The sequence below is a fragment of the Neofelis nebulosa genome, chromosome 12 (genome assembly GCF_028018385.1).
Source record: "Neofelis nebulosa isolate mNeoNeb1 chromosome 12, mNeoNeb1.pri, whole genome shotgun sequence".
Classification (NCBI taxonomy): domain Eukaryota; kingdom Metazoa; phylum Chordata; class Mammalia; order Carnivora; family Felidae; genus Neofelis; species Neofelis nebulosa.
The window spans coordinates 72,231,127-72,375,305 of record NC_080793.1 but is presented as its reverse complement, the minus strand read 5'-3'; the positions used below and the strand labels follow the sequence as shown (position 1 = coordinate 72,375,305).

The following is a 144,179-nucleotide window of genomic DNA, read 5'->3' as shown; positions in this document are numbered from 1 at the left end:
AGAGTTAGATCAAAGCTGCTTTTGTTTATAGTAAAATTATTTTTCCTTTACTCGCACTGAAACAGCGGAAGAGAGGGTGGAGTTAACATGGAGAATTGCTGACTATGTCTATGGGAGCGTGACATTCCTGGGAGGACATGTTAAGAACCAGATCAAGGCTCAAAGGCCCTATAAAATAGAAGCGATAGATGGCAAAATTAGATAGTCTTACACTCCTTCATACTCTGTCATCATTCCCTGTGTGGAAAGTAATTTGGTGTCTGATGTTTCCTTCTTAAAGTAGTTACAAATAATCAATAGAAGTTGCAAATAATCAATAGTAAAATCATCTGGCCTTCAAGTGATTTTATGTTACCTTTTCTTTTTTTTCTCTCTCTCTGCAGAGTTCAGGAAGTCCCCAAGGCACCTTCACTTCTGACACCAGCTGCAAGTTTGGGTGTCTCCAAGACTGCCTTTTAAAAGTTCATTAGAAGTATTCATAGAATGCCGCAAAGCTGTTATACTCACGGTTACAGTTTATTACGGTGAAAAGAAACATTAAAATCAACCCAGGCAAGAAATGCATAAGGCAGGATACAGGAGACCCCATCTACAGAGCTTTTACTGGGCTTGGTCATGTAGATATGGTTGAGCACCTATGTGACTGACCTTAGTCTGTAGCCCTTCCAGAGGTTAAGGTGCTGCCGTGTGGCTCAAAGCCTCCCCGCCCAAAGCCCCATCACCTCCAACCATAAATCATATTATTAGCATAGACTATTTGTCATGGCCCATGGTCCTGCTTCCCTCTCTCTCTCTCTCTCTCTTTTTGTATGGATAATACCCTTGGTGTCAAGTCTGTGAATTCTTTGCCTAGCTTTAGATTTTTTAGAAAAAAAAAGCTTTTTCTTTTTTTTTCTACAAATTTACAGTTTTACGTTTAAGTCTGTGATCTATTTTGGGAAAATTTTATATAGTGTGAAACTTAGGTTGAGCAGCTGCTGCTGCTGCTGCTTCTTCCTTTCCCTCTTCCTCCTCCTCCTCCTCCTTCTTCTTTCTTAAATTTATGGATGTCCATTTGCTATAGCACCATTTATGGAAAGTCTTCTTTACTCTATCAAATTCTTTTTATACTTTGTCAAAATCAGTTGGATATATTAATGTGGGTCTGTTTCTGGGTTCTTTATTCTGTTCCATTGAGCCATGTGTTTGTTTCTCTACTAATGCCACATAATCTTGACTATTATGTATATTACTATAGTAATTATATTTATATACATGTACATACACACATATACACATGCATATATAAAAATACACATAAATGAAAATATACATATAAATATATACTATATAATAAATTTTAAAACCATGTCGACTTATTCCTACCACTTTATTCTTCTTTTTCAAATTCAATTTAGCCATTCTAATTATTTTATCTTTCTTTTTTTTTTTTTTTTTTTTTTTTTTTTATTTATTTTTGGGACAGAGAGAGACAGAGCATGAACGGGGGAGGGGCAGAGAGAGAGGGAGACACAGAATCTGAAACAGGCTCCAGGCTCCGAGCTGTCAGCACAGAGCCCGACGCGGGGCTCGAACTCACGGACCGCGAGATCGTGACCTGGCTGAAGTCGGCCGCTTAACCGACTGCGCCACCCAGGCGCCCCTAATTATTTTATCTTTCTATATACATTTTAGAATACTATTGTCTACAAGAAATCTTGCTGGGATTTTGATAGGAACTATGTGATGCCAGTGTATGAAGTTGGGGAGAAATGATATCTTTACTGTGATGAGTTTCCAATCCATGAACACATTACACATTTTCTTCAGATATTCGTTGAATTTATTCATCAGTGTTGTGCAGTTTTCAGTGTATATGTCCTACATATTTTTTAAGCCATTGTAAATGGAATTGTTTTTTTTTTTTAATTTTGGGATTCACATGCTTATTGCTAATATGTAAAAATACAAAAATGTTTACTGTATATAATGTGACCTTGTTGAACTCACTTAGTTCTTAGAGTTTTCTTTAGGTTCCCTAAAATTTTCTATGTACACAATTGTGTCATCTGCAAACATAGACTATTTTTTTTCTGATCTGCATTCGTTAGTTTTGCTTACTCAACTGATTAGAATTTATTTTTAGTATTTGAGTAAGAGTGATGGGTGTGGGCCCCCTTAGTTCCCAACCTTAATTTTTTAACCTTAAAAATTGTGTTTGTAGTGGGTTTCTTTGTAGATGCTGTCTATCAAGTTGAGGAAGTTCCCTTCTTTGTCTATTTTTCTGAGAGTTATTAGAACATGAATGTATGTTGAATTCTGTCAAATGTTTTCTCTGCACTGGTATTCTGTGAGTTTCTTTAGCCTGTTAGATTGCATTGACAGGTTGTCTATTGATACTTTATATGTTAAACCACAGATAGTTTTTCTTTTTCAATATTGAGCCAGCCTTTCATCCCCAGAATAATTTCCAGTTAGTCAGGATGTATAATTATTTTTTTATATTGGTGAATTCTATTTGTTAATATATTTTTAAGGATTTTTACACCTATACTCATGAGGATATTGGTCTGTAGTTTTGTATGTGTGTGTGACTTGTCTGTCTGGTTTTGGTATCACGGTAACGCTAGCTTCATAAAATGAACTGGGAAGTGCTCTTTTCTATTCTGTATTTTGGAAGAGATTGTGTAGAACTGGTTCCCTCCCTTTCTTCCTCCCTCCCTCTCTTTCTTTCTTTCTTTCTTTCTTTCTTTCTTTCTTTCTTTCTTTCTTTTTTTCTTTTTCTTTTCTTTCTTTCTTTCTCTCTTTCTTTCTTTCTTTTCTCCTTTTGTTTATTTTGTTTTTGAGAGAAGGAAAGAGAGAGGCAGATGGGGAGGGAGAGAGAGAATCCCAAGAATGCTGCATGCCCAGTCTGGAACCTGACACAGGGCTTGATCTCACTATGAGAGACACTATGAGATCATGACCTGAGCCAAAATCAAGAGTCAGATGCTTAATCAAGTGAGCCACCCAGGTACCCCATAACTGGTATTCTTCTTTAAACATTTTGTTGATTTCTATAGTACAACCATCTCAGCTTGGAATTTCTCTTATTGGACTTTAAAAATTATAATTCAAGATTCTTAATAGTTATGGGGCTGTTAATCTGATATTTCATATTATGTGAGTTGCAATAATTTGTAAGTGTGTAGAGTTGTTTATTTTTTTCTTATTATCTTTTAAATATCTATGGGATCTGTACTTCCATCCTTTGCTTCATTACGAATTTTGAAATTTGTGTCATCTTTTTTTTTCCTTATCATTCCTGCTAGAGCATTGTCAAAGTTATTGTTTTTTTTTTTTCAAAAAACCAGCCCTTTGTTTCACTGATTTTTTCCCATTTTCCCCCCATTTTTTATTTCATTAATTTCTGCTCTTAATTTTATTGTTTTCTTTCTTATGGCTGCTTGGATCTTTTTGTTCTTCTTCTAGGTTCTTGAGTTGGTATTGTAGATTATTCATAGAGACTTCTCCTTTCTGATATATGCATTGTATATTATAAATTGCCCCTTTAGCACTGCTTTTACTGTGTCTCACAAATTTTGATATGTTACATTTTAATTTCCATCCACTTGACTAATATTTTTTTATTCTCTTTGAGAGTTTTTTAACCCAGTTTATTCAGAACTGTTTTATATGGATTCCAAGCATTTGGAGATTTTCCTGTTACCTTTGTTTTATTGATTTCAAGTTTGATTTCATCGTGGTCAAAGAACACACCCTATACATTCAATTATTTTACATTTGTTGCAGTTCATTTTATTGTCCTGGACATAGTTTATCTTTTATATTTTCTATGGGCATTTGAAAAGAATGTATATTCTGCTCTGATTGAGTGGAATGTTCTATGAATATTGATCAAGTCCCTTGGCTTATGGTGTGGTTGAGTCCTTCTGTATCCTGGCTGCTTTTCATTCTAGTTTTTCTATAAATTGTTGAGAGAGGAGTGTTGATGTCTTCAACTATAATTGTACATTTTTTTATTTCTTTGCATTTCTAACAGCTTTTGTTTTGCATATTTGCAGCTGTGTTGTTTGGTACATACATGTTTAATATCATTAATCTTCTTGGTGGATTGATGCTTATATCATTATATAATGTCCCTCGTTGTTTCTTATAATTTTATTTGCTCTGTAGTTTATTTGATCTGCTTTAATGTAGCTACGTGTTTTATTTTTACTTTATATATTTTTTAATGCTTTTATGTTTAACCTATCTACATTCTTATATTTGAAATGAACTTCTTACAGGTAGAATAGATTTAGGTCATCCTTCTTAGTCCATCCTTCTTAGTCCTTAAATCTCTGTCTTTTAATTAGTGTATTTAGATTATGTAAATTAATGCAATTTTGAATGTTAGGGCTTAAGTGTGCTATCTAACTTTTTTTCTCTTACTCCCTCTGTTTTTTAACCTTTCTTGTCTTTTTCTTGCCTTCTTGTGAATTACTTAAAATTTTTTGAATATCTCACTTTGATTTATTTACAGTGGTTTTGAGTATATCTCTTTATACAACTTCTTAATGGTTGCTGTAAGTATTACATTATCTGTACATATAGCTATCAGTTTGCATTGAAGTGTAGAAACCTTACCTCCTTTTACTTTCCTTTTTCCTCCTACCATTTATAATAAAATTGTCCTAAATATTTCCTATATATACATTTAGAACCACATTAGATAGTGTTATACTTGTGTTTGAACCGTCAAACAAACTTTAGGAGTCTCAAGAGGAGAAGGAAACTCAATCCTGATTATCAGTATTTTTGCTTACTGACTTTCCTTCATTCCTTATGTTGCATTATTCCTAATTTAATTATTTGATTTCATTTAGACAATGTCCTTTAAACCACTGAAAAAAATTTTTTTCACATTTTATTTTATTTTTGAGAGAGAGAAACAAGGAGCACAAGGAGGGGAGAGGCAAAAAGACATGGAGACACAGAATCCAAAGCAGGCTCCGGGGGGTGCCCCTGAAACCATTTTTTAAAGGGTATGTCTGCTGGTGATATCGTCTCTTAGTGTTCCTTCATTTGAGAATATAGTGATTTTGCTTTCATTTCTCAAGGATAATTTCCTTGAATATAGGATTCTGATTTCAGAACTATTTCATTTTGATACTTGAAAATAATGATTATACCACTTCCTCCTGGTGTCCGTGGCTTCTGGTGAGAAACCCACTGTCATTTGACTTGTTTTCCCCCTGTAGTTAAGGTGTCATTTCTCTAGCTACTCTGAAGTTTTTGTTTTGTCTTTAGTTCTCAGAAGTATAATTGTTTTTTTGTCTTGATATGGATTTTTGTTGTTGTTTATACTGTTTGGTTTTGCTTATTATCTTGATTTTTAGGTTTATGTCTTTAGCCAAATTTGGGAACTTTCTTCTATTATTTCCTTAAGTACTTTCTCAGCCTCACCTTCTTCCTCTTCTAACATGTGACTTTTATTGCACAAATGTTAGGTCTTTTGTTATAGAATCAAAAATTCTTGAGGCTCTGTTCATTTTTTTTTTTAAATCTATTTTATCTGTTGTTCAGATTGGATAATTTCTATTGTACTGTTTTAAGTCCAGTGATTCCCTGTCACTTCCATTCTTCTGTTGTGCTCATAAGTTGGGTTTTTTATTTTGGTTATTGTATTTTTTAGATCCAATATTTCCATTTGGTCCTTCTTTAAATCTTCTATTTCTTTGTCGAGATTTTGTAATTTTTGATGACATTTGCAGTATTTTCTATTTTGTCAAATGTGTTTATAATTATTTCTTGATGCATTTTTGTGATGGCTTTTCTTTTTTATATTTAAAGACCTTATTTTTTTCAAAGATAGGTTTAGGTTTACAGCAAAATTGAGAAAAAGGTACAGAGTTTCCATAAATCTCTTGTTCTCATACATGCATAGTCTCTCCCATTATCTATATACCCCACGAGAGAGGTGCATTTGTTATAATTGATGTATTTACACTGACACATCATAATCACCGGAAGTTCATGGCTTATATTAGGGTTTACTCTTGGTGTTGTACATTTTGTGGGTTTATACAAATGGCAAGTAAGCATATGAAAAAAATGTACCACATGATATGTCATCAGAGAAATGCAAATTAAATGACTGTGAGATACTACTATAAGCCTATTAGAATGGCGAAAATCCAAAAACCAAATGCCAGTGGGGATGTAGAATAATAGGAGCTCTCATTCGTTGCTAGTGGGAATGCAAAATGATACAGCCACTTTGGAATACAGTTTAGCAATTTCTTGCAAAACCAAGCATATTCTTTTTTTATATTAAATATAATTTATTGTCAAATTGGTTTCCATACAACACCCAGTGCTCATCCCAACAGGTGCCCTCATCCACGCCCATCACCCACTTTCCCTCTCCCCCACCCCCCATGAACCCTCAGTTTATTCTCAGTATTTAAGAGTCTCCTATGGTTTGCCTCCCTCCCTCTCTGTAATTCCCCCCTCCTCTCCTCCGAGGTCTTCTGTTAAGTTTCTCAGCATCCACATAAAAGTGAAAGCATAGTATCTGTCTTTCTCTGCCTGACTTATTTCACTTAGCATAATACCCTCCAGTTCCATCCATGTTGCTGCAAATGGCCAGATTTCATTCTTTCTCATTGCCAATTAGTATTCCATTGTATACATAAACCACATCTTTTTTATCCATTCGTCAGTTGATGGACATTTAGGCTCTTTCCATAATTTGGCTATTGTTGAAAGTGCTGCCCTAAACATTGGGGTACAAGTGCCCCTATGCATCAGTACTCCTGTATCCCTTGGGTAAATTCTTAGCAGTGCTATTGCTGGGTCATAGGGTAGATCTATTTTTAATTTTTTGAGGAAACTTCACACTGTTTTCCACAGCGACTGCACCAGTTTGCATTCTCATGAACAGTGCCAGAGGATTCCCATTTCTCCACATCCTCGTCAGCATCTATAGTCACCTGATTTGTTCACTGTAGCCACTCTGACCAGCGTGAGGTGAAAACCAAACATATTCTTGCAATATGATTCAGCAATTGCACTTCTTGGTATTTACCCATGGGAGTTGAAAATGTGTGTCCACAAAATAACTGCCACATTGATGATTTTGATGATTTTAATAGCTTAGTCTAAGTGCCAAAACTTGGGGGCAACCAAGATGTCTTTCAGTAGGCGAATGGATAAATCAACCATGGTACATCCATACAATGGAATACTTTTCAACACTAAAAAATATGAACTATCAAATCATGAAGAGACATGGAGAAAACTTAAATGCATATTACTAAGTAAAAAAAGCCAATCTGGAAAGGCTACATACATACTGTATGATTCAACCTATATGACATTATGGAAAAGGCAAAACTGTAAAAACACTGCAAACCTTCGTGGTTGCCAGAGAATGTTGAGGATGGTAAGATATGTATAGGTTGAACACAGATAATTTTTACAGCAGTTAAAATATTCCTTATGATGCAGTAATAATAGGTACATGTCATTATACATTTGTCCAAATCTGTAGTATGATAGCTTTAAAATTTTTTTTTCAATAGTTCTTACATATGTGTTATCACAGCGTTGACATGTATCGATTGTTGTTATTATTTTTATTTAATTTACATGCCTCTTAGCTTATGGCATATGGTGTTTGTCTGCAGTAAAGTTGTTATTGTCTAAAAGTTTTGTGTCATATAAGGATATCCCTTCCTGGTCCTTTTGCTAGAGAAAGAGTAGGTTTCTTTTGGGGCTTTTTTCTTTTTTTTCTTTTTTTTTTCTTTCTTCCAGTCTGTACCCTTTGGCATTTTCTGGCTTTCAGATTTTTCAGTGCCAAATTTAGGATATATGGGGTGATGAAAAAACCAGGGGAACTCACATTCACATCCTTCCTTCACATCCATCCTTCCTTCATCACATCTTTTCCCTACTTTTCAGAGTGCTTCTATATTTGTTTTATATAAAAGACATTCAAGTTTCTTTAGTTCTACACAGCAGCTCCATATTCTCAGAAATGGAACCCCACCGTGTCTATTCCAATAGTTCTTTTCTTTTTTTTTTTTTAACTCCTTCTTAAAAGATAATATCAATCCTTAATCTAGTATCGACCAACCAAGTATATATGAAGATAGATTTCTTTTATTGTGTACTTGGGAGTTGACTGAACCTATATCTAGCTGCAAGATAGGTAGATATACTGAATTTCTAGTATAAATTCTAGTGTCTAGATTGTAGGAATTTACCAAGTTGGGTTTTTAAAAATGTTTTTAATGTTTATTTATTTTTGAGAGAGAGACAGAGACAAAGACACAGAGACAGAGAGACAGAGTGTGAGGGGGGAGGGGTAGAGAGAGAGGTAGACAGAATCTGAAGCAAGCTCCAGGCTTGGAGCTGTCAGCACAGAGCCCAATGTGAGGCTTCAACTCATGAACTGCAAGATCATGACTTGAGCCGAAGTTGGACACTCAACTGACTGAGCCACCCAGGCGCCTCCTAAGTTGGTTGCTTTAGCTAAACTATGATAATATTGCCTCTTAGCCCCACATTTGATTCTCTGGCAATCTGACTTAATAGAGTATTTATTAGTTTCCTAAAAGAAACTTTTAAAGTCTCCTCCAGTCTCTTCTCCCTACCATATAAAATTATGAATCATGCCACCAGGATGTAATATGTGACTTCTGATCCTCATGTATGCTTTGACTTCTCTGTCCTCTTATTTTTTAGGTGCTGCAGGATGTAAAAAGATGTTGAGAAGTTTAAGAAGGGGAAGTGGAAAGGGTATTATGGCTATATTGTATCTCCTTCCAGTCAGTTCAGAAATATCTGTATCTATATCTATCTATCTATCTATCTATCTATCTATCTATCTATTTTTTTTCCTGGTTGGATGTAGGCATGTTTCTCTAAGCAAGAGGGTCAGACTGAATGAGAAATAAACTTTTTTATTCTCTCTGTGGGCCATACTTGTTTTCAGAGTGATGCATGGATCAGTCATTACTTGCTCTGCTCATTTCAGTTTCATTGGTTTAATTGTTAAAGGAAATTCCCCCCAAATTTAGATGGTAGTCAGTTTTAAATGTTACTGTATTTAATCTCTTTCTTTGGTTCCTTATAGGCATTTTAGGAGAAGGGAGTGGCAGCCGGCTGAATGCCACTTGGAACTAAAATCTCCCAGACTAAGCTAGTCTTAAAGGAAATTTAAAAGTAAGTCTAAGTGCAAACAAGTTTTTAAAAATTGAAGTGAATGATTTAAGTCGCTAAAATAATCTCTTCATTTAAAAATCAGGGACATACAAAAATAATTTTATTGTCTGAGTTTTTAAACCTTTTCAAATCTGTGAATCAAGCTCCTCTTGGTATTTGAACAGGTGCCATCTGCTGATCTGTAACAGAGCCAGTTTTTGCATTTGGGCCTAAATTTAATACTTAATTCCAATAGATGAAACATGCAGGTCATTATAAGCAATGAAGCATTTGCAGGTTTTTAATTTAATACTTTCGTAACACTTAATTTATTAGTAGTAATTTACATAGAATCTTTAAAGGTACTTGTTATTAATTACCTATACTATTACGTCAGTTAAATAAGAAAATTACTTAAATAAGCTAAAGGTAGGTATCGGTTAGTTATAGAGGCATTAAAAATTTTTTTAAATTCCCATATTTAGAAGTTTCAAATAGCAACCAGAAGCTTAGAACGCTAAGTATGTAATTCAGCTGAGGGTTTTTACTGATTTGGATTGAGCTTGGTGAAGCTCGTTCATGTGTCTTTGGTCAGCTGTGAACTGGTATGTGACTTTGCTAACCTTGACCTGTTCTCTCATGTCTGGGTCATTACGCTTACCTCCGTTCCATGTGTGCCATTCTCCAGTAGGCTAGCCCAGGCATGTTCTTGTGGTGAAAGGGGTGTGGAGAGCAAGCGCAGAAAATGTACTATATCTTTGGAGGCTTAGGTTTGGAAGTGTCAAAATATCACTTCCTTTCACAAGTCACAAAGGTTGACAGAATAGACTCTAGCTATTGATGAACTGCAAAGTAACAACTGAAAGGTTATAGATACAGGGAGGGGTGAATAATCATGGCCACGGATTCAATCCGATATTTTCGAAACGGATGGAATTGGGATTAGGACCCTTTTTCGTGCCTCCTGACTGGGTTTCTTTTTATGTTACAAACTGTTCTTCCTATTTACCTATATGATAAATTTGAATGTTCATTGGGAAAAAAACATTTGTGACTTAGTGTATGTCTTGGTCCTCAAGTACTGATCTAGAAAACTGTGATACAATCGTATTCTCTTTATCTATTGAGTACTAAGTACTTCTTCACAAAATCAGTGTTAGAGGATCTGAAGAAAATCGATTTTATATACTTGGAAATGTCTGGTGTTTTCCAAATGTTATCAGTACAGTGAAACTTTGGAAGGTTAAGAAGAATTATTTCACATTGCTTTACCCATTTATTTCATTTGACTATAAATCTCAGGTAACTAGAGTGATGATATTGGAATTGGATTACTCTGGTTATCATGGTCTTAATTTCACTTTACATCGTCTATCCTAAAAAAAAGTTATTACTATCTAGAAGTGATTCCTTTTGGAAAGCAAGTTACAGGGTCAGATATACAACTTCAAGGTGTGTTTTACCTCATGTTGAAATTTTTATTACAGACCACTTACCCCTCGTTGTTGCCTTTGCCTTTGTGGACCGGGAGATAGATGAAAAAGAGAAAATGTTATGAAGTTGTGGCAGCTTCAAGCTGTCCTATTTGTTTGTCCCCAGAACTTTCTATGCCAGTTCCGAAATGCCCTCCTGCCAAAATTAGGCTCGGAAAAATAACTTATTTCATCTTGGGGTTTTTGGAGCAATGGTGGGGTTTGGAGATGATGGCCAAGAAAGAATTCTTGAAGATGTCTTTGGTGCAAAAAGTGATTTTAATAAAGCATGGGAACAGGACCCGTGGGCAGAAAGAGCTGCGCTAGGGTTGTGAAGATTGATGAATTATACACTGTGGAGTTGGGAGAAGTAAAGTCAAGAGGAAGTTTCTTAAAGCCATTCCCATATGCTAAAGAGGATTTACAGATTACTGGAGGCCTAGCTATTGTCAAACCTAGGTTGTTTTTCCCTCAAGCAAAGCATTATAATTAAGATAGTAGGGAGTTCCTAGAGATTAGACTATTGATAAGATTGCCTTTTTTCTTGTAATATTGCTAAGATAGTTGTAAACTTATACAGACTCAAGCAGTTAAACCATTTGTTTTTTGTCTCCCTTCCTTTGTTCTTGGGCAGTCAGGAGTGCCTGAGGAATACCACACATACTCCACCTGTAGGGCGGAGGGGGGGGGGGGCGGTGGGATAGGTTGTGGCATGTCAGCTTGCCTTATGCTCCCTCATCATTTCATATATAACACATGTTTGAAATGTCCAGGAAATGCAGCCAAGATTTGTAAATTAACAAGGAAAAAGTTATTTCTGAAAACATTTGGGAGCCAAGGAAGAATGTTTGCCTTAAAACATTAGGGCATTCCATTTTTTAGTAAATTAAATAATTTTTTCAAAATCTCAGAAGGAACAACATTAACACTTGTTTTTCTGTATATATGAACAATTCTTATTAAAAAAAATTCATTGTTGGGGCACCTGGGTAGCTCATTTGGTTAAGTGCCTAACTGTTGGTTTTAGCTCAGGTCATGATCTCGCGGCTTGGTGGGTTCAAGCCCTGCATCAGGCTCTGTGCTGGCAATGCAGAGCCTGCTTGGGATTCTTTCTCTCTCCTTCTCTGTCTGCCCCTCCCCTATTTGGGCTGTTTCTGTCTGTCTCAAAATAAATAAATAAATAAACTTAAAAACATAAAAACTCACTGTCACAAATTGAATGAGTTGTCTAAATATATAGGATAACTGATATTCTGATACCTGTTAAATCTTAATTTTGTATGAAATTTAATTGTGTGTTTCAGTTTTTCCATATGTGAGAAAGATTTCTCTTGATCCGCCACCTGCAAAATAGACAGGGATAGCTAAAGGGATCCAGAACGAGAATCAAATCTCCCCTCTTTAATATAGACCACTGTTTAGCCCTGACTTCTTGATAATTACATTGTTAGGTCTCTGCTAGATAGGGAATTATCTTGTCAACTTATCTCTGTGGATTAATATAATTCAAGGCAAGGAATATTTGCTAGGCATTGTCTGTATAAGACAATGAGATGCTGAGGAGGATAGAGAAGATTGGCAAACTGTGGTTCCCTGACCACAGGAAACTTAAAATCTAATTGAGAATAGGATTTTTTAAATGGGAGGTATAGGCATACTTCAAAGATATTGTGGGCCCAGTTCTGGACTACCGCAAAAAAGTGAGTATTGGAGTAAAATGAGACAAATAATTTTTTTTCATTTCCCAGTGCATATAAAAGTTATCTTTGCACTATACTATAGTCTGTTAAAAGAGCAATGTATGTACCTTAATTAAACGTACTTGAATTGGTAAAAAAAAGCTAACTGTCATCTGAGTTTTCAACAAGTCACAATCTTTTTGCTGGTGGAGGGTCTCACCCGATGTTGATGGCTGCTGACTGAACAGGGTACTGGTTGCTAAGGGTTGGGGTGTCTGTGGCAATTTCTTAAAATAAGGCAACAATGAACTTTGCTGCATCAATTGTCTTTCTTTCATGAATGCTGTTTGATACCTTTTTATCTACACTAGAACTTCTTTAATAATTGGAGTCAATCTTATCAAACTCTGCCACTTCTTTATCAACTAAACTCATATATTATTCTAAATGTTTTGTTGTCATTTCAACAATCTTCATAGCATCTTCACCAGGAGTAGATTCCATCTCAAGAAACAACTTAGCTGTTACAGTTTTATCATGAGATTTCAGCAGTTCAGTCACATCTTCAGGCTCTACTTATAAATCTGGTTCCCTTGTTCTTTGTAACACACCCACGGGTACTTCTTCCAATGAAGTCATGAACCCCTCAAAGTCATGAGGATTGGAACAACTTCTAATTTCCTGTTCCTGTTGATATTTTGACTTCTTCCTATCAACCATGAATGATCTTAGGGACATCCAGAGTGGTGAGTCCTTTCCAGAAATTTTCAATTTACTTTCCCAGATCCATCAGAGGAATCCCAGTCAGTGGCAGCCATAGCATTATGAACTGTATTTCTTAAATAGTAAGAGTTGAAAGTTGAAATTGCTCCTTGATTCACGGGCTATAGAATGATGTCTTGGCAGGCATGGAAACATTAATCTTCTCATAGATATCCATTGGAGTGATGGAATACCAGATACATTGGTCCTGTGTGACCAGGTACATTGTCAATGAACGCTAATATTTTGTAAAAAATCTTTTTTTTCTGAGCAGGTCTCAATAGTGGGCTTAAAATAATGAGTAATATAGAGAATAGGCAGAGTACACTTAACATAATTCTTAAGGGCCCTGGGATCATCAGAATGGTGAGTCAACATTGTCTTCAAATTAATATCTCCAAAGCTAGGCATTGACTTCTCCTCTCTAGCTATGAAAGTCCTCGATGGCATCTTCTTCCAATAGAGGCTGTTTTGTCTATATTACAAATCTGTTGTTTAGTGTAGCCACCATCATTAATTATGTTGGCTAGATCTTGTGGATAACTTTTTGCAGCTTCTACATCAGTACTTGCTGCTCTACCTTGCACTTTTATTTTATGCAGATGGTTTCTCTCTTTAAATCTCATAAATCAACCTCTGCTAGCTTCAGACTTTTCTTTGGCAGCTTCCTCACCCCTATCAGCCTTCATGGCATTGAAGAGAGGGCCTTTTCCTGGATTAGGCTTTGGCTTAAAGGAATGTTGTAGCTGGTTTGATTTTCTATCCAGGCCACTTAAACTTTCTTCATATCAGCAACAAGGCTGGTGGGGTTTTGTGTGTGTGTGTGTGTGTGTGTGTGTGTGTGTGTGTGTTTACCATTTCTGTACTCACTGGAGTAGCACTTCTCATTTCTTCAGGAACTTTTCTTTTGCCTTCACAACTTGGCTAACTGGCACAAGAAGCTGAGTCTTTTTAGGCTTTCAACATCTCTGTCTCACAAGGCTTAATCATTTCTAACCTTTGATGTAAGGTAAGTGACATGGCTCTTCCCTTCACTTGAACACTGAGAGGGTTATTGTTCACTTGAACAGTATTGAACATTGTAGGGTTATGGACTGGCCCAATGTCAATATTGTTGTGTCTCAAGAAATAGAGAGTCCTGAAGAAAGGGAGAGACACATGGCATGGCTGGTTGGTGAAGTCAAAACACATACAATTTTGCCATCTCCTATGGGTAGAGCTGGTGGTGCCCTAAATGCGATTCTAATAGTAATATCAAAGGTAACTGATCACACAGGTCACCATAATAAATACAATAATAATGGAAAAGTTTGCCGTATTATGAAAATTAACCAAGTGCCACAGAGCCATGAAATGAGCAAACGCTGTTGGCAAACTGGCATTGAAAGACTTGCTCAATGCAGGGTTGCCACAAACTTTCAATTTGTAAAAAATGCGGTATCGGAGAAGTATAATAAAACAAGGTTTGCCTACGTTGTTCTTGCCAGGGCCCCATTTATAGGAACTTGGATTCCTTTGGGATCTTTATAAGCAATTTACAAGGAGACAAAGGCTTATGTAGGTTAAGAATCTCACGGTTGGTTTGTTGATTTCATGATTCCCGACTGAACCCTTGGACATGAAGCCTTATGTTTTCAACCTAACTCAAAATGACACATTTTGACTTGGCCCTCATAAATTAGAGGGAAAATCTGTTCTGTCATTATGGTGTTTTGCAGCATCTTCCTGGTTGTCTCTTCCCGTCACTGTAAGGTGTAGTTATCAAGGAACTGTCAGTCTGGTAGTATGGCCTTTCCCTTGAAATAGAGATGTTTGTTTTTGGAGGTTGCCTATCTCCCTCTTTGTGAGTTTTCAGCCTCCTGTGACTTTCAGGTGGGATTCAACATCAATAGACTAGATAAATCACTAGAATTATGTAGATATTAAATGTTAAGAGAGGAAAGGTGAGCTAGGGTCAACCATTAAGAGTGCAGGATATTACTGGAAGAGTGGTTTCTTAAAAGGTAAGGGTATCCGAGATACTGAAGAATATAACCAGTCTCATTTAGGACGAAATGCATTCTTTAACCTTCAGGAAAAATGTGTTTCCATTTCTTATATTTTTCTTACACATCTCCTACTTTTTTTGCAAATTGAGTTGCTTTCCATATTTCCATCAGTCTTAACTGCATTTAGAAGAATTCTAATGCTTAAGAAACCTTAGTCTCCAGTGAAAACTAATTGAGTAACCAATTGTGAACTGTCAGTGACATCAGAATTCCTTTTATGGCAAATTTATGAATCAATTAAGCACAGAGCATGTTATCCAAATATCCATATCCAAATATCCTAGTTTTCTGCATTAGTCAAAAGCTCAAACCTGTGTTTTGTAAGGAATGCTTCAGCGTTCTATCTGATTAGAAAAGGCCTAAATATCCAATTCATTTAATCTAGTTTATCGTCCAAGCCAAACATTAACGTTTCAGGTTCTCAAAGACCCTGAAAGCTCACTTAACAATTACCCATCGCAACTTTGAGACGGACCTAATTATTATTTTAAGTCATCTTTCTTGCTGACAAATTGAAATAGAGGCAACAGAAGCTTATTTGACCTTCAGTAGACCTAAGTAGACAAAGTTTTATTTTTTAATACTGATAACTCTATAGACATGTATATCTTTTATAACTAAAACTTGTATTAGTTGAAATACCGGATATATTCCATCTGTGTTCATTTAAACGTTAATCAATTTGTTCCCCATTTTCCATTATTTTCCTGGGACACTGGTGGGGAATCTGAAGTGGGAGGTCCAGGTGGGGAGCTCTTTGCTCTTTGACCTGAGGGTGGGAGTAGTTGGGAGCCAGTGGTACCTGAGGGTCGGAGGATGGTATAGGAACCAGTTTGTAGGCTGCACCCAAGGTGGTGCAGAAACAGGAGGAAGGGGAAGGCTGAAGAGGTGAGGTTCTGCCAAGAAGCCCAGAGGCAGACAAAAGCCCAGAGGGTAGAGAAAGCAGTCTCCCAGTCCTAAAGTCTGTCAGCTTGAACACATGAGCAGGTGCAATTTTTTTTTTCCACCACCAAGTGGGAATGGGGAGTCCATGTCAGGCCAGAGAAGATAGGGAAGTTCCTAAAGCAAAGGGAGTTCGGCAGCTGCTTGGGAATATTTCTTAAAGTCCCGGTCCTGAGGTAGCCTAAAAAGAGACAATTGGTTCTAATTATCATCTGCATTTTGTGGGAGCCTGCCAAATGTCTTCTCTCCCACCCAACCGTGGGCATCAGGAGCAGGAGGAAGGTGAGCCCAAGTCCTTCTCTGTACTCTACAAGAAATGCTTGAAAATGAAAGGTTTACAAAAATGGGGACCTGGGAGGTGAGCCATGTCAAACTGTCAGAAATGGAAGCAAGTAGAGGGCCACCTTCCACTGTAGTTGGGAAACTTGTGAGTAGGACCCCGTGGAAGTCACCCAGGTCACTCCTAGGAGGATACCCCAGGGATAAGTCCTGGGCTTTTCCACCCATTTCCCAAGGGAGGGTCTGGCCAAGACAGAGGAGAATTCCACCGATACCCAAACTGGAGGTCAGGGATCAGGTTCTGCCGACAGCCCTCAGGCATCCACTAAAGAGTAGCCTTGGCCAGGATTCATCAGTTCCTGTTCGGCCTCCGATTGAGGTTTTCCTCAAAAGGAAATTGGGATTGCACGATGCCAATGTTCCCAACTACATTGGGGGATCAGATGGGAGGAGACCAAGGATCCTGTCACCAGAGACTTGACAATGGCAGCCTTGCTGTTCGCTGTTAACTGGCTGAAGGGTGCCCGTTATGTGGTTTAAGAGTTTTGTTGAGGAGATAAAGAAAAGAGGGGGTGCTGCCTGCTCTTTCCTTACAGATAGAAGATGTTGATATCCCAGACGAGCCCCCATGGTAAGGTTGCAGGGTTTTTTTTACCACAGTACCTGGGATTCGTTGTCTTGCCGCTTCAAAGAATGAAGAGGTGGACACAAAATGTGTAGCAGGCACAAGTTTATTAGAGTATAAGTTTAGAAAATAAGAATAGTAGGAAAACTCTCTTTATAACGAGGGGACATTCAAAAGTGAATGCCTGCAGACTATAGGCAAAGATCTTTGTTTTATAAGGGTCTGGTTAGCACCCCCTTCCCTTCTCCCTCATTCCTTCTCAGGTTCTACCATTATTGACTGGACAGCTGTAGGTGCTGGGTTGTCCATTCCTGACTGGCTCAACTCCATTGTGTGAGGAGTCAGGCTGGTTATACTGTCCCCTGTATGACGTAAGTTTTATGGTTTAGCTAGGTATTTTGATTGTCAAATTCCTGACGGGAACCTGAGGGGGAGTAGGTGCGTCTCTTCCATTCTTAACAGGGACCTTAGGCCCGAGGGGGTTTGCTGTAGTCAAACACTTGCAGCATTGTTCCCAAATATGTGTGTTTCCCCATCTAGTGACCTCAGGTCCTAACCCTTCCCTCTCTGCCATTTTATCCTGTTTCCCTATTATAGTGGTGCCCTTCCATTTTGGAATTAAATCCCCTTTTTTTTTCTTTCTTTCTTTCTCTTTCTTTCTTTCTTTCTTTCTTTCTTTCTTTCTTTTTTCTTTCTTCCTTTCTTTCCTTTTCTCTTTCTTCCTTCCTTCCTCCCTCCCTACTTCCTTTTCCTCCTTCCTTCCTTCCTTCCTTCCTTCCTTCCTGTCTGTCAGCCTTTCTGTCTGCCTGTCTGCCTTTTAAATAAACCGGGTCTTCTCAGTTCTAGTAACTGTTAGATCAGGTTTAGGGAGGACATGGTTGGCATATTAGTTTAGAGATTTATGAATTACCCAGGCCTCAAATGAATAATTTAATAAAGCACTATAGTTTTATCTATTGATAGGTCTACAGTGAGAAAAGTCTTTTATGTACAATTGGTGCAGGAATCCATCCCATTTTCCAGTCACTTAAGTGATCATATGCCCATGGTGTCTTGTTATTATCTGCACAGAATAACAGGCACAAAGATTGGCATATCTGTGCTATTGTCACCATTTCTCTGAGGTTTACCTCAAGTTGCCTAGTTTAGGCTACCATTTAAAGCAATCAGAAGTAGAATTCACATCAATAAAGGTATGTCATTGAAACTTTTTTTTTCTCTCTCAACCCTCATTTCCAGAGATAGCCAAATGAAGACTATTTTGCTTGTAAAACAAGTCTAATTTTGATTTGGTCTTGGGGCTCCTGGGTGGTTCAGTCAGTTCAGCGTCCAACTTGGGCTGGGGTCATGATCTCGTGGTCGTGGGTTAGAGCCCCGCAGCACAGAACCTGGAGCCTGCTTCAGGTTCTGTGTCTCCCTTTCTCTGCACCTCCCTCACTTGCACTCTGTCTCTCTACTCTCAAAAATAAATTAAAAAAAAGAAAAGAGATTCCAATGCGGAAGCTAGGTGAATGTTCATGTAATGGTTAGCCTATTAATATGTCTGTATCCAGAGGTTATGCAGTGTAAATTCTTACCAGAGACTCTGTATAAGGGCAGGTCAACAAGGAAGAAGGCATGAGAAAATGAGTGAGAGCTGAGGTAAGTATCCATCCCTTTCCAAATTAAGTCCCATGATTAGAGTGGAAATTTTTATTTTTGCCCCCTCTCATGGCATGAGGGAAAGATCTCCCCAAAGTCTCCCTGTGTGCTTCCAGATGCTGACTCACTACCAGGCTTCACAGTGGAGTATGTTCATTAGACCACAGTTTCTCAAACTTTCTGTGGTGGAGGACCAGTTTGCTTCCTCCCCTGCTCCTCCATCTACTGTGGGCTGATACTTTCATAAAATACAATGTAAATGAATCACTGAAAAAATGACACACAAAACAAAGACAAAATACAAACCTGAGATTTAAATTACTAGGTTCAAATATTCTGTCAAATTGCAACAGACAAAATACATCAGTGGTAACCTAGTGTGGGGGCAGGAGGAATGAGAAGACTGAAGGATGCATGAAACCTACGGGGAAAAGCTTCTTTTTTGAATAATGAAAAAGTTCTAAGGTTGACTGTGGTGACTGAATGCACAACACTGTGAATACACTAAAAGCCACTGAATTGTACACTTTTAGTGGGTGAATTGTAGGGTATGTGAATTAAGTCTCAATAAAGTGGTCTAAAACAAAAGATTATAGGAGCTTTATTCATACTTGCCAAACCTGGGAAGCAGCCAAGGTGTCCTTCCATAGGTGAGTGGATAAATCAACTCTGGTTTCTCCAGACAGTGGATATTATCCAACGCTAAAAGGGCATAAGCCACTAAGTCTTGAAAAGACATGGAAGATCCTTAAATGCATATTACTAAGTGGAAGAAGCCAATCTGAAAAGGCCACACACCTTATGTATAATCATACGATATGAAAGTCTGGAAAAGAAACAACTCTGAAGACAGTAAAAAATCAGTGGGTGCCAGGGATAAGGGGGCAAGATGGGATGAATAGGCAGAGCACAGAGGATTTTAGGGCAGTGCAACTACTCTGTGTGACACTACAGTGGAGGACACATGTCATCACACATGTTCAAGCCCATAGAACGTCCAACACCAAGAGCGAACGCTAATGTAAAGTATGACTTTGAGTGATAATGATGTGTCAGTGTAGGTCCACTGATTGTAATAACTGCCCCATGCTGGTTCTGGGTGTTGATAGTGGGGGGAGGCTGTGTGTGTGTGGTAGGGAGGAAGAGGGGCATGTGGGAACTCTGTACTTTCTGCCCAATTGTGCTGTGAACTTACAAAACTGCTCTAAAACTGCTCTACAGAAAGAAAAAGAGAAGGAGGAAACAGAAGAAAGAAGAGGAAGAAGAAGTCCCGAATACCTCACAAGGCTCAGCTCAGTTGGCACCTGTTGTAAAAACTTCTCTGGTCTTCTCTCTTCTCCTTCCTGGGAGAAGAACTGATTACTCTGATTTCTGCGTTTTCATTATGTTCTTATTCCTACTTCCTTTACTGTTTATGTCACTTTTCATAGCCATTTACAGGACTCACTAAACTATGACCTGCCCAAGCGTTGAGGCGATACCATATTTTGTTGATATTTCTACTAGAAATACTACACTGTAGAGTTCAATAAAAGTTTGGTGTGTGATGGAACGAGAGACATTTTATAGCCAGTCAGTATCTTAAATGCAGTTTAAACAGATTTTGCCCGAGACTCTGTTCTACAGGCTTTTTGGAATCCTGAAAATAGCCATTCCCCATGTGGCTCATCCCGGGGACAGTGATGAGAATGGGAAAGAGAGAGCACTGGGGACTGGTCCTAGGAAATGGAAAACATATGAGAATCATTTTTTAAATCTTTTTTAATGTGGGGCACCTGGGTGGCTCAGTCGGTTGAGCATCCGACTTCGGCTCAGGTCGTGATCTCAAGGTTCATGGGTTTGACCCCCACATCGGGCTTTGTGGTGGTAGCTCGGAGCCTGGAGCCTGAATCGGATTCTGTGTCCCTCTCTCTCTGCCCCTCCCCTGCTCACCATCTGTCTCTCTGTCTCACTCTCAAAAATAAATAAAAACATTTGAAAAGGTTTTTAATGTTTGTTTTTTGAGAGAGGGAGCGAGTGAGCGAGCATGAGCAGGGGACAGACAGAGAGAGAGGGAGACACGGAATCCTGGAGACACAGTCCCCAGGCTCTCAGCTGTCAGCACAGAGCCTGATTTGGGGCTTGAACCCACGAACCACGAGATCATGACCTGAGCTGAAGTCATGCTTAACAGACTGAGCCACCTGGTGCCCCAAACATATGAGAATCATAAACCAATGACTTCTCCTTACTTATCTATATGGAATGTCTTCAAATACAAGCATTTCATTGTCCTAGAGCTTTTGGAAAATACTGCTTCTTGGACAAAATCTAACCTAGCACAGTATGAACCAGACTTCTATGTGGTGACACAGGTCAGCTGGGAAGATGTCACAGCTGACATGTGAGAACACCTCACTCTACCAAAAGCCATCTCTGCTACGTCGGGATGGCTGCCTGAACTGCTCCTGTGAGAGCTTTATATTAAGGCTTAAGGGTTAGATGTATGTAAACTGTGTGAGATGTATGGCATGTTAAGATTTGTTATTCATTTATGACTTCCTGAGAGTCGTACATAATCTAGTTCTTGAAAGCAGGTTCTCAGAGGGCAATAGAAGAAACCTATAAAGACTTTGGTGCCAAGAATGAAAAGGAAAAAGTACCTAAGGGGATGATAGAATAACAACAACAACAAAAATTTTCTTCTAGCATTTAATACACAAAGTAAATATTCGTAGCCACACAACTGCTTTAATTGTAGGACTAGGGCGACTCTTTATTTTAAGAAGTCACTTAATGTTTATTTATTTTTTTTTTTAAATTTTTTTTTTCAACGTTTTTAATTTATTTTTGGGACAGAGAGAGACAGAGCATGAACGGGGGAGGGGCAGAGAGAGAGGGAGACACAGAATCGGAAACAGGCTCCAGGCTCCGAGCCATCAGCCCAGAGCCTGACGCGGGGCTCGAACTCACGGAGCGCGAGATCGTGACCTGGCTGAAGTCGGACGCTTAACCGACTGCGCCACCCAGGCGCCCCAAGAAGTCACTTAATGTTTAAAAGAGGTGTTGAGAACATTGGGGATTTCATTGTCAGGGCTCTGCTATTTTCTAGCTAGGTGATCTTGAGAAGTCATTTACCCTCTCTTAGCTTCAGTTTTGTTCTTTGACAAAAGGGGCAGTAGATACCTGTCTTGCTTACATCAACGGGTGATTGTGAAAACTGCTTGCCTCATAGGGTGATTTTGAGGTTGCTGCAAGTAAAATGCCTAAGTGTTGGCAAATGATTTATAATTGATGTTAGCATAGACATTGGCAAATTATTTGTATTTGATGTTAGCTGTGAACCTCCCCTACTAAATATCAGTGGAGGTAATTTCAGTGCTGTCAACAACAACAACAAAAAACCCCCCAAAAACAGGTGTACCATCAATCCCTCATTCCTTTAAAATTTGAAGGCTCTTTGGGGTGCCTGGGTGGCTCAGTTGGTTAAACGTCCCACTTCAGCTCAGGTCATGATATCACAGTTTCTAGAGGGCCAAAAGGCATCTGAAGGGAGATTTTTGGGGATGGAAGAAGAAGCTCCTATGCTTCTCTTTAGGAGAAAAGTAGAAAAGAGAGAGAGGGTCCATTATCCCTGAGAATGACCCCCATCTCCCAGGTGGCATCCCTTGTGCAGGATATGTCAAAGGTTCCTGGTGTCAAAGTGACCGGAGGTGTTTCTTGAAGTTGCTATGACCACCAATCAGCCAACCAAGGACTCCTGAAGGGGGAATGCTACCATCCCCCTGCTTCCCCATTGCATTCTAGATTAGACAGGTGCCTGTTGTAGAGACGAAAATAATGTACCCTGAAAGCAGTGCCCTAAAAGGCCATGCCTTGAAGAATATGCCCTGATGGCCATGCCTTGATTACTTAGTCTTTGATGAGCATGCTGTGGAGGCCATGCTTTAGTTTCTCAAAAAACCTAAGATTTTTAGCCCATGAAAAACACGAGAAAATTTACGGGGTGGGGGAGAGCTACCGCATTTTGTATTTTAAGTACTTAGTAGAGGATAATGGCTGAAAACAGTAAAGATAGGAATCCATCATGATCTAAGTGACATTCCAACACACATAGCCTTTACAGCCAACTCCCTAGAAAACGGTCCCTGACTGGGTTTTAATTCAATCAGGTACTGATTTGGCTGGCTCCCAGTGGAGGTCTCCCAGCCTGAAGCAGCTAGACAAGAGATGTGGAGGGGATCACATTAGACCAATGAGGAGGAAACCTCACATGAGAGTCTTAAGATTGGCAGCTGTCCTGGTTATTTAGGTGGCTGTCCCATGCCCAAGACAGACAACTTTGTATAAAGGACAAGAATAAAGAGAGGGGATCAAGTTTCTGAGTCTTATTACCATTCTAGCCAGGGTACTAACTTCCAGCCAAAAGGCAGGCTTTCTTCTCCCCGTAGAGTAGCCATGGGTTAGAGAATTGCAGCCTGAGAAATCGATATGAAAGTGTTCCAATAAGACCATAGTTCTCGAAAAGCCCCTGAAATAAGAGTAAAGGAAGAAAAGAGAGAGTATACTCACTGAATTTGCACCGGCTCAGAGTCCCAATAAAAAGACTGAACGTGCCATGCTGGGGACCAAATGAAGTTTTGAGGTGACGGTGGGGGGACGATCTGGAGCCGATGGCCAAGAAAGAATTCTTGAAGATGTCTTTGGTACAAAAAGCTGGTTTTATTAAAGCACAGGGACAGGACCCATGGGCAGAAAGAGCTGGACTATAAGTGTTGGGGGATACTTTTATGGCGTAGGGGGAGACAAAGTCAAGAGAGAGTTCCTAAAGGGATTTTCATAGTCTAAAGACTCAGAAAATTGGAGGCCTGGCTATAGTCAGGATAAGGTTGTTTTTCCCTCAGGCAAAGCATTAACATTAAGACAGTAGGGGGTTCCTGGACATTATTAGGCTGTTGACAGGATTGCCTTTTTCTGGTGAACTGGAGACTATCAGTTCAGCCGTTTGTTTTTTGTCCTTTCTTGGTTTTGAGTAGCCTGGAGTTATCTAAGGAATATTACACATTGCCCACAGTTGGCAGGTAGGGGATTGTGTGCTAGCTTGTGCTTGGCCCCTCAGCCAGCCTCATGCTCCCTCGTCAATATGATGAAAAGATGAGGTAGAAAAACAGGATGGCAGGGTAGGGCAGAGGGACCTGCAGGAGGAGAGGTGGAGGGACCTTCTGGGCTGGTAGGTGGGGAGGGGCTTGGGGCACACCCTCTCCAATTGTCCCCTCCACCAACCCTCAGAAACCTTTTGTGACTTTTCAGTGCTCTGTGATGTAAGCCTGGAGAGTTCTATAGTCAGGCATCGGCACACTCGGAGCTCAGTTACCTATAGGCAGCCTTGCGATTCAGTTACCTATAGGCAGCTTTGTGATTCTCTCATTTCAGAATAGTGCTACTGAACCATGTTGTGCTTTGGCTCAACAGGCTTTGAGACTGACCCCAACTTCACCTTCTTGTATGGGTTGGGGTTGCTTCTTCTGTTCCTGTGCTACCTGATGGGGATTCCATTTCCAACTGGGAACACCAAACCCATCCAAAAGGTAAGGAATCCTGGGGGAGTCCTGAACAGACATTCGTATTGTTTCTACTTCTAGTCCCAAATTTTAAAATGAGTTTTGTAGGATTAGACACAACTAAAATGGGAAGTCTAAAAGAAGAGACATTCACTCCTCTAGGAAGAGAGATCTGGCAGGGCTAAGGGTTAAGAAAGTACTAAGGTTTAGTACTTATCTGGCTGTGGCGGCGGGTCTTGGACAAAATCCCAAACATAAGGATTCTGTAGTCTTAGTTTGGGTTTAGAGAGTATGGGATGTGTGTAAGAGAACAAGGTTCCCCAGCACTTGATCATGGGTCACCTTCTCATGTAAGATTTCACTTGACCGAGCCTTCATGTTGGGCTGATCAGGAGAAGAGTGCTAAGCCTCTGAGACACACTGAGCAGAGACTAGGGTCCAAGCTCTGTCCCAGGATACAGGGTCCTACCTGATGGAGCACTGATGTGACTGTTGGTCCTCCGTTTCTGTTTTTTTTCCTTATGTTAGAAAGTATACACATGCGCACGTGCGCATACACACACACACACACACACACACACACACACACACAGAGGGTGGCCCCAGGAGGAGCAGAGAGAGGGAGAGAGAGAATCCCAAGCGGTCTCTGCTCTGACAGCACAGATGGGGACCTTGAATTCACTGGAGACCAGTGAACAGAGATCATGACCTGAGCCGAAAACAAGTGTCAAATGCTTAACTGTCTGAGCCACCCAGGCACCCCAAGAATGTCTCCATTTCTGAGAGCAGAGGGAGAGATGAGTCCCAGGGTCCTCATTCTTTCATTTTCATTCCAGTGTCAGGGCAGAGCCAAGAGGAGGAGGAAAGGCGGTACACTGAAAGGTAAGGTTCTGCTTGTTCCACATGACCTCTCCAAGGGTGACCCTTCCTGTCCTTTCCATGAGGTTCCAGTTCCATGATTTCTGAGGATGTCAGCTACTAGACACAGTGCCCCTCTGAAAATGGAGGCCTCAGAACACTCAGAACTGGAGGCCCTTAGATTCCTTGCTCTGCCCAGCCCTGAGTGTGGAGCCATGGTGGACCTGGGCAATCAATGGTTGTTGCCCAGTAGTGGCCGTGTGAGATGTCAGGAGTCAGAACTTCTGTCTCCTGATTTTGTGCAAGACCTGTGACATCACGGATACTCAGGATTCCTCCCTGAGGTAACCACTGACTTGTGTGCTTCACAGAGGTGGTTTGAGCATCACATGATGTAATGTAAATGAAATACTTTAATGCTATACCATGTGTCACATCATTGACCATTTGACCTCATCTACCGATTATTGGGGCATCCAGAATCTAATATCGCAAGGGTGTGTCACAAAGGGACTCCTGTATAATACCTGTGTTTCCACCTTCACTACATATAACCTACTCTCCTGGTTTCCCAGATTGGAAATGCCTTCAGAGAGAAGAGGAAGAGATAAGGAAGCTGATGTGTAATATAAGGAGGTGACTACTCTTTCCCTTTCTATCCTGATCCCTCCTAGAGCATGATTGATGCAATTGTATGAATTCAGTGCAACCCGCCAGTCATGGGAGGGGGGTAGCCATAGGAATGGGTACATGAATGAGGGCCCTGGGGTGAAGGTTACTGAGTGTAGTATGAAGTCATAAATGTGGGGCATTGTGAAGGAGCAGCAGGCTTCAGGTGGCCCCTCCCTTGGCAGGTCAGCAGGGGCTCCTTCCCTTGTTCTGGCCCTGGCTGCAGCTTTGTACCTCCTGTCTCCTGCAGCCCCCTAGGCCGGCAACGTGATACAATCCACTTTCGTCAACTGTTATGTCCAGACCCCTTCTGTGAGGTGTGTAATAACACAACTGCTGAGATCAATCGGATGCGGTACCCAGAGGCCCTCGAAGATGCTACTCCCTTGGGTTCCACAGCTCCTGTGACTGACTCATTGTTCACTTCATCCCCTGCCTTCTCAGCAGACCCTCCAGGAGACCTAATATCAGCTTCTCTGCCTGAGCCTTCCCTGCCACTTGCCTCCACCTTCCCACCTAACCCAATGACCCCCTTGGCTGACTATGTTCCACTCTCACCACCGGATCACTCTTGGCCACCACAGCCTTGTCCTCCCTTGGAATCTGATTTCCCTGAGGACCATTTCCCACCCCAACCCCTTGCCGTGTCCCCTCTCCCACCATGTGATGCTCAGACAGTGGACCCTGTTGTTCAACCAGAGGCCAAATTGGCTCTAAATACCATCTTCTCTCTTGACTCCCCCGTTTCCCAAGATGTCAACTCCTTATCGGAGTTGTCCCAGACAAAGAATCCCACTGAGACCTGTGCTTGTCATCATGCACCACCAACCCTGTCTGTTTCACCACCACCAGACAGCACTTTAACTGTGGCTCAATCTAAATCAGTTTCCATCACCTTGAAGCCTGTTCCGGAGAACTCATCTCCAGATGGCCCTGTTGGATTGTCCACTCATATCCCAACAACCACAGGCACTGACCATGCAAGCTTGTGTGTCTCAGACTTCTCTTGGGGCAAAACTCATGCCAAAGACTTCTTCCCTTCTACCTTGGCTCAATGTGATTTCAGCCAAGAGATTCTTGCCCTCCGTTCTGAGGCTTCTTCCAGGGGAGACCCTGTGCCCTACGTTGTAGAGCCTGGCAGCCTGTCTTTCCTCAGCCCTGAAGTCCTGGCACTTCTGGAGAAACAAGTCCAAAAGAGGAGTGATTTCTTGATATGGAAGGGAAAGAAGGGTTCTTTTCCAAAACAACTCAGGCCAGACTACACACTAAATTCTTTGGGAAAAATGTCAGAGTCAGTTGCTGCCCAGCCTGACTTGGCAGCCTCCCTTCCTTTCTGGAACAGCAAAGACAAATCAAAGGAGCTACATGTGCATCAGCAGCCCCCCTACCCCCCCTTGGTAGAGGTCCATTTACAGCAAACACCTTTGCAGGTCTTCTGGGGTCTCCCAACTCTGGATACTGAGTCTTTGCCCTCTGTTGCCCATGTCTCAGAGGATTGTTCCTCAACCTTTATTTTCAATAGAATCTCTACCTCCACAGACCAGGAATCCCCAGGACTTCCCCCTCCACTTCCTCAGGCCCTGCCTGAGATCCAGCCTCAACCCCAGCCTCAACCCCAGCCTCAACCCCAGCCCCTACCTCCCACTCAAGTCCAGCCTGAGACCTACCTTCAGTCCCCACTCCCAATCCTGCCATCTAGTCCTCTACCCCAGATTAAGAGCTGTGGAGTGTGTTTTCATAGACCCCAGAATGAGTTGGAGTCTCTCATCCCCTCTGAAATTCAAGACCTAGAATGGAATGTTTTGCAGAAGCAACAGGCACGTTTGTGGGGCTTACCCGCTGTGGTTCAAAGATCCCATGAGGCCTTTTGTCCTTCGGCTCCTAACTTGTCTAACCGCCGGGCCTTCCAGGCCCATGGTGCAGTCTCTATCCTTCCTGGACAGTTTCCTCTCAGTGATGAGCTTCGTAAGAAACTAGAGCATCACCTCCGAAAGAGGCTCATCCAGCACCGGTGGGGCCTTCCCCGCAGGATCCATGAGTCTCTATCACTGATGAGGCCTCCGAAGAATTTTTCAAACATACCTGAGGTGGGGCACTATCGTAGACTCCAACAGACCTCTAAGAGTCAGAGTAGCAACACTCTAAATGTTGGGTTGAGCCAACCTGAAAGCTTCCATGAGGGGGACTCAGAAATGCTTCAGCTAGAGGACCCCTTTGGGAAGGATCTGGGAAACAACCCAGAGAATGGGCCAAAAGATCATCTGTTGAGTGACCCAGAGAGCTCTTCAGATAAGGATATGGGGTATGATGCTGAGGAAGAACTTATGAGCCCATCCGAGAATACATCAAGGGCATCTGTGGAGAGACTAGGCCAAAGGCAACTTGAAAATGTCCTCAGAATACATCTGAGCAAAAAGTTGGAGGAAATCAATGAGGGTCAGCTCCCCGGGACCGTGCATAGTTCATGGCATACTATGAATCAGACATTGCTTCATCCTGAGAAATCCCACACTGAAATACAACAGAGAGTTCTGCCACCATCAGTGGGTGGGGAATATTGCCTGAATACCTCCCGGGAGCTTTCCTTCATTGAATCCGATGCACAGCAGATGCTGGAGTCCCATATTAAACAATGCCATCATAGAATGGTAGAGGGCCTTCCCCCTAAGGACTGTGAATCCACAGCTATCTTTAAATTGAAAGAGGCCCCATCCCAGTCCTTATCCCATTCGAACCTGGCCTGCTCAACCAACCTGATTTCTGGGTCCAACTCAAAATCTGGGGACTTCAAGTCCCTTAGAGGAAGCTCTAAATCTCTCCATGGAGACAAAGTGGGAACAGCAAATTCAGCCCCCATCCTGGATCATTCTCTCCCTGCCACCTCAACTGTGGGCAAGGAAGGACAGGGAATCCCAGCAAAATCACCGCGTCCTATCAACCATGGGCTTGCAGAGGAAGTTCAGGAAATGAAGGATGGCAGACAGATTCTTCAACCTATCAGACAGAGCAGCATAGGCAAAGCAAGCCAACAGGGCAAGATGGTGGTGAATCCAGAACCTGTTTCTGTGCCCAAAGTGTCCAGGGAGTCATTCAGGGTTGAGGAGCCAGATGGGCGTCAATCAAAACCTAGAGATATCTTGACAACCAGCCAGCCAGGAAGCCCCCAAATGATAAATGTGAATGTAAATAAGGACAAACGTACTGTGACCATTAAAAGCCACCCAGCAAACACATCAATTCCCCAGGATCCTAATTTAACAGAACGGCTGTATAAGGAATTAAGGCTTAAATTGGAGCAAACACAGCAGAGGTGGGCCCAGAGCAAAGACAACGACCTGCCCCCCTCGACTTCCAAGGCCTCCCTGACTCATGACCAGGAGGACTCCAGTGGGGACATGGGAGCTTCCCAGGTGCTTCACGTCCGTGTGCAGGACACAGGAATTAGGACGGAACAGCAGCAGGATACTTGGGTCCCTAAGCATGTCTTAAGGAAGCACCAGCACAAGAATCTCCCACCAGCTACAGAGACAGTGAGCCCTCCGTGTTCCAAAGCACAAGAGTTTGGTGGAGGGGATGCAGGGTTGGGGACATCCCAGCCTATAAGGAAGAGTTGCCCTCCTCGGGACGTGGCACTGGCGGAGAAGCCTGGGAGCCAATCCTCCCGCACCCTATCACAGAAAGGTCAGCCTCCCCATGAAAGCCTTTTTAGAAAAAAAGTGAAGGCTATTTTACAATGGCTTAATCCTGGCAGAAAGTGCAAAAGACAAGAAAACTCCCAGGAAAAGGGCATCCTGCCATGTGTGCAAAGCAGAGGCATGGTTCAAGGTAGAGCTGCCTTTACTGGGAGGACCGAAGCTCAGAAACTCAGGAAAGATGTTGGGAAGTTCTTAGAAGAGAAGATGGGGCACCGGCATGCTACAGATAGCGCCTGTCCTCAACAGCCCCTTCTGTCCTCAGCCAAGTTTGGGAAAACTCGGAAGGAAGCACAAGTGCAGGCCCAGGCACAGCCTGCCCAGGGGCCTCCTCTCAGCTACAGGGCTCCCTCCTGTAAAGAGAGAAATACCAAGTCCTGTCACCAACAAGCTGTCTTTGTGGGCCACAGCCATTCTCCAAGTATTAGACAGATCAGGGACAAGGGCAGACACCCCCAGGAAGCTGTGGCACTTAAGGGCCAGCTGCTGTGTCAGAACCATCGCCTGTCTGTGCCCCACAGGGAGCCTGTGCCCCACCCACACTGCACCTGCAGGCATCAAGCTGGCCAGGGGCCTCAAGCCACTCTCACCAGTGCTAAAGGCACGGTATTGGGAGATCTGTGTCTATCATTTAGACAGAAAACCCTTGTCCAGAATTTCGAGAGGGGGAAATTTCGCAGCCTGAATCCCACAAAATAATCCCTTTGATTCTCCCCCAATAAACATTCCTCTAACAGTGATGTCTGTTCTGTGTACTGTGTTGGTTCAAGGTGACCAGTCCCCCTGTTGAGGGGGATCTCTTGGGGGACCATGTAGTCCAAGCCCATTTCCTCTCTGATCAAATTTGAGGAGATGGGCTCTGTTCTGCTGCCTCTTAGCAGCTCTCTCCTTTACCCTCTTTGAACGCTTTATACCTTTTAGAGTAAGTCTTCTCTATCTGAGGAGGATCAAAGACAGGTATAGTTTTCAGAACATAATGATTAAGCCACTGTTTCCTTCTTGCCTGCTAGTGTTACAGTGGCTTCCAGTTACCAGAGGATCCCACAGGTGGGTGAACTCTGAATGGGAGTGTCTGGGCTGGTTGGGGTAGGGTCGAGGAACAGCATACATGCTGCTTAAGCATCTGTCGTGTGGGTCATGTTAAACTTGACATGGGGGTTTCCTACTGGAAGCTGTCAAGCTTGGCACCCCCTTTTGGAGACGGGGACCTCAAGTTCCACACTTGATGGCAATATACAAGACCTTGCCTTTAGTGTGGACAGTTCTCCCATTACGACGGAGGTACCACCTTTGATATTCATGGCCTTAGTGGAGCCAAGGTAGATCTCCTCCAGAAGACCTGCAAGTTATGAACCAGAGGTGAGTTCTACACGGTGCACCAGCATACAGATAATTGGGGGCTTTTCCATGGAATGCTGTTTTTTGTGTTTTGGTTTTTTTTTTTGGCCAAGACAGCACACCTACCCACCCTTACAATAGGACTCTCCCACGCTTACAATAGGATTCTGGAGGGAAGGCGATGCCACATGAGGCTGGAACTCAAAAATGGAATGAGTGTCCTAGTGAATGTTCAGTGTTAAAAAACCATTGACGCCCTCTTTGAACAAGAAGATACAAATGTGGTATCCTTCTTGTCAAGGGTCATGCCATTGACCCTACAGTATCTGAACATTAAGGTCACAGAACGAATGCAGAGTCTGATTCTGTGGAGGTCCCGAGAGAGACAATAGGTGAGATGGGGCCTAGGGCAGGCAACATGAAGAGAAAGTACTGGAGGTTGTAACATCTATGTGGATAGATCAGCCAATAACCCAGTGTCCCAGTTTCTACATAATCTCATTTTAGAGTCCTTTACTGCCCATCCGGTGCAGTTACTGACACCCTGTAGATCTTAATACTGGGAATACTTCTGCCATCAGGAATATTATAGTCTGACATTCTGTCCTTTTACCTCCTCCTCCTATCCTTCCGGCTTATATGCCCCCTGGTACCAACTCCACATCATTCATTTTTCTACTTGTTGTCTATGTTCCAAGGCCTTGTCTTCCTGATCATCTGTCAGGTAACCAACATTTAAAAAGCTCCAGGGGCACCTGGGTGGCTCAGTCGGGTAAGCGTCCAGCTTCGGCTCAGGTCATGATCTCGTGGTCCGTGAGTTTGAGCCCCACGTGGGGCTCGGTGCTAACAGCCCAGAGCCTGGAGCCTGCTTGGCATTCTGTGTCTCCGTCTCTCTCTCTGCCCCTTCGTCAGCTCACACTCTGTGTCTCTCCCTCTCTTCCTGAAAAATAACCATTTAAAAAAAAATTAAAAAAACAGCGTTGACTGGGTGGCTCAGTCATTTTAGCGGCTGACTCTTGCTCTTAGCTCAGGTCATGATCTCGCACAGGCTCTGCACAGAACCTGCTTGGGATTCTGTCTCTCCTTCTCTGCCTCTCCCCCACTTGTGTTCTCCCCGTGTCTCTCTCGAAATAAATAAACATTAAAAATTTTTAAATAAAAACCTCCAGTACAAATGGGCCCCATCCAATCCCCTTCAGTCCTTCTTGTCTGGCAAATTCTCGTCTCTCTGCTTTTTCTAGAAATACCTTTCTCCAAGTTACTGATCGCTATTGGAAATCTCACAATTGAGTCTATTGATGGCACAAGAAATTCAGTCCCAGCACTACTTGCAAATCATTCATTCATCTCACAAATACTTATCCCAGGCTTACATGTAAACAAAAGAATTGGAGTGAGGTCACTATTTCCTTCATCTGTTCTCTTGCCAATTCTACTCAGATCTATTTTAAATTTCCTTCACTTTCCTCAACTTAGGCCCTCTTCATCTTCCCTGCAGATGTGCTGGACCACAGTCCACAGAGGAGCTAGAAAGCCATGAGATGGGAGCTCTTCATCAGAACACAACACAGCGAAACCTTCCAACAATATTTCCCCATTCTTCTTTCCTTCCCAGTGTCGAAGGAAATACTCTTTATTGAGAGATCCCTGTATTCTAGTCTTGATGGGACTGAGCCTCCCTTGCCAGGTCTCCTCCTGCTCCTTTCCCTCTTTTCCTTTTTTCAGCTTTTTTACTACAGAAATGTTTAAACATGCACAAGAGCAGCTAGAACAATAGAACTTCCCACACGCCCCTCACCCAAGTTGCACCATTATCATCTGGCAGGTGTGATTACGATCAAAGTGCAAAAGCCCATTGTAAGATCTTCCCATCCAGGGGCTCCTCAGTCGGTTAAGCATGTGACTCTTGGTTTAGGATCAGGTAATAATCTCAGGTTCACAAGTTCCAGCCTCACATCAGCCTCACACACTGTGTTGCTGGTGTGGAGCCTGCTTGGGATTCTCTCTGCTCCTCCTCCTCGCTCTCTCTCTGCTCTCCCCCCTCGTGCTCTCTCTCTCTCTCTCTCTCTCTGTGTCTCAAAATAAACAAACATAAACAAATAAACATCTCGCCATCCATCTCTAAGACATATGCTATGTGCCCATGCCAAAGCGCTCACATTTCTTTGATATTTATCACCTGTGGAACATACTTATTCACAACAGACGTACGCAGCATTGGTGACAAAAAAGCACTGAGCTTATAGGCACTTTGGCAATCACTTCTGCTCTGCCTTGCAGTCAACCCTAGGAGCCCTTTGAGTGAATTCCTCACCTTCACACGAGAAGTAATCTTACAGAGCAAATTCAGGGCACGATCTCACTGTCCCTTCATCACAGAGTAAGTATAACATGCAAAAAGTATAGAAGAACACTATACATGTTGATAAAGACTCAACACTGCTCTATGCGTTTTCAAATATTTAGAAGAAAAACTTTTCCCGCCACTTTTAAAATGAACTATTGTGTTTCAAGTTACACACAGTAGATCAAACACTCCTCTCTTTCCCCAAAGGCCATTAAAAGTAAAAGATTAGATGAAAAACTGCTCGATGCCATTAGCCATCAGGGAAATGCAAATCAAAACCAGTATTTCACAGCACTTCACACCCACAAGGATGGCTAGAATCAAAAAGATAATCCAAGTGTTGGTGGGACTGTGGAGAATTTAGAACCCCATATGATGCTGGTGGGAATGGAAACTATTGCAGCTGTTTTGGAAAACAGTCTGGCAGTTGCTCAAAATGTTAAACATCCAGTTATCGTATAACCCAGCAGATGACTCCTAGGTGTCTACTCGAGAGCACTGAAAACAGAGGTCTACACAAAAACTTGTATACAAATGTTCACAGCTATATTATTCATAACGTCACCAGATGGAAACAACACAAACATGCATCAACTGATAAATGGGTAAATAAAACAGGACATACCCACACGATGTATTTTTTGGCAATAAAAAGACCAATACATGCCACAACATGGATGAACCTTGAAAACATGTTCAGTGAAAGAAGCCAGTCAGAAATGACCACACATGATTCCATTCACATGAAATGTCCAGAATAGGGAAACCGGGAGACAGAAAGTAGATTCAGCCTAGAGCTGGGGCCTGGAGGTGGGGTGGAGGGGGGCTGAGGGGACAGGGGAATGATAGGCAAAAGGTTGCAGGTGGTTTTCTCTGAAGTCATGGAAATGTTTTAGAATTGTGATGCACATGTCTGTGCATATACTGAAAATCACGGACTTATCCACGTCAAATGGGTGAATTACATGGTATGTGAAATATATTTCAATAAAGCTGTGGAAAAGAAGTACTTACGGATGACAAAAAAGGGGAGCGGGTAAGGAAAAAGATGTCAACACATTTTTGGAAGATGGGAATCTGGTGGAGGAGCAGTAACTGACTAGCAGAGCAAATGAGGTGCTAGCAAACCAATTCACACCGCAGAACCCAGAAGACAATAACCTGGAAGCACTAGATAAAAAAGACGTTAGGGGTTCCATGTAGTATACATGATGACGTTTTGTTCTTTTTGTTTGTTTTATTTGTGTATAATTTCTAAAATATTTTTTCTTTTTTTGGTTTTGAATGGGGTTGTTCTTTGCCAGTATTTTGTTAAAACCTTGGTGAAACGTTAGCATGCTTCATATGTGCAGACCATCCCAGGGTTCTCGTCTGGGACAGAGCTCGAGACAACCGTTTTAAAGTTGGCATTGCGCACTTCTGGGGTCTGGGTATGGTGGCGGCAGCAGCTCCTGGAATCAAAGCCAGAAATCTCAAAGGTTGGGTTATATTCATTTTTAAAGTATATATATTTGAAAATAAATTGTGGAGAAGTCGCATAGATGGTAGAGCCATATACCCTTTACCCAGATTTACCTACTAACAGTTTGAACTATTTACAATTTCTGTCTGCTTTCCTCCTTTCCCTTCTCTCTCCACACGAACACACAGATACATGTGTGAAAAACATACATATGTTCTTGAACATTTGAGAATATATTTCATGCATCATGTACTTTCACCCTCAATATTTCACTGTGTATTTTTTTTTTTTTAAATTTTAACGTTTATTTAGTTCTGAGAGAGAAAGAGTGTGCAAGTAGGGGAAGAGCAGGGAGAGAGGGAGACACAGAATACAAAGCAGGTTCCAGGCTCTGAGCTGTCAGCACAGAGCCCGACATGGGACTCAAATTCACTGCCCGCGAGTTCACGACCTGAGATGAAGTTGCACGATTAGACAACTGAGCCACCCAGGCGCCCCTTCATTGTGTATTTCTTAAGAAGAGTTTCTCTTACAGCACAGTTATCGCAGTGATAACAGTTTAACATTGACATAGTTTTTAATTTCGCATTCATATTCCATTTTTGTCACTTTATGTTTTTAAGTTTATTTTGAAGAGAGAGTGCATGTGCATGTGGCAGGGGAGGGGCATAGAGAGCAGGAGAGAGAGGATCCGAAGTAGGACCTGAGACATCTGCGCAGAGCCCCAGGGGGTACTTGATCCCAGAAACTGTGAGATGATGACCTGAGCCTAAATCAAGAGTCAGATGCTTAACCCACTGAGCCATCCTGGTGCCCCCAATTTTGTGGATTTAAATCAAGTAAGGTCCTTTGTGTAGTTTTTCTTAAACTTCCTTTACAGGATTCGGTCTAGAATCACATACTACACATAGTTGCCGTGTCTCTCTAGTTTCCTTTAATCTGGGTCAGTTTCTTAGGCTTTTTTATAATAAGGGCCCATTTTTGAATACTATATCCGATGTGCCATATTTATAACCCCTCCTCACCTAGAAACTTTTTTTTTTGGTGGAACTGATCTCGCCGGATGTTAAAGGATATTGTTATAGTTGTGAGTGAGTCCTGGGAGGCTTAGGGACCATCAGGACCACGCTTTCTATTAAAAAGCAATACTAGTGATGCAAAGATATGTGCAGAGATTTTCCTTAACAGAGAAACCTCCTGCAGTCAAGGGAAGGTATGTGCCCCAGGCGGGCTGAGCTTGAAGTGCACCTTCCTTCTGGGTAGAGACAATGGTGAAGCTGTGGGTGCAGGAGAAGAGAGGTAAAGGAAGGAGTTACCATTACTGATAAACCCTCCTCATATCAGAGGGTAAGAACTGGGTGTCTGTGGCCAAGACTGATTCATCAGAGACAGAATGTCGGCAAGTCAAATCAGGAGATGGTACAGGGCTTAATTTCAACAGTCTGTAATATAAACAATGAAGCTAGTTGTAAGGGGTACAACTATTAAATGACTAGCTAGCATGTGGAGATGAATACATATACACGATCAACAAGAATGACATTATTGTTAAAAAATGGATGGAGATGTCAATAGGTATTTTGGTGAAACGCTAACAATTATGCTGGGAAAAACTAATGAAACTTTTCACGGAAGAAGTAACCACAGGTGTGATTCAAAATACTCCAAATGGTATTGTTACATATAATTACAATTGCGCTCATGAGACGTTATGCTAAAGAGAAGCCCGCTTCCTAGATTAAGATGAGTTTGGTCCTGTGGGCTGTGATTCAACATTACTGCTCTGTAACAAGCGGATAATTAAAATTGTGGGGAGGGGCGCCTGGGTGGCTCAGGCCAACCAGTTGGTCCGACTCTTGATTTCAGCACAGGTCATGCTCTTGTGGCTCATGAGATCGAGGCCCCCATCAGGCTGGAGGCTGCTTGGGATTCTCTCTCTTCTTCTCTACCCCTCCCCCGCTCATGCTCACAAGCCCTCTGTCACTCAAAATAAAGTTTAAAAAATAAAAAAAAATACAAATGTTGAGGGGAGAGGTGGCATTAGGCAGAGAGAAGAGGGAGCCTCAGGGTGAGACACCGTATGGGTAGAAGAGACCCTCTAGGGCATGAATAGCCTAAGAGGGGTATGGGGAAATAAAAGAATTACTAAAGGATTTTAAGTTGTTTGCCACAGGTCCATGGGGCGCCATGCCCCCGTGTCCCTCTTTGCCATGCTTTCTGTTCTTTGGCAGAGGCTACTCTGCTCTCTTATGCTCTTTGGTGAGTGTGGATTCTTTTGAGGAAATATGGGGGGCTAGGGCTGCCTCTCAGTATATTTCTCAGTTCATAAAAGTAAAAATGCACTACTGGGGAAAACTGCAGCTGAAGGCAGAGTAGAATTTGGGGATGTAGATCTCTGGGCGTAGCAAACCTTCGGCGACAATGTGGGGTCCCAAAGGAGATCACCAAGCAGTAAAAAGGGTCTCAGGTAATATCAGGGAAACAGGTGGAATATGATGATCTCACTGAGGTAAATATATGAAATGGTGAATAGGTGGAGTTGGAAGGTAAGTTAAGGCATCTAAGAGATCATGGAAGGATGGACAGATTTGCTGGGTGTCAGGGGCTAAGACCCTTCTCAGTTTTCCTTGTTCTGCCCATCCCTGAGCACAAAGCAGTGATGGACCTGGTCAATGGGTGCTGCCCAAAGTGGCCAAGTGACTGTCAAGAGTCAGAACTTCCGTCTCCTGACTTTGTGAAAGACTGGAGACATCATTCCTATTCAGATTCCTCTTGAAAGTAATCATTGACCTATGTCCCTCATAGGGTTTTTTTCAAGATCACGTGGGATAGTATATATGAAAGTCCTTTGTGAACTATATAACAACATACCTATGTGAGTCTTGTTATTATTATCACTGACTATGTGATCTTATATCCTCATTCTTGGGCCTCTCCAAATCCAATCTACCAAGGGTATCTCTTAAATGACACTGTAATCGGCCTCTCATAATATCTCTTGCTTCGACCTTCACCAATCTCCTGGTTTCCCAGGTTGGAGAACTTGCCAGAACAAAGTTGAGGAGATAAGAAAGGTGATTTCTCTTCTGCAAAGGTGACTAAACATTACCTTCTTTCCTGACACCCCCACCCCCACCTTTTTTAGCAGAGTCTACGAATTTCTAGGGCTTCAGGGAAGCCTGGGGTTGACATGGGATAGAAAATCCTCAGAGTCAGAATGGGAAAGCCTTCGGGATGGGGGGTGGCACTACTTTTGCCAGAACTGCCAGAGCCACATATGTTTGTTTTGGCCGTGGCTGCAGCTTTGTACCTCCTGTCTCCTGCAGCCCCCTGTGCCGGCATCATGATACCATGCACTTTCGTCGACTGTTATGTCCAGACCCCTTCTGTGAGGTGTGTAATAGTACAACAGCTGAGGTCAATCGGCTGCTGTTCCTGGAGGTCCTGGAAGACGCTACTCTCTCTGTGATCCCCTTGGCTGCCACAGCCCCTGTGACAGACTCATCATTCTGTCCATCCCCTGCCTTCACAGCAGTCCCTCCAGGAGACCTAAAACCAGCCCTTTTGCCTGAGCCGTCCCCACCACCCCTCCCTTTTCTCACCTAAGGTTTTCTTATCCTCATGACCAGGTCACTCTCTGCCACCAGAGTCTTTTCCTCCTTTGAGTTCCAGATTCCCATGGGCCATTCTACACCCCAACCCACTGCCTTTACCCCTCTCCTACTACATGACATTCAGAAAGGGGATCCTATTGCCCAAGCCGAGTCCACTGTACCTCTGAATACCATCTTTTCTCTTGACCCCACCTTTTTCCAAGACATCAACCTCTTACCACGTCTGTCCCAGACAAAGAATCCCACTGATTCATTTGCTCGTCATCATGCACACCAGCCCTGTCTGTTTCACCACCACCAGACTGCACTTTAACTGCGACTCAATCTAAATCGATTTCAATCTCCTTGAAGCCTGTTCCAGAGAACTCATCTCCAGATAGCCCTGGTGGATGGTCCACTTGTACCCGAACAATCAGAGGTAGTGGTCATTTAAGCTCGTCAATTTCCGGATTCTCCTGTTGGCAGGCTCATGCACAGAACATGTTCCTCCCCACATTGTCACACTCTAATTTTCAGCAAGAGCAAGATTACTTCCATCTACCAGAAACCCATCTCTGGGGAGACCCTGCTAACAGGCACAAGGAGGCCAGTGGAGTTTCTTTCCTTGACCTTAACATACAGGCAGTCTTAGAGAGACAAATGAAAAAGAGAATGCCTTTCCAGATTTTGGAGAAGAAAGAAAAAGAAGAGGGACCATTTTCAAAACACACGTGGCCAGAATACCAAAGGACATCTTCAGTGAATTCACTGTAGCCCTTCGATGTACAGGTCACCACAGCCCCCAAAACTGGCTGGAGGTTGAAGGCAAACCAGAGCACCTGAGCATTTGTCAAGCAGCTCCTTGAACGCAAGTGTTTGGGGGAAAACTTGTATCAGAAATATAGCCAGCTCGTCTGGGGTCTTCCCTCCTTGCATAGTGAGTCCTTGGTAGCCACTCTCCTGGTTTCTACTAGTACTTCCCCACTAGGGTCTCACTTTGTCTTATTCAATGGATGCCGTAATGCTTCCGCAGTCAAAATGCAGGATCAAGAAGTTCTACTCCACCCTCATTCCCATCGCCTTCCTCTCCCCGGTTTATATTCCCGACCCTGGCCTCAAAACTTGTCCCAATCCCAGCCGCTACCTTTCACTCAGGTGAACCCCCAGGCCCACCTTCAACCTCGCCTACCAATCATACCATAGTCTTCTTCACCCCAGAATAGGGACTGTGGAGTGTTTTTCCAAGGATCCAAGAATGAGTCAGACTCTCCTATCTTGACTGAAAACCAGCATGTGCCATGGCACGTGTTGAAGAAGCACCAGGAAAGTTTGTGGGGTTTAGTCCCTGGGTTCCCAAGATCTCCTGAAGCCATTTGTCCTCAAGCCCCCAACTTTTCATTGGTTAGCCGGTCATCCCATGCCGGTATACCAGGCTCCATCATTCCTGGCCATTTCCATATTACCTGTGAACCCCAGGAGAGACTGGAGTTTCACGGTCCGAGGAAGGTAATCCCATGCTGGTGCCTGCATGCCTGTAGAAATCTAGAGTCTCTAGCACTGATGGAGCCTCAGTGTACACGAACAGAAATGTCTCAGCAAAAAAGCAGACATGTTTGCTCAAAATTCTCTGAGCTCCAGGGCCACAGTAGCAACGATCTAGCAAAGACTGAATTGAGTTTCCCAGGAAGTTTCCATGAGAGGGTCCCAACAGAGTTCCAGCTAAGGATGAACATGATGAGGATCTTGGGTAAATCTAAAGAAGAGCCCAGAAGGCAGCCCACAAAGGGTCTCAGAATGTTACCTAGCGAAGGGTCTTAGGGCTTCTTTGGAGGCAAAAGTAACTGTGTGTGTCATTCAAGGAGTCACTCAGGGAATGAATTGCTAAATGTCTCAAGGAGGGACACAGACCAGAACCAAATGAAATCTGACCTTACGTTACATTTGAACAAGAAATTTTGGTAGATTACTGCGGGTAGGATTCTTACAGGTGTGTGTTGTTCATGGCTGGCTGATGACAATGCACTGCCTTTGTGTGGGAGTTCCCAGACTAAAATGGAAACCACAAGTCAAAAAAGACAATGGTGGGTAGGGTTTGCTGCCAGATTACCATTCTGGAGCCTTCCTTTCTCAATCCCGATACCCGACGGCTGCTAGAGGCCCATATTGTAAGATTTCGGATGAGTCAGAGGTGGGGTCTACTGCTCAGGGTTCTTGAATCCATAAAATTCTGTATGTTGAGAGAAGCCACAACATGGCCTCTTCCCCATTTAGACATTCCCTCCTCAGCGATGCATAGCTGAGTTTTCTAACCCCCGTGAGAGAAGCTCTAAAACTTTTCATGGCAACAGGATGAGAACACCAAATTCAGTCCCCACCCTGGATCATTCTCTCCCTGCCATGTCACCTATGGGCAATGAAGGACAGAGGGCCCTGAAAGCATCACTCTCTGACACCAACCATGAGCTTGCACAGGGTATCCAGACAGCTGCGTATGGAAGTCAGACTTTCCAGTCCCTTACACACAGCATCATAGCTCAAGTGAGACCGAGGGTGGCTGTACTAGACAGCAGATGTGGCCCAGAGGTACCCCCAAAGCAAGCTGAAGCTGGACATGAGCCAAAGGATGAGAATGTGAGTCCTGGTGATGGAACTGAAATGGCTCAGGGCAGAGTGATGGTGCAGAAGAATTTAGACCATGTTGCAAAGCACAACTTGTCCAGGGGTGTATTCAACACCGAGGAGCTGTGTACTCTTCAATCCCAATCTTGTGAAGTCTTGACAACCAGTGAGTTGGAAAGCTCCAAAATGACAAATGTCAATTTGAGTAAGGTAGAAGCTGTGCCGACCACTGAACAGCCCTCACCAAAAACACTGGCTCCCCAAGATTCTAAACTATCAGACCTTAAAAGACAGCTCCTTAGTGAGTTAAAGTTGAAACTGTAGAGGGAGGACCACAATCAAGCTCAAGCATGGATGCCACTGGCATGCCCCTTACTTCCGACAGCTTGACGTCCAAGGCCTCACTGACTCAGTCCCAGAGTGACTGTAGTGGAGATATGGGAGCGTCCCAGGTGCTGCATGTCCACTTGGAGGACAACACAGCACGGAGCAGCAGCAGGAGTCCTGGCCCTCTAAGCTGGTCTTAGGTAAGTGCCAGCCTAAGAATTTTCCACAAAGAAACAGTGCAGAGAAAGTGAGACCTCAGGGTTCCAAAGCAGGAAAATGTAGAAGGGAGGATTCAGGGGTAGGGACATCGGTAGCCAGAAAGAAGAGCCACCGTGTTGAGGACAGAAAATTAGAGAGTGCTTCCTCACCTCTGTCACAGAATGAACAGTTTCTTCCCGAGAGGTACTTCAGAAAAAAAGATGAGGCGATGTATCAAGTGGATCAAGGCCATGAAAAAAATCACAAAGCAGGAAAGTTGCCAGCACCGAGACCCAGTTGAAAGTGTAACTGACTGCTCTTGTGAGTGCTGGGCCTCCTGAAGTTCATGAGCTCATGATTGCCACTGGGAAGATCCTAGGTGTGAAGGTGGCAGGTAGGTATGAATCTGAGGCCTCAGAGTTAAGCCAGCAGAAGGAAGAACTCCAGGCCCAGGCAGGGCCTGACAAGAGGCATCCCTCCAACTATCAGGCTTTCTCTGACACACCACACGGCAAACGGGCCAGGATCGAGTTCTGTAGCCAAGAAGCCGTCTCTGCGAACAGAAGTGTCTTACAAGTGTCAGGCAGAACAGACACAGGACCGGAATTCCCCAGAAAGTTGGGGCCTTCAAGAAGCAGCTATTAACTCCAAGCCAACTCGCTTCTTCTCTGTCCTCCAGGGAGCCCGTGCATCACCTAGGCCCCACCTGTGTGCATCAAGTATGCCAGGTCCTTGCATCCCCCTCACCGCTGATGAAAGTACTCTGTTCAGACATTTGACTCTTCTACTCAAGCAGAAAATGCTTCTCCAGCACTTTGAGGGAGAAGAAATTTCCCTAAAGAAATCGTTTAGTCCTTGTTGAGAAAGCCTCACAGTTTTCACGATAACATATCCTCTGATCAGAACAATCTTTCTTCAGCACAACCAAGAATATTAATCCTCCTCAATAAACGTTTGTTCTAATAGAGAGTGGGTGTTTCTGTGTAGTGCACTGGGATTGTGGGGTGGTGGCGTATAGGAGGGGGGACTTGTGCTTTGGGAAAGGAAGAAGTGAGTTCAGCTCTTACCGATTTCCTCTTTGGGCTTCTACATCCATACTGGTCCCTTGTAAGAAGCTTGACAGTGGACTTCTCAGTTTTATCCTGGGGCCCTTTATTTGATCCTGCTCAGGTGTCCTGTATTTAAAACGTAGAATTGTTTTCATAAAGTGTACAAAAGGCTTACTCTGAAAACGTTCAGGCCTTCACCAAGTGAGAAAACCCCTTAAAGTCTACACCTTGGCTCCACCTGTTTGTTCATCTGCTCCCAAACTATCCTGACATATATTCAGCTGTAGGGTGCGAGGAGGTACTATGGCATGTAGGCGTCACCTCCCGGAGACTACTCAGGGCTTATGAGAGCACAGGGATACCATTCTGGCCTAAGAGAACACAAGATCGTCTTTGAGCGTGAAGACAGCACCTCCAGGATGTTGTCAGGGAAGCTGTGCTCCTATATGGCGCCTGCTTTCCCAGACATGCTACATTTTACACCAAAGTGACAGTAATTTAGAGGTGCATTAGTTATGAGTTGCTGTGTAATGGATATCCCAAAATTTAGTGGCTTAAAAATACATATTTATCATCTGACAACTTTTGTGGGTCAGAATCTCAGGCCAGGCCTATCTGGATTTTCTGCTTCAGGGTCTCTCAGAAGGCTGTCACTAAGGTGTCAGCTGAGGCTAGGTTCTCATGTGAAGGCGTGATTGGGGAAGGAACCACTTCTGTATTCATTTACAGTTGTTGGCAGGATGCATGTCTCAAAGCCTGTTGGCGTGAGGTCCTCAATACCCTGTTGGCCCTGGGTGGGAGTTTGCTGGTTCCTGGTCACGTGGGTTTCTCTGACACAGCAACTTCCTTCATCAAAACCAGGAGAGAGTTTTCAAACAAGACAGAAGTTATAATCTTTTATAAACTAATAATGGAAGTGGCATCCCATTACCTTTCCTTTATTCTGTTGGAGACAAATCACTAAGGTCAACCAGTGCTCAAGGGGAGGGGTAATTACCCACAATTGTAAACTTCAGGAGGTGGGGATCATTGGAATCTTAGGAGTCTTCCTAAGGCAAGGGTTCCTTCTTGGACGCCCTACTCAGTCCACTGAAGCAAAAGGGGCCAAAGGTGCCAACTGGATCCTTCTCCTCATCCATATCCATGTCCTCAAGGTCAAAGCTGTTTAATGGCTATGTGGAATGGCAGCTGGTAACAAAACATCCAACAGATTGGAGCATCCAAAGAAGGAAGAACAGGTGATACAGAGGGAAAGTTGGTGTGGGGTCATCCTGAAAGTAAAGTAAAATGAACACTTGCAAGCACCTGACTCCCCAGCATTCAGACTTAAGAGGGGAAGAAAGCTTAGGTGCAGTATGGCTCATCCTATCTCTACCACTTTCTCCACTTTGCCCTAGCTCCCAGGCCTTAGGGCTAAGGAAGTAACCTTCAGCTTCTGTAGATATAGACAAACCGAGAGAGGTAGCAAACCCTACAGGCTGCAAGACTCAATTCCTATTATTAATATATTTAGTATAGCACATCTCTGAGTTCAAATTTGATTCTTCAACCTAGCACATCAGAGAGAATGAGTCGCCCAACTGATGGGAAAGCTAGCACTGGGATCTTAGAACATCTTGGGATGTAACTCCCATCTTGGGATATCTTCCATGTACCTATGGCTTGAGGACTTCTAACCAAGGGAGATGTCGTGGTTTAAAGGGGTTGAGTTAATGGCCTGGGGTCACATGACAAGTCACACCTAGTGTCCATCGCCTCCATTCTGAGAAAATATTGAATGAGTTAACGAGACAGAATTTGCATACTCAGAACATCCAGGACGTCATCTGTCTAAATGATATGGTAGTACCATCCATGAATGATCTTATACTTTTCTTCGGCTTCTAGGATTACTACTGCCCCTTCTTCAGATTCTTGTTCCTATAGGAAAGCAGTACTGTCATAAAAAGCAAGAAATTGTATTTGCTGAAAAATGACTGGACAGATGATCAATTTTTCCAGAAAAAGATGGGCTTTGTGCCTACTCTCAAGTATCGCTGTGTTATGAGAAGCCGGGGGAGTATCATTTACATGATATAGTGTTGCGCCTCAAGAATTTTCACTGACTTATAATGCAGTGGGAATGGGCTACCTGAATTTTTACAACCTTAAATCTAACTCCAAACCTAATGTCAGGGTTGCCAAAATGCATGAATTGATTGGTACGTTGATACGTTGATACGGATTGGCCATGGGGACCCCAGATCCCAGCTTCAGGCACTGGGAACTTTTCTGCTGTCAGGTGCCGCCTAAGGCAATCAAGTTCATAGAGGCAGCCTTCAGAGGGATTAACATTGAGAACTGTGTCCCAATCAGCAGTCGCAGTGAAGGAGCTCAGGCCTCGAGAAGGGGCTCTTCTCTTGAGGCTTTTCCCCTAGGACTTCCATTGGCCCTGCATCAGAGACTAAATCAGGGTATTTTCCTGTGTCCCAAGGGCACATACGGTCTTCATTAGGCAGGTGAAGTGGCAGGTTCAGAGACTTGTGGAGGCTGCCTCCTTCTCTCCCAGGCGACTCAAGGTCTATTCCTTCCTTCATAGGTGGGGTCGGGGAGCAGGGAAAGAACCGATTATTACAGAAGTGTATCGGTGGGGGCACCCGGGCTGTTGAGTTGCTTGAGCATCTGACTTCAGCTCAGGTCATGATCTCACAGTTCGTGAGTTTGAGCCCCCCGTCGGGCTCTGTGTGGACAGCTCAGAGCCTGGAGCCTGCTTAGGATTCTGTGTCTCCCTTTCTCTCTGCCCTTCCCCGCTTGGGCTCAGTCTCTCTCTCTCTCTCTCACAAATAAATGAACATGAAATAAAAATTAAGTGAAGCAGTGCTTCCCCCTGGGGTGGAGGCTGGGCTGGCAATGACAAGAGTGGGTCATTTTCCTCTGTAGGGATTCTTTCCAAGTTTGGGTAACCTTCATTTGAGGCAGGATAATTGACCAAACTATTGAATGCTTCCTCTCTATTCCCTGTCAGAGGTGACTCCAAAAGGAATAAAAAGTTAACATCCCCTTTAGTCTTACAGGAAGCTCTGGGCTTCTCCTCTCAGGGGTCACAAATGGCCTTCATGTTTTCTGACCCCAAAGAGAAGTTGCGAGGCACGTATCGCACAGTCCTCTCAAGACTCTTATAAGTGAGATGAAAATCTGGCCAAGTGTCCTCAGGAGAGAGGAGAGACGGGATGACAGAAGTGCTAGGGTGAAAGGAGAGTTGCTTAAGGTACCAGTGGTCCAGCGACTTGATCATAATGATGTAAAGATGTGTTCCTTACGTGGATGGTTCTGTGTGGCAGTTCTCTAGGAGACAAGACAATTCTTTCAAAGGATGAAATGATGTTTGCTGAGACGATGAATCATCAAGCCCCATTATTTGGGAGCTGCCACAAAACACCACATTGCCCGCGCTCGGAATAGAGGCTCTACAACCAGCTGCCTTTCAATGGGCCAAATGAGCTTGGACAATGACCATCCCAGTAGCAACCATGGTGGGCTTAATCACAGAGGCTCTTTGGTATATACTTACTTGCCTGATAGCAAATATTTGCTTGATAGCAAAATCCTCCCCCACCAACCCCACTGACAGTCATGACTAATATAGGATGCCTTCCTTTGACATGGGGGCTTTGAACAAGATTTAATTTAATTCCGAAAAATTAGGCAATGCTTATTGCACTTCAATTTTGCAAAACATGCTTTTATGTGTATTTTCCCATTTAATATTTACGATCCTTCACAGTGGGTTTCTTAATCCCCTCTTGTAGAAGGGCAATCTGGAGGACAGAGAAGGTAATATATATTTAGTATGCTAGCATGGGAAGAGGGAGCTAGGATGGAGAGTGCCCTTGCACTGTGAGGAATATTTGGCTGTCAATGACAGCGAAAACAATGGGACTGACTTAAGAAAGAGAATCTGTTGACTCGGGTACCTGAGAAAATCTAGCAGTAAGGCTGGCGTCAGGCAGGACGGTTCAAGGTGGGGCTCAGTTGATGCCATCAAGGTTCAGTTTGTATCCGTTTCTTGGCACTATATTCCGGACTGACTTTCTGTCTGTCATTTTGTACCTTCATGTGTACTTTTCAAGCACTAAGTAGAGCTGAAAATGGGTTGTCTCTCTCATAGTCCCTGCAAAAGTCCCATTGTGCCTTACTGTCTCCAGCTGGGTCACATGCCGTCCCCGACCAGTCACTGCTGCCAAAAAGCATAAAACCATCTTTTGGCCAAGTCTTGAGTTATACACCCATCTTAAAATAAGACCGTCTGGGAAAGACAACTCCATCTTTACATGGACTGAGACTGAGAATGGGGTTAATTCCCTGGGGGTCAACAGAGGGACTATTTCCAGAAGGTGAGTGAATGCTGGGTGTCAAAACAAAACCAGGTCGGCTACATCCCTCTCTCTCACTGCCCCAGTTCTGCCTTCTTGTCCGGAGTTATGCCACTGACTAATGCTTGGGAGTTGTAGGAAATGCTGATTCTGCACAGACCCTGGGACAGGCCAGAAGTGGGATGGGGCCCAGGACAGGAACTTGAGGTGGTAGCAATCAGTCAGAGGCCCCAACATCCATGTGGACAGACCATCCCATAATCCGTCCTCTCACTGTCTACCCCTTCTCATCCTAGAGCCCTTTGCCTGCATTCCAGTCTAGTTGTGGCCGTAGCCCAGAACTTATCACCGGGAACACTTCTGCCTCCTGAAAAAGCAGTCTGACATTCCACCCGGTTTTCTTCTTTCAGTTTATGCCTTCAGTATGCCAATTCTTCAACCTATTCAGCAGGAACCACAAGCCACTTTATACGTCTCCCTGGGCCTCTGACAGCGTTTTTCTTCATTTCTTCCCTCTCCAAGGAAAACTTCGTTAATCCCAAACCGAAAGAGCTCTACTCTCAACAGCCTTCCCCACTTGCCTTTCATCTGTCACCCTTGCCAAAGTCAGTTCTGTCCTTTTTAGACCTGTCTTCCGATAAGGGGCTGACCCCTCTTGGATAAAACCACACAAGAAAGTAACTGATGCCACCGTAAATGTTCCATACCAGTGGTCAGCTCCAACACTGCCTGAAGACAATCCATTCATTCCCTCGGTGTTTACTGTGTACTGGGCTTTCTTCTAAGCATTGGGGGCGCACGGGGAAGGAAACAAAGCTCCCTGTCTTCGTGGAGCTTCTAGGACGGTTCCTCAGTCAATTCTCTTGCCTAAGCGCTCAGAACGGTTTCACTCGCCTACAATTTCGCCACAATCCCCACTCGTCCAGCATGGGTGCTGGATCACCACCGGGAAATGAGAAGTCACCGGATCTTTTCATCGCTAGCAGATATGAAAGAGTAACAAAACCAAAACGTGAATCCCCATCCCTTCTTTCCTCTTTCCTTGCTATTATACTGTGAAGGGTTCCCTGGGGATCTGTCCCGGCTTCCCAATTTAGAACACTTTTCCCACTGTGCTGGAATGTTTGGCTTAGTCATCTGCTTTTCCAGAGGACCGAACCATGCGTACCTCACCACAGTCTGGCTGGCAGATGCAACGGAGCTCGAAAACCTCTGGCGGGAAGTAGGAGCAAAGGGAGGCTTTTCCCAGGGGAGGTCGGTCTGGCCTTGGGCCACGTGCAGAGGCCAGTCACACTCCGGGGCGGCTCCGCCCCCAAAGCGAGCTGCGCCCAGAGCGGGGCCAAGGCCCCTGAAGGACAGGCGCAGAGGCGTGGCGACGTCCAGGAGAGCCACGCAGCGGGGCGAGTAGGGCCCAGGGAGTCACACGCAGGGGCGGCTCCGCGCCCAAAGGGAGCGGCACCAAGGGCGGGGCCACGTCCTGCTGGGGACACGCACAGAGGCGTGGCGACGTTCAGGGCTAGCCATATCAGGGGCGAACGGTCCCGGGAGCCACCCCCAGGGGCGGCCCCGAGAGGTTGTGGTGTTTGCCCTGGCGACGGTGGCCATGTTGGGCAGTCTAACGGTTAGCCCTCTCACCTCAGACTTCTGGAATCTGTGTCCATCACTTCTGGAAGAGGAGAGTTTTGTTTGCCTCCAAGATAGATTTTGACGAAGGTTTCTGGATGCTGGAATGACCTGGTCTCCTGCGCTGACAGAGGGATCCTTCCCAAAGTCTGCCATTTCCATCCTGGCGGTTGCTCCTTCAGGCTGCGCGACCCCTGACTCCCTCCCACGGGAGGCTGCTGCCTGGGAAAACGTGCTGACGCCCGGGGGTGGGGCTGCGCCTGGGCCGCGGGGCCCCCTTTGCCAGGGTCACTGGATGGGGCTTGCGCCGGTGAACCTAGTGTGGACTGTAGCGGCGATATTGGCTGATGTTAAGACGTCACTTTACACCAGCTGCCTGGTCTTGCCCAAGAAGCCTTTCTCAGACGTCATCTCTAGGTGCAGAGATAAAATATCTCATAGGGGTGGTCCTGAGGCCTGGAATGATCAAATGAAGTTTTGAGTAGTGTTAAGCGCCGATGTTACTGCACGGGTTGGGGGTGCAGATGGTGACCACGTGGGCCTTGCAGCCCCTAGACGCCAGTGTCTTGGAAATGCCTGCACCAGTCAGGAGAGTGAGGCTTCAAGATGCAAGTTCGTACCCTAAATTAGGAATCCTCATTTCTGATTCCCTGCGAAACCGGTAACTGGTAGGATGCTCACAGTCTGCCAGTTGTTTTCAAAGGAGCCACAAGAGCTTTAATTGCTGCTTGGACCTAGCGGTGAGTCCAGTGGGAATGGTTTGGGCGAACCCCAGGTATAAGCCAATGGAGGCGTTCTGGATGGAGAGGAAGAGGCAGAACCTTCTTTCGGCCTTGCAAGATCAGGGATAGCAGGACGTGAGTCTCTCCATGAAGCGGATATCATGTTTTTTATTAGGCAGAAACTCTCAGGTAATTGCCCTAAATTGCAGGTATTGATGTATTGATGCCTCTGTGTGTCCTGGTTCCGTGTTGGGAAGCGTCACCATGTTTATCGTAGTAGGAGGTGGAAGAGAATCGTATTCGTGACTATTTCCCCTACTAGAAAGTGCACTGTTAGTGTATTTGGAAGATATGGAAAAGTAGTAGAGGAGAAACCTCATAGATTCCCAGCTTCAAAACAATCACCCTTACCCCTTTCGTGCATCCTAGAGATTTCGCTATTCCTGTTTTTTTTTTTTTTTATTTTTTTTTATTTTTAATGTTTATTTAATTTTGAGAGACAGAGAATGAGTGAGCAGGGGAGGGGCAGAGACAGAGGCACAGAGTCTAAAGGAGCTCCAGGCTCTGAACTGCTAACAAATAGCTGGACGGGGGGCTTGAACCCGTGATCTGAACCGTGAGATCATGACCTAGGCTAAAGTCCTGCACCCCTTGGTGTGCCTGTTTTTAACATTGCTTAAGTGATATGTAGTCCAAATGAAAAACACTACCATAAACATATTTATGTCATTGTGAACTTTCATAACCGTTGTATGATAACTTTTTATGAAGTGGTAGAATATGAAATTCTACTTTCTGTTGACATTTGGGTGGTTTCTGACTCTGAATATTTAGTATTTTGCTTACCATGTTTAGTCATAATTGTGCTTGCTTATAAACCATCCTGTTCCAAACAGCACAAAGCTTTTCCTAAATGTCTGATTAACCCAGGAATCTGCCCTGGTCCAAATCCTTTCTCTTTCTCCAGTCTCTTTAGGTGAGTTATCTGCTCACGTGGTTAGGCGTTTCAGTGCCAGTACTCCTCTGAGTTTCAAAGCAAGGAAACCCCCTGCTTGCTAACACATCCTCAGTGTAAGATCTTCCAAAGTTAACCTGTTGTCTTCCTTTATCTCCAGCCTTCCCTTCCCCAGACGGTCTCGGTATCAGCAGCACCTGAACATCCAAAGAAGAAATACAAGAGCCGTTTTACATTCCTCCCTCTTCATTTTTCCTGTAGCTACTCAGCTACTACCTGGAGGAACTGGAAAAATATGCTGTGCAGAAAAGTCCTAGAGGTCTCACAATATATCACATCCCTCCCAAATGGAAGGTAAGACCCTTCAGGTCATGAGCTACATTTTTGTATTTAATTTTTAATTGTGTTAGTAATATATATTCACATTCTCCTGAGTCAATATTAAAACATCTTTATTAAATTTGAATACCTCATTCCAAAACAAAAACCAGTGTCTCATTCCACGTCAATTAAGTAGTTAATTAATTTCCTTGCTATTTATATCAATAAAGACAATTGGTTTCCCACTTGGTTTAATTCAGTCTGCCACTATCAATATTTTGGTGTCCAAATTGCCACATTTAGCTCATGACTTCAGTCTGACTTCTCTGTTCTCTTGATTTCTCTCAATCGATTTCTACTTTCTGACGCAAAAAGATGTTTTAGACTCATTGTATACTTTTCCCTGCATAATCCTGGGTTCAGCCATTTTTCCAGGTAGCCCTGTTTTCTTTAACGGAGAATGGTATTGATAAGCCAAGATCAGTGTGCTAGATGTATTCGTTATTATTAGGACGTTGCTGCTTGTAGATTCTTTCAGTAAACAGAGCTAGAGAATATGTGTATGTATAAGCATGCACACACATACACACATGTTCACACATTTAAATCTCAGTTTATTTCTGTCTATATCTATATATGTTGAGATTCACGAGTTCACACCAGTACCTCCAGTTACCATCTAACACCACAGGGTTCATTCTAGTTTTCTACCTTTCCAAGTTTTTAACTTCTTTCTCTAACAGTGAGAAATCTGGTTCCATTACTTTTTTAATATATGTACTTGTTCAATCAGTCATCCTGTATGGAAGCAATTTCTCATCACTGCCACTGTCTCCTCCATGTATGGATATCCACTTCTACTGCTTAGATAGCAATGTGTGTGGCAGCTCTGTCACCTAGACACCCATGCTGCACCAGGCAACGCTTCTATGCCAAGCCTCTCTTCATGCTGCTTAGGCTCTGACTTTCAGCTCTGGGACACTGCCGATGCCTCTCTAAGTGCCCTCCTCTCGCCCTTTTGGTGTCTGTGCCCATTTTGCTTGGTTCACCTATTGGCTTTAAGACTGAATTACTCAGAAAGGGAAAGGAAGAGAAATACAGTATCTTCCCCCTACCCACCTTTCTTGAGACATAACTGATATGCAAAAAACTGCATACATTTTAAAATGTACCCCTTGGTGAGTTTTGAAACTGTCTTTTGTTTTAATGATTCTTTATTTTTTTGAGAGACAGACAAAGCATGAGGCAGGGGTGGGGGAGAGGTCAGAGAGAGATGAAGATACAGACTCTGAGGTAGGCCTCAGGCTCCGAGCTCTGCACAGAGCCAGATATGGGGCTTGAACTCATGAAGTGCGAGATCATGACCTGAGCTCAAGTTGGACACTTCACCGACTGAGCCACCCAGGCACCCCAGAACTTGATGAGTTTTGATAATGAAATCGTAATCAAGCTCACAAACATTCATATCTTCCCATTCGTTTTGAGTGTTTAAAATTAAAGTTTTTATTTTGAGACGTAGGCAGATTCACATGCAGTTGTAAGAAATAGAGCTCGCTTCAGATTCTGTGTCTCCCTCTCTCTCTCTGTCCATTCCGTGGTCATGCTCTTTCTGTCTCTCAAAACTAAATAAACATAACAAAAATTTAAAAAAAGGAAATAGAGCTCATGTATACTTTATCCAGCTTCCTCCAATCAGAATATCTTACAAAACTATAGTATAATATGACAACCAAGATATTGACATTGATACAGTCAAGGTATAGAATACTCCTGTCACTAAGCTTTTCCTCCAATTGCCATTTTATAGCCACACTTCCCACATGCCCGTACCCTCCTGCATCTGTTTTTCCATTTTTATAATTTTGCCATTCCAGTAGTATTTTACATGTATGGAATCATAGCCTAACGTAACTTGCTGGAATTTGCCTCTTTTACTCAGCTTAGTTCTCCGGAGATTCATCTAGGCTGTTGTGTGTATCAGTTCACTTTGTTTTAATGCTGAATACTATTCCATAGCATGGATGTTCTCCAGTCTTTTTAACCATTGGTTGAACAACAGCTGGGGTTTTCTGGTTTTGAATAAAAACACTGTGAACGTTTGTGTACAGGTTTTTGTATGAACATAAGTCTTTGTTTTTCTGTGATAAATGCCCAGTAGGATGATCACCAAGTTGCATGTTTAGTTTTTTTAAGATGCAGAAACTGTGGCTGTTCTGTTTTATATTTTCATCAACAGCGTGAGTGATCCAGTTTCTCATCATCCTTGCCAGCATTGGTGTTGTCACTATTAAAAAACTTTTTTTCTTTAGCCGTTCCAATAAGTGTGTAGTGATATATCATTGTGGTTAGAATTGCACTTCCTGAATGACAAATGATATTAAACATTTTTATTTGGCTTCTTTGCCATCTGTCTTTTGGTGAAAAAATGTCTCTTTGTGTTTTTTGTCCATGTTCTAATTGGATCATTTGGTTGTTTTGTTTTGTTTTGTTTTGTTTTGTTTTGTTTTTGTTTTGTTTTTGTTTTGTTTTGTTTTGTTTTACCAGCGAGTTGCCAGAGTTCTTTATATATTGTTGACACTAACGTTATGTGAGACATGTGATTTGCAAGTAGTATTTCCTCCCAGTCTATAGCTTGTCTTATCATCTTGTTAACAGTGTTTTGCAGAGCAATAGTTTTAAAGTTTGATGGAGATCAGTTGGTAAACTTTTCCTTTTATGGGTCATTTTTTGGTGTCACATCTAAGATCTCTGTGCCTACCTTTAGATCTTGAAGCGTTTCTCCTATTTTTTTAAAGTTTATAGTATTATGTTTTATATTCAAATCTGTGATCCATTTGAGTTAATTTTTTAAAAGGTTTATTTATTTTGAGAGAGAGAGAGAGAGAGAGAGAGCGTGAGTGGGGGGGGGAGGGGCAGAGAGACAGAGAGAGAGAGAGAGAGAGAGAGAGAGAGAGAGCGTGAGTGGGGGGGGGAGGGGCAGAGAGACAGAGAGAGAGAGAGAGAGAGAGAGAGAGAGAGAGAGAATCCCAAGAAGGTCAGCTGTGCTGTCAGCACAGAGCCAGAGGCAGAGTTCTATCTCACAAACAGGGAGATCATGACTGAGCCAAAATTAAGAGTTGGACGCTTAACCAACTGAGCCACCCAGGCACCCCTAGTTTTTATGTAAGGTATGAGACTTTGGCTGAAGTTCATTTGTTTTGGCGAAATGATGTCCACTTGCTCCAGTGCTGTTTATTGAAAAGCTGGCTGTTGTACTTTGAATTGCTTTTGTACCTTGTCAAAAACTCATTGAACATATTTGTATGGTTCTATTTCTGGGCTCTCCATTCAGTTTCATTGATGTATGCATCTATCTGTGTTAATTATGCACATAGTCTTGATTATTGTAGCTGTATTAAGCTAAGTTTTAAAATTGGATAGACTGATGCTTTCTGCTTTGCTAATTTTTTTCAAAATTGTGTTAGCTACTCCAGTTCCTTTGCTTTTCCATATAAATTGTAGACAGTTGTGTCTATTAAAAAAAAAATCTACTGGCATTTTGATAGCAATTGTATGTCAGTGGGGGAGAACTGACTTTAGTATGTTGAATCTTCCAGACTATGAACATAGTATAGCTCTCCACTTGTGTCTTCTTAAATTTCTTTCGTAAATATTGTGTAACTCTCAGCATCTAAGTTCTGAACATGTTTTGTACACATAAATATTTTATTTTGTAGTGATTGTAAGTGATAGTGCATTTTAAACTTTTGTGTCTGTGTTCTCACTGATAATATATACAAATAGAATAGATTTTGTATGCTTATTTTGTATTCTTTGACCTTGCTGACCTCACATATAAATTCTCAGAGATGTTTTTATAGATTCCTTTAGGTGTTTTTTGGACAATCATATCATCTACAAATAGGGGCAGTTTTATTTCCCCCTTTATTATCTCTGTACTTTATTGCACTGGCCAGAACTTTGAACACTGTGTTTATTTGGTGAGAGTGGGCAAACTTGCCTTGTTCCATATCTTAGGGTGGAAACATTCAGTGTTTCACCGTAAACATCATGTTAACTGTAGGTTTTTTGTAGTTGCTCTTTGTCAAGTTGAAGAACTTCCCTCTTTTGCTCTTTTTCTGAGAGTTTTTTTTTTAATATGAAATTTATTGTCAAATTGGTTTCCGTACAACACCCAGTGCTTCTCCCAACAGGTGCCCTCCTCAATGCCCATCACCCACCCTCCCCTCCCTCCCACGCCCCATCAACCCTCAGTTTATTCTCAGTTTTTAAGAGTCTCTTATGGTTTGGCTCTCTCCCTCTCTAACTTTTTTTTTTTTTTCCTTCCCCTCCCCGATGGTCTTCTGTTAAGTTTCTTTCTGAGAGTTTTTAATCATGAATGGATGTTGAATTTCATCAAGTGTTTTCTGTATTAATGGGTATGATCCTGTGATTAGTCTTCAGTCTCTTAAATAGGTGGATTATGCTGATTGATTTTCTATTACTGAACCAGCCTTGAATCCCTAGAGTAAATGCTACTTAGTTATGTATATAATTCCCTTTATGTAGTTGTTGAATTCTGTTTGCTAGTATTTTGTGAAGGATATTTACATGTGTATTCATGAATGACATTGGTCCGTAGTTTCCTTATTTTTGTACTGACTTTTTCTCATTTCTGTTTCGGGGTTGTATTTTGTAAAATGAATTAGAAAGTGTTCCCTCCTGCTCTGTTTTGTGGCAGTGATTTTGTGGAAGAAATTTTGTAGAATTGGTGGTATTTCTTCTTTAAACACTTGGTTGAATTTTCCAGTGCAACCATAGGACTCTGGAGATTTTCTTTTTTGGGAGTTTTTAAATTAAAAATTCATTTCCTTTACAGTTACAAAGCTATTCAAATTATCTATTTCATATTAGCGAGTTGTGATAGTTGGCATTTCTTAAGAAATTTACCTATTCCATCTAAGTTTCCAGACTTATTGGTAAAAAATTGTTGAGAACATTCCCTTATTATTGTTCAAATATGCTGAGGGTCTGCAATGATATTCGCCTTTTCATTCCTGATATTGGTAATTTGTGACTTCTTTAGTTTTTACCTGGTAAGTTTGGTTAGAGGTTTGTCGTTGTTGTTGTTGTTATTATTATTATTAATCTTTTCAGAGAACTAGTTTTTGGTTTAAATGATTTTCTCTACTTTTTTTTTTGTATGTGTTTTCTATTTTGTTGATTTCCTCTCGGGTTTTTATTATTTATTTTCTCTTACTTACGTTGGCTGTAATTTGCCCTTCTTTTTTTAGTTGCTTAAAGTAGAAGCTAAAGTCACTGATTTGAGACTTTTCTAATACAGGGATCTAGTGCTATAAATTTTTCTCTAAACACTGCTTTAACTGCATTGCAGTATGTTCAAATACTTTTGAACTGTTCAAAATACTTTTAATTTCCCTTTTGGTTTCTTCTTTGATCCGATTCATGGGTTATTTAGAAGTTTTATTTAATTTCCAAATACGGTAAAACCTTGGTTTGCAAGCATAATTCATTCCAAAAACATGCTTGTAATCCAAAGCACTTGTATATCAAAGGGAATTTCCCCATAAGAAATAATGGAAACTCAGATGATTCGTTCCACAGCCCCAAAATATTCATATAAAAGTGATTACAATAATCATATAAAATATATATATATATATATAGAATCATGTATAATCACATATAATACAAAATAATAAAGAAATACAAAATATAAAGAAAAATAAAGAATTAACCTGCACTAACCTTTGAAAACCTTCGTGGCTGGGGTGAGGGAGATGACAGAGGCGGGTTATTGTGTAGGATGACTGTCACTGTCACTAATGGAATTTGACTACACTACAGTACTAGTAAACTGTTGTCATGTACTGTTTTAATGTAACTGGCAATAAGGCGGCAGAGGAGAAGGTCTATATCTGCAGGCAGCTTGACCTAGAATGAAGCAAAGCATTCCTAACCTTACTCTTGTACGGAAAAGCAAAGGACTATCCATAGGTGCTTTGAAGTGACAAAAATTTACACTAGTGGCAGTTGTGGGCACCTTCCAGTGTTCTGAAAAATCACTGATTTTTCCCAAACACCATGGCCTGAGACCGAGCATCTGAGCATGGGAGACGATCTCCCATAATCCCGCAGCAAGAGAGAGAGAGAGAGAAGAACCATCGGCTCAGTTGTGATTATGTGGTGTTTGGCATCACGTACTACTCATATTGCAAGACATTGCTCATTTATCAAGTTAAAATTTACTAGAAATGTTCCCTCTTCTTGTGGGACACTTGCAGAACAAGTTCCTTGTAATCCAAGGTTGTACTGTATTTGGAGGATTTTGAAAGAGTTTTTTTTTATTTTAAAGTCTGTTCGTTTTGAGAGAGCACACGTGCACAAGCTGGGGAGGGGCAGAGAGAAGAGGGGGAGAGAGAGAGAGAGAGGGAGAGAATCCAAAGCAGGCTTGACACTCACTGTGGAGCCCTATGTGGGTATCAGTCCCATGACTGTGATATCATGACCTGAGCCAAAATCAAGAGTTGGATGCTTAACCAACTGAGCTAATCAGGTGCCCCCAGATTTTTCTGATGTTGATTAAAAAATTCCCTGTGGTAGGTGGACACACTTTGTCCAATTTTAATAGTTAAATTTATTTGCTGTTGGTAGTGGTGGTGTGTGTGTGAGATTTATGTTTATGTTTCAATACAGAGTGTGTTTTATCTTGGTAAATCTTTCTTTTTTTTTTTAAATGTTCATTTATTTTTGAGAGCGAGTGACTCAGCGTGAGCAGGGAAGGGGCAGAGAGAGAGGGAGATACAGAATCCTATGTAGGCTCCATGCTCTGAGCTGTCAGCACAGAACTGGACGTGGGGCTCTAACTCATGACCATGAGATCATGACCGGAGCCGAAGTTGGACGTTAGCCAGCTGAGCCACCCAGGTGCTCCTATCTTAGTAAATCTTGTCTGTGTACTTGTATATTCTTTTGTTGCCTGTGGAGTATTGTATAAATGTTAATTATGTCAAATTCATTGACGTTAAGTTCAAATATTCTATGTCCGTAGTGATTGTTTTGTCTTTTTGGTCACTTACTGAGAGAGCACTATTGAAATCTTTGACTATAATTGTGGATTGACTATTTCTCCAGTAAGTCCTATTTTTCCTTCGTATATTTTGAAACTCTGTTATTAGGTACATCAGTGTTTAGGATTCTTATGTTCTATTGATCATTTGACCACTCTCTCGTTATAAAATGACCCTCATTCTCTCATGTAATCTTCTTTTCTCTAGAATTTACTTTGTCTGATGTTAATGTAAGTACATCAGCTTTCTTTTTTCTTTCAATTACATTTCACATATCTTATGTTTACTGATTCTGTCTTCAGCCTGCCCAAATCTGCTGTTAAATTCCTCTAGTGCATTTTTCATTTTAGCTAATGTACATTCCACCTTCAAGTTTTCTTTTTTTTCTTTCTTTCCTTTGTTTTTTCATTATTCTTTTAGTGTTAATTTAGCGAGAGAGAACGAGACACAGAGAGACAGAGAGAGAAGGAGAAAGGACAAGCATGTAAAGGGCAGAGAGACAGGGAGACACAGAATCTGAAGCAGTCTCCATGCTCTGAGTTGTAGCACAGAGCCCGACAGGGGGCTCAAACTTATGAACTAAGCCACCCAGGTGCCCCTCCAGCTTCAACCTTTCTATTTGATTCCTTTTTGTAAGTCTGTCTCTTTTTTGATATTCTATATTGGTTCAAATGTCAGTTTCCTGATTTCCTTTAGTTCTTTGTCCATGGTTTCCTTTAGCTCTTTGGGTATATTTTAGACAGTTTTTGTCTAGTGAGTCTAATGACTGTACTTCTTAAGAACAGTTTTTGGTAATTTCCTTTTTTCTCTTTTGAGTGGAGCATACTTTTTTATTTCTCTGCATTCCTCATACTTTATTGTTGAAAACTGGACATTTTGAGTTTTAGGATGTTGTAACTCTGGAAATCAGATTCCGACTCATCCTCAGGCTTAGTTGTTTCTGGCTGTAGGTTCCAGGTTCTTTAGTGACTTTTTGAAACTATTTTAAAAACAGTTTTATTTAAATCGATATACTGTGTTATCACTCTCAAGAGAAGCAAAATCTCAGGAGATAATCATACTTCAAATGAAGGAAATGAATTATTTGACATGAAACTGTCTTTATAAAAAATCTTACTGACTTTACATTTTTAATGGCAATAAGGCAACTGATTCCAAGTTGCAACTATGAACACTTCTCTTTGAATTTATTGTAAGCATTTATTTAAATCTTTTTCTCTGTAGTTGGACAATCTTTTTGATAATTTTCTAACCTGTCAGCTACCATTTTACTTTCCATGATAAATGGTTAACATTGGAAGTTGGTATAAAATGTTTTACTTTTTCATACTTACGTGTTCTGAAATGAAGGAATCTTTAGTTAAAGGTGATATTTGATTTATTAATGATAACATATTTTATCCTAATAACTTGATGTATCTTAAATGTAGTCTCAACTATTGTTTTTCAGGTAATTAGCCTGATATCACTCTGAACCCATACGTTTCCATGCTTATGTCTTTACATATGACGTGTGCTTACCAGGCTGGACTTCTCTGAACTCCTATATTGAATACTGAACAGGTTATTTCTATACTTATTTCTATACTTATTATGACACCTAGGTGTCAAATAGGAAGCTTTAATTAACATGTACAAAATAAAACCCTTGTTTTTGTTTGTTGCTGTTTAATCAAACCTTATCTTGTCGCATTTCCCCCCAGTTCAGTGAATACCAACATGTTTCTTTGGGTTTCTCAGGTCACAACTTTGGAGTCACCTTTGCCTTCTTTCTCACTCATATATCCCATAATTGGTCCATCATTAAATCTTTTATAGTATATCCAGAATTTATCCAATTCTATTTCCTTCTTCTCTATCATAGTAATTCAAGCCACCATAATCTATGGTCTGAAATCTTTGTGTTTTTGTAAAATTTTTGTGTTTTAAACTTTATTTATTTTTGAGACAGAGACAGACAGAGCATGAACGGTGTAGGGTCAGAGAGAGGGAGACACAGAATCTGAAACAGGCTCCAGGCTCTGAGCTGTCAGCACAGAGCCCGACATGGGGCTCGAACTCACTGACCGTGAGATCATGTCCTGAGCCGAAGTTGGACACTTAACCAACTGAGCCACCCAGGTGCCCCTCTGGTACGAAATCTTAAAGTAGCCTCCCAACTGTCTTCCTGCTTCCATGCTTACCTTATGCTCTGTTTTCTACCTTGAAGCCAGAGTGACTTCAAATATTTTTTTTAATGTTTATTTATTTTTGAGAAAGAGAGGGCCAGAACGTGAGCAGGGGAGGGTCAGAGAGAGAGGGAGACTCAGAATCTGAAGGAGGCTCCAGGCTTTGAGCTGTCAGCACAGAGTCCGCTGCGGGGCTCAGACTCACGATCCGTGAGATCAAGACCTGAGCCAAAGTTGGACACTTAACCGACTGAACCATCCAGGTGCTGGGAAATCAGAGTGATATATAAAATATATATATAATTTTCCATCTCTGCTCAAAACTTTCAAAAGATTCTCTTTTTCACTAAGAAGAAGGAAGCCCAGTGGCCTCTGATTACCTTCTATATGATCTCCATATGGCTTCATCTCCAATATTCTTTCCTTCCTCATTCTACTCTAGCCATGCTACTGGCCTTCTTGCTATTCTTTCAACATACCCAGTATTTGCTTGCCTCAGGGCCTTTGCAATTATTATCTCTCTGAGTGGAGTGCTCTTTACTGTGGTGTTTGCTGGCTTAAATCCTTTAGATTTTTTGTTTGTTTGTGTTTTAAATCTCTGCTCAAATATCACCTTACCAGAAGGAGAATTCTTGATTGACCTAGGTAAAATACCATTTACCCCTTACATGCTCCCTGTTTCCTTTTCCTATTTAATTTTTCTTTTTCTCATAGCCCACACTAGACTATAAAGTCCATAGACTCAAAGGCTTTCTTTTCCTTATTAGGTGTTCTCAGTGTTTGGAACAGTGCCTAGCATGTTATTGGTGTTCAATTAATATTTGCGGAATAAATACATGAAAGCACCTTATGAGAGAAAGAATCTATTTTGTTCAGATTCTAAGGGTACCAGCTGAGTCAAGACACTTCCTGATGCTTCCTTGTCTTCCCTTTGTCTGGCTCCATCTCTGGTGAAAGCAGAGGCAAATTTGTATGTGGAGCTGGGTAAGGGGTGGGTAAGAAAATGGCATGGCAGGGAAATAGAGAAAAGGAAGACAATATCTTTCTTTCCTCCCAGCCTAAAAGTACTACCAATTTGACAGAGGGAATTTTTCACTTTAAGTGTATTTGGTGTTTTGATTAATAAAATGGACTGGACATTTTAATTACGGAGCTAGATTATTCTTGGCACTACAGCTGACTTAAAAGTAGAGTATTTAAGGAAATTATGGGATCTCTTTTCACCCAACTTTTCCTTCAAAGAGTTAAGAGAAAAATGAGTCTGTGGATTGGTTACAAAGGGCCTGTGAAGGGAACACATGAATTTTTTGTTTGTCACTCTTCCCACCCCACCCATATTCTCTGGAGTTCTGCCTATTCAACCCAATGGTTACCCTTCTATTGTGGCTTTTATCATAATGTTTAGTAGTCTATTGTTTATGTGATTGTCTCCTTTACTACACTCTGAGCTCAAGAAGAGAGGGTCAGTGTTTTATTAATCCTGTTTATCTAAAACCTGCCATGGAGCCTGATACATAGCATCCATTTAGTATTTGTTGAACAATCTCCTGCCCCCATCTCAATTCAAGGATTATTTGAATACCAAAAATACCTTGAGTATCAAATATGCAGTAGTTGGTGATACAAAGGAGGCTGACTGCTTAGATATTTAAAGAGATTATACTGTATTCTAAGATTTATATACATTTACTATGATGAAATCTCCCATTCTTTTTGTTTATTTTTTTTAAATGTTTATTTATTTTTGAGAAAGTGACAGACAGAGCATGAATGGGGAAGGGGCAGAGAGAAAGGGGACAGGGAATCTGAAGCAGGCTCCAGGCTCTGAACTGTCAGCACAGAGCCCAACATGGGGCTCAAACCCACAAACCATGAGATCATGACCTGAGCCAAAGGTGGACACCCAACTGCCTGAGCCACCCAGGTGCCCAATGAAAACTCCCATTGTAAGGGAAAACACTTTACTTTTGAAATATATCACAGGAGTGTCTTTATCTTTTCCTTCTTGCTCAAGCTCTTAGCTACCTAATCTGTGTCCCTGTTGCAGCAGGGCATGAATGTGGCTTCTATGGAGCCTGGTGTTTGGGGATAAATACTAAAATAATCCCCTTCCCTCCATAACTGGTATGGCTGTGGTTCCTTTTAAAAGGTAGAGACTGAATCCTCATTATTTAATAGTTTGAAAGTCAACATCTTGTGTATTCTTGTGGCAAATGCAAAAAAATTGATATTTTGAAAGACTGTAGACGAGGTCTGTGTTTCAGTATAAAAACTTGAACATTATTATTATTGTGATCCAGAGATGAAACTTTATAAAACATTATGGCTAAAAGAGATGCTACATGAATTTAATAATTTTAATGTGGATAATCATTTTCCAAACAAACTGTAGCCATGACTTAATCTCTCCTAGAAAGACAGGAGTATATCTTCAAACAAACCGCCTAAGCTGTTTGTTCACAGTTTGCTTTTTGATTCAGGAAGATGGATTATAAGGGGTAACAACCAGAGCTGTGACAGCTTTGGCTAAATCCCACCTGGCATTCAATGCGTTCTCCTTTCAAAAGCTCTCCAAGTTCATAATTCTACAAAAGGATTAATCAAAGTCATTGGAGGGGTGCCTTGACTTGGGAATGGAGGAGGGAGGGATTTAATATGCCAATTTAAAAAATCCATTGTTATAGGAAAGTTCTTGGGTTCTTTTATTTGTATAGTGAAAGCAACCCAACTATGAATCTTATTTGAACAGTGGAGCACTTGGGCTGACAATGAGGTGAACTAAAAACATTTAGGGCCTATCTCACTGATTTTAGTGAATCTTTCCTGTCAATGACAGCCCAGTGAACCTTCTTTGGGCACAGTGAAGCTGCCAGTTGCCTGTCCTGAAACACATCATTTCATCCATGGCACTCATCCACGATCACATTATATACAACACACACATGTGAATGTGAAACCTCCTCCATCGTATTTATTAGCTTATCTCCTTTTTCTAGTATGGTTGCATCACCTTCATTCCCCTCACCCTGGGTAGAACTGTCAGTAGGGAAGAAAAGAAAAATTATAATAGTCTTTCAGTGTATGGGAGAGTTCCAGACAGAGGAGTTGCAAAATATAGAACTAAATGGCTACCAAGTCTTTCTTTCAGTTCTGTGACATCATTCAAGATACCTCACGGTTAGAATAGGTGAGTTAGTGTTCGTTGTTTGAGGCCAGCAGCCGTCTACTTTGTGATATGAGTATATTGGTTAATCTTCATCACTCATGAAACGTGTAGCAGATAATTTGCCATTAAGAATTCAAATGCTGATGTTTCAGAATAAATTACTTTAAAAAATGAGAGTTAGATCAAAGCTGCTTTTGTTTATAGTAAAATTATTTTTCCTTTACTCGCACTGAAACAGCGGAAGAGAGGGTGGAGTTAACATGGAGAATTGCTGACTATGTCTATGGGAGCGTGACATTCCTGGGAGGACATGTTAAGAACCAGATCAAGGCTCAAAGGCCCTATAAAATAGAAGCGATAGATGGCAAAATTAGATAGTCTTACACTCCTTCATACTCTGCCATCATTCCCTGTGTGGAAAGTAATTTGGTGTCTGATGTTTCCTTCTTAAAGTAGTTTTTGAGACTTGGTTTCTAATATATAGCTACTTAGCATGCATTCAATCATATATGTTAAAAGAAGGGAAACCCTTCAGTGAGAAACCATAAATCAAATCTTGCTTTGAGAATGAACTGTGGATTTCAACTACTTTATCAAACTTTGTATGCGAGTTGTTATGAAGTGCCAGCATTGTTTGCATGTGATGTCTTCTCCCTTTATTGCACACCTATGATGGAAGTGTTGAGCAGGAGGACAGAGGCACAAGGGTTCTCAACCAATGGGAAAAGGGAATACATTTTGAAAATTTGGTGTTTGGTCCCAGATGGTTTGGGTCATTCAAGAGTAGCAGTCTATTAAAATGTGGATGTGTGGATATGGTGTTATCTGTTCAGGATATTCTAGTAACAACCAATCTTTGAAACTCTGAGTTTCAAGTTTAAGAAAAGCATGGAATGAGAATGTAGAATTATACAGGTCGTTTTCCCTCTTAGATTTTGATGGGTGTGTACAATTAACTTGATGCTTTTTTGTCTTTTGATTATTCAATTTAATTCTTGCTTTAATATTTTTCTCTTTAATTTTGTAATGGTTTTTGTGTTTTGCACATTTTGCACCATTATGTCAGGTCTGTTGGACCTGGGTTTCAAGTACAACTTGTTCAAATTGTTGCACTTTTAGCAATACCTTGGAGATATATTGGATTCTGGCATAATCTTCTTTTCTGATTTTATGTTCCTATGTTTACTGACGTCAGTTAAGAACTGTGGTTTATGTATACATTTTTCTATTTGTAACATGTCTAAGTGCCTGACTAAAGATATGAATTAAAAGTATTAATATTTGGAATAGATAAATTCATATTATAGTTTAGTCTGTACATATATAATATTCATTTTCAATGTATATATAGTCACAGGTATTTTTCAGTGGCATTTGAAATTAAATTTTAATTTTTTATTCTATTTTTCTTTGAAATTGATCAGGATACCTGATTAAGTAATCAGATTTCAACTTTTTGTGTATGAAATGCATGTTTTTTGCTTTTACCTTTTAGGTAACAAGTGTACTTTTAGGAAACCTAGGGTTTGGGGATGAGGCAATTGCAGAGAGTTCCCAGAATGAGGATGTTAATTCTCTGAAGAAGCATAACTCTGAAGCTTCTATGTAGTGACAATTGTTTGGCACTGGCCTAGCACAAGCAGGTTTTAACATGCAAATCCTGTGTTGTTGCTCTTGTTTTCCTGGTACCCAAACAAAACCAAGATAATCATTTTCATCCCACCCACCACTGCTCAAAATGGGCTCTTATTCAATAAAGAATGACACTTTATTTTTGAAAGTCTGAGTTCTGTGGAAATACTCAGGCTAAAAACGGGGAGGAAAACAAATATTTATTGAGTGATGACCATATGGCTAACATTGGACTAACTGATATCAAATACAAAAGAAAATGTTAACATTTCTATGAAGAGGGAACTACAGACAGGGCACACATAGGAGGCAATTAATAAACAACACATATTCTACAGGATTGGCAAGGTGAACAGTTTGTGGTTATGGACCCCTTCAAAATCTGTTTAGAAGAATAATGTATGGTCACACAAAATTTGTATGAGATTTTGAGGGGTGCAACCAAGAACCCCTAAAATAGAGATCAGGACAATAATTTTAGGTCATCATTTCTTCATTATTTATTCAGAGAAGCCTTAGCTAAGGACACTTATTACTTTCCTGTTCTTTCATAGTACCATTTATCATGGTTATAAATCAGCATTTATTTGTGTGATTATTTGTTGAACATCTGTATCCTTAACTTGACTGTAAGCTCCATGGAGTCAGAAATATCCTTACCCATTGTTTCATTCTCCATGATGAGCACAGTTCTGGGGCCTAGTAATCACATAACTATCTGTTGAATAAGTCAACAAATGAATGAAGATATGACATTAAATACAGAAGTTGGAGAATACAGCTAGAGTTATGTGTGCTAGAATTGTCAAAGCAAATTTCATGGGGGAGACACCACCAGTTCAAATCAGTTTTGTTGAGCACATGGTATGGGTAGGGCCTTGGGCTATACATGGGGTGGGAGTGATATCTAGAGTTTGTGAAAGGTAGGAAGTTTTGATACTCACAAAGGTCACTTGGAAATGGCAGGCTTAAAGAGTTCTGTGGGAAATACAGTGGATGAGAAAACTAGCTCCCCCGCCAGATGATGGATAATTGCAGAAAACATGGTGGGACCAAGTTGTGAACTGTTTTGACCAAGATGTCAGAAAGGCTGGATTCTTTATAAGCAGACCTTATGATGAGGTTTTGTGTGCAAGTGATTTTCCCAGATGAAATGAGTAAGGGAGTGAAAGGAAGGAGAAAAAGCCAAGCAAGGGTATGTGTGTTTTTAGGTAAAGGCCCTGTCTTAGTCTGGTTCTGCTGGGGGGTCCCAAAGTGTAAATTACACCCAGAGTATGTCTAGATCCATAGGCATCATGGTCTCACATTACTTAGGCATTGTCTACGGGTTACCCCAGGAGATATAAATCTCCAGGCCCTTTCTGTTTTCTTTGCAGGAGCAAGGATGCATCAGCTCTAGTCACACAAGGGTGGTCATCAGAAGAGTAGCATGTACCGATGGCCATTAGAAACATGTCACTCTGGGGCGCCTGGGTGGCTCAGGCAGTGAAGCATCCAACTCTTGATTTTGGCTCAGGTCATGATATCACTAGTTTTTGAGTTTGAACCCTGCCTCTGGCTCCTTCAGCTGACAGTGCAGAGCCTGCTTGGGATTCTCTCTCCTTCTTTCTCTCTACCTTTTCTGCACACAGTCTCACTCTCAAAATAAATAAACTTAAAGAGAAAAAAAAAAACAACAAATCACACTGAAGTATGGGATGGGCACATAGAATGGAAAGGGAAAGAATCTGAGCATATTACCTGCAGGGTCTGCTACAGGAGTTCTAGTTTGACTTCATAGGCAGTAGAGATTCATCACAGTGGTTCCCAGACCTGGCTCTCCATTAAAAACACCCGAGAAACCTTTAAAGAAAATTTAATGACAGGGCTCTGTCCCAGGTGAATTAAATCAGAACCTTTTTAGGTAGAACTTGGGCATCAATGTTTTTAAAAGCTCCTCCTCTGGGATCATAGGATTGACTGGAGTATAGGTTCATGGGCAAGGGTGTGGCAGGATGTAAGTACTATGTTAGGGAGATAATTAGGCAGGGTGTTAAAGGGGAGATGGAAGGGAGAGAAAAAAACCTGGAGACTAGAGTATTGGCAAAAGTTGATGATGTGGACTGTAATGGTGGCAGGAAAAATGGAGACAGAAGAACAAATTTGAGACATACTTTAAGTAAAAAACCAGGAAATTTAGTAACTGATTGAATGTGAGGGCTTGAAGGGATAGAGGGGTCAAAGTTGGCTTGAACATTTCCAGGCTGGGAGTCTGGCTTTAAAGCAATGTTCATTGAGATACTGTGATGCTCAGACAGTATGGAAAATTTTATCAGTAAAGCCCTTTGACCTCTTCAGTTGGAAAAGGGATGACGGTTATTATCAATGAGGAAGCTTGTGTTCAGGCCTAGATTATCTTTGGTCACAACTTAGAAATTCCTCTCTTTCAGACTAAAAGTGATTGTTTAAATCGTATGATCCATAATATAATAAAACTAAAATATATCTTAGGTGGCCTGGGAAGTTTGTTCCCATGGAACGTGGAGCTTGGGTATTCAGAAGATGGTGTTCATCATCCTCTATCATACTGTGTGAGTATCAGTATTACAGTTGACAGGATTGCCATTGGTTAGTATTGTTATTATTATTATTGCTAAATATATATTTATAGCCATCTGTCTTATCTTTTTAGTCATAAATTATAATCCTTGAGGGAACATACATTACTAGATATATCGTTAACATTTTATGCTCTTTTAAAAATGTGGTGTGGTTCCTTTTATGTTTGTGGAATAGTGGGAACAACTTTTCTCACTTGACACGGTAATTGTGCAAGCAATCGAAATTACATATTTTGCCCTAATTGTGTAATATTTCCTTATATGCACAAGGCAAAAAATAGTCATAACGACTGGTGCCACTCATTTTGTACAATACTTCTCAACAAATCCCATGAAGAGTCCGGTAAGGTAGGAAACTAAGTACTAGTATCCCCACTTGACATGTGTAATAGTTGAGGCCGGTACAGTGACTTGCCCATGGTTGCTGAGTACATAAAGTGGTGGGAAGGAAGCACGAAATCAGGACTTTGGTTTCCCAACTCAAATCTCTTTCCTTTATGTACTTCTTTCTCATTGGAAAGCATTGGAAAGTGATTCTTCTGAGCTCTGCTCTTCCTAGGTGTAGTGATCATTGTGATTTGGTTCTCTTACTGGCCAAATGGGAGCTGTGGCTTTTAATTTGGAGCCACAGAAGTGGCAACAGCCACAGATCTCACTTTGATACTATCTGTTGGATGCCAGAGAATGTGCTTGGCATTTTACAAACATTTGCCTAATCTTCTCAATAATCCTATATGGTAGGTAAGTAATAACCCAATTTTGTAAATAAGAAAACTGATGTTTTCTTGACAGAATGATGTTTTTCTTTCACAAATCACAACAGTTGTATTTATTGTCAGTAGAGTTCAAAGGAAAGAAGAAATGGAAAAATGTATTCCTAATTTTAAAGTTCACACTATAGACAAATATTTATTGAAACCAAACTCTTCAAATAGCTTTCTTAATTGTATGCTTAATGTTTGACTTAGATTTCGATATGATTAATTTCTAATGATAGTTCTTTTTAGAATCATTTCTATCTCCCCTAAGACACATGTTAGTTTTTAAAGCCTGAAAAATTTTTGGATAATGAAGTATGGTAATCCTCCCTTCTCCACAATGGTATAGTCTAAGACCCCTAGTGGATGCCTGAAACCGCAGATAGTACTGAGCCCTATGTATGATGTGTTATTTCCTCTACATACATACCTATGGTAATGTTTAAATTTTTGAAGTTTTATTTTGTTTTTTAATTAAGCAAGAAACCAAAAACGCTTAATGTTTATTTTTGGGAGAGAGAGAGAGAGAGAGAGAGAGAGAGAGAGAATGAATCATAATCAGGCTCTGCATTCAGTGTGTAGTCTGACTCTGTGCTGCATCCCAAGATTGTGGGATCATGACTTGAACCGAAATCAAGAGCCAGACCAACAACTGGCAGAGCCACCCAAGCACCCCTTAAGTTTTTATTTTAATTTAATTCTAGTTGGTTAACATGCAGTGCTATATTAGTTTCAAGTGTACAATATAGTGATTCCACAATTCCATACATCACCTGGTGCTCATCATGACAAGTGCACTCTTTAATCCCCATCATCTATTTAACTCATCCCCCACCGACCTCTCTTCAGTGTTAACCATCAATTTATTCTCTAAGAGTTAATAGTCTGTTTCTTGCTTTCTCTGTCTCCCTTATTTTTCTCCCTTTGTTGTTTCTGACATTCCACATATGAATGGAATCATATGGTATTTGTCTTTCTCTGACTTATTTCACCTAGCGTTATACTCGTTAGCTCCATGCATATCGTTGCAAATGGCAAGATTTCATTCCTTTTATGGCTGAGTAATATGACATTATATGTCTTCTTTTCCTCTTCATCTATTGATGGACATCGGGCTGTTTCCATAGTTTGGCTATCGTAAATAATGCTGCTATAAACATAGGGGTGCATATATCCCTTTGAAGTAGTGTTCTTGTAGTCTTTGGGTAAATACTCGGCAGTGAAATTACTGGGTCATAAGGTAGCTCTATCTTTAATTTTTTGAGGAGCCTCCATACTGTTTTCTGTAGTGGCTGCAGCAGTTTGCATTCCCACCAGCAGTGCAAGAGGGTTCCTTTTTCTACACATCCTCACCAACACCTGTTACTTCTTGTGTTCTTGATTCTACCCATCCTGACAGGTGTGAGGTGATACTGCATTGTAGTTTTGATTTGCATTTCCTTGATGATAAATGAAGATGAGCATCTTTCATCTTTTCATGTGTCTGTCGGCCATTCTTTGGAAAATTGTTCCTGTCTTCCGTCCATTTTTAATTGGATTATTTGTTTTTAGGGTGTTGAGTTTTATAAGTTCTTTGTCTATATTGGATACTAACCCTTTGTTGGGTATGTCATTTGCTAATAAATATCTTTTCCCATTCCATAGGTTGCCTTTTAGTTCTGAGGATTGTTTCCTTGCTGTGCAGGAGCTTTTTATGTTGAAGTGGTCCCAATAGTTTATTTTTGCTTTTGTTTTCCTTGCCTCAGGGGACCTATCTAGAAAAAAGTTGCTATGGCCGATGTCCAAGAAGTTACTACCTGTGTTCTCTTCTAGGGATTTTTTTATGGTTTCAGGTCTCACATCTAGGTCTTTAATTCATTTTGAATTGATTTTTGTATGTGGTGGAAGAAAGTGGTCCAGTTTCAATCTTTTACATGTTGCTGTCTAGTTTTCCCAGCAACATTTGTTGAAGAGACTGCCTTTTTTCCATTGGATATTCTTTTTTTCCATTGGATATTCTTTTTTCCATTGGATATTCTTTCCTGCTTTGGCAAACATTACTTGACCATATAATTGTGGGTTTCTTTCTGGGTTTTCTCTTCTGTTCCATTTATCTGTGCACCTGTTTCTGTGTTAGTGCCATACTGTCTTAATTATGACAGCTTTGTAATATAACTTGAAGTCTGGAATTGTGATGTCTCCAGCTCAGCTTTGCTTTCCTTTTTCAAGATTGCTTTGGCTATTCAGGGTCTTTAGTGGTCCATACAAATTTTAGGATTAGTGTTGTATCTGTGAAAAATGCTGTTGGTCTTTTGACCGGAATTACATTAAATGTGTAGATTGCTTTGGGTAATATAGACATTTTAACAATATTTGTTCTTCCATTCCATGAGCATGGAATTTCTTTCCATTTCTTTGTGTGGTCTTGAATTTCCATCAGTGTTTTGCAGATTTTAGAGCATACATGTTTCACCTCTTTAGTTAGATTTATTCCTAGGTATCCTATGATTTTTGATGCAATTGTTTTTAATATTTCTTTGTTTTTGTTTTTGTTTATTGTTTTTCTTTCTTTTTTTTTCTTTTTTTTTTTTTTTTTTTTTTTTTTTTTTTTTTGAGAGACACAGTGTGTGCACACTCATGTGAATTGGGGAAGGGGAGAGGGAGAGAGAAAAATTAAGCAGGCTCCATACTCAGTGCAAGCCCAACATGGGGCTTGATCTCAGAGCCGTGAGATCATGACTTGAGCTGAAATCAAGAGTTGGACACCTAATTTATTGAAGCACCCAGGCACCCTAACTTGTTGTTATTGTAAATGAACATTTCTTAATTTCTTTTTGTGCTGCTTTATTATTGGTGTGTACAAATGCAACAAATTTGTGTACATTAGTTTTGTATCCTGCAACCTTACTGAAGTAAAGTTGTTACCTCTATATGCATACCTATGATAAAGTTTAATTTTATTATTTATGGACAGTAAGAGATTAACAATAGAAAACAATAAAATACAACAGTTTTAACTTACTATAATATAAATCACACGAATGTGTTCTCTCTCTCTCTCTCCCAAGATATTTTATTGTACTGTACTCATTCTTTTTCTTGTGGTTGATGTGAGATGATAAAATGTATGCTTGATGAGATGAAAAGTGAGGTGAATGATCTGGGCATCGTGATGTAATGTTAGGCTACTACTGACCTTCTTTTGATTGGTCAGAAGGAGGATAATATGCTTCCTGACTGAATTTGACCTTGGGTTACTAAAACATCTTAAAGCAAAATCATGCTTGGGGGGGGGGGGCGCTAGTGTATTATTTGTGACCATTTGTAGTGGAGTAAAGATTATGTCTGTTTTGGGGCGCCTGGGTGACGCAGTCGGTTAAGCGTCCGACTTCAGCCAGGTCACGATCTCGCGGTCCGTGAGTTCAAGCCCTGCGTCAGGCTCTGGGCTGATGGCTGGGAGCCTGGAGCCTGTTTCCGATTCTGTGTCTCCCTCTTTCTCTTCCCCTCCCCCGTTCATGCTCTGTCTCTCTCTGTCCCAAAAATAAATAAAAAACGTTGAAAAAAAAAATTAAAAAAAAAAAAAAAGATAATGTCTGTTCCCTATAAGTATTATCCTAGTGTTATTGTTATGCTTCCTTTTGGGGATTTTCTCTCCAGCACCCCATTCTTCCATCAGTGGGATGGAACCATTTACTTAAACAATTATTTCATTCACTAACCCTTAATATCAGTTTCTTTAAGAGTAGGTAAGTAGGAGTGTATAAGAAAGAATTTGGCCTAAATTCAAAGAGAAGTGTGGCCTTTGCCCCAGTCTTAAGAGGTAACCTCTAAACTCTTGCAATTTCTTGCTGTGAGTGTCTTTATTAGTCATGGTGGGCCTCTTGGACACACTTGGTAGTGTATTTTAAAAACGTGATTCATGGTGGGCCCCTCAGACCACATGGTGTCAGATGAACTTCTGGGAAGTATGTGCACTGGAGACTGAATGAAACCATGTAGGCAATTATTCCATCAATCATGCCTTATATTAAACCCCAAATAAAAACTCTAAACATGGAAACTTGGGTGAGCTTCTTTAGCTGTCAGTGCTCTTAGAATATTGTCATATTTTGGTGCTGGGAGAATTAATGTGTCCCTGAAGATGAAGAAAACTGTGCATCATGAACTCTTCCAGACTTTTCCCCTAGGCATCTTTTCCTTTGGCTGGCTGTAATATGTATCCTTTTGCTCTAATAAAATCATAATGATAAATCTAATATTTTCCTGAGTCCTGTGGGTTGTTCTAGTGAATTATTGAAAATGACGGTGGACATGGGAACCCTTGAGTTTGTATGCAGCTGATCTGAAGTGAGGCTAGTCTTTTGGAATCCTTGAACTTGTGACTGATGTCTAAAAAGCAGTCTTTGGACTGTTCCCTCTGATTTTGCAGTTTGGCTTGATCATTGCTGTTGGTGTCAGAAGTTTTGAGCAGATTTGACAGTCTAGAGGATTGTCTTAAACCTTGAGTTTGACCAACTTCAGGTAAGGGTAAGTAGAGAATTCCATAGGATTGATATATAGATGGAGAGTGAAATTCTGTTTCTGGAAATGTTAAGCCGGGGATGTTAAGCTGGAAGGATATGGTTGGCTTGCTGGTGGCTATATGGACTACCTTGTGTGGATAGCTACATGCAGAATGTAGGTAGGTAGAGTAATAGAATTATGAAATTGAGCAAAAACGATGGCCCTGATAATATTGTTTGAGCCCATGGATTTTCCTGTGCCAGACATCATATGTACCATGGCTTCCCGATTCAGTAAATTATTAAATTTCCTTTTTGCTGAAACTAGTTTGAACTGGCCTTCAGTATTTCAGTCAAAGAGTTGTCAAACAGCTGTTGTTTGGACCCAGTATTTCCCTGGAGAATCCAAAGTTCCACATGTATTACTGAATGAAATTTTGATCAAGACCTTCTATTTATTATGTAGCCCTGATAATCAGTCAGAACTTCATTTCACGTATATTTTAAATTTGTGTGTATTAACGAAGAAGTCTTTTGAAAACATTTCAATAATGAGGCCCATGTTTATCCCCCTGAATTTTATTCTTTATGTAACTATATATTGTTTGTGCAGAAATTGAGAATAAGGGACAAAATATAAAGTCAAAAATTTTTGGAAATATACTTCATATATACTCTCTTTTTTGAGGAAAAGAAATAACTAAATAAAAGTTCAATGTTTAGGTATACAGACATGAGATTGGAAGCAACATTTTTTGGATTAGAATTATGTGATGCATAAATTTCCATATACAGAAAGTTGCCCATTTACAAATTAGCGAATAGATTGTACTCAAGTACAGATTCTAAATACCTATGCACATTAAAAAATAATGATTAAAAATTCCATAAGAGAAAGTAATAAATACCCATTTTAGAGAATGGAGGAAGTAGTCTATCAAGACATATTTCTTTAGCACTTAGTATTTTATGAGGCATTCTAAAATACAGCAGTGAACAAGACAGCTATACTTTTGCTCTCATGGAGATTAGATTTTAGTGGTGTACAGAGAAAACAAAAATTAGCCATAATCTTACTTTCTGAAAGAAAACGGTTGATATTTTAGTTTATTTTCAACATACATGCTTAAATGGTGTATGTATAGCACAATTGGAATTATGCTGTGTACAGTCTTGAATTCTGTTTTTTCCCCCCTTAGTTTTCTATCTTTAATCTTACCTTAAGCTATTTAACATTCTTTAAAAACATTATTTTATAATGACTGTTAAAAGTGAGTCATGTTTATTTACCTTTCTAGAAATCTTTTTTAAAATGCTAACAATGTGGTGAGTAGTGTGGTTTGTATATATTTGTCTAGGCCCTGAGTATTTCATTATGATACCTTCTTAGAAATGAACTGAATGGTTAAAAAGACAGGAGTGTTTTAAGGGTTCCCGGGTGGCTCAGGCAGTTAGGTGCCTGGCTCTTCATTTGGGCTCAGTTCATGATGTCGTAATTTGTGGCTTTGGTGCCATCATGGCTTAGGGCTGACAGCGTGAAGCTTGCTTGGCATTCTTTTAGTCCTCTCTCTGCCTCTTCCCCAGTTGTGCTCTCTCTCTGAAAAAACAAAAAAACAAAAAAGGAGAGGAGTATTTTAAGGTTTCATTTTAATGTATATCAATTTTTTTCCCCTAGAAAGAGTATATTATATTAGATTCCTGTCAAATAAGAGTTAGAAAATGCTTATCTCATTTCACCTTTGACATCATTAAATAGTGGTGTACATTTTTTTTTCTAGCATTGTTGTGTACTTTTGTTTTTGTTTAAGGATGCTATTCTGTAATATACCTTCCAACTGGTTATTTCAGGCATGTAAGAAATGAATTGTTTTTTTCTCATGCCTGCCTATTCTACAGCAGTGGTCTGGATTTGGAGCAGCAACCGAAATCACAAGACACAATGGGTTTCATGCAGCTTTAAGTCAATTTAATATTAGGAAACATACCGATAGATAAGAAACAGCACGCACAACAAGATAGAAGAGGTTTTATGATTTTCAGGTACAGTTTCTAGTATCTCACCTACTTCACACTTGATATATTCTTGGACATTGGGAGATAAGGCTGTGTGGGCAGACCATCTCAACTTAGGGAAGCCATCAGTTCCAGGGGCCCTTCAAGCTTTCTTTTTTTTAAGGTTATTTATTTATTTTGAAAGAGCAAGAGCATGTGTGCATTTAGGGTAGGGGCAGAGAGAGAGGGAGAGAATCCCAAGCAGGCCCCATGCTGTCAGTGCAGAGCCCAACGTGGAGCTCAATCCCAACTGTGAGATCATGATCTGAGATGAAATCAAGAGTCATATTCTTAACTAACTGATCCACCCAGGTACCCCCAGGGGCCGTTCAGCTTTTATACAGCTTATTGTGTAGCCTCTTTAGGGATACAGGAGTAGAGCTCATTCTCCAATGAGCTGCATCTTATCAATATAGATTCTTTACTACTTGGTAAATAATTTCAACAGTGAGGTGCAGATGCTTGGTCCAGTACAAATCCTTAGTGGAGATTTGTATCTTGGAACCACTGTGAATATACTCCTAACAATTTTTTGAGTTGGTCATAGCCATCCTTGAGGCTAGGGGACAGAAACCAGTTGTAAACTCTTTTAATCTTAGATCTAGAATATTATTTGTAATTCTGGCTTTTAGAGTTTATTACATTGGGTTTGTGAGTGTTATTGGTAAATAGTCATTTCATGTGCAAATATGAAAGAGGTGTCTATATTAAGGCTATGATCTCTGAAACCAGTGTGCCTGGAAGGTTCTTCTTCTCCTTTCACTTCCTCTCCTTCTTCTTCTCCTTCTTCTCCTTCTTCTCCTCCTCCTCTTCCTCATCCTTTCCTTCTCCTTCTTCTCCTCCTCCCCCTTCTTCCCTCTTCCCCCTTCTCATTACATTTATGGATATCCATTTGCTCTAGCACCATTTCTAGAAAGTGTTCTTTACCAAATTGTTTTTATAATTTGACAGAATCAGTTGGACATATTTGTGTGGGTCTATTTCTGGGTTCTTTCTTCTGTTCCAGTGATCTATGTGTTTCTTTTTCCACTAATGCCACACAGTCTTAACTACTACATATATTACTATAGTAATTATATTTATATACATAGACATACACACATATACACATGTGTATACATAAGTACATATAAATGAAAACATACATATAAATATATGCTATATGATTAAATTTGAAACCATGTAGACTTATTTCCACATCTTCTTTCTTCTTTTTGAAAATCATTTTCACTATTCTAATTATTTTATCTTTCTATATACATTTTAGAATACAGTTATCTACAAGAAATCTTGCTGGGATTTTGATAGGAATTAGTTATGCCAGTGTATCAAGTTGGAGAAAAATAATATCTTTACTGTGATGAGCTTCCAATTCATGAAAAATTGTTATAATCTTTATTTAGATATTCTTTGAATTTATTCATCAGTGGTTTGTAGTTTTCAGCATACAAGTCCTATATATTTTTTTACAATTGTATGTGGAATTCTTTTTTTAAATTTTGGGATCACATGCGAATTACTAATATGTAAAAATACAAAAAAAGTATAGGGGCGCCTGGGTGGCTCACTTGGTTAAGCGTCCAACTTTGGCTCAGGTCATGATCTCATGGTTCCTGGGTTTGAGCCCTGCATGGGGCTCTGTGTTGACAGCTCAAGCATGGAGCGTGCTTCAGACTCTTTGTCTTTCTCTCTCTCTCTGTCTCTCCCCCATTTGCACTCTGTCTCTCAAATATAAATAAACATTTTTTATGAATTAAAAAAAATACAAAAAGTGTTTTTTCATGTGACCTTGTTGAACTCACTTAGGTCTTAGAGTTTTCTTCAGGTTCCTTGAGATTTTCTATGTATACAATTCTGTCATCTGCAAATATAGACAATTTCTTTATTTCTGATCTTCATTCATTAGTTTTGCTTACTGCAATGATTAGAATTTATTCTTATACTTGAGTAAGAGTGATGAGTGTGGACCCCCTTTATTCCCATTCTTAGTTTTTCACCGTAAGTATCATGTTAGCAGTAGGTTTCTTTGAAGATGCTCTCTATCAAGTTGAGGAAGTTCCCTTCTTTGTCTGTTTTTCTGAGAGTTATTAAAATATGAATGGATGTTGAATTTTGTCAAATGTTTGTTCTGTATAGAAATTCTGAGTTTCTTTAACCTGTTAGGTTACATTGTCAGATTTTCTATTGATACTTTGCATGTTAAACCACTGATAGTTTTTCTTTTTTTAATATTGAGCCAGCCACTCATCCACATAATAATTTCCAGTTAGTCATGATATATAATTTTTTTTATATATTGCTGAATTCTATTTGTTAACATTTTGTTAAAGATTTTTTACACCTAGGGGCTCCAGGGTGGCTCAGTTGGTTAAACCTCCAACTTTGGCACAGGTCATGATCTCATGGTTCATGGGTTTGAGACCTGCATCAGGCTCTGTGCTGACAGCTCAGAGCCTGGGGCCTGCTTCAGATTCTGTGTCTCCATCTCTCTCTGCCCTTTCCCTGCTCATGCTCTGCCTCTCTCCCAACAATAGGTAAACATTAAAAAAATTTTGTTTTAAGTGAATGTTGCAGTAAAGTGAGTCAAGCTAATTTTTTAAATTTCCCAGTGCATATAAAAGTTATGTTTGCACCATACTGTAGTTTTTTAAGTATGCAATAGCATTATGTCTAAAAGAGCTGTGTACACACTTTAATTAAAATGTATTGATTGCTAAAAAATGCTAACTATCATCTGAGTTTTCAGCAAGTCCTAATCTTTTAGCTGGTGGAGGGTCTCACCTGATGTTGATGGCTACTGACTGATCAGGGGATGGTTGTTAAGGTTTGAAATGACTGTGGCAATTTCTTAAAATAAGGCAACAGTGAAGTTTGCTGCATCAATTGTCTTTCTCTCATGAATGACTTCTATGTAGCATGTGAGGCTGTTTGATAGCTTTTTATCTACAGTAGAACTTCTTTCATAATTGGAGTCAATCTTCTCACCCTTGCCACTGCTTTATCAATTAATTTTCATATAATATTCTAAATGTTTTGTTGTCCTTTCAACAATCTTCATAGCATCTTCACCAGGAGTAGATTCCATCTCAAGAAACAACTTTCGTTGCTCATCCATAAGAAGCAACTCCTTAGCTGTTACAGTTTTATCATGAGATTGCAGCAATTCTGTCACATCTTCAGGCTCCACTTCTAATTCTGGTTTCCTTGCTCTTTCTACCACACCCACAGTTACTTCTTCCAATGAAGTCATGAACCCCTCAAAGTCATGAGGATTAGAATCAACTTCTAAATTCCTGTTCCTGTTGATATTTTGACTTCTTCCCATGAATCATGAATGATCTCAGGGACATCTAGAATGGGGAATCTTTTCCAGAATGTTTTCAATTTACATTGCCCATATCCATAAGAGGAATCACAGTCAGTGTCAGCAGTAGCCTTATGAATGGTATTTCTTAAATAATAAGACTTGAAATTTGGCATTCCTTTTTGATCTCTGGGCTACAGAATGATGTGTTAGGAGGCATGGACGTTAAACTTATAGTACATATCCATCGGAGTGATGGATGATAAGGTACATTGGTCTTGGGTAATCAGATACATTGTTAATGAACAGTAATATTTTGAAAGGAATCTTTTCTTTTCTGAGCAGGCCTCAGGAGTAGGCTTAAAATAACGAGTAATACAGAGCATAGGCAGAGTACACTTAACATAATTCTTAAGGGCCCTGGGATCATCAGAATTGTGAGTCAACATTGTCTTCAAATTAATATCTCCAAAGCTAGGCATTGACTTCTCCTCTCTAGCTATGAAAGTCCTCGATGGCATCTTCTTCCAATAGAGGCTGTTTTGTCTATATTACAAATCTGTTGTTTAGTGTAGCCACCTTCATTAATTATGTTGGCTAGATCTTGTGGATAACTTTTTGCAGCTTCTACATCAGTACTTGCTGCTTTACCTTGCACCTTTATTTTATGCATATGGTTTCTCTCTTTAAATCTCATAAATCAACCTCTGCTAGCTTCAGACTTTTCTTTGGCAGCTTCCTCACCCCTATCAGCCTTCATAGCATTGAAGAGAGTTAGGACCTTTTCCTGGATTAGGCTTTGGCTTAAAGGAATGTTGTGGCTGGTTTGATTTTCTATCCAGGCCACTTAAACTTTCTTCATATCAGCAATAAGGCTGGTGGGGTTTGTGTGTGTGTGTGTGTGTGTGTGTGTGTGTGTGTGTGTGTTTACCATTTCTGTACTCACTGGAGTAGCACTTCTCATTTCTTCAGGAACTTTTCTTTTGCCTTCACAACTTGGCTAACTGGCACAAGAGGCTGAGTCTTTTTAGGCTTTCAACATCTCTGTCTCACAAGGCTTAATCATTTCTAACCTTTGATGTAAGGTAAGTGACATGGCTCTTCCCTTCACTTGAACACTGAGAGGGTTATTGTTCACTTGAACAGTATTGAACATTGTAGGGTTATGGATTGGCCCAATGTCAATATTGTTGTGTCTCAAGAAATAGAGAGTCCAGAAGAAAGGGAGAGACACATGGCATGGCTGGTTGGTGAAGTCAAAACACATACAATTTTGCCATCTCCTATGGGTAGAGCTGGTGGTGCCCTAAATGCGATTCTAATAGTAATATCAAAGGTAACTGATCACACAGATCACCATGATAAATACAATAATAATGGAAAAGTCTGCCATATTATGAAAATTAACCACGTGCCACAGAGCCATGAAATGAGCAAACGCTGTTGGCAAACTGGCATTGATAGACTTGCTCAATGCAGGGTTGCCACAAACTTTCAATTTGTAAAAAATGCAGTATCGGAGAAGTATAATAAAACAAGGTTTGCCTACGTTGTTCTTGCCAGGGCCCCATTTATAGGAACTTGGATTCCTTTGGGATCTTTATAAGCAATTTATAAGGAGACAAAGGCTTATCTAGGTTAAGAATCTCACGGTTGGTTTGTTGATTTCATGATTCCCGACTGAACCCTTGGACATGAAGCCGTATGTTTTCAACCTAACTCAAAATTATACATTTTGAGTTGGCCCTCATAAATTAGAGGGAAAATCTGTTCTGTCATTATGGTGTTTTGCAGCATCTTCCTGGTTGTCTCTTCCCGTCATTGTAAGGTGTAGTTATCTAGGAACTGTCAGTCTGGTAGTATGGCCTTTCCCTTGAAATAGAGATGTTTGTTTTTGGAGGTTGCCTATCTCCCTCTTTGTGAGTTTTCAGCCTCCTGTGACTTTCAGGTGGGATTCAACATCAATAGACTAGATAAATCACTAGAATTATGTAGATATTAAATGTTAAGAGAGGAAAGGTGAGCTAGGGTCAACCATTAAGAGTGCAAGATACTACTGGATGAGTGGTTTCTTAAAAGGTAAGGATATTCAAGATACTGAAGAATATAACCAGTCACATTTAGGATGAAATACATTCTTTAACCTTCAGGAAAAATGTGTTTCCATTTCTTATATTTTTCTTACACATCTCCTACTTTTTTTGCAAATTGAGTTGCTTTCCATATTTCCATCAGTCTTGACTGCATTTAGAAGAATTCTAATGCTTAGAAACCTTAGTCTCCAGTGAAAACTAATTGAGTAACCAATTGTGAACTGTCAGTGACATCAGAATTCCTTTTATGGCAAACTTATGAATCAATTAAGCACAGAGCATGTTATCCAAATATCCATATCCAAATATCCTTAGTTTTCTACATTAGTCAAAAGCTCAAACCTATGTTTTGTAAGGAATGCTTTCAGCATTCCATCTGATTAGAAAAGGCCTAAATATCCAATTAATTTAATCTAGTTTATCGTCCAAGCAAAACATTAATGTTTCAGGTTCTCAAAGACCCTGAAAGCTCACTTAACAATTACCCATGACAACTTTGAGACAGACTTAATTATTATTTTAAGTCATCTTTTTTGTTGGCAAATTGCAATAGAGATAACACAAGCTTATTTGACTTTCAGTAAACCTAAGTTAATTTTAATACTGATAACTCTAAAGACGTGTATCTGGGGTTTCTGTGTGTCTCAGTTGGTTAAGCATCTGACTTCAGCTCAGGTCATGATCTCAGGCTTTGTGAGTTTGAGCCCTGTGTCCGGCTCTGTGGTGATAACTCAGAGCCTGGAGCCTGCTTCCGATTCTGTGTCTTCCTCTGTTAATGCCCCTCCCTGCTAATACTCTGTCTCTTTCTCAAAAATGAATAAATGTTAAAAAAATTTTTTTAAAGGTATGTATATCTTAATTAAACCAAAACTTAAATTAGTTTAAATACCGAATGTGTTCCATCTGTGCTCATTTTAAAGGTAATCAGTTTGTTCCCCAGTGTACATTTTTTCCTGGGACACACGTGGGGAAATCTGAAGTGGGAGGTCCAATGGGGAGCTCTTTGCTCCTTGACTTGAGGGTGGGAGTAGTTGGGAGCCAGTGATGGCTGAGGATGGTATATTAACCAGTTTGTAAGCTGCACCCAAAGTGGTGCAGAAACAGGAGGGAGGAGAAGGCTGAAGAGGTGAGGTTCTGCCAAGAAGCCCAGAGGCAGCAAAAGCCCAGAGGGTAGAGAAAGAGGTCTCCCAGTACTAAACCCTGTCAGCTTGGAGCGATGAGCAGATGCAGATTTCTTTTCTACCAACAAGTGGAAATAGGGAGTCCCTGTCAGGCCAGAGAAGATAGGGAAGTTCCCAAAACAGAGTTTGCCAGCTGCTTTGGAATATTTCTCAAAGTTCCGGCTGAGGTAGCCTAAAAAGAGACAGTTGATTCCAATTATCATCTGCATCATGTGGGAACATGCCAAATGTCGTCTCTCCCATCCCCCAGTGGGTATCAGGGAAAGAGGAAGGTGAGCCCAGCAGGCGTTAATGGAAGTCCTGCTCTCTACTCCACAAGAGACGTTTGAATATGAAAGGTCCACAAATGGCGACCTGGGAGGTGAGACATGTCAAAATGTCAAAAATAGAAGCAAGTAGAGAGCCACCTTCCACTGTTATTGGGAAACCTGTTAGTAGGACCCCTTGGAAGTCACCCAAATCACTACTAGGAGGATACCCCAGGGATAAGTCCTGGGCTTTTCCACCCATTTCCCAAAGGGAGAGGCTGGCTAAGACAGAAAGAGGAGAATTCTACTGATAACCCAAACTGGCAGTCAGGGATCAGGTTCTGCCGACAGCCTTTAGGCATCCACCAACGAGTAACCTTGGTCAGGACCCATCAGTTCCTGTTTCGCCTCTGATTGAGGTTTTTCTCAAAAGGAAGTTGGGATTGCACGATGCCAACGTTCCCAACTACATTAGGGGATCAGATGGGAGGAGACCAAGGATCCTGTCACCAGAGACTTGAGAATGGCAGCCTTGCTGTTCGCTGTTAACTGGCTGAAGGGTGCCCATTATTTGGTTTAAGAGTTTTGTTTAGGACATAAAGAAAAGAGGGGGTGCTGCCTGCTCTTTACTTACAGATAGAAGACGTTGATATGCTGGATAAGTTCCCAATGTAAGGTTGTAGGATTTTTTACTACAGTACCCAGGATTCATTGTCTCACTGCTTCAAAGAATGAAGAGGTGTACACAAAATGAGTAGCAGGCACAAGTTTATTAGAGTATAAGATTAGAAAGTAAGAATAGTAGGAAAGCTGTCTTTACAGAGAGGGTACATTCGAATGTGAATGCCTGCTGATTATATGCAAGGATCTTTGTTTTATAAGGCTCTTGTCAGCACCCCCTTCCCTTCTCCCTTATTCCTTCTCAGGTTCTATCCTTACTGACTGGACAACTCTAGGTGCTGGTTTGTCCATTCCTGATTGGCTCAACTCCATTGTGTGAGGAGTCAGTCATGCTGGTTATACTGTCCCCTATATAACATAAGTTTTATGGTTTAGTTAGGTATTTTGATTGTCAAATTCCTGGGTAACCTGAGGGGTAGTAGGTGTGTCTCTTACATTCTTAAGAAGGATCTTAGGCCTGAGGGGGTTTGCTGTAGTCAAACACTCCCAGCATTGTTCCAAAATATGTATTTTTCCCCACCCAGACAACTCAGTTCCTAACCCTTTCCTCTCTGCCATTTTATCGTATCTTTCCCTATTATAGTGGTGCCCTTCCATTTTAGAATTAAATTCCCTGTGTATTGGACGTTATTTATGAATTAATTAATTAAGTTATTTATTTAAATAAATCAGGTCTCCTGGGTTTATATAGGGTGTGTTTCTAGTAACTGTCAGATCAGGTTTAGTGAGGATATGGTCTGCATATTCATTTAGTAATTTATGAATTAACCCAACCTCAAGTGAATAATTTAATAAAACATTATGGTCTTTATTTATTGATAGGTCTTCAGTGAGAAAAGTCTTTTATATACAATTATTGAGGTAATCTATCCCATTTTCCAGTTGTTGAAATAATCGTATGCCAATTGGGTCCTATTACTATTCACACAGAATAACACACACAAAGATTGCCATATCTGTGCTATTGTGGCCATTCCTCTGAAGTTTAGTTCAAGTTGTGTGGTTTAGGCAAATGGACCTTTGAAGACAATCAAAACTAGAATTTAACTTCTGTAAAGGTGAGTTATTGAAACATAATTTTTCTCTCTGGACAACTTCATTTCTGGAGATAGCGAAATGAAGACTAATTCACTAGTAAACAAGTCTAATTTTTTTTAAATATGAAATTTGTTGTCAAATTGGTTTCCATACAACACCCAGTGCTTATCCCAACAGGTGCCCTCTTCAATACCCATCACGCACCCACCTCTCCCTCCCACCCCCCCATCAACCCTCAGTTTGTTCTCAGGTTTAAAGAGTCTCTTATGGTTTGGCTGCCTCCCTCTCTAACTTTTTTTTCCCTTCCCCTCCCCCCATGGTCTTCTGTTAATTTCTCAGGATCCACATAAGAGTGAAAACATGTGGTATCTGTCTTTCTCTGTATGGCTTATTTCACTTAGCATAACACTCTCCAGTTCCATCCACATTGCTACAAAAGGCCATATTTCATTCTTTCTCATTGCCACATAGTATTCCCTTGTGTATATAAACCACAATTTCTTTGTCTATTCATCAGTTGATGGACATTCAGGCTTTTTCCATAATTTGGCTATTGTTGGGAGTGCTGCTATAAACATTGGGGTACAAGTGCTCCTATGCATCAGTACTCCTGTATCCCTTGGGTAAATTCCTAGCAGTGCTATTGCTGAGTCATAGGGTAGATCTATTTTTAATTTCTTGAGGAACCTCCACACGATTTTCCAGAGTGTTTATACCAGTTTGCATTCACACCAACAGTGCAAGAGGGTTCCTGTTTCTCCACATCCTTGCCAGCATCTATAGTCTCCTGATTTGTTCATTTTAGCCACTCAGACTGGTGTGAGGTGGTATCTGAGTGTGGTTTTGATTTGTATTTTCCTGAAGAGGAATGACATTGAGCATCTTTTCATGTGCCTGTTAGCCATCTGGATGTCTTCTTTAGAGAAGTATCTATTCATATTTTCTGTCCATTTCTTCACTGGATTATTTGTTTTTCAGGTGTGGAGTTTGGTGAGTTCTTTATAGATTTTGGATACTAGTCCTTTGTCTGATATGTCATTTGCAAGTATCTTTTCCCATTCCGTTGGTTGCCTTTTAGTTTTGTTGATTGTTTACTTTGCAGTGCAGAAGCTTTTTATCTTGATGAGGTCCCAGTAGTTCATTTTTGCTTTTATTTCCCTTGCCTTCAGACACATGTTGAACAAGAAATTGCTGTAGCTGAGGTCAAAGAGGTTATTGCCTGTTTTCTCCTGTTGTGTTTTGATGGTTTCCTGTCTCACATTTAGGTCTTTCATCCATTTTGAGTTTATTTTTGTGAATGGTGTAAGAAAGTGGTCTAGTTTCATTCTTCTGCATGTTGCTGTCCAGTTCTCCCAGCACCATTTGTTAAAGAGACTGTCTTTTTTCCATTGGACATTCTTTCCTGCTTTGTCAAAGATTAGTTGGCCATACTTTTGTGGGTCCAGTTCTGGAGTCTCTATTCTATTCCATTGGTCTATGTGTCTGTATTTGTGCCAATACCATGCTACCTTAAACAAGTCTAATTTTAACTTGGTCTGCTTATTTATATAAGCTTAGCAAGAATAGTGATTGATCATATAGATCTTAAAAGTTTTTTTTTTTTTTTAATGTTTACTTATTTTTGAGAGAGAGAGAGAGCATGAGCATGAGCAGGAGAAGGGCAGAAAGAAAGGGAGACACAGAATCTGAAGCAGGCTCTGGGCTCTGAGCTGTAATCACTGAGCCCAATGTGGGGCTTGAACTCACAAATAGTGAGATCACCACCAGAGCTGAAGTTGGATGCTTAACCAACTGAGTCACCCAGGTGCCCCAATCATATAGCTCTTTTAAAGTTTGATTTGCCTGAACTTCTCATAAGGAATCTCTAGATTAAACTTTTAGTAGCCTCTCTAGGTCAGAAGCCATGCCACATACTTGTCATCAGACATGCCTGCAATACCTGGAGATTTGGGTGAACTCTTCTTCACGAGGTCCCCAAGATCCCTTGAGGTTCCTGCACCTGCCAGGAAGTGACCTTTTTCAGTCACCTGGTATGGCTACCTGAAACTGTGTAAGGAAGGTATCAGGCCAACATTTCCAAGGGGCTTAATTGTCTTCATGTTTCATAAAGTCAACTTTGTTTCCTTAGAGCTGTTTTGTCATACTTGAGTCTATGAATGTTGCTTTCCAATATGACATTCCAGTTAAAGTCTTGATAAAATAACCAGTATTTCCAATGATATTTTGTTACAAGGAGAACATATTCTTATTGAAGTTATGCAAATAAGTAATTGCTATGAAAGTAATATCACATAGAGTCTTTGAATTTCAGAGGGTTTAGGTAGAGAGAAAGTTAAATGCTTTAGGTTGCTTACAAATGAATATTTAGCACCTTTTTGTGTATCATAGATATCTTAAGAGCATGTTTCCTTAATCTGGAAAAGCAAGCATTGGGGAACCAGCAATACTTTATTTATTTATTTATTTATTTATTTATTTATTTATTTTTTCCTTCCCCTTCCCCATGGGTTTCTGTTAAGTTTCTCAGGATCTACATAAGAGTGAAAACATGTGGTATCTGTCTTTCTCTGTATGGCTTATTTCACTTAGCATAACACTCCCCAGTTCCATCCACGTTGCCACAAAGGGCCATATTTCATTCTTTCTCATTGCCATGTAGTACTCCATTGTGTATATAAACCACAATTTCTTTATCCATTCATCAGTTGATGGACATTTAGGCTCTTTCCATAATTTGGCTATTGTTGGGAGTGCTGCTATAAACATTGGGGTACAAGTGCCCCTATGCATCAGTACTCCTGTATCCCTTGGGTAAATTCCTAGCAGTGCTATTGCTGGGTCATAGGGTAGGTCTATTTTTAATTTTCTGAGGAACCTCCACACTGTTTTCCAGAGTGGCTGCACCATTTTGCCTTCCCACCAACAGTGCAAGATGGTTCCCGTTTCTCCATATCCTTGCCAGCATCTGTAGTCTCCTGATTTGTTCATTTTGGCCACTCTGACTGGCATGAGGTGATATCTGAGTGTGGTTTTGATTTCTATTTCCCTGATGAGGAGCGAGGTTGAGCATCTTTTCATGTGCCTGTTAGCCATCCGGATGTCTTCTTTAGAGAAGTGTCTATTCATGTTTTCTGCCCATTTCTTCATTGGGTTATTTGTTTTTTGGGTGTGGAGTTTGGTGAGCTCTTTATAGATTTTGGATACTAGCCCTTTGTCTGATATGTCATTTGCAAATATCTTTTCCCATTCAGTTGGTTGCCTTTTAGTTTTGTTGTTTCCTTTGCTGTGCAGAAGCTTTTTATCTTCATAAGGTCCCAATAGTTCATTTTTGCTTTTAATTCCCTTGCCTTTGGGGATGTGTCAAGTAAGAAATTGCTGTAGCTGAGGTCGGAGAGGTCTTTTCCTGCTTTCTCCTCTAGGGTTTTGATGGTTTCCTGTCTCACATTCAGGTCCTTTATCCATTTTGAGTTTATTTTTGTGAATGGTGTGAGAAAGTGGTCTAGTTTCAATCTTCTGCATGTTGCTGTCCAGTTCTCCCAGCACCATTTGTTAAAGAGACTGTCTTTTTTCCATTGGATGTTCTTTCCTGCTTTGTCAAAGATTAGTTGGCCATACATTTGTGGGTCTAGTTCTGGGGTTTCTATTCTATTCCATTGGTCTATGTGTCTGTTTTTGTGCCAATACCATGCTGTCTTGATGATTACAGCTTTGTGGTAGAGGCTAAAATCTGGGATTGTGATGCCTCCTGCTTTGGTCTTCTTCTTCAAAATTACTTTGGCTATTCAGGGCCTTTTGTGGTTCCATATGAATTTTAGGATTGCTTGGAACCAGCAATACTTTAAAACAAGAGTCACAAAAACTATAATTTTCCTCACTCCATTTGGTCCCATGTTCCTAATTCTTGTTCAGTCTGAATGCAGCTTTTTAGTTCTGGAAATGTTTACCCATTTTAGTATTAATCTTAAAAAAATTCTTTAATGTTCATTTTTGAGAGAGAGAGAGAGAGCACAAGCAGGGGAGGGGCAGAGAGAAGGGGGAGGCACAGAATCCAATGTAGGCTCTAGACTCTGAGGTGTCAGCACAGAACCCAACGTGGGACTTGAACTCACAAACTGCAAGATCATGACCTGAGCCAAAGTTGGAAGCTCAACCAAATAAGCCACCCAGACGTCCCTTAGTATTAATCTTAACAATGTCACATACCTATATTTGTCTAAAAGGTCCTTTTTATAAATCTCCTTGAAGATGAAAGAGCATAAGAGCAATAAGTATAAATGACAAAGTTTCAGAAATGGACATGGTTAACAATCTTATGAGAGTTCATTATGTTGCAATTGACAAGGTAATCCAGTTATTTCTGTGACACATAATACTTTGATAATCAGAATATCAAGTGATGACTTTATACCAAAACATATTAAAACTTCAGTAATTGCATTTATATTTGAGCAGTTATAGCATTTACCCAAGCAATACAACCTAAGGTTTACTTAAGGTTATTTGTTTGACAGTGTTTTCAGAGTAAGTTAAAATACCAAATAAAAAGGACTAATTGGTCAAAAAGACTTCATTTACAATTTAAATCTTAGGAAGTTTGTTAAAGTCTTTGAAAGTTATAGAGCACATCCTAAATAGGAATACAGATCACCACAAATCTTAAAACTTTAAATTATTTATTTAACCAAGATGGCAATAAGAGATTTCAAAAGCATGTATGTAGGGTTATATAGTCATATCAGATCGTAGCTCCTTTAACATTGGTAAGTTTTAAGTAAGTAATCAAAGACCTGCAGAAGACCAAACCCAAGCTTTGGTTTTCCCAACAGAAGAGAAAAAAACTTTTGCATATATTTTTTTGTCAAGAGCAGAACAATCCAAGAAAAGTTTTTTTTTTTTCTAACATAGAGAAAAGCAGAATTTTAATCTTATACCAATGTATTTTTAAAATCCATTTATTTTAACCTTAGTCCATCCTGACCAGACATAAAAGTCTTTCCAAAGATTTCCCTTCATGAACCTTCTACAACTTTCCTTTGTTTTCAGATTTTGTCCCAAGTCACTTCTCTCTGAACAACCAGTCTCATTTAGGACAAAGTTACTTTATTTTATCTTTAACAAATAATGTCTTTCATTCCTTATATATTTCTCATGCATCTCCTAGTTTTTACATAGAGTTATTTCCCTTATTTCTATCAGTCTTAAATACATTTATCAGAATTTTAACTTTTAGAAACCTTAGTCTCCAGTGAAAGCTAAGTAGTAACTAATTGTGAATTGTTACACCAGAATTCTTTGGATGGCAAATTTCTGAATCAATTAAGCACAAAGCATGTTTTCCAACAGTCCGAAATACCCTTAGTTTCTCTGCAATGAGAAACCAAATGCACAAACCTACATTTAGTAACCAGTGCTTCAGTATTTCATCTCATTAGGTATCCAATTAATTCAATCCCATTTATCATGCAAGCAAAACTTTAAAGATTCAGGTTACCGGGGCACCTGGGTAGCTCAGTCAGTTGAGCAACCAACTTCAGCTCATGTCATGATCTCACGGTTTGTGATTTCGAGCCGCATGTCGGGCTCTGTGCTGACAGCTTAGAGCCTGGAGCCTGCTTCTGATTCTGTGTCTCCCTCTCTCTCTGCCCCTCCCCCATTCATACTCTGTCTCTCTCTGTCTCAGAAATAAATAAACATAAAATAAATTAATAAAAAAAATAAAAAAGATTCAGGTAACCAAAGACTGAAAGCTATCTTAACAATTACTATGGAAAAATTTGAGACAAACAAAAATTAACCATTATTTTAAGTCACCTTTTTACTAACAAGTTGTAATGGGTAACATGAATTTACCTGACCTTCGGTAAACCTTGGTAGAATAAAAGTTTCATATTTAATGGTGATAACTCTATCTCAAGCCAACAAACTTAAATTAGCTTAAACATTGAATATGTTCTACCTGCATCCACTTAAAGTCAATAAAATTTTCCCCATTGTCAGTTTTTACCTGGGTCACCAGTGGGGGAATCTGAAGTGGGTGGTCCCACCAAAGGGCATGCTCTTTGCTCCTTGACATTGAGGGTGGGAGGAGGAGCCAAAGGTGCTTGAGACGCCAAGGATAGTGTAGAAGCCAGTTATGTTGGCCACACCCAAGGCGGTACAGAAACTGGAGGGGGGAGGTGGGAGGTAAGGGTGAAGAGGCAAAGTGCCAGAAGGCAGAGAGAGAGAGAGAGAGAGGTTTCCCATTTGTAAACCTTGTCAGCTTGGACAAAGGAGCAGATGCCACATTTTTTCTCACCAAAGTAGAAATATGGAGTCCATGTCAGGCCAGGGAAGACAGGGAATTTCTCTGAAACAATTGGAGTTTGGGCAGTTGCTTGGGAATATTTATTAAAGTCTCTGTCCTGAAGTAGGCTAACCACAGTTGGTTCCAATTATCATAGCTATTGACCCAGGAAGTGAATGAGGGAGAAGCCCTCACATCTATTAGGAGGAGAAACAGAGAGAAAGAGTCAGTGTCCCCTTTGTCAAGGGATGGCTTGTGTTTCCTCCAGCAAATGAGTTCTATCAGGAGGAGGACTTTTTAGACATCCAACGTCAGGAGGGAGTTTACTAGCCACACACATTTGGGCAAACACATTCTTTAAGAGGCCTTTTGGTCAGGGTCCTGATTTAGAGCCATGAAGACCTGGACCTAGGGCACTCCATCCATTTGCCCTGTTTACTAAGGCCATGCAGTGTCAGAGGAGATGAGTACTTTTCTAAATTTTGCTATCCAAATTGTTTCCAGTGGGTTAAAAAGGCATCCCAAGGGAGAGTCCTTGGCCACCAAAGAGAAGCTCCCCTGCTCTTCCTAGAGAGAGAAAAGTAGACAAGGTCCATTACCATGAAAATCCACCCCCAACACCCAGGTGGCATCCTACGTGTGGGATATGTTAGAGTTCCTGGTGTCAAAGTGACCAGAGTCATCCCTTGAATGAAATTGCTATGATCACTGACCAGCCAACCAAAGGCTCCTGCTTCCTCATTGCATCTTAGGCTATGGATGCATGCCGGCATATGGACCTAGTTTGCCTTGCTGAGAAGGCCATGAAGAAACTACTGTTTTTAATCCATGGAAAACAGAAATGTTCTACAAGGGGGAATTACCCAATTTTGTAATTTAACCACTTAGTAGAGGACATTGATGAAAAAGAGTAAAGATAGAAACACATCATGGTCTAAGAGACATTCCAACACATATAGTCTTTACAGCCAACTTCCTAGGAAACGGTCCCTGGTTGGGTCTTAATTCAATCAGGTGCTGGTTTCGGTGGGCTCCCAGTGGAGATCCCAAAGCAGGAAGCAGCTAGAACAGGGATGTGGAGAGGATCACATTATACCAATGAGGAGGAAACCTCACACAGGAGCCTTAAGATTGGCAGTCATACTGGTCATGTAGGTGGTTGAACCGTACCCAAGACAGACAACTTTGTACAAGGACAGGAATAAAGAGAGGACATCACGTTTCTGGGTCTTATTACCACTCCAGCCAGGGTACTAACTTCCAGCCAAAAGGCAGGCTTTCTTCTCCCTGTAGAGTATCCACAGGCTAGAGGATTGCAGCCTGAGCAATCGACATGAAAGTGTTCCAATAAAACCATATTTTTCGAAAAGCCCCTGAAATAAGAGTAAAGGAAGAAAAGAGAAAGTATATTCACCAAATTTTCACTGGCTCAGAGTCCCAATGAAAAGACTCGAAGCCCCATATTGGGAGCCGAATGATGTTTTGAGTTGATGGGGGGTGGGCCAGAGCTGATGGTCAAGAAAGAATTTTTGAAGATGTCTTTGGTGCAAAAAGGTGATTTTATTAAAGCACTGGGAAAGGACCTGTGGGCCGAAAGAGCTGCCCTGGGGTTGTGAAGAGTGACTGGTTATATACTATGGAGTTGGAGGGGGTGTAAAGTCAAGAGGGAGGTTTTTTTGTTTTTTTTCTTTTTTTAAATTATTTTTTAAAATTTACATCCAAATTAGTTACCATGTATTGCTATAATAATTTCATGAGTAGATTCCCGTGATTCATCCCCTATGTATAATACTCAGTGCTCATCCTAATAAGTGTCATCCCTAGTGCCCCTTACCCATTTAGCTCATCCCCCCACCCACAACCCCTCCAGCGTCCCTCCAGTTCTCTGGATTTAAGAATCTCTTATGTTTTGTCCCTCTCCTTATTTTTATATTATTTTTGTGTCCCTTCCCTTAGTTCATCTGTTTTTTATCTTAATTTCCTCCTATGAGTGAAGTCATGTGATATTTGTCTTTCTCTGACTGGCTAATTTCGCTTAGCATAATACCCACTCGTTCCATCCACGTAGTTGCAAATGGCAAGATTTCATTCTTTTTGATTGCCAAATAATACTTCATTGTATATATATACCACATCTTTTTTATTCATTCATCTGTTGATGGACATTTGGGCTCTTTCCACACTTTGGCTATTGTCAATAGCGCTGCTATAAACATTGGGGTGCATGTGCTCCTTTGAAACAGCACACCTTTATCCCTTGGATAAATACCTAGTAGTGCAATTGCTGGGTCGTAGGGTAGTTCTATTTTTAATTTTTTGAAGAACCCCCATACTGTTTTCCAGAGTGACTGTACCAGTTTGCATTGCCACCAGCAGTGCAAAAGAGATCCTCTTTTTTCACATCGTTGCCAACATCTGTTGTTGCCTGAGTTGTTAATTTTAGCCATTCTGACTGGTGTGAGGTGGTATCTCATTGTGGTTTTCATTGTATTTCCCTCACAATGAGTGATGTTGAGCATCTTCGTGTGTCTGTTAGCCATTTGGATGTCTTCTTTGGAAAACACCGAAAGAAGTGTCTATTCATGTCTTTTGCCCATGGATTATTTGTTTGTTGGGAGTTGAGTTTGATAATTTCTTTGTAGATTTTGGACACTGACCCTTTATCTGATAGGTCATTTGCAAATATCTTCTTCCATTCTGTCATTTGCCCTTTAGTTTTGCTTGTTGTTTTCTTCGCTGTGCAGAAGGTTTTATTTTGATGAAGTCCCAGTAGTTCATTTTGCTTTTGTTTCCCTTGCCTCCAGAGATGTGTTGAGTAAGAAGTTGCTGCAGCCAAGGTCAAAGAGGTTTTTGCCTGCTTTGTCCTTGAGGATTTTGATGGCTTCTTGTCTTACATTTAGGTGTGTCATCCATTTTGAGTTTATTTTTCTGTATGGTGTAAGAAATTGGTCCAGGTTCATTTTTGTGCATGTCGCTGTCCAGTTTTCCCAGCACCATTTGCTGAATACACTGTCTTTATCCATTGGATATTCTTTCTTGCCTTGTCAAAGATTAGTTGGCCATACATTTGTGGGTCCATTTCTGGGTTCTCTATTCTGTTCCATTGAACAGAATGTCTGTTTTTGTGCTAGTAGCATACTGTCTTGATGATACAGCTTGGATACATCTGTAATACATCTTGAAGTTCAGGATTGTGATACCTCCAGCTTTGTTTTTCTATTTCAGGATTGCTTTGGCAATTTGGGGTCTTTTCTGGTTCCATACAAATTTTAGGATTGTTTGTTCTAGCTCTGTGAAGAATGCTGGGGTTATTTTGATAGGGATTGCATTGAATATATAGATTGCTTTGGGTAGCATTGTCATTTTAACAATATTTGTTCTTCCAATCCATGAGCATGGATTATTTTCCCTTTTTTGTGTGTGTGTCTTCTTCAATTTCTTTCATGAGCTTTCTACAGTTTTCAGTGTATAGGTTATTCACCTCTTTGGTTAGGTTTAGTTCTAGATATTTTATGATTCTTGGTGCAATTGTAAATGGAATCAATGCCTTGATTTCTTTCTGTTGCTTCATTATTGGTGTATAAAAATGCAGCCTGTTTTTGTGCATTGATTTTATATCCTGTGACTTTGCTGAATTCATGGATCAATTCTAGCAATTTTTTTTTGGTGGAATCTTTTGGGTTTCCATATACAGTATCATGTCATCTGTGAAGAGTGAAAGTTTGAGTTCCTCCTTGCCAATTTGGATGCTTTTATTCCTTTGTGTTGTCTGATCGCTGAGGCTAAGACTTCCAATAGTATGTTGAATAACAGTGGTGAGAGTGGACATCCCTGTCGTGTTCATGACCTTAGGGGGAAAGCTCGCAGTTTTTCCTCATTGAGGATGATATTAGCAGTGGATCTTTCATATATGGATTTATGATCTTGAGGTACAGTCCTTCTATCCCAACATTCTTGAGGGTTTTTATCAAGAAAGGATGCTGTATTTTGTCAAATGCTTTCTCTGCATCTATTGAGAGGAACATATGGTTCTTGTCCTTTCTTTTATTGATGTGATGTATCACATTGATTGTTTTGTGGATATCTTGTTGAGGATTTTTGCATCCATGTTCATCAGGGAAATTGGTCTGTAGTTCTCCTTTTTGTGGTATCTGTGCCTGATTTAGGAATCAAGGTAATGCTGGCTTCATAGAAAGAGTTTGGAAGTTTTCCTTTCATTTCTATTTTTTGGGACAGCTTCAAGAGAATAGGTGTTAACTCTTCTTTAAATGTTTCATAGAATTCCCCTGAGAAACCATCTGGCCCTGGATTCGTTTTTTGGGAGATTTTTGATTAATAATTCAATTTCTTTACTGGTTATGGGCCTGTTCAAATTTTCTATTTCTTCTTGTTTCAGTTTTGGTACTTTATATGTTTCTAGGAATTTGTCCAGTTCTTCAGATTGCCCATTTTATTGGCATATATTTGCTTATGATATTCTCTTATTATTGTTTGTGTTTTGCTGTGCTGATTGTGATCTTTCCTCCTTCATTCTTGATTTTATTTATTTTGGTCCTTTCCTTTTTCTTTTTGATAAAACTGGCTAGGGGTTTATCAATTTTTTTAATTCTTTCAAAGAACCAGCTTCTGGTTTCATTGATCTGTTCTACTAGTTTTTGTTTGTTTGTTTGTTTGTTTGTTGCAATGGTATTTATTTATGCTCTAATCTGTATTATTCCCTGTCTTCTGCTGGTTTTGGGCTTTATTTGCTGTTCTTTTTCCAGCTCTTTAAGGTGTAAGTTTAGGTTTTGTATTAGACCTTTCTTCCTTCTTTAGGAAGGCCTGGATTGCTATATACTTCTCTCTATTGACGGCCTTTGCTGCATTCAAGAGGTTTTGGACTGTGGTGTTATCATTTTCATTGGCTTCTATGTACTCTTTAATTTCCCCTTTAACTTATTGGTTAGCCCATTCAGTTTTTAATAGGATGTTCTTTATTCTCCAATTATTTATCTTTCCAAATTTTTTCTTGTGGTTGATTTCGAGTTTCGTAGCGTTGTGGTCTGAAAATATGCATGGTATGGTCTCAATAGTTTTGTACTAATTGAGGGCTGATTTGTGTCCCAGTATGTGATCTGTTCTGAAGAATGTTCCATGTGTGCTTGAGAAGAATCTGTATTCTGGTGCTTTAGGATGAAATGTTCTGAATACATCTGTTAACTCCATGCAGCCCAGTGTTTCATTCAAAGCCACTATTTCCTTGTTGATTTTCTCTTTAGATTATCTGTCCTCTGTTGTAAGTGGGGTGTTGAAGTACCCTACTATTATGGTATTGTTATCAATGATTTCCTTTATGTTTGTGATTAATTGATTTATATATTTGGGTTCCTCCATGTTTGGAGCATAAATGTTTACAATCGTTAGGTCTTCTTGGTGGATAGACCCCTTAATTATGATATAATGCCCTTCTTCATCTCTTGTCAAAGTCTTTATTTTAAAATCTAGATTTTACTCTAGATTTCTTCTTCTCTTATGGGTACCCTGGCTTTCTTTTGGTAACTGTTAGCATGATAGATGGTTCTCCATCCCCTTACTTGTCTCTTGTAAATAGCATATAGATGGATCTTATTTTCTTACCCATTGTATTGCCCTATGTCTTTTGATTGGAGCATTTAGTCCCTTGACATTTAGTGTGAGTTCTGAAAGATATGAATTTATTGCCATTATGTTGCCTGTAGAGTTGGAATTTCTGGAGGTGTTCTCTGGTCCTTTCCAGTCTTTGTTGCTTTTGGTCTTTTCTTTTCTTTTCTTTTCTTTTTTTTTTCCATCTTTTCTGCCCTCAGAGAGTCCCCCTGAAAATTTCTTGCAGGGTTGATTTAGTGGTCATGAATTCCTATAATTTTTGTTTGTCTGGGAAACTTTTCATCTCTCTTATTTTGAATGACAGCCTTGCTGGATAAAGAATTCTTGACTGCATATATTTCCAGCACATTTCAGCACATTGAATATATCCTGCCACTCCTTTCTGGCCTGCCAAGTTTCTGTGGATAGGTCTGCTGAGAGCCTGATCTTCTTCACTGTAGGTTAAGAACTTTTTTTTTTCCCTTGCTGCTTCCATTATTCTTTCCTTTCCTGAGTATTTTGTGAACCTGATTCTGATATGCCTTGTTGATAGTTGGTTTTTGTTGAATCTAATGGGAGTCCTCTGTGCTTCCTGGATTTTGATGTCTGTGTCTTTCCCCAGGTTAGGAAGATTTTCCACTATGATTTGCTCACATAAACCTTCTACCCCTTTTTCCTCTCTCTTCATCTTCTGGGACCCCTATGATTTGGATGTTATTCCTTTTTAATGAGGCACTGAGTTCTCTAATTCTTATATCATGCTCTTTGCCTTAGTTTCCCTCTTTTCTTCTGCTTCATTATTATCTGTAAGTTTGTCCTCTATATCACTGACTCACTGCTCTGCTTAATCTGTCCTTGTCACCGTGGTATGCATTCGAGATTGCAGCTCAGTTACAACATTTTTAATTTCATCCTGACTAGATTTTACTTCTTTTAACTCCACAGAAAGGGATCATATGCTTTTTTCAACCTCAGGTAGTATTCTTATTATCATGATTCTGAATTCTGGTTCAGACATCTTGCATGTATCTGTGTTGATTAAGTCCCTGGCTGTCATTTCTTGTTCTTTCTTTTGGGGTGAATTCCTTCGTGTCATCATTTTGAAGGAAGAAAAAGAATTAAAATAAAAAACAATAAAAAAGTCAAAAGTTGGGGCGCCTGGGTGGCTCAGTCGGTTAAGCGTCTGACTTCGGCTCAGGTCACGATCTCACGGTATGTGAGTTCGAGCCCCGCGTCGGGCTCTGTGCTGACTGCTCGGAGCCTGGAGCCTGTTTCAGATTCTGTGTCTCCCTCTCTCTCTGACCCTCCCCTGTTCATGCTCTGTCTCTCTCTGTCTCAAAAATAAATAAACATTAAAAAAAAAGAATTAAAAAAAAAAGTTAAAAGTTAAAAACAACACAAAAAATCAAATAAATCCTGCCAGCTCCTAGATGTGTTTTGGTCTGGTTGTTGACAGAAGCTTGGAAGAATAGAGGGAATAAAAAAGAAAAGGAAAGGAAAACACTTGAAAATTAAAAAAGTGAATACAATAAAGTGGAATAAAATGAAATGATGAAAGTAAAATAACATTTAAAAAATTTTACAAAAAAGTAAAAAAATATAGTAGAAAAATTGCATAAAAATCTCTTTTATAAAATGAAAAATAAACATGAATTTTTTGTCTTTTTGTATTCAAGAATAAGAAAAGAAAAAGGAAAAAAATTGAATAGATGGACCTGTGAACAGAATGAGATACAATTGAAATAACATCCAGTTTCCCCTAGAAGTTCCTCTCTGAAGCACTTTATAGTCTGTATACTAAGCAAGAGGAGAGATTTGTGGTATTCCTCTAGAGCGCAGTTGGCCCAGTTGGGCAGGGCTTGGTGTAGTGGCTCTGTTCTCCACTGGATGGTGCTGCTTAGTTTACTGGGATGGAGTGTTATGGTGCATGTAGGCATGTATGAGCATGCATAGGAGTGGTGAAATTGGCGTTACCCAGCTACCCAGTCTCTGGTATTGCTGGCAGAGAACTCTGTGCTCTTGCTGGCAGACAATCAAACACCCCTCTTTGGTCTCTGGATTCTATATACTCCTGGTGTCCACACTGTCTGTGACCAAGCCATCAGGCTATGAGGTGGCACCTGCCTCCTGAATTTTATCTCAGATGGGGCTATTTCCAAACCCCTCACTTCTGAGGGCCCTGCAGCTTTGACCCTTTCAGACCCTCTGAGAGAAGGTCTTGCCAACAATGGCCAGGTGCTGGCCCACCCCCTGGTATGTTAACATGATGGTGCTGCTGCAGACGCCCAGAGACTGCAGGTGCCAGCCCAGCACAGAAAAAGTTCACATGATCGTGTAGCAGCAGTGGTTTAGGGACTATAGTAAATCACAACACCCGTCTGGTGCCAGGCTTCACCCTTAATGTCTTTGTTCCAACACCAGCAAATGTGGCTGTTTGCTGGGTCCACTGGGACCTCTGAGTGTGAAGAGGCCATACAGCCTCTACAAAATGTACTCCCAGTAGGGAATCTGCCTCTCTGCGTGTGGCCTGAGGAGCCTTCAGACCTTGATGCCTCCTCCTAGGGAATTGCCTTTCCCACCAGAGCTCTACCACGTATCGAGCTACAGAGTTTCAGACTCTGTGCTCCCCTGTTTATAGCATCTTAATGGAATTTAAACCCTGTCCTTTCTCCTTTCTTCCCTTTTTTGTTCAATCCCTTGCAGTCCCTTTCTCCTTTCTCCCTTTTTTTGTTCAGTCCACTCTTTCTCTTTCTTTCCAGCTGCTTTCAGGGGGGAGTGCTTTTCCTGTACTCTCCCCCAGTCTCTGTCCTCTCTCTGCAAGAAAAAACAGCTCCCTACCCTCCGTGGCTTCTCTCTCCCCCAGTTCATCTCTTTGCACTGTGCACCTTCCAAGTTCTGTGGTTCAAGTTTGCAGATTGTTGTCTTAATCCTCAGATCAATTTTCTAGGTGGGCAAGATGGCTCAGTGTTGATCTAGCTGGTTTCAGGGAAGAGAGAGGCAAAAAGAAGTTGCATGCTGCTCCACCATCATGGCCAAGAGGAAGTTTCTTAATGGGATTTCCATATGCTAAGTAAGACTCACAGATACTGGAAGCCTAGCTGTTGTCAAGATATGGTTGTATTTTTCCCCTCTAGCAAAGCATTAACATTAAGTTAGTAGGGGAATTCCTGGACTTTGGGCTATTGATAAAATTTCCCTTTTCTTGTAGTATTACTAAGGTATTTGTGTACTGTTGGAGGCTATCATTTTAACCATTTGGGTTCTTTGTTTTCTTTGTTCTTGGGCAGTTAGGAGCACCTGAGGAATATCACACAAATCCCACCTAGGGGGTGGGGGCATTGTGCTAGCTTGTGCTTGGCCCTTACCTTGTCTTATGGTCTCTCATCAGACAATACATATATATACCCTCTGAATATCGAATTCATTTACAGTTTCTGTTATGTGTGTGTTCTTAAATTTTCTTTTTAATGTTTATTATTTTTGAGAGAGAGATAGAGTGCAAGTGGGGAGGGGCAGAGAAAGAGGGAGACATATAATCTGAGGCATGCTCCAGGCTCAGAGATGTCAGCACAGAATCCAATGTGAGGCTTGAACTCACAAACTGCAAGATCATGACCTGAGCTGAAGTTGGATATGTAACCAACTGAGCCACCCAGGTGCCCCCTGTTATGTGCACATTGTAGAGGATCAAAATTAAAATCCCAAAAGCTTAACCTTAGAGCCTCATGCACACAGAATAAGGGCCATAGAATTTCAAGAAAAACAAACATTTTTTATTAAATATTTTAATATTAAAGTTGTTTGAAGGTAAAGAAAAAATAATAGATGAGTCAGAACTGAAATAATTTGAAAGCACAACAGTTATTTTGACATAAACTTCTGCTGAGCTAGGCAGACTAGAAGGAAAACAAATAACAAAAACAAATAAAAAACAACTGATACCACTTTAAGGTCTATTATCTGCCAATTACTTTCATACACATCATCACACCAAATTCTTATGACATTCCTTGAGATTGCCATTATCTCCTCCCCAAATTCCACCCCGGTTTTACATTTTTGGAAACAGGATCAGCAAGGAAAAATAATTTGTTCAAGATCATATAGTTATTTAGTATCAGAGGCAGGATTTGAGTCCAGATTAGGCTCTTTCTACAACCTCCCTGTTTCTTTATAAGATACAACTAGAAGCTACAAGGATCTGTAATGCCAGCTAGAGTTGGAACAGCTCAGCTGAAACTATCATACACTGGGCTTCAGAATGCATTCAGCAGTTGCTCTGTGTGCTGGAGGTTTGTTACATTGCAGACCCTGAGCTTTATTTAGCCTCTTCGGTATTATTTAATTTACAAACAAGTCTGGTCCCCTTCCTTGGGAATAGCAAACACAAGAGAAGAATCGGATTCGGTAGTGTTTGCTTCCACACAACCTGACCAAACAGGGGATGCCTTATTCTGATGCACCGCTTCCTTCTCATTTTCCTAAAAAGATTCACGAACCCTCTGCCAATATGATAAGTGTTAGGGGAAATGAGTTTCTGAATTGTCATTCTAGGAATTGCCTTTTGCAGCTGAAACCTCACCACTTAGTCAAGCCCTCCCCTGCCATCTGCTCAGCTCCCAAACTGCTGTAAAGGTAGAGAGGAGCCACTTAAATTACAAAGAACCTCATCTATGATGGAAATTCCATGCCATGGGACTCTCTCTCATCTTTCCAGCTTGTTGAACGCTGGCTCCAGAAGATCACACTTTTAGGGTCACCAGGGCACTATCATGAGGTATCAGGACTTCAGAGGCAACCTGTTTACCAACAGCTCATTGTTCACAAAAATGCATCTGAACCAGCCTCAGAGTCCATGTTTGCAAAGTCATCTCATTCTCAACTCTGGGGCCAATCAAGTCTGAGAGAATTTAAGGAAACCTGTGCCAGTTTTGATGGCTTAGTATCGTCTCAGTCTGTTAGTGTGTGTGAGTGATTTGCTGGCACACAGTAAGCACTATTCTTCAGGTCTAATTGTTAGACCCTTCTCCAGTTTTTGTACGGAACCTTCTTGTGCTGCCATTCTGGAAGCTACACCCTATCTTGTCTTCCTGTGCTCAAGTTTTTAGCTTATCGAGGACTGCTCTTCTTTCATGATCAGTTCAGCCCTCCTGGAGGCCTGGGTAAGTCTTTGATGCTTTCTTCCATTGTCTTTCTAACATTTACTACTTCATTTGTTCATTCATCATTTGTTCAATGTGTTTATTAGAGAATTTTTGCCAGATATTAATGCCTGTCGGGGAGATACAAAGTGTCTTAGGTCGTGTTCCCTAGAAGCAGAGATTGAGGTGGGAAGTCTTCTGCAAGCGGTAAACTGACGGAATGCTGGAAAGGGCGGGGGGGTGGAAAGGAGCAGGGCTGTTACACCCGATTGGCTATGGACCACCCTGGGGTGAGTGGGAGCAGAGGCTGGTGTAGACTCCCAAGCGCCTCCAGACGCTTCTGTGAGGCGAGGACATTTCCTGTGGGAGACTTGAGGTTGAGCCTTAGTAGACAGTACCCATGCCATCTGGGGGATGAGGGCACTGCGATGACAAAGGGGATGTGCGTGGAGGAGCAGTAGCATCTGCCAAACACTCTGCTGGTGAATCTCAGGCTTTTGTGTGCTAAAATCATCTACAGGAGTTTGATTTAAAAAAAAAAAATGCAGATTCTTAGGTCTCATGCCTAGAGAATCAGCAGGTCTAAGGTAGTCTAGGGAATCTGTATATTTAATCACCCAAATGACTTGAATGCAAGTGGTCCATAGACCACAGATGGAAAGATGTCAAATATACAGTGTAATTTATTTTTTTATCTGTTGTCACTTATGCAATATCATTTTCCCCCTGTGGATGCCCAGGTGTTCCAGCACCATTTATTATGGTGAACCATTCTTTCCCCACTTCCTGTAGTTTCATTTTTGTCATGAAACAAGTGTCATCTATACATGGGCTCCAAACATGACCCTCCTATTTTATCATTTCAGTATAATTCTTATCATTGTCTATTGCAAACATACTTTGAAAAATTCCACTGTGGCCTAAAGGGCAAGAAATCTCGGGAAACTCCATGGGTCATTTTGTGACTGGACATTATATCCATAAAATTTAGAGATGGCCGTTGACAAAGGAATACCCAGCTCTCCTTGGCATCTTCATTTAAATACACTGTTTGGCCTACAGAGTACAGGTTCTGGTGTTTGTAGAAATTGGTCTGCAGCTCAGTGACACCCAGGAATTACTCTGTTCCCCTCCCAGCTGTCATTGCTTCCTTATCCAAAACCTCTTTTACCAGGTCAGCAGTACAACATTTTAGAAAGTGAGTCACCTTTTATGAAGAGCATCCTGTCTTACCTCAGGTATCATTAGGGAAGAAAGATGAAATACAGACTTGGCAGTATTTACCTCTCAGGTCTGCTTTTGAACAAACTTTCCCCTCCCTGCAATTTGCTGTTGTCTCAAATGGGGTACCTATTGTAAATTCAGCTTCACTGAATCCAGCTTAAAAATGAGAAAAACAACAGATTGTACATATTTTCCCACTGGAACAAAAGGCTATCATTTAAATATGGTTTGATACCAGGGTGCCTGGCTAACTCAGTCAGTGGAGCATGTGACTCTTGATCTCGGGGTTGTGAGTTCGAGCCCCATGTTGGGAGTAGAGATTACTTAAAAATGAAATATTGTTTAAAAATGTGGCTTGATGCCAACAAATGAGTTTGATATACTGTCAAGCAAACTCTTAACAACATCTTTTATTTTTATAGTATTATATGATGCAGGTTAAAAAGCATTGCAATGAATTGTGGGTGGGGAACATGGGGCATAGTGATGTGAGATTATTTAAGTAAAACCATGAAGGAAATTGTATACACACCAGAGATTCCACTGCCTTGTCTTGCTCAATGAGTTCTGGGGTGGGAGGCAGTTAGCCAGCTGGATTCCCAAGAAGGGCAAAAGCTTTCCATTAGACATGGTTCAAGTTTCCATTTACATCTGCAGTCATGGATAGTCAAGCAGTGACCCGGCTGGCCACAGGAAATGTGTGGACTAAAGGAAGGGTTTCCATGCAGACACTTACAGTGCATGGCCACTTCAGGTTCTCAACACTGATACCTCAATAGCACAGAAAGCTGTTTGTTTTCTCCCCCAGCATAGGGGTGTGATCCACTCAGACTAGGCTGCAACATGTAGTTAGGTATCCTGTCTTCATTTTCTGTGAGTGGAAAACCCAACAACTGAGTGTTGAAAACAGTAAAGTTGTTCTGCAGTTGGTCACACGGCTCTTGGGGCCTGAACTCGTGGTTTGATAGTCACTTGAGAAGAAGCAAATGGATTTGGAGACCCAAGGAATCACCCACAGACACTGCACTAATGGAAGATGTTCATGGGCTTTCTTCCTTCTGCATAGACTCTAGTATCTCTCTTTTACACATAATTAGCTGAAAATTTTCTTCAGTAGCCTGTGTAATTCTCCCAGTGATGTTGTCTATACTTGTATTTTCCCTGCACTAGCACAGTTATATTTTACTGTAAAATTGGAAATAAAGGTCATTATGTTAATTGAAGTTGATATTTTATTAGACAGCCACATGCCTAACAGGCCAAGGGACAGTGCTGGGGAAAAAGGGTGGTGAACTGTTTGAGGATGGAATAGAAGTTCCTCTTGAAAACGTTTCTCAAGCTCCCTGATAATAAGATTTACCTGAAGTGTTGGACCAATGTTTGAATTTCCATTCTTTTCCTTTGTGATACTGATTCAGATGGATTGAGATATATCCCCAGAATGTGTATTTAAACATCCATGTGATTGTCATTAGGGTAATATGGTAAGACTGCCCTAGGAAATACGATTTTGAGAAGGTGATTAGAGTCAGAGAGGCCTGATTCCCAAATAACCCTCATTGTTCCCATGGGGGTATTTTTGTCTTTCTTAGTCCTTTTCCAACCTGTGTTCTGTACCTCCCACCAAATGCCATTCAAAGTTTGCTGACCTTGGTCTAAGATAGGTTTCTGTATATTCTTTGACTATCAATTAAGCCAGGAGCTCCTTGAAAGCAGAGGACTAATATAGTTTCTCTCTGTATCTTCAGTGTTCAAGTCCAGAATGAATGAAAGTAACCTAACCCACCTGTATGAAAAATCATGCTTCCTGACCCCAACCTTAAAGACTGTGGGAAGGAACCATTGAAAACCAGACATATGGTGGCTTTCTACTAGGACAGGTTGGGTTGATTTTCAGGAAGATCTGTATCAAGTACTCTGATCTTGATGTGCTGCAAAGGGTTGCTTCTGTTCTCATTTCAGCAGTTCAGGGATGGGAAGACAGGGATGTGGGGGGAGCGACCAGTGCAACTTTTGCTGCCCCAAGAGAATTTTCATACCTAAGGATCTCCCGAAGGTATTTTATGAGGATGTCCCAGTGTTTGGGTGCTGGGCAGCAGTGGTCAACGAATAGCTGCACTGGCATCTTGGGTTGTTTGTATTCCCAAACTCACTCATCTCGGCGGGCAAATTCTCTCTTAACATTTGGTACCGTGTGAAAAAGGAGATGGTTGGGAGGCAACTGTAGCCTGTTCTCTGTACTCCTTCCTTTGTTTCAATGCTCTTGTTGACTTTCCCTACATATGTAAATACGGGAAATGACTAGAATGTAGGTTAGTTTTTGTAAGAAATTTATACATCTAATGCCTTGCTTGAAAAGGCATTGGAAAGGGCCCAGGAAAATAGTCTTGCCAGTTTCCTTAATAAATAAGCCAGAGATGGCAGTTATGTACCAAGTTCATTACCACTCTGGCCCCTCTCACCCTTCCACTGTAATACATCACTAATAGATGCCTGCATTCTTTCAGAAAGAGAGAGCCCCCGAATCCTTCTTAAAATCAGGTAACTGCCACCAATTAGTCCGACCTGGCACGTGAGATGAAATCTTACCTGACAAAGCTGGTTTTACATATTTCTAGGTGTGAGAATATTATTCCAGTTTTTATTTCTTCCTTAGCTCCTCATGTGGAAACTGTTCCAGGCCTTGAAGGCAGGCAGGGGAGGCCTGGCAAATCAAGGTATCCTCAGCAGAATGCTGAGCTCAAACAAAGATGTGAGGTGACCAGCTAGAGTAAAGCAGTGTGCAGTGGAAAGTCACACGAAGTGAATGTGGACTAGGAAGGAGGAGCTAGGTTAAGGTAAGCATTGGCATCCAGGCCAAGACATTTGAATGTGATTTGGAAAGTCAGTGTTCCTGAAGGCTGGTCAGTGTATTATTACTCAGGGTTCTCCAGAGAAACAGAGCCAATAGGATGGGATATGTATATATACACACCCACATACAGAGCAACAGAGAACAGAAAGAAACAGAGAGGCAGAGAGACAGAGGCGTAAAAGTGGGGATTTGTTTTAAGGAGTTGGCTCTTTTGAGTGTGGTAGTTGGCAAGTTTAAAATCTGCAGTGCAGGCCAGCAGGCTGGAAATTCCAGCAGCAGTTGATGTTGCAGTCTTGAATCTTAAGGCAGTCTGGAGGCAGAATTCCTTCTTCAGAGGACTTCAGTTTTTCCTTTTAAGTCCTTCACCTGATTGGATGAGGCTCACCCATGTTTTGGAGGGTCATCTGCTTTGCCCAGAGTTTACTGATTTAAATTTTAATCACATCTAACAGCAATTTCACAGAAATTATTTGTTAGAACAAAGTTAGTTTATTTAAGTGAAACAGAGTTGATTTAAAGAAAATTATTAAATAAATATCAGGTGCAGCTGGTATAGGGATATGTCGAGTATATATCTTCTAAAATGGCTGAGATCAGAGAATGGTAAGTGACAGAATCCCTAAACTCTTGTAACAAGGAAACGTCATAAGAAAATGGGGTTTAAGGAGATTAATTCTGTTACCCTGAACAAAGGTCATAGTAAAATAATGTCTTTCTAAAGATGCTTTTTTTCCAAGCTTCCTGAATATAATTTTCCAAATCTACTTTTTCAGAAGTTGTTTATGATTTTTTTTCCCCTGTAACAAATAGAAGTTTTCCATTTTATGTAATCTGAACAGCTGGGTCTTTTGTGTTATGATTTCTTAAAAGGATTTGAAGCTTAGGAAATCATCCTGGGTTCTAAATTTGCAGGTATAACACCTTGTTTGGGCATTTGGAAAAGGCTAGTTTTTAAAATATTTACTATTTTCATGTATCTGGGATTTATTTTAGTATGCACTATGAGGGATGAATCTAAACTAATTTTATTTTACTTAAATTCCTACTGAGTTATTCCTTTACAAGTTCATGAAATAGCTCTTCCTTTCTGGTGGTGTCATTTTTATTTTCTAGCAAATTCTTATATGGAACAAAATCAGTTTCTGGACTAGCTAGTCAGTGTTCTGTAATTATATACATTTTTTTCTTCTTTCAGTAGTAGATTATTTTAATTATATAGTGTTACATTTAAATATCTAGTGTGGCTAGTTCCATCTCATATTCTTCCTTCAAAATTTTCTGTGACAAAATTATTTATTTTTCTTCCTGTGAATATCAGAATCTCGTTAGATTCTCCTGAACTTTCATAGAATGTTAATTGGATTTTGTGTAAATCATTATGAGGGTTATAATGAATTTATGTATAATTCATTTATGTATGAATTTATGCACATTTTCTTTTTTTTTTTTTTTTCAACGTTTTTTTTTTTTTTTTTTTTTTTTTTTATTTATTTTTGGGACAGAGAGAGACAGAGCATGAACGGGGGAGGGGCAGAGAGAGAGGGAGACACAGAATCGGAAACAGGCTCCAGGCTCCGAGCCATCAGCCCAGAGCCTGACGCGGGGCTCGAACTCACGGACCGCGAGATCGTGACCTGGCTGAAGTCGGACGCTTAACCGACTGCGCCACCCAGGCGCCCCAAATTTATGCACATTTTCAATCAGCTTTTGATGTTTGTGACTATTGGGCACAGATAAGAGTCAATGAATTAATCTAAAATAATAATGAAGACATTTTATCTCAGGTGGCTTCTTCACTTGAGCAATTCAGATGTATAAATAGTCAAATTGAATTGAAGTCCCTTCATTTTTGCCCCTAAATGTCTGGTGTAGATGTAATCCAACAATCAAGGATCCAATGACTGCCCTCAGGGAGCAGAATAAAAGAAAAAGTGATAAACATTATCATTGAATGGGGGTGCCTGGGTTGCTCAGTCAGTTAAGCGTCCAACTTGGCTCAAGTCTTGGTCTCATGGTTCATGAGTTTGTGCCCCGCATTGTGCTCTGTGCTGACAAGGCATAACCTGGAGACTGCTTCACATTTTGTGTCTCCCTCTCTCTGCCCCTCCCTCAATCACACTCTGTCTCTCTCTCTCTCAAATATAAATTTTAAAACATTAAAAAAATCAGTGAATGAATTTAGACACTCTTGAAGGGTAATTCACATTTCAATTTTTATTTTAACCTTTTTTTTTTTTTTTTTTTTTTTAGTAGTCTCCATGCCAAACTGGGGCATGAGCTCATAACCCTGAGATCAAGACTCAGATGCTCTACCAACTGAGCCACACAAGCACCCATTAATTTTCATTTTAATTCCCTAGTACTTCAGATGGAAACCTATGTATGATCCCTTCTGCAAGGATCTTCACCTGGTCTGTTTTAGAATTTCTTTTTCTCATTTCCTTTTCCCTTCTCATGCTGGTGGTATCCCCTGGCCCTGGCTAATTCTTGGTATTCCTGAATCTCTCCTGACAGACCAAAGCAGTGATCAGACAGGTTGAAGGATTCAATGGAAATGTAATCTGATCTCATCTTAGCTTCATGTAAGATGCAGCCCGCTGTGAACCAGAATGTAATGCTTGGAATTATCTGATTCCTGCAGCCCCCTCTTCTTTCCGGGCCCTGGTGAATGATGGCTAAGGAAATTTAAAGCATGTAAAACATGGCAAACATTGATTTGTTGACTTGGCCATTGATCCAGATATCTTGCCTTCTTGTAGGTAAAACTAAAGATCTCAAATTCTAGATTGTATGTATAAGGGCAAAACATGTAAGGGTTTTCACTTCAGTTGCTTCTTGATTCACAGATATCTTCTTTTCCTTAAACTATACTTCCAGGTTTGGAGCTAGATGCAAAAGCAAAAGCAAGACAAAAAGCGACCAAAATCCAAAGGAATCTCTGTGAGTAGAACACCTGAGCTGCATAGATGGAGAGCGGAGTTGACACAATTGTGATTTTTTGGTTCACAGACATGAAGGAAAGGAATCCTCAGTTTGCAGCTGGCTATGGAAGGCCAGTTACTATGCAGGAAAGCTGAGAACTGGTGAGAGTAAATGGAGAAAGTTACAGGAAAAGAGAGAAAAACTAGATATAAGGAAATTATAGGGACAGAAGACACAGCAAAATTTAGAGTTGGTGTGGACAACATTGAAGAAGTTGCTGGTGACCACTGTTACATTGCTGGCCTCCAATGATCCACATCTCCCTGAATTTGCCCTTGTATTGTGTTCTCTCCTGGAACTGGAATAGAGACTGTGACTTATTCTAAATGACTGGAAGTGGCAGAGGGATCCTAAACAGCTTCCTGGTCTAAGCCTTGAGAAGTTCTGCTTCCAGGCTCTTAGCCCTGATCTCCTTTATAAGGACTCTCTTACTCTGCTGGAGCTATGTGGAGAGGCCATGGGAGATGCTGTGTAAGAGGGAGAGGCCCTGAGAGAAAAGCCCAGCCATCCAGGGCCTAGCCAAGCCCAGGCCCCGGCTGACCTACCAGCTGAATGAATTCATAGTGAACACTGGCAAAATCAACAGAGTTACCCAGCTCAGCCCAGGCCGCAATCCCCAAATTGTGAGCAAATGAGATGTCCATTGTTTTAAACCATGAAGTTTTGGGGTGGTTTCTCATTTCACACAAAATAGATGCTGGTATGGTAACAGAGAAGCATTGAATATAATGGCCCGGTGACTCTGCTTTCTGGGACAGCATCCTGCAGAGAGAATGTGCAGGCCTGGGACTATGGCAAGCTCTGGTCATAACCTTGCTCTTTTCCTTTTTGCTCTGTGGCCTGGGGCAAGTTATTTAATCTTTCGGGGCCTCAGTTTTGTTATCTGTAAAATGAGAAAAATATTTCTTCCCTCACAGTATAGTTAAAGGGGATGAGTGAAAGTTTGGGGCACATAATAAGTATGGACCAAACAAGAGTTCTGTTCCACTTCATCCTTGTGGTTCCCTCCCTCACTGCCCCCCGCCTCTTGGGGGGTGACCTAATCTACATTAATTCTCAAGGGCAGTCCTGTGACCTGCGAAAGCCCATTATTTCTTAGGTCAATTTTGAACTGTGTATTTTATAAACAATCACTACATTTATATGAAAAAGAAGTAATCCACTAAATTCTAAGTGGTGGATTTTTTTTTATGATGGTAGGTTTTGGCACCAATGTGCATGTGTCTACATGCCGGAACTTCTGCACTGGCTCCTCTGGAGTACCACAGCAGTTTATTAGACTAAGCTTGGGTCGTGAAGGAACGTTACATTCAGTTTATTTTAGTGCAGGAGGGGTGAAGGCACACACTGTATTTCCATTAGATTTTCACAAAAAAGCATTACTATCTCAATTGTTTGTAAGTCCACTTAGGCAAAAAATGCACATTTTTTTAAAGTTGATTTTGAGAGAGAGAGAAAGAGAATGCAGGTGGGGGGAGGGGCAACAAGAGAGGGAGAGATAGAAGCCCAAGCAGGCTCCAAGCGGTCAGTGCGAAGCTCATTGTGGGGCTTGATTCCAGGAACCACAAGATCATGACCTCAGCTGAAACCAAGAGTCAGATGCTTAACTAACTAAGCCACCCAGGTTCCCCAAAATTGCATATTTTGAGGTGTACTGGGTAAAATTTGGTGCTTATTGAACCTCTGCCTTCATACTAGAAGGCAAATTAGGGCCCTGGAAAGAAAGTCCCATATTGAGTGTGTGAATTATGTTAAAACTGTACAGACTCCAACTTTCCAAGCCCTCTGAGAGAAAACACACACACACATACACACACACACACACACACACTCACATGCACACCCATATATGAAAGAGAGGATTAAGGAGAGAAGAAGTCACCCTGCTTGGCCTCAGTTTCCAATTTGTAAAATGAGAAAGCCAGACTAGAAGGTTCTCCAAGGTCCTTTCCAGCTCTGAGTGTAGGAGACAATCTCAAATCCTATGCCTGTATTAGCCCTTTGTGGACAGGGAGATTAAAAACACAGGTGGCTCTCCTGCAAAACTTTAATTGCAGAGCTTTAATTAGAAAAAGAATCAAAATACTCTTTCAGATTATGTTTTCTTAATTTTATTTTTAATTGTGTTTTTATTGTTTCCATTTTATTTTAAGAGAGCAATGAAAGCTGCAGTTTGCTGAAGTGCTGCCCCCGTTTCCCTGCTTTACAACTGCCTTAGCAAGGTAACGTAAAACAGTTTCTAAAATGTATTTTTAATGAGAAACCAAGGTCCCTGAAATTTGTCGTCAACATTTTTTTTTCCCCTTTAGACCTCTTATGGGGCTCTGGAGTTTCCATAATTCATTGCCAAGAGCATGGCAAAGGATTTTGGCTTAGTTTAGTAATTACCTTGTGTTAGTCTCACTCAAAGTTCTTTTTCTCTTAATGGGTTAGGAGAGCCATTCAGAGGCTTTGATTCTAGTAATTAAAGTTGCTATGGGAGGGGCACCTGTGTGGCTCAGTTGATTGTCTGACTTCAGCTCAGGTCATGATCTCAACAGCCCGTGAGAGTTCAAACCCCACATTGGGCTCTTTGCTGACAGCTCAGAGCCTGGACCCTGCTTGGGATTCTGCGTCTCCCTCTCTCTGCCTGCTGCCCCTCTCCACTTGCATTCTCTCTCTCTCTCTCTCTCTCTCTCTCTCTCTCTCCCTCTCAAAAATAAACAAAAAAAAAATCTGATGGGCAGGGAAGCTGAAGGTGCATGTAATGTTTAGCCTATTAAAATGGCCATATCCAGAGCTTACACAGGGTAAATTCTTACCAGAGACTCTGAATAGGACAGGTCAACATGGAAGAAGGCATGAGAAAATGACAGAGCTGAGGGAAGTCTGGGAGTATCTTTCCCTCTCCAAATTAGGTCCCACAATTAGAGTGGACATTTTTTTTTGCCCCCTGTCATGGCATGAGGGAAAGAGCTCCCCAAGTCTCCCTGTATGCTTCCAGAATGCTGACTCACTCCCAGACTTCACGGTGGAGCATGCAAATTAGACCACAGTTTCTCAAACTTTCTGTGGTGGAGGACCAGTTTGCTTCCTCCCCCTGCTCCCCCATGTACTCTGGGCTGATACTTGCCTAAGATACAATGCAAATGAATCACGAAAACAATGACACACAAAAAAAAGACAAACAAAATACAAACGTTGGATTTTAATTATTAGATTTAATTACTCTGTAAAATTGCAATAGAAGGTTCTAACCATCCTCAATTTCTATACTTGGTGCAGATGGTGACAAAAATGTGGGAACAAGTACTGGCCCACGGACCACACTTTGAGTAGCGCTGGCTAAGACCAGGGCAACAGTATTTTCTGGTTCCCAGTAATTATTTCAAGGGTGTTCTTATGACCTGAGCTAGTCCCATTCACCTGAATTTTGGGACTTAATTGAGAACACCGGGACAACAATTCTGTTTTTCTGGCTGGATACCATCTTGGGACCGCAAGAGAAGTGGCTTGAGAATGAGTCAATACTGAGAAAGCAGAACCAAGGGATAGTGAGTCAGAAGCTGGATCTTCTCCTCTATTGCAGAGGAGTATAAGCCAATAAATTAAAATTAAGGAAGCCAGAATTCATCTGTTTTTCTATCATCTGCAAGGGAGCTTTATGTGATACAGTGATTAATTTGCATATTTCCTCATGAGTTCTCAACAGCTTCTCTTTTGCCAGCCGCTTACATAGATATCTGGGTATGCCATTCTTTTGGTTATGAAGCTTCCCATGGCCTTAGCTTCCCACTGTGCTCAGCACAAAGTTCAAGTTCCTTAAACCGTCATTCAAAGGCTTTCATAGCAATTTCCCTTCTTATTTTTCAGCCTGTTTTTTGCTACTCTCCTCCTCAGGCACATACCTGTATATCATATTCCATTGTACAGATATACCATGTTTTGTTTATACATTGATTTGTTTGATTTGTTAAATATTTGGGTTATTTCTGCTTTTTGGCTATATTGATTGAATAAATCTGCTATGAACATTTCTCTACATGTTTTGGTGTGGATGTACATTTTCATTTCTTGCTTATTCATTTTTATAACTACTTAAAGTCAGACTTCGTCTAAGCATGTCTCTTTCTTAGATTTGGGGAGTAAAACCATATTCGTTCCCTATGAAATGAGGTCTCTGTGGTCTAAATGCAACTTTTATCAAATATCTGTGTGTGTGACCAGACATGTGTTTTTATATATGTTACATAGGTTTACTCGTGTTCCCGCTGGCTGGATTGCATTTACTCTTCCCACACATTTTTCTGACTTTCTAAAATTAGAATGTTGAGAACATAAGGTGTTCTTTATTCTTAAATGTTAAACATTATGCACCACCACCATTCCTCCTGATTCAAGGGCTAATTTTGCAAGTGTTAGCAGGAGGGCAAATTGATGCACCCAGATATTTAATAAAAGTTGCATTTAGACACCAGAGATCGCATTTCACAGGGAACAAATATGGTTTTACTCCCCAAATCTAAGAAAGAGACATGCTTAGATGAAGTCTGACTTTAAGTTGTTATAAAAATTAATAAGCAAGTGGGGCGCCTGGGTGGCGCAGTCGGTTGGGCGTCCGACTTCAGCCAGGTCACGATCTCGCGGTCCGTGAGTTCGAGCCCCGCGTCAGGCTCTGGGCTGATGGCTCAGAGCCTGGAGCCTGTTTCCGATTCTGTGTCTCCCTCTCTCTCTGCCCCTCCCCCATTCATGCTATGTCTCTCTCTGTCCCAAAAATAAATAAAAAACGTTGAAAAAAAAAAAATTAATAAGCAAGAAATGAAAATGTACATCCACACCAAAACATGTAGAGAAATGTTCATAGCAGATTTATTCAATCAATATAGCCAAAAAGCAGAAACAACCCAAATATTTAACAAATCAATGTATGAACAAAACATGGTATCTGTCCAATGAATATAATTTGCCAAAAAATGGCATATTACATGTTACATCATGGACACATTTTACATGTTACAACATGGGTGATACATGTTACCACGTGGATGAAGATTGAAACATTATGAAAGAAGCCAGATATAAAAGGTCACATGTTGCATGATTCCATGCATACAATGTCCAGAATTGACAAATCCATAGAAAAAGTAGATTAGTGGTAACCTAGGGGGCGAGCAGGAGGAATGAGAAGACTGAAGGATACATGAAGCCTATGGGGAAAAACTTCTGTTTTGAATAATGAAAATGTTCTAAAGTTGACTGTGGTGACTGCACAACATTGTGAATACACTAAAAGCCACTGAATTGTACACTTTTAGTGGGTGAATTGTAGGGTATGTGAATTAAGTCTCAATAAAGTGGTCTAAAACAAAAGATTATAGGAGCTTTATTCATACTTGCCAAACCTGGGAAGCAGCCAAGGTGTCCTTCCATAGGTGAGTGGATAAATCAACTCTGGTTTCTCCAGACAGTGGATATTATCCAACGCTAAAAGGGCATAAGCCACTAAGTCATGAAAACACATGGAAGATCCTTAAATGCTTATTACTAAGTGGAAGAAGCCAATCTGAAAAGGCCACACACCTTATGTATAATCATACGATATGAAAGTCTGGAAAAGAAACAACTCTGAAGACCGTAAAAAATCAGTGGGTGCCAGGGATAAGGGGGCAAGATGGGATGAATAGGCAGAGCACAGAGGATTTTAGGGCAGTGCAACTACTCTGTGTGACACTACAGTGGAGGACACATGTCATCACACATGTTCAAGCCCATAGAACGTCCAACACCAAGAGCGAACGCTAATGTAAAGTATGACTTTGAGTGATAATGATGTGTCAGTGTAGGTCCACTGATTGTAATAACTGCCCCATGCTGGTTCTGGGCGTTGATAGTGGGGGGAGTGTGGTAGGGAGGAAGAGGGGCATGTGGGAACTCTGTACTTTCTGCCCAATTGTGCTGTGAACTTATAAAACTGCTCTAAAACTGCTCTACAGAAAGAAAAAGAGAAGGAGGAAACAGAAGAAAGAAGAGGAAGAAGTCCCGAATACCTCACAAGGCTCAGCTCAGTTGGCACCTGTTGTAAAAACTTCTCTGGTCTTCTCTCTTCTCCTTCCTGGGAGAAGAACTGATTACTCTGATTTCTGCGTTTTCATTATGTTCTTATTCCTACTTCCTTTACTGTTTATGTCACTTTTCATAGCCATTTACAGGACTCACTAAACTATGACCTGCCCAAGCGTTGAGGCGATACCATATTTTGTTGATATTTCTACTAGAAATACTACACTGTAGAGTTCAATAAAAGTTTGGTGTGTGATGGAACGAGAGACATTTTATAGCCAGTCAGTATCTTAAATGCAGTTTAAACAGATTTTGCCCGAGACTCTGTTCTACAGGCTTTTTGGAATCCTGAAAATAGCCATTCCCCATGTGGCTCATCCCGGGGACAGTGATGAGAATGGGAAAGAGAGAGCACTGGGGACTGGTCCTAGGAAATGGAAAACATATGAGAATCATTTCTTAAATCTTTTTTAATGTGGGGCACCTGGGTGGCTCAGTCGGTTGAGCGTCCGACTTTGGCTCAGGTCGTGATCTCAAGGTTCATGGGTTTGACCCCCACATCGGGCTTTGTGGTGGTAGCTCGGAGCCTGGAGCCTGGAGCCTGAATCGGATTCTGTGTCCCTCTCTCTCTGCCCCTCCCCTGCTCACCATCTGTCTCTCTGTCTCACTCTCAAAAGTAAATAAAAACATTTGAAAAGGTTTTTAATGTTTGTTTTTTGAGAGAGGGAGCGAGTGAGCGAGCATGAGCAGGGGACAGACAGAGAGAGAGGGAGACACGGAATCCTGGAGACACAGTCCCCAGGCTCTCAGCTGTCAGCACAGAGCCTGATTTGGGGCTTGAACCCACGAACCACGAGATCATGACCTGAGCTGAAGTCATGCTTAACAGACTGAGCCACCTGGTGCCCCAAACATATGAGAATCATAAACCAATGACTTCTCCTTACTTATCTATATGGAATGTCTTCAAATACAAGCATTTCATTGTCCTAGAGCTTTTGGAAAATACTGCTTCTTGGACAAAATCTAACCTAGCACAGTATGAACCAGACTTCTATGTGGTGACACAGGTCAGCTGGGAAGATGTCACAGCTGACATGTGAGAACACCTCACTCTACCAAAAGCCATCTCTGCTACGTCGGGATGGCTGCCTGAACTGCTCCTGTGAGAGCTTTATATTAAGGCTTAAGGGTTAGATGTATGTAAACTGTGTGAGATGTATGGCATGTTAAGATTTGTTATTCATTTATGACTTCCTGAGAGTCGTACATAATCTAGTTCTTGAAAGCAGGTTCTCAGAGGGCAATAGAAGAAACCTATAAAGACTTTGGTGCCAAGAATGAAAAGGAAAAAGTACCTAAGGGGATGATAGAATAACAACAACAAAAATTTTCTTCTAGCATTTAATACACAAAGTAAATATTCGTAGCCACACAACTGCTTTAATTGTAGGACTAGGGTGACTCTTTATTTTAAGAAGTCACTTAATGTTTAAAAGAGGTGTTGAGAACATTGGGGATTTCATTGTCAGGGCTCTGCTATTTTCTAGCTAGGTGATCTTGAGAAGTCATTTACCCTCTCTTAGCTTCAGTTTTGTTCTTTGACAAAAGGGGCAGTAGATACCTGTCCTGCTTACATCAACGGGTGATTGTGAAAACTGCTTGCATCATAGGGTGATTTTGAGGTTGCTGCAAGTAAAATGCTTAAGTGTTGGCAAATGATTTATAATTGATGTTAGCATAGACATTGGCAAATTATTTGTATTTGATGTTAGCTGTGAACCTCCCCTACTAAATATCAGTGGAGGTAATTTCAGTGCTGTCAACAACAACAACAAAAAACCCCCCAAAAACAGGTGTACCATCAATCCCTCATTCCTTTAAATTTTGAAGGCTCTGTGGGGCGCCTGGGTGGCTCAGTTGGTTAAACGTCCCACTTCAGCTCAGGTCATGATATCACAGTTTCTAGAGGGCCAAAAGGCATCTGAAGGGAGATTTCTGGGGATGGAAGAAGAAGCTCCTATGCTTCTCTTTAGGAGAAAAGCAGAAAAGAGAGAGAAGGTCCATTATCCCTGAGAATGACCCCCATCTCCCAGGTGGCATCCCTTGTGCAGGATATGTCAAAGGTTCCTGGTGTCAAAGTGACCGGAGGTGTTTCTTGAAGTTGCTATGACCACCAATCAGCCAACCAAGGACTCCTGAAGGGGGAATGCTACCATCCCCCTGCTTCCCCATTGCATTCTAGATTAGACGGGTGCCTGTTGTAGGGACCAAAATAATGTACCTTGAAAGCAGTGCCCTAAAAGGCCATGCCTTGAAGAATATGCCTTGATGGCCATGCCTTGATTACCTAGTCTGTGATGAGTGTGTTGTGGAGGCCATGCTTTAGTTTCTCGAAAAACCTAAGATTTTTAGCCCATGAAAAACACGAGAAAATTTACGGGGTGGGGGAGAGCTACCCCATTTTGTATTTTAAGTACTTAGTAGAGGATAATGACTGAAAACAGTAAAGATAGGAATCCATCATGATCTAAGTGACATTCCAACACACATAGCCTTTACAGCCAACTCCCTAGAAAACGGTCCCTGACTGGGTTTTAATTCAATCAGGTACTGATTTGGCTGGCTCCCAGTGGAGGTCTCCCAGCCTGAAGCAGCTAGACAAGAGATGTGGAGGGGATCACATTAGACCAATGAGGAGGAAACCTCACATGAGAGTCTTAAGATTGGCAGCTGTCCTGGTTATTTAGGTGGCTGTCCCATGCCCAAGACAGACAACTTTGTATAAAGGACAAGAATAAAGAGAGGGGATCAAGTTTCTGAGTCTTATTACCATTCTAGCCAGGGTACTAACTTCCAGCCAAAAGGCAGGCTTTCTTCTCCCCGTAGAGTAGCCATGGGTTAGAGAATTGCAGCCTGAGAAATCGATATGAAAGTGTTCCAATAAGACCATAGTTCTCGAAAAGCCCCTGAAATAAGAGTAAAGGAAGAAAAGAGAGAGTATACTCACTGAATTTGCACCGGCTCAGAGTCCCAATAAAAAGACTGAACGTGCCATGCTGGGGACCAAATGAAGTTTTGAGGTGACGGTGGGGGGACGATCTGGAGCCGATGGCCAAGAAAGAATTCTTGAAGATGTCTTTGGTACAAAAAGCTGGTTTTATTAAAGCACAGGGACAGGACCCATGGGCAGAAAGAGCTGGACTATAAGTGTTGGGGGATACTTTTATGGCGTAGGGGGAGACAAAGTCAAGAGAGAGTTCCTAAAGGGATTTTCATAGTCTAAAGACTCAGAAAATTGGAGGCCTGGCTATAGTCAGGATAAGGTTGTTTTTCCCTCAGGCAAAGCATTAACATTAAGACAGTAGGGGGTTCCTGGACATTAGGCTGTTGACAGGATTGCCTTTTTCTGGTGAACTGGAGACTATCAGTTCAGCCATTTGTTTTTTGTCCTTTCTTGGTTTTGAGTAGCCTGGAGTTATCTAAGGAATATCACACATTGCCCACAGTTGGCAGGTAGGGGATTGTGTGCTAGCTTGTGCTTGGCCCCTCAGCCAGCCTCATGCTCCCTCGTCAATATGATGAAAAGATGAGGTAGAAAAACAGGATGGCAGGGTAGGGCAGAGGGACCTGCAGGAGGAGAGGTGGAGGGACCTTCTGGGCTGGTAGGTGGGGAGGGGCTTGGGGCACACCCTCTCCAATTGTCCCCTCCACCAACCCTCAGAAACCTTTTGTGACTTTTCAGTGCTCTGTGATGTAAGCCTGGAGAGTTATATAGTCAGGCATCGGCACACTCGGAGCTCAGTTACCTATAGGCAGCCTTGCGATTCAGTTACCTATAGGCAGCTTTGTGATTCTCTCATTTCAGAATAGTGCTACTGAACCATGTTGTGCTTTGGCTCAACAGGCTTTGAGACTGACCCCAACTTCACCTTCTTGTATGGGTTGGGGTTGCTTCTTCTGTTCCTGTGCTACCTGATGGGGATTCCATTTCCAACTGGGAACACCAAACCCATCCAAAAGGTAAGGAATCCTGGGGGAGTCCTGAACAGACATTCGTATTGTTTCTACTTCTAGTCCCAAATTTTAAAATGAGTTTTGTAGGATTAGACACAACTAAAATGGGAAGTCTAAAAGAAGAGACATTCACTCCTCTAGGAAGAGAGATCTGGCAGGGCTAAGGGTTAAGAAAGTACTAAGGTTTAGTACTTATCTGGCTGTGGCGGCGGGTCTTGGACAAAATCCCAAACATAAGGATTCTGTAGTCTTAGTTTGGGTTTAGAGAGTATGGGATGTGTGTAAGAGAACAAGGTTCCCCAGCACTTGATCATGGGTCACCTTCTCATGTAAGATTTCACTTGACCGAGCCTTCATGTTGGGCTGATCAGGAGAAGAGTGCTAAGCCTCTGAGACACACTGAGCAGAGACTAGGGTCCAAGCTCTGTCCCAGGATACAGGGTCCTACCTGATGGAGCACTGATGTGACTGTTGGTCCTCCGTTTCTGTTTTTTTTCCTTATGTTAGAAAGTATACACATGCGCACGTGCGCATACACACACACACACACACACACACACACACACACACACACAGAGGGTGGCCCCAGGAGGAGCAGAGAGAGGGAGAGAGAGAATCCCAAGCGGTCTCTGCTCTGACAGCACAGATGGGGACCTTGAATTCACTGGAGACCAGTGAACAGAGATCATGACCTGAGCCGAAAACAAGTGTCAAATGCTTAACTGTCTGAGCCACCCAGGCACCCCAAGAATGTCTCCATTTCTGAGAGCAGAGGGAGAGATGAGTCCCAGGGTCCTCATTCTTTCATTTTCATTCCAGTGTCAGGGCAGAGCCAAGAGGAGGAGGAAAGGCGGTACACTGAAAGGTAAGGTTCTGCTTGTTCCACATGACCTCTCCAAGGGTGACCCTTCCTGTCCTTTCCATGAGGTTCCAGTTCCATGATTTCTGAGGATGTCAGCTACTAGACACAGTGCCCCTCTGAAAATGGAGGCCTCAGAACACTCAGAACTGGAGGCCCTTAGATTCCTTGCTCTGCCCAGCCCTGAGTGTGGAGCCATGGTGGACCTGGGCAATCAATGGTTGTTGCCCAGTAGTGGCCGTGTGAGATGTCAGGAGTCAGAACTTCTGTCTCCTGATTTTGTGCAAGACCTGTGACATCACGGATACTCAGGATTCCTCCCTGAGGTAACCACTGACTTGTGTGCTTCACAGAGGTGGTTTGAGCATCACATGATGTAATGTAAATGAAATACTTTAATGCTATACCATGTGTCACATCATTGACCATTTGACCTCATCTACCGATTATTGGGGCATCCAGAATCTAATATCGCAAGGGTGTGTCACAAAGGGACTCCTGTATAATACCTGTGTTTCCACCTTCACTACATATAACCTACTCTCCTGGTTTCCCAGATTGGAAATGCCTTCAGAGAGAAGAGGAAGAGATAAGGAAGCTGATGTGTAATATAAGGAGGTGACTACTCTTTCCCTTTCTATCCTGATCCCTCCTAGAGCATGATTGATGCAATTGTATGAATTCAGTGCAACCCGCCAGTCATGGGAGGGGGGTAGCCATAGGAATGGGTACATGAATGAGGGCCCTGGGGTGAAGGTTACTGAGTGTAGTATGAAGTCATAAATGTGGGGCATTGTGAAGGAGCAGCAGGCTTCAGGTGGCCCCTCCCTTGGCAGGTCAGCAGGGGCTCCTTCCCTTGTTCTGGCCCTGGCTGCAGCTTTGTACCTCCTGTCTCCTGCAGCCCCCTAGGCCGGCAACGTGATACAATCCACTTTCGTCAACTGTTATGTCCAGACCCCTTCTGTGAGGTGTGTAATAACACAACTGCTGAGATCAATCGGATGCGGTACCCAGAGGCCCTCGAAGATGCTACTCCCTTGGGTTCCACAGCTCCTGTGACTGACTCATTGTTCACTTCATCCCCTGCCTTCTCAGCAGACCCTCCAGGAGACCTAATATCAGCTTCTCTGCCTGAGCCTTCCCTGCCACTTGCCTCCACCTTCCCACCTAACCCAATGACCCCCTTGGCTGACTATGTTCCACTCTCACCACCGGATCACTCTTGGCCACCACAGCCTTGTCCTCCCTTGGAATCTGATTTCCCTGAGGACCATTTCCCACCCCAACCCCTTGCCGTGTCCCCTCTCCCACCATGTGATGCTCAGACAGTGGACCCTGTTGTTCAACCAGAGGCCAAATTGGCTCTAAATACCATCTTCTCTCTTGACTCCCCCGTTTCCCAAGATGTCAACTCCTTATCGGAGTTGTCCCAGACAAAGAATCCCACTGAGACCTGTGCTTGTCATCATGCACCACCAACCCTGTCTGTTTCACCACCACCAGACAGCACTTTAACTGTGGCTCAATCTAAATCAGTTTCCATCACCTTGAAGCCTGTTCCGGAGAACTCATCTCCAGATGGCCCTGTTGGATTGTCCACTCATATCCCAACAACCACAGGCACTGACCATGCAAGCTTGTGTGTCTCAGACTTCTCTTGGGGCAAAACTCATGCCAAAGACTTCTTCCCTTCTACCTTGGCTCAATGTGATTTCAGCCAAGAGATTCTTGCCCTCCGTTCTGAGGCTTCTTCCAGGGGAGACCCTGTGCCCTACGTTGTAGAGCCTGGCAGCCTGTCTTTCCTCAGCCCTGAAGTCCTGGCACTTCTGGAGAAACAAGTCCAAAAGAGGAGTGATTTCTTGATATGGAAGGGAAAGAAGGGTTCTTTTCCAAAACAACTCAGGCCAGACTACACACTAAATTCTTTGGGAAAAATGTCAGAGTCAGTTGCTGCCCAGCCTGACTTGGCAGCCTCCCTTCCTTTCTGGAACAGCAAAGACAAATCAAAGGAGCTACATGTGCATCAGCAGCCCCCCTACCCCCCCTTGGTAGAGGTCCATTTACAGCAAACACCTTTGCAGGTCTTCTGGGGTCTCCCAACTCTGGATACTGAGTCTTTGCCCTCTGTTGCCCATGTCTCAGAGGATTGTTCCTCAACCTTTATTTTCAATAGAATCTCTACCTCCACAGACCAGGAATCCCCAGGACTTCCCCCTCCACTTCCTCAGGCCCTGCCTGAGATCCAGCCTCAACCCCAGCCTCAACCCCAGCCTCAACCCCAGCCCCTACCTCCCACTCAAGTCCAGCCTGAGACCTACCTTCAGTCCCCACTCCCAATCCTGCCATCTAGTCCTCTACCCCAGATTAAGAGCTGTGGAGTGTGTTTTCATAGACCCCAGAATGAGTTGGAGTCTCTCATCCCCTCTGAAATTCAAGACCTAGAATGGAATGTTTTGCAGAAGCAACAGGCACGTTTGTGGGGCTTACCCGCTGTGGTTCAAAGATCCCATGAGGCCTTTTGTCCTTCGGCTCCTAACTTGTCTAACCGCCGGGCCTTCCAGGCCCATGGTGCAGTCTCTATCCTTCCTGGACAGTTTCCTCTCAGTGATGAGCTTCGTAAGAAACTAGAGCATCACCTCCGAAAGAGGCTCATCCAGCACCGGTGGGGCCTTCCCCGCAGGATCCATGAGTCTCTATCACTGATGAGGCCTCCGAAGAATTTTTCAAACATACCTGAGGTGGGGCACTATCGTAGACTCCAACAGACCTCTAAGAGTCAGAGTAGCAACACTCTAAATGTTGGGTTGAGCCAACCTGAAAGCTTCCATGAGGGGGACTCAGAAATGCTTCAGCTAGAGGACCCCTTTGGGAAGGATCTGGGAAACAACCCAGAGAATGGGCCAAAAGATCATCTGTTGAGTGACCCAGAGAGCTCTTCAGATAAGGATATGGGGTATGATGCTGAGGAAGAACTTATGAGCCCATCCGAGAATACATCAAGGGCATCTGTGGAGAGACTAGGCCAAAGGCAACTTGAAAATGTCCTCAGAATACATCTGAGCAAAAAGTTGGAGGAAATCAATGAGGGTCAGCTCCCCGGGACCGTGCATAGTTCATGGCATACTATGAATCAGACATTGCTTCATCCTGAGAAATCCCACACTGAAATACAACAGAGAGTTCTGCCACCATCAGTGGGTGGGGAATATTGCCTGAATACCTCCCGGGAGCTTTCCTTCATTGAATCCGATGCACAGCAGATGCTGGAGTCCCATATTAAACAATGCCATCATAGAATGGTAGAGGGCCTTCCCCCTAAGGACTGTGAATCCACAGCTATCTTTAAATTGAAAGAGGCCCCATCCCAGTCCTTATCCCATTCGAACCTGGCCTGCTCAACCAACCTGATTTCTGGGTCCAACTCAAAATCTGGGGACTTCAAGTCCCTTAGAGGAAGCTCTAAATCTCTCCATGGAGACAAAGTGGGAACAGCAAATTCAGCCCCCATCCTGGATCATTCTCTCCCTGCCACCTCAACTGTGGGCAAGGAAGGACAGGGAATCCCAGCAAAATCACCGCGTCCTATCAACCATGGGCTTGCAGAGGAAGTTCAGGAAATGAAGGATGGCAGACAGATTCTTCAACCTATCAGACAGAGCAGCATAGGCAAAGCAAGCCAACAGGGCAAGATGGTGGTGAATCCAGAACCTGTTTCTGTGCCCAAAGTGTCCAGGGAGTCATTCAGGGTTGAGGAGCCAGATGGGCGTCAATCAAAACCTAGAGATATCTTGACAACCAGCCAGCCAGGAAGCCCCCAAATGATAAATGTGAATGTAAATAAGGACAAACGTACTGTGACCATTAAAAGCCACCCAGCAAACACATCAATTCCCCAGGATCCTAATTTAACAGAACGGCTGTATAAGGAATTAAGGCTTAAATTGGAGCAAACACAGCAGAGGTGGGCCCAGAGCAAAGACAACGACCTGCCCCCCTCGACTTCCAAGGCCTCCCTGACTCATGACCAGGAGGACTCCAGTGGGGACATGGGAGCTTCCCAGGTGCTTCACGTCCGTGTGCAGGACACAGGAATTAGGACGGAACAGCAGCAGGATACTTGGGTCCCTAAGCATGTCTTAAGGAAGCACCAGCACAAGAATCTCCCACCAGCTACAGAGACAGTGAGCCCTCCGTGTTCCAAAGCACAAGAGTTTGGTGGAGGGGATGCAGGGTTGGGGACATCCCAGCCTATAAGGAAGAGTTGCCCTCCTCGGGACGTGGCACTGGCGGAGAAGCCTGGGAGCCAATCCTCCCGCACCCTATCACAGAAAGGTCAGCCTCCCCATGAAAGCCTTTTTAGAAAAAAAGTGAAGGCTATTTTACAATGGCTTAATCCTGGCAGAAAGTGCAAAAGACAAGAAAACTCCCAGGAAAAGGGCATCCTGCCATGTGTGCAAAGCAGAGGCATGGTTCAAGGTAGAGCTGCCTTTACTGGGAGGACCGAAGCTCAGAAACTCAGGAAAGATGTTGGGAAGTTCTTAGAAGAGAAGATGGGGCACCGGCATGCTACAGATAGCGCCTGTCCTCAACAGCCCCTTCTGTCCTCAGCCAAGTTTGGGAAAACTCGGAAGGAAGCACAAGTGCAGGCCCAGGCACAGCCTGCCCAGGGGCCTCCTCTCAGCTACAGGGCTCCCTCCTGTAAAGAGAGAAATACCAAGTCCTGTCACCAACAAGCTGTCTTTGTGGGCCACAGCCATTCTCCAAGTATTAGACAGATCAGGGACAAGGGCAGACACCCCCAGGAAGCTGTGGCACTTAAGGGCCAGCTGCTGTGTCAGAACCATCGCCTGTCTGTGCCCCACAGGGAGCCTGTGCCCCACCCACACTGCACCTGCAGGCATCAAGCTGGCCAGGGGCCTCGAGCCACTCTCACCAGTGGTAAAGGCACGGTATTGGGAGATCTGTGTCTATCATTTAGACAGAAAACCCTTGTCCAGAATTTCGAGAGGGGGAAATTTCGCAGCCCGAATCCCACAAAATAATCCCTTTGATTCTCCCCCAATAAACATTCCTCTAACAGTGATGTCTGTTCTGTGTACTGTGTTGGTTCAAGGTGACCAGTCCCCCTGTTGAGGGGGATCTCTTGGGGGACCATGTAGTCCAAGCCCATTTCCTCTCTGATGAAATTTGAGGAGATGGGCTCTGTTCTGCTGCCTCTTAGCAGCTCTCTCCTTTACCCTCTTTGAACGCTTTATACCTTTTAGAGTAAGTCTTCTCTATCTGAGGAGGATCAAAGACAGGTATAGTTTTCAGAACATAATGATTAAGCCACTGTTTCCTTCTTGCCTGCTAGTGTTACAGTGGCTTCCAGTTACCAGAGGATCCCACAGGTGGGTGAACTCTGAATGGGAGTGTCTGGGCTGGTTGGGGTAGGGTCGAGGAACAGCATACATGCTGCTTAAGCATCTGTCGTGTGGGTCATGTTAAACTTGACATGGGGGTTTCCTACTGGAAGCTGTCAAGCTTGGCACCCCCTTTTGGAGACGGGGACCTCAAGTTCCACACTTGATGGCAATATACAAGACCTTGCCTTTAGTGTGGACAGTTCTCCCATTACGACGGAGGTACCACCTTTGATATTCATGGCCTTAGTGGAGCCAAGGTAGATCTCCTCCAGAAGACCTGCAAGTTATGAACCAGAGGTGAGTTCTACACGGTGCACCAGCATACAGATAATTGGGGGCTTTTCCATGGAATGCTGTTTTTTGTGTTTTGGTTTTTTTTTTTTGGCCAAGACAGCACACCTACCCACCCTTACAATAGGACTCTCCTACGCTTACAATAGGATTCTGGAGGGAAGGTGATGCCACATGAGGCTGGAACTCAAAAATGGAATGAGTGTCCTAGTGAATGTTCAGTGTTAAAAAACCATTGACGCCCTCTTTGAACAAGAAGATACAAATGTGGTATCCTTCTTGTCAAGGGTCATGCCATTGACCCTACAGTATCTGAACATTAAGGTCACAGAACGAATGCAGAGTCTGATTCTGTGGAGGTCCCGAGAGAGACAATAGGTGAGATGGGGCCCAGGGCAGGCAACATGAAGAGAAAGTACTGGAGGTTGTAACATCTATGTGGATAGATCAGCCAATAACCCAGTGTCCCAGTTTCTACATAATCTCATTTTAGAGTCCTTTACTGCCCATCCGGTGCAGTTACTGACACCCTGTAGATCTTAATACTGGGAATACTTCTGCCATCAGGAATATTATAGTCTGACATTCTGTCCTTTTACCTCCTCCTCCTATCCTTCCGGCTTATATGCCCCCTGGTACCAACTCCACATCATTCATTTTTCTACTTGTTGTCTATGTTCCAAGGCCTTGTCTTCCTGATCATCTGTCAGGTAACCAACATTTAAAAAGCTCCAGGGGCACCTGGGTGGCTCAGTCGGGTAAGCGTCCAGCTTCGGCTCAGGTCATGATCTCGTGGTCCGTGAGTTTGAGCCCCACGTGGGGCTCGGTGCTAACAGCCCAGAGCCTGGAGCCTGCTTGGCATTCTGTGTCTCCGTCTCTCTCTCTGCCCCTTCGTCAGCTCACACTCTGTGTCTCTCCCTCTCTTCCTGAAAAATAACCATTTAAAAAAAAATTAAAAAAACAGCGTTGACTGGGTGGCTCAGTCATTTTAGCGGCTGACTCTTGCTCTTAGCTCAGGTCATGATCTCGCACAGGCTCTGCACAGAACCTGCTTGGGATTCTGTCTCTCCTTCTCTGCCTCTCCCCCACTTGTGTTCTCCCCGTGTCTCTCTCGAAATAAATAAACATTAAAAATTTTTAAATAAAAACCTCCAGTACAAATGGGCCCCATCCAATCCCCTTCAGTCCTTCTTGTCTGGCAAATTCTCGTCTCTCTGCTTTTTCTAGAAATACCTTTCTCCAAGTTACTGATCGCTATTGGAAATCTCACAATTGAGTCTATTGATGGCACAAGAAATTCAGTCCCAGCACTACTTGCAAATCATTCATTCATCTCACAAATACTTATCCCAGGCTTACATGTAAACAAAAGAATTGGAGTGAGGTCACTATTTCCTTCATCTGTTCTCTTGCCAATTCTACTCAGATCTATTTTAAATTTCCTTCACTTTCCTCAACTTAGGCCCTCTTCATCTTCCCTGCAGATGTGCTGGACCACAGTCCACAGAGGAGCTAGAAAGCCATGAGATGGGAGCTCTTCATCAGAACACAACACAGCGAAACCTTCCAACAATATTTCCCCATTCTTCTTTCCTTCCCAGTGTCGAAGGAAATACTCTTTATTGAGAGATCCCTGTATTCTAGTCTTGATGGGACTGAGCCTCCCTTGCCAGGTCTCCTCCTGCTCCTTTCCCTCTTTTCCTTTTTTCAGCTTTTTTACTACAGAAATGTTTAAACATGCACAAGAGCAGCTAGAACAATAGAACTTCCCACACGCCCCTCACCCAAGTTGCACCATTATCATCTGGCAGGTGTGATTACGATCAAAGTGCAAAAGCCCATTGTAAGATCTTCCCATCCAGGGGCTCCTCAGTCGGTTAAGCATGTGACTCTTGGTTTAGGATCAGGTAATAATCTCAGGTTCACAAGTTCCAGCCTCACATCAGCCTCACACACTGTGTTGCTGGTGTGGAGCCTGCTTGGGATTCTCTCTGCTCCTCCTCCTCCCTCTCTCTCTGCTCTCCCCCCTCGTGCTCTCTCTCTCTGTGTCTCAAAATAAACACACATAAACAAATAAACCTCTCGCCATCCATCTCTAAGACATATGCTATGTGCCCATGCCAAAGCGCTCACATTTCTTTGATATTTATCACCTGTGGACCATACTTATTCACAACAGATGTACGCAGCATTGGTGACAAAAAAGCACTGAGCTTATAGGCACTTTGGCAATCACTTCTGCTCTGCCTTGCAGTCAACCCTAGGAGCCCTTTGAGTGAATTCCTCACCTCCACACGAGAAGTAATCTTACAGAGCAAATTCAGGGCACGATCTCACTGTCCCTTCATCACAGAGTAAGTATAACATGCAAAAAGTATAGAAGAACACTATACATGTTGATAAAGACTCAACACTGCTCTATGCGTTTTCAAATATTTAGAAGAAAAACTTTTCCCGCCACTTTTAAAATGAACTATTGTGTTTCAAGTTACACACAGTAGATCAAACACTCCTCTCTTTCCCCAAAGGCCATTAAAAGTAAAAGATTAGATGAAAAACTGCTCGATGCCATTAGCCATCAGGGAAATGCAAATCAAAACCAGTATTTCACAGCACTTCACACCCACAAGGATGGCTAGAATCAAAAAGATAATCCAAGTGTTGGTGGGACTGTGGAGAATTTAGAACCCCATATGATGCTGGTGGGAATGGAAACTATTGCAGCTGTTTTGGAAAACAGTCTGGCAGTTGCTCAAAATGTTAAACATCCAGTTATCGTATAACCCAGCAGATGACTCCTAGGTGTCTACTCGAGAGCACTGAAAACAGAGGTCTACACAAAAACTTGTATACAAATGTTCACAGCTATATTATTCATAACGTCACCAGATGGAAACAACACAAACATGCATCAACTGATAAATGGGTAAATAAAACAGGACATACCCACACGATGTATTTTTTGGCAATAAAAAGACCAATACATGCCACAACATGGATGAACCTTGAAAACATGTTCAGTGAAAGAAGCCAGTCAGAAATGACCACACATGATTCCATTCACATGAAATGTCCAGAATAGGGAAACCGGGAGACAGAAAGTAGATTCAGCCTAGAGCTGGGGCCTGGAGGTGGGGTGGAGGGGGGCTGAGGGGACAGGGGAATGATAGGCAAAAGGTTGCAGGTGGTTTTCTCTGAAGTCATGGAAATGTTTTAGAATTGTGATGCACATGTCTGTGCATATACTGAAAATCACGGACTTATCCACGTCAAATGGGTGAATTACATGGTATGTGAAATATATTTCAATAAAGCTGTGGAAAAGAAGTACTTACGGATGACAAAAAAGGGGAGCGGGTAAGGAAAAAGATGTCAACACATTTTTGGAAGATGGGAATCTGGTGGAGGAGCAGTAACTGACTAGCAGAGCAAATGAGGTGCTAGCAAACCAATTCACACCGCAGAACCCAGAAGACAATAACCTGGAAGCACTAGATAAAAAAGACGTTAGGGGTTCCATGTAGTATACATGATGACGTTTTGTTCTTTTTGTTTGTTTTATTTGTGTATAATTTCTAAAATATTTTTTCTTTTTTTGGTTTTGAATGGGGTTGTTCTTTGCCAGTATTTTGTTAAAACCTTGGTGAAACGTTAGCATGCTTCATATGTGCAGACCATCCCAGGGTTCTCGTCTGGGACAGAGCTCGAGACAACCGTTTTAAAGTTGGCATTGCGCACTTCTGGGGTCTGGGTATGGTGGCGGCAGCAGCTCCTGGAATCAAAGCCAGAAATCTCAAAGGTTGGGTTATATTCATTTTTAAAGTATATATATTTGAAAATAAATTGTGGAGAAGTCGCATAGATGGTAGAGCCATATACCCTTTACCCAGATTTACCTACTAACAGTTTGAACTATTTACAATTTCTGTCTGCTTTCCTCCTTTCCCTTCTCTCTCCACACGAACACACAGATACATGTGTGAAAAACATACATATGTTCTTGAACATTTGAGAATATATTTCATGCATCATGTACTTTCACCCTCAATATTTCACTGTGTAATTTTTTTTTTTTAAATTTTAACGTTTATTTAGTTCTGAGAGAGAAAGAGTGTGCAAGTAGGGGAAGAGCAGGGAGAGAGGGAGACACAGAATACAAAGCAGGTTCCAGGCTCTGAGCTGTCAGCACAGAGCCCGACATGGGACTCAAATTCACTGCCCGCGAGTTCACGACCTGAGATGAAGTTGCACGATTAGACAACTGAGCCACCCAGGCGCCCCTTCATTGTGTATTTCTTTTTTTTTTTTATTTTTTATTTTTGGGACAGAGAGAGACAGAGCATGAACGGGGGAGGGGCAGAGAGAGAGGGAGACACAGAATCGGAAACAGGCTCCAGGCTCCAAGCCATCAGCCCAGAGCCTGACGCGGGGCTCGAACTCACGGACCGCGAGATCGTGACCTGGCTGAAGTCGGACGCTTAACCGACTGCGCCACCCAGGCGCCCCCATTGTGTATTTCTTAAGAAGAGTTTCTCTTACAGCACAGTTATCGCAGTGATAACAGTTTAACATTGACATAGTTTTTAATTTCGCATTCATATTCCATTTTTGTCACTTTATGTTTTTAAGTTTATTTTGAAGAGAGAGTGCATGTGCATGTGGCAGGGGAGGGGCATAGAGAGCAGGAGAGAGAGGATCCGAAGTAGGACCTGAGACATCTGCGCAGAGCCCCAGGGGGTACTTGATCCCAGAAACTGTGAGATGATGACCTGAGCCTAAATCAAGAGTCAGATGCTTAACCCACTGAGCCATCCTGGTGCCCCCAATTTTGTGGATTTAAATCAAGTAACGTCCTTTGTGTAGTTTTTCTTAAACTTCCTTTACAGGATTCGGTCTAGAATCACATACTACACATAGTTGCCGTGTCTCTCTAGTTTCCTTTAATCTGGGTCAGTTTCTTAGGCTTTTTTATAATAAGGGCCCATTTTTGAATACTATATCCGATGTGCCATATTTATAACCCCTCCTCACCTAGAAACTTTTTTTTTTGGTGGAACTGATCTCGCCGGATGTTAAAGGATATTGTTATAGTTGTGAGTGAGTCCTGGGAGGCTTAGGGACCATCAGGACCACGCTTTCTATTAAAAAGCAATACTAGTGATGCAAAGATATGTGCAGAGATTTTCCTTAACAGAGAAACCTCCTGCAGTCAAGGGAAGGTATGTGCCCCAGGCGGGCTGAGCTTGAAGTGCACCTTCCTTCTGGGTAGAGACAATGGTGAAGCTGTGGGTGCAGGAGAAGAGAGGTAAAGGAAGGAGTTACCATTACTGATAAACCCTCCTCATATCAGAGGGAAAGAACTGGGTGTCTGTGGCCAAGACTGATTCATCAGAGACAGAATGCAGGCAAGTCAAATCAGGAGATGGTACAGGGCTTAATTTCAACAGTCTGTAATATAAACAATGAAGCTAGTTGTAAGGGGTACAACTATTAAATGACTAGCTAGCATGTGGAGATGAATACATATACACGATCAACAAGAATGACATTATTGTTAAAAAATGGATGGAGATGTCAATAGGTATTTTGGTGAAACGCTAACAATTATGCTGGGAAAAACTAATGAAACTTTTCACGGAAGAAGTAACCACAGGTGTGATTCAAAATACTCCAAATGGTATTGTTACATATAATTACAATTGCGCTCATGAGACGTTATGCTAAAGAGAAGCCCGCTTCCTAGATTAAGATGAGTTTGGTCCTGTGGGCTGTGATTCAACATTACTGCTCTGTAACAAACGGATAATTAAAATTGTGGGGAGGGGCGCCTGGGTGGCTCAGGCCAACCAGTTGGTCCGACTCTTGATTTCAGCACAGGTCATGCTCTTGTGGCTCATGAGATTGAGGCCCCCATCAGGCTGGAGGCTGCTTGGGATTCTCTCTCTTCTTCTCTACCCCTCCCCCGCTCATGCTCACAAGCCCTCTGTCACTCAAAATAAAGTTTAAAAAATAAAAAAAAAATACAAATGTTGAGGGGAGAGGTGGCATTAGGCAGAGAGAAGAGGGAGCCTCAGGGTGAGACACCGTATGGGTAGAAGAGTCCCTCTAGGGCATGAATAGCCTAAGAGGGGTATGGGGAAATAAAAGAATTACTAAAGGATTTCAAGTTGTTTGCCACAGGTCCATGGGGCGCCATGCCCCCGTGTCCCTCTTTGCCATGCTTTCTGTTCTTTGGTAGAGGCTACTCTGCTCTCTTATGCGCTTTGGTGAGTGTGGATTCTTTTGAGGAAATATGGGGGGCTAGGGCTGCCTCTCAGTATATTTCTCAGTTCATAAAAGTAAAAATGCACTACTGGGGAAAACTGCAGCTGAAGGCAGAGTAGAATTTGGGGATGTAGATCTCTGGGCGTAGCAAACCTTCGGCGACAATGTGGGGTCCCAAAGGAGATCACCAAGCAGTAAAAAGGGTCTCAGGTAATATCAGGGAAACAGGTGGAATATGATGATCTCACTGAGGTAAATATATGAAATGGTGAATAGGTGGAGTTGGAAGGTAAGTTAAGGGACCTAAGAGATCAAGGAAGGATGGACAGATTTGCTGGGTGTCAGGGGCTAAGACCCTTCTCAGTTTTCCTTGTTCTGCCCATCCCTGAGCACAAAGCAGTGATGGACCTGGTCAATGGGTGCTGCCCAAGGTGGCTGTGTGACTGTCAAGAGTCAGAACTTCTGTCTCCTGACTTTGTGAAAGACTGGAGACATCATTCCTATTCAGATTCCTCTTGAAAGTAATCATTGACCTATGTCCCTCATAGGGTTTTTTTCAAGATCACGTGGGATAGTATATATGAAAGTCCTTTGTGAACTATATAACAACATACCTATGTGAGTCTTGTTATTATTATCACTGACTATGTGATCTTATATCCTCATTCTTGGGCCTCTCCAAATCCAATCTACCAAGGGTATCTCTTAAATGACACTGTAATCGGCCTCTCATAATATCTCTTGCTTCGACCTTCACCAATCTCCTGGTTTCCCAGGTTGGAGAACTTGCCAGAACAAAGTTGAGGAGATAAGAAAGGTGATTTCTCTTCTGCAAAGGTGACTAAACATTACCTTCTTTCCTGACACCCCCACCCCCACCTTTTTTAGCAGAGTCTACGAATTTCTAGGGCTTCAGGGAAGCCTGGGGTTGACATGGGATAGAAAATCCTCAGAGTCAGAATGGGAAAGCCTTCGGGATGGGGGGTGGCACTACTTTTGCCAGAACTGCCAGAGCCACATATGTTTGTTTTGGCCGTGGCTGCAGCTTTGTACCTCCTGTCTCCTGCAGCCCCCTGTGCCGGCATCATGATACCATGCACTTTCGTCAACTGTTATGTCCAGACCCCTTCTGTGAGGTGTGTAATAGTACAACAGCTGAGGTCAATCGGCTGCTGTTCCTGGAGGTCCTGGAAGACGCTACTCTCTCTGTGATCCCCTTGGCTGCCACAGCCCCTGTGACAGACTCATCATTCTGTCCATCCCCTGCCTTCACAGCAGTCCCTCCAGGAGACCTAAAACCAGCCCTTTTGCCTGAGCCGTCCCCACCACCCCTCCCTTTTCTCACCTAAGGTTTTCTTATCCTCATGACCAGGTCACTCTCTGCCACCAGAGTCTTTTCCTCCTTTGAGTTCCAGATTCCCATGGGCCATTCTACACCCCAACCCACTGCCTTTACCCCTCTCCTACTACATGACATTCAGAAAGGGGATCCTATTGCCCAAGCCGAGTCCACTGTACCTCTGAATACCATCTTTTCTCTTGACCCCACCTATTTCCAAGACATCAACCTCTTACCACGTCTGTCCCAGACAAAGAATCCCACTGATTCATTTGCTCGTCATCATGCACACCAGCCCTGTCTGTTTCACCACCACCAGACTGCACTTTAACTGCGACTCAATCTAAATCGATTTCAATCTCCTTGAAGCCTGTTCCAGAGAACTCATCTCCAGATAGCCCTGGTGGATGGTCCACTTGTACCCGAACAATCAGAGGTAGTGGTCATTTAAGCCTGTCAATTTCCGGATTCTCCTGTTGGCAGGCTCATGCACAGAACATGTTCCTCCCCACATTGTCACACTCTAATTTTCAGCAAGAGCAAGATTACTTCCATCTACCAGAAACCCATCTCTGGGGAGACCCTGCTAACAGGCACAAGGAGGCCAGTGGAGTTTCTTTCCTTGACCTTAACATACAGGCAGTCTTAGAGAGACAAATGAAAAAGAGAATGCCTTTCCAGATTTTGGAGAAGAAAGAAAAAGAAGAGGGACCATTTTCAAAACACACGTGGCCAGAATACCAAAGGACATCTTCAGTGAATTCACTGCAGCCCTTCGATGTACAGATCACCACAGCCCCCAAAACTGGCTGGAATGTTGAAGGCAAACCAGAGCACCTGAGCATTTGTCAGCAGCTCCTTGATCTCAAGTGTTTGGGGGAAAACTTGTATCAGAAATATAGCCAGCTCGTCTGGGGTCTTCCCTCCTTGCATAGTGAGTCCTTAGTAGCCACTCTCCTGGTTTCTACTAGTACTTCCCCACTAGGGTCTCACTTTGTCTTATTCAATGGATGCCGTAATGCTTCCGCAGTCAAAATGCAGGATCAAGAAGTTCTACTCCACCCTCATTCCCATCGCCTTCCTCTCCCCGGTTTATATTCCCGACCCTGGCCTCAAAACTTGTCCCAATCCCAGCCGCTACCTTTCACTCAGGTGAACCCCCAGGCCCACCTTCAACCTCGCCTACCAATCATACCATAGTCTTCTTCACCCCAGAATAGGGACTGTGGAGTGTTTTTCCAAGGATCCAAGAATGAGTCAGACTCTCCTATCTTGACTGAAAACCAGCATGTGCCATGGCACGTGTTGAAGAAGCACCAGGAAAGTTTGTGGGGTTTAGTCCCTGGGTTCCCAAGATCTCCTGAAGCCATTTGTCCTCAAGCCCCCAACTTTTCATTGGTTAGCCGGTCATCCCATGCCGGTATACCAGGCTCCATCATTCCTGGCCATTTCCATATTACCTGTGAACCCCAGGAGAGACTGGAGTTTCACGGTCCGAGGAAGGTAATCCCATGCTGGTGCCTGCATGCCTGTAGAAATCTAGAGTCTCTAGCACTGATGGAGCCTCAGTGTACACGAACAGAAATGTCTCAGCAAAAAAGCAGACATGTTTGCTCAAAATTCTCTGAGCTCCAGGGCCACAGTAGCAACGATCTAGCAAAGACTGAATTGAGTTTCCCAGGAAGTTTCCATGAGAGGGTCCCAACAGAGGTCCAGCTAAGGATGAACATGATGAGGATCTTGGGTAAATCTAAAGAAGAGCCCAGAAGGCAGCCCACAAAGGGTCTCAGAATGTTACCTAGCGAAGGGTCTTAGGGCTTCTTTGGAGGCAAAAGTAACTGTGTGTGTCATTCAAGGAGTCACTCAGGGAATGAATTGCTAAATGTCTCAAGGAGGGACACAGACCAGAACCAAATGAAATCTGACCTTACGTTACATTTGAACAAGAAATTTTGGTAGATTACTGCGGGTAGGATTCTTACAGGTGTGTGTTGTTCATGGCTGGCTGATGACAATGCACTGCCTTTGTGTGGGAGTTCCCAGACTAAAATGGAAACCACAAGTCAAAAAAGACAATGGTGGGTAGGGTTTGCTGCCAGATTACCATTCTGGAGCCTTCCTTTCTCAATCCCGATACCCGACGGCTGCTAGAGGCCCATATTGTAAGATTTCGGATGAGTCAGAGGTGGGGTCTACTGCTCAGGGTTCTTGAATCCATAAAATTCTGTATGTTGAGAGAAGCCACAACATGGCCTCTTCCCCATTTAGACATTCCCTCCTCAGCGATGCATAGCTGAGTTTTCTAACCCCCGTGAGAGAAGCTCTAAAACTTTTCATGGCAACAGGATGAGAACACCAAATTCAGTCCCCACCCTGGATCATTCTCTCCCTGCCATGTCACCTATGGGCAATGAAGGACAGAGGGCCCTGAAAGCATCACTCTCTGACACCAACCATGAGCTTGCACAGGGTATCCAGACAGCTGCGTATGGAAGTCAGACTTTCCAGTCCCTTACACACAGCATCATAGCTCAAGTGAGACCGAGGGTGGCTGTACTAGACAGCAGATGTGGCCCAGAGGTACCCCCAAAGCAAGCTGAAGCTGGACATGAGCCAAAGGATGAGAATGTGAGTCCTGGTGATGGAACTGAAATGGCTCAGGGCAGAGTGATGGTGCAGAAGAATTTAGACCATGTTGCAAAGCACAACTTGTCCAGGGGTGTATTCAACACCGAGGAGCTGTGTACTCTTCAATCCCAATCTTGTGAAGTCTTGACAACCAGTGAGTTGGAAAGCTCCAAAATGACAAATGTCAATTTGAGTAAGGTAGAAGCTGTGCCGACCACTGAACAGCCCTCACCAAAAACACTGGCTCCCCAAGATTCTAAACTATCAGACCTTAAAAGACAGCTCCTTAGTGAGTTAAAGTTGAAACTGTAGAGGGAGGACCACAATCAAGCTCAAGCATGGATGCCACTGGCATGCCCCTTACTTCCGACAGCTTGACGTCCAAGGCCTCACTGACTCAGTCCCAGAGTGACTGTAGTGGAGATATGGGAGCGTCCCAGGTGCTGCATGTCCACTTGGAGGACAACACAGCACGGAGCAGCAGCAGGAGTCCTGGCCCTCTAAGCTGGTCTTAGGTAAGTGCCAGCCTAAGAATTTTCCACAAAGAAACAGTGCAGAGAAAGTGAGACCTCAGGGTTCCAAAGCAGGAAAATGTAGAAGGGAGGATTCAGGGGTAGGGACATCGGTAGCCAGAAAGAAGAGCCACCGTGTTGAGGACAGAAAATTAGAGAGTGCTTCCTCACCTCTGTCACAGAATGAACAGTTTCTTCCCGAGAGGTACTTCAGAAAAAAAGATGAGGCGATGTATCAAGTGGATCAAGGCCATGAAAAAAATCACAAAGCAGGAAAGTTGCCAGCACCGAGACCCAGTTGAAAGTGTAACTGACTGCTCTTGTGAGTGCTGGGCCTCCTGAAGTTCATGAGCTCATGATTGCCACTGGGAAGATCCTAGGTGTGAAGGTGGCAGGTAGGTATGAATCTGAGGCCTCAGAGTTAAGCCAGCAGAAGGAAGAACTCCAGGCCCAGGCAGGGCCTGACAAGAGGCATCCCTCCAACTATCAGGCTTTCTCTGACACACCACACGGCAAACGGGCCAGGATCGAGTTCTGTAGCCAAGAAGCCGTCTCTGCGAACAGAAGTGTCTTACAAGTGTCAGGCAGAACAGACACAGGACCGGAATTCCCCAGAAAGTTGGGGCCTTCAAGAAGCAGCTATTAACTCCAAGCCAACTCGCTTCTTCTCTGTCCTCCAGGGAGCCCGTGCATCACCTAGGCCCCACCTGTGTGCATCAAGTATGCCAGGTCCTTGCATCCCCCTCACCGCTGATGAAAGTACTCTGTTCAGACATTTGACTCTTCTACTCAAGCAGAAAATGCTTCTCCAGCACTTTGAGGGAGAAGAAATTTCCCTAAAGAAATCGTTTAGTCCTTGTTGAGAAAGCCTCACAGTTTTCACGATAACATATCCTCTGATCAGAACAATCTTTCTTCAGCACAACCAAGAATATTAATCCTCCTCAATAAACGTTTGTTCTAATAGAGAGTGGGGGTGTTTCTGTGTAGTGCACTGGGATTGTGGGGTGGTGGCGTATAGGAGGGGGGACTTGTGCTTTGGGAAAGGAAGAAGTGAGTTCAGCTCTTACCGATTTCCTCTTTGGGCTTCTACATCCATACTGGTCCCTTGTAAGAAGCTTGACAGTGGACTTCTCAGTTTTATCCTGGGGCCCTTTATTTGATCCTGCTCAGGTGTCCTGTATTTAAAACGTAGAATTGTTTTCATAAAGTGTACAAAAGGCTTACTCTGAAAACGTTCAGGCCTTCACCAAGTGAGAAAACCCCTTAAAGTCTACACCTTGGCTCCACCTGTTTGTTCATCTGCTCCCAAACTATCCTGACATATATTCAGCTGTAGGGTGCGAGGAGGTACTATGGCATGTAGGCGTCACCTCCCGGAGACTACTCAGGGCTTATGAGAGCACAGGGATACCATTCTGGCCTAAGAGAACACAAGATCGTCTTTGAGCGTGAAGACAGCACCTCCAGGATGTTGTCAGGGAAGCTGTGCTCCTATATGGCGCCTGCTTTCCCAGACATGCTACATTTTACACCAAAGTGACAGTAATTTAGAGGTGCATTAGTTATGAGTTGCTGTGTAATGGATATCCCAAAATTTAGTGGCTTAAAAATACATATTTATCATCTGACAACTTTTGTGGGTCAGAATCTCAGGCCAGGCCTATCTGGATTTTCTGCTTCAGGGTCTCTCAGAAGGCTGTCACTAAGGTGTCAGCTGAGGCTAGGTTCTCATGTGAAGGCGTGATTGGGGAAGGAACCACTTCTGTATTCATTTACAGTTGTTGGCAGGATGCATGTCTCAAAGCCTGTTGGCGTGAGGTCCTCAATACCCTGTTGGCCCTGGGTGGGAGTTTGCTGGTTCCTGGTCACGTGGGTTTCTCTGACACAGCAACTTCCTTCATCAAAACCAGGAGAGAGTTTTCAAACAAGACAGAAGTTATAATCTTTTATAAACTAATAATGGAAGTGGCATCCCATTACCTTTCCTTTATTCTGTTGGAGACAAATCACTAAGGTCAACCAGTGCTCAAGGGGAGGGGTAATTACCCACAATTGTAAACTTCAGGAGGTGGGGATCATTGGAATCTTAGGAGTCTTCCTAAGGCAAGGGTTCCTTCTTGGACGCCCTACTCAGTCCACTGAAGCAAAAGGGGCCAAAGGTGCCAACTGGATCCTTCTCCTCATCCATATCCATGTCCTCAAGGTCAAAGCTGTTTAATGGCTATGTGGAATGGCAGCTGGTAACAAAACATCCAACAGATTGGAGCATCCAAAGAAGGAAGAACAGGTGATACAGAGGGAAAGTTGGTGTGGGGTCATCCTGAAAGTAAAGTAAAATGAACACTTGCAAGCACCTGACTCCCCAGCATTCAGACTTAAGAGGGGAAGAAAGCTTAGGTGCAGTATGGCTCATCCTATCTCTACCACTTTCTCCACTTTGCCCTAGCTCCCAGGCCTTAGGGCTAAGGAAGTAACCTTCAGCTTCTGTAGATATAGACAAACCGAGAGAGGTAGCAAACCCTACAGGCTGCAAGACTCAATTCCTATTATTAATATATTTAGTATAGCACATCTCTGAGTTCAAATTTGATTCTTCAACCTAGCACATCAGAGAGAATGAGTCGCCCAACTGATGGGAAAGCTAGCACTGGGATCTTAGAACATCTTGGGATGTAACTCCCATCTTGGGATATCTTCCATGTACCTATGGCTTGAGGACTTCTAACCAAGGGAGATGTCGTGGTTTAAAGGGGTTGAGTTAATGGCCTGGGGTCACATGACAAGTCACACCTAGTGTCCATCGCCTCCATTCTGAGAAAATATTGAATGAGTTAACGAGACAGAATTTGCATACTCAGAACATCCAGGACGTCATCTGTCTAAATGATATGGTAGTACCATCCATGAATGATCTTATACTTTTCTTCGGCTTCTAGGATTACTACTGCCCCTTCTTCAGATTCTTGTTCCTATAGGAAAGCAGTACTGTCATAAAAAGCAAGAAATTGTATTTGCTGAAAAATGACTGGACAGATGATCAATTTTTCCAGAAAAAGATGGGCTTTGTGCCTACTCTCAAGTATCGCTGTGTTATGAGAAGCCGGGGGAGTATCATTTACATGATATAGTGTTGCGCCTCAAGAATTTTCACTGACTTATAATGCAGTGGGAATGGGCTACCTGAATTTTTACAACCTTAAATCTAACTCCAAACCTAATGTCAGGGTTGCCAAAATGCATGAATTGATTGGTACGTTGATACGTTGATACGGATTGGCCATGGGGACCCCAGATCCCAGCTTCAGGCACTGGGAACTTTTCTGCTGTCAGGTGCCGCCTAAGGCAATCAAGTTCATAGAGGCAGCCTTCAGAGGGATTAACATTGAGAACTGTGTCCCAATCAGCAGTCGCAGTGAAGGAGCTCAGGCCTCGAGAAGGGGCTCTTCTCTTGAGGCTTTTCCCCTAGGACTTCCATTGGCCCTGCATCAGAGACTAAATCAGGGTATTTTCCTGTGTCCCAAGGGCACATACGGTCTTCATTAGGCAGGTGAAGTGGCAGGTTCAGAGACTTGTGGAGGCTGCCTCCTTCTCTCCCAGGCGACTCAAGGTCTATTCCTTCCTTCATAGGTGGGGTCGGGGAGCAGGGAAAGAACCGATTATTACAGAAGTGTATCGGTGGGGGCACCCGGGCTGTTGAGTTGCTTGAGCATCTGACTTCAGCTCAGGTCATGATCTCACAGTTCGTGAGTTTGAGCCCCCCGTCGGGCTCTGTGTGGACAGCTCAGAGCCTGGAGCCTGCTTAGGATTCTGTGTCTCCCTTTCTCTCTGCCCTTCCCCGCTTGGGCTCAGTCTCTCTCTCTCTCTCTCTCACAAATAAATGAACATGAAATAAAAATTAAGTGAAGCAGTGCTTCCCCCTGGGGTGGAGGCTGGGCTGGCAATGACAAGAGTGGGTCATTTTCCTCTGTAGGGATTCTTTCCAAGTTTGGGTAACCTTCATTTGAGGCAGGATAATTGACCAAACTATTGAATGCTTCCTCTCTATTCCCTGTCAGAGGTGACTCCAAAAGGAATAAAAAGTTAACATCCCCTTTAGTCTTACAGGAAGCTCTGGGCTTCTCCTCTCAGGGGTCACAAATGGCCTTCATGTTTTCTGACCCCAAAGAGAAGTTGCGAGGCACGTATCGCACAGTCCTCTCAAGACTCTTATAAGTGAGATGAAAATCTGGCCAAGTGTCCTCAGGAGAGAGGAGAGACGGGATGACAGAAATGCTAGGGTGAAAGGAGAGTTGCTTAAGGTACCAGTGGTCCAGCGACTTGATCATAATGATGTAAAGATGTGTTCCTTACGTGGATGGTTCTGTGTGGCAGTTCTCTAGGAGACAAGACAATTCTTTCAAAGGATGAAATGATGTTTGCTGAGACGATGAATCATCAAGCCCCATTATTTGGGAGCTGCCACAAAACACCACATTGCCCGCGCTCGGAATAGAGGCTCTACAACCAGCTGCCTTTCAATGGGCCAAATGAGCTTGGACAATGACCATCCCAGTAGCAACCATGGTGGGCTTAATCACAGAGGCTCTTTGGTATATACTTACTTGCCTGATAGCAAATATTTGCTTGATAGCAAAATCCTCCCCCACCAACCCCACTGACAGTCATGACTAATATAGGATGCCTTCCTTTGACATGGGGGCTTTGAACAAGATTTAATTTAATTCCGAAAAATTAGGCAATGCTTATTGCACTTCAATTTTGCAAAACATGCTTTTATGTGTATTTTCCCATTTAATATTTACGATCCTTCACAGTGGGTTTCTTAATCCCCTCTTGTAGAAGGGCAATCTGGAGAACAGAGAAGGTAATATATATTTAGTATGCTAGCATGGGAAGAGGGAGCTAGGATGGAGAGTGCCCTTGCACTGTGAGGAATATTTGGCTGTCAATGACAGCGAAAACAATGGGACTGACTTAAGAAAGAGAATCTGTTGACTCGGGTACCTGAGAAAATCTAGCAGTAAGGCTGGCGTCAGGCAGGACGGTTCAAGTTGGGGCTCAGTTGATGCCATCAAGGTTCAGTTTGTATCCGTTTCTTGGCACTATATTCCGGACTGACTTTCTGTCTGTCATTTTGTACCTTCATGTGTACTTTTCAAGCACTAAGTAGAGCTGAAAATGGGTTGTCTCTCTCATAGTCCCTGCAAAAGTCCCATTGTGCCTTACTGTCTCCAGCTGGGTCACATGCCGTCCCCGACCAGTCACTGCTGCCAAAAAGCATAAAACCATCTTTTGGCCAAGCCTTGAGTTATACACCCATCTTAAAATAAGACCGTCTGGGAAAGACAACTCCATCTTTACATGGACTGAGACTGAGAATGGGGTTAATTCCCTGGGGGTCAACAGAGGGACTATTTCCAGAAGGTGAGTGAATGCTGGGTGTCAAAACAAAACCAGGTCGGCTACATCCCTCTCTCTCACTGCCCCAGTTCTGCCTTCTTGTCCGGAGTTATGCCACTGACTAATGCTTGGGAGTTGTAGGAAATGCTGATTCTGCACAGACCCTGGGACAGGCCAGAAGTGGGATGGGGCCCAGGACAGGAACTTGAGGTGGTAGCAATCAGTCAGAGGCCCCAACATCCATGTGGACAGACCATCCCATAATCCGTCCTCTCACTGTCTACCCCTTCTCATCCTAGAGCCCTTTACCTGCATTCCAGTCTAGTTGTGGCCGTAGCCCAGAACTTATCACCGGGAACACTTCTGCCTCCTGAAAAAGCAGTCTGACATTCCACCCGGTTTTCTTCTTTCAGTTTATGCCCTCAGTATGCCAATTCTTCAACCTATTCAGCAGGAACCACAAGCCACTTTATACGTCTCCCTGGGCCTCTGACAGCGTTTTTCTTCATTTCTTCCCTCTCCAAGGAAAACTTCGTTAATCCCAAACCGAAAGAGCTCTACTCTCAACAGCCTTCCCCACTTGCCTTTCATCTGTCACCCTTGCCAAAGTCAGTTCTGTCCTTTTTAGACCCGTCTTCCGATAAGGGGCTGACCCCTCTTGGATAAAGCCACACAAGAAAGTAACTGATGCCACCGTAAATGTTCCATACCAGTGGTCAGCTCCAACACTGCCTGAAGACAATCCATTCATTCCCTCGGTGTTTACTGTGTACTGGACTTTCTTCTAAGCATTGGGGGCGCACGGGGAAGGAAACAAAGCTCCCTGTCTTCGTGGAGCTTCTAGGACGGTTCCTCAGTCAATTCTTTTGCCTAAGCGCTCAGAACGGTTTCACTCGCCTACAATTTCGCCACAATCCTCACTCGTCCAGCATGGGTGCTGGATCACCACCGGGAAATGAGAAGTCACCGGATCTTTTCATCGCTAGCAGATATGAAAGAGTAACAAAACCAAAACGTGAATCCCCATCCCTTCTTTCCTCTTTCCTTGCTATTATACTGTGAAGGGTTCCCTGGGGATCTGTCCCGGCTTCCCAATTTAGAACACTTTTCCCACTGTGCTGGAATGTTTGGCTTAGTCATCTGCTTTTCCAGAGGACCGAACCATGCGTACCTCACCACAGTCTGGCTGGCAGATGCAACGGAGCTCGAAAACCTCTGGCGGGAAGTAGGAGCAAAGGGAGGCTTTTCCCAGGGGAGGTCGGTCTGGCCTTGGGCCACGTGCAGAGGCCAGTCACACTCCGGGGCGGCTCCGCCCCCAAAGCGAGCTGCGCCCAGAGCGGGGCCAAGGCCCCTGAAGGACAGGCGCAGAGGCGTGGCGACGTCCAGGAGAGCCACGCAGCGGGGCGAGTAGGGCCCAGGGAGTTACACGCAGGGGCGGCTCCGCGCCCAAAGGGAGCGGCACCAAGGGCGGGGCCACGTCCTGCTGGGGACACGCACAGAGGCGTGGCGACGTTCAGGGCTAGCCATATCAGGGGCGAACGGTCCCGGGAGCCACCCCCAGGGGCGGCCCCGAGAGGTTGTGGTGTTTGCCCTGGCGACGGCGGCCATGTTGGGCAGTCTAACGGTTAGCCCTCTCACCTCAGACTTCTGGAATCTGTGTCCATCACTTCTGGAAGAGGAGAGTTTTGTTTGCCTCCAAGATAGATTTTGACGAAGGTTTCTGGATGCTGGAATGACCTGGTCTCCTGCGCTGACAGAGGGATCCTTCCCAAAGTCTGCCATTTCCATCCTGGCGGTTGCTCCTTCAGGCTGCGCGACCCCTGACTCCCTCCCACGGGAGGCTGCTGCCTGGGAAAACGTGCTGACGCCCGGGGGTGGGGCTGCGCCTGGGCCGCGGGGCCCCCTTTGCCAGGGTCACTGGATGGGGCTTGCGCCGGTGAACCTAGTGTGGACTGTAGCGGCGATATTGGCTGATGTTAAGACGTCACTTTACACCAGCTGCCTGGTCTTGCCCAAGAAGCCTTTCTCAGACGTCATCTCTAGGTGCAGAGATAAAATATCTCATAGGGGTGGTCCTGAGGCCTGGAATGATCAAATGAAGTTTTGAGTAGTGTTAAGCGCCGATGTTACTGCACGGGTTGGGGGTGCAGATGGTGACCACGTGGGCCTTGCAGCCCCTAGACGCCAGTGTCTTGGAAATGCCTGCACCAGTCAGGAGAGTGAGGCTTCAAGATGCAAGTTCGTACCCTAAATTAGGAATCCTCATTTCTGATTCCCTGCGAAACCGGTAACTGGTAGGATGCTCACAGTCTGCCAGTTGTTTTCAAAGGAGCCACAAGAGCTTTAATTGCTCTTTGGATCTAGCTTGAGTCTAGTAGGAATGGTTCAGAGGGGAACCCCGGATATGAGCCAATTGAGGCCTTCTGGACGGAGAGGAAGAGGCAGAACCATTTGTCCCACCTTTCAGGATCCCGGATAGCAGGAGGTGAGTCTCTACAGCAGGCGGATTACATGTTTTTTATTAGGCAGAAACTCTCACGTAATTGCCTTAAATTGCAGGTATTGATATATTTATGCTCCTCTGTGTCCGGTTCTGTGTTAAGAAGCGTCACCATGTTTATCGTAGTAGGAGGTGGAAGAGAATTGTATTTGTGACTATTTCCACTACTAGAAAGTGCACTATTAGTGTATTTGAAAGATGTGGAAAATTAGAGGAGAATCCTCATAGAGTCCCACCTTCAAGACAATTACCTTTAGCTTTTTCATGCATCTTCTTAGAGGATGCATGCTATGCCTACTTTCAACATTTCTTAGGTAATGTGAACTTAAAGGAAAAACAGTATCATAGACATTTTTGTGCTATTATATGCTTTCATAACATTTTTATGATAATCTAATATATAGTAGAGTAGTATATTCACTTTTTGTTGACATTTGGGTGGAGTCTGAATTTTTTGAATTTTAATATTTTGTTTAGTACGTTTGGTCATAATTGTACTTGATTATAAACCGTCCTGTTCCAAACAGAAGAAAGCTTTTCCTAAATGTCTGATTAACCCAGGATTCTGTTCCCAGGAACAAATGCTTTTCCTCTTTCTCCATGCTCCTAGATGAATTATCCACTCAGGTGTTTATGTGTTTCAGCGCTGGATTCTCCTCTGAGATTCTTTTTCTTTTTTAATATGAAATTTATTGTCAAATTGGTTTCCATACAACACCCAGTGCTCATCCCAACAGGTGCCCTCCTCAATACCTCTGAGTTTCAAGGCAACGAAACCACCTGCTTGCTAATACGTCCTCAGTGTAAGATCTTCGAAACTTAACCTGTAGTCTTCCTTTATCGCTAACCTTCCCTTCCCCAGTCTCAGTCTCAGTAGCACCTGAACACCAATCAAGAAACCCAATCAAGAAACACAAGAGTCATTTTACATTCCTCCCTCTCCTTTTTTCCTGTAGCTAGTCAGCTAGTACATGGAGGAACTGAAAAATATGTTGTGCAGAGAAATCCTAGAGCTCTCAGAATATACTGTATTCCCCACAAATAGAAGGTAAGACCCTTCAGGTCCTGAGCTATGTTTATAATTAAATTTTTAATTATATTAGTAATGTATGTTTACATCCTCTGAGTCAAAATTAAAGCATTCTTATTAAAGTTAAATACCGCATTCCAAAACAAAATCCAGCATCTCATTCCATATCAATTAATTAATTAATTAATTTCCTTGGTATTTATATCAATATAGATGATCGGTTTCCTACTTGATTTAATTCAGTATGCTGCTGTCAATATTTTGGTGCCCAAATTGTCACATTTACTCATTACTTCAGTCTGACATCTGTGTTATTTTGATATCCCAATCAGTTTCTATTTTCTGACACAAAGAGGTCTTTTAGACTCATTGTATGCTTTCCCCTGCATGATCCTGGGTTCAGCCATTTTTCCAGGTAGCCCTGTTCTCTTATTGGAGAATGGTACTGGGAAGCCGAGGTAATTATGGTAGAAGTATTCATTATTATTAGGATGTTGCTGCTTGCAGGTTCTTTCAGTAAATAGGGCTAGGAAATATGTATATGTAAAATCACACACACACACACACTCACACATTTAAATATTAGTTTATTTCTCTCTATATCTATATATGTTGAGATTCACGCGTTCACACCAATACCTCCATTTCCTATGTACTACCAGAGGGTTCTTTCTAGTTTTCTACCTTTCCAAGTTTTTATCTTCTTTGTCTAACAATGAGAAATCTGGTTGCATTAATTTTTTAACATATGTACTTGTTCAATCTGTCATCCTGTATGGAAGCAATTTCTCATCACCACCACTGTCTCCTCCAAGTATGGTTATCCTCTTTTACTGCTTAGATATTAACGTGTGTGGCAGCTGTGTCATGTAGACACCAATACGCACCAGGCAACTCTTCTATGCTAAGCCCCTCTGCATACTGCTTGGGTTCTGACTCAGCTCTGGGACACTGCTGACACCTCTTTAACTGCCCTCTTCTATCCCTTTTGGTATGGATGCCGATTTTGCTTGGTTAACCTATTGGCTCTAAGAGGGGGGAATACTAAGGG

General features: G+C 42.1%; 2 protein-coding genes and 3 long non-coding RNA genes across 5 annotated transcripts; 3 read left to right on the top strand and 2 right to left on the bottom strand.

Moving 5' to 3' along the window:
- The first annotated feature begins 23,955 nt into the window (after positions 1-23,955).
- Positions 23,956-30,116, top strand: LOC131492021 (spermatogenesis-associated protein 31D1-like). The gene is made up of 4 exons (XM_058695616.1): positions 23,956-24,186; positions 24,996-25,041; positions 25,593-25,653; positions 25,937-30,116. The coding sequence occupies exons 1-4, from the start codon at positions 24,049-24,051 to the stop codon at positions 30,075-30,077; spliced, it is 4,386 nt and encodes a 1,461-aa protein (XP_058551599.1). The 5' UTR covers positions 23,956-24,048; the 3' UTR covers positions 30,078-30,116.
- A 1,012-nt stretch (positions 30,117-31,128) lies between these two features.
- On the bottom strand, positions 31,129-48,648 carry LOC131492022 (uncharacterized). The gene is made up of 4 exons (XR_009251782.1): positions 48,299-48,648; positions 43,039-43,582; positions 42,330-42,437; positions 31,129-31,656 (listed from the first exon to the last, which is right to left on the bottom strand). It is a non-coding gene; the product is annotated as an uncharacterized LOC131492022 (long non-coding RNA).
- Positions 48,649-49,913: 1,265 nt separating this feature from the next.
- On the top strand, positions 49,914-112,881 carry LOC131492020 (uncharacterized). The gene is made up of 4 exons (XR_009251781.1): positions 49,914-50,317; positions 106,737-106,799; positions 108,995-109,063; positions 112,814-112,881. It is a non-coding gene; the product is annotated as an uncharacterized LOC131492020 (long non-coding RNA).
- Positions 112,882-113,948: 1,067 nt separating this feature from the next.
- On the top strand, positions 113,949-122,839 carry LOC131492018 (spermatogenesis-associated protein 31D1-like). Its single transcript, XM_058695615.1, has 4 exons — positions 113,949-116,903; positions 117,717-117,762; positions 118,314-118,374; positions 118,658-122,839. Exons 1-4 carry the CDS (start codon positions 116,766-116,768, stop codon positions 122,796-122,798), a joined length of 4,386 nt encoding a protein of 1,461 aa, XP_058551598.1. The 5' UTR covers positions 113,949-116,765; the 3' UTR covers positions 122,799-122,839.
- Positions 122,840-122,920: 81 nt separating this feature from the next.
- On the bottom strand, positions 122,921-141,586 carry LOC131492019 (uncharacterized). Its single transcript, XR_009251780.1, has 4 exons — positions 141,237-141,586; positions 135,975-136,518; positions 135,266-135,373; positions 122,921-124,378 (listed from the first exon to the last, which is right to left on the bottom strand). It is a non-coding gene; the product is annotated as an uncharacterized LOC131492019 (long non-coding RNA).
- Between the last annotated feature and the right edge of the window lie 2,593 nt (positions 141,587-144,179).

Coding starts and splice junctions, on each gene's coding strand:
- LOC131492021 (XM_058695616.1), top strand. CDS start 24,049: ATGTTGTGCTTTGGCTCAACAGGCTTTGAGACTGACCCCAACTTCACC. Junction 24,187..24,995: donor ACACCAAACCCATCCAAAAG/GTAAGGAATCCT, acceptor TTTTCATTCCAG/TGTCAGGGCAGAGCCAAGAG. Junction 25,042..25,592: donor GAAAGGCGGTACACTGAAAG/GTAAGGTTCTGC, acceptor CTGGTTTCCCAG/ATTGGAAATGCCTTCAGAGA.
- LOC131492018 (XM_058695615.1), top strand. CDS start 116,766: ATGTTGTGCTTTGGCTCAACAGGCTTTGAGACTGACCCCAACTTCACC. Junction 116,904..117,716: donor ACACCAAACCCATCCAAAAG/GTAAGGAATCCT, acceptor TTTTCATTCCAG/TGTCAGGGCAGAGCCAAGAG. Junction 117,763..118,313: donor GAAAGGCGGTACACTGAAAG/GTAAGGTTCTGC, acceptor CTGGTTTCCCAG/ATTGGAAATGCCTTCAGAGA.